The sequence below is a fragment of the Plecotus auritus genome (assembly GCF_963455305.1).
Source record: "Plecotus auritus genome assembly, chromosome: 12".
In the NCBI taxonomy this organism is placed as follows: Eukaryota; Metazoa; Chordata; class Mammalia; order Chiroptera; family Vespertilionidae; genus Plecotus; species Plecotus auritus.
In genome coordinates this window covers 6926368-7065869 of record NC_137778.1, presented here as the reverse complement: position 1 = coordinate 7065869, position 139502 = coordinate 6926368, and the positions used below count along the sequence as shown (strand labels likewise).

The 139502-nt window shown below is 49.2% G+C and overlaps 6 protein-coding genes and 1 pseudogene across 11 annotated transcripts in view; 1 reads left to right on the top strand and 6 right to left on the bottom strand.

The window, feature by feature from the left end:
• Positions 1–36228, top strand: part of DCAF8 (DDB1 and CUL4 associated factor 8) — a 49431-nt gene extending 13203 nt beyond the window's left edge. For all 5 annotated transcript variants that reach the window (XM_080648900.1, XM_080648899.1, XM_080648902.1 and 2 more), the window contains 12 exons: positions 8968–9042; positions 12035–12705; positions 13612–13752; positions 14663–14757; positions 20163–20273; positions 27316–27388; positions 27852–27909; positions 28420–28527; positions 29854–29984; positions 34041–34160; positions 34574–34690; positions 35269–36228. In XM_080648900.1, coding sequence (XP_080505026.1) covers positions 8994–9042; positions 12035–12705; positions 13612–13752; positions 14663–14757; positions 20163–20273; positions 27316–27388; positions 27852–27909; positions 28420–28527; positions 29854–29984; positions 34041–34160; positions 34574–34690; positions 35269–35385 — 1791 coding nt within the window. In that variant the 5' untranslated portion in view covers positions 8968–8993 and the 3' untranslated portion in view covers positions 35386–36228. The remainder of the gene's footprint in view (positions 1–8967; positions 9043–12034; positions 12706–13611; positions 13753–14662; positions 14758–20162; positions 20274–27315; positions 27389–27851; positions 27910–28419; positions 28528–29853; positions 29985–34040; positions 34161–34573; positions 34691–35268) is intronic.
• Positions 36229–37530: 1302 nt separating this feature from the next.
• On the bottom strand, positions 37531–47564 carry PEA15 (proliferation and apoptosis adaptor protein 15). Its single transcript, XM_080648904.1, has 4 exons — positions 47161–47564; positions 41166–41339; positions 39649–39804; positions 37531–39495 (listed from the first exon to the last, which is right to left on the bottom strand). Exons 2-4 carry the CDS (start codon positions 41335–41337, stop codon positions 39431–39433), a joined length of 393 nt encoding a protein of 130 aa, XP_080505030.1. The 5' UTR covers positions 41338–41339; positions 47161–47564; the 3' UTR covers positions 37531–39430.
• Positions 47565–50118: 2554 nt separating this feature from the next.
• CASQ1 (calsequestrin 1) lies at positions 50119–60681 on the bottom strand. The gene is made up of 11 exons (XM_080648247.1): positions 60229–60681; positions 58447–58531; positions 57610–57710; positions 57049–57160; positions 56672–56745; positions 56233–56363; positions 55139–55184; positions 54452–54506; positions 54149–54249; positions 53245–53319; positions 50119–50742 (listed from the first exon to the last, which is right to left on the bottom strand). Exons 1-11 carry the CDS (start codon positions 60505–60507, stop codon positions 50587–50589), a joined length of 1215 nt encoding a protein of 404 aa, XP_080504373.1. The 5' UTR covers positions 60508–60681; the 3' UTR covers positions 50119–50586.
• Positions 60682–64064: 3383 nt separating this feature from the next.
• On the bottom strand, positions 64065–72354 carry LOC308237770 (sodium/potassium-transporting ATPase subunit alpha-4-like). The gene is made up of 5 exons (XM_080648847.1): positions 72116–72354; positions 67722–67852; positions 67504–67605; positions 64666–64757; positions 64065–64373 (listed from the first exon to the last, which is right to left on the bottom strand). The coding sequence occupies exons 1-5, from the start codon at positions 72257–72259 to the stop codon at positions 64345–64347; spliced, it is 498 nt and encodes a 165-aa protein (XP_080504973.1). The 5' UTR covers positions 72260–72354; the 3' UTR covers positions 64065–64344.
• LOC308237230 (sodium/potassium-transporting ATPase subunit alpha-4-like) lies at positions 72277–100120 on the bottom strand (the record flags this gene model as incomplete). The annotated part of the gene is made up of 17 exons (XM_080647789.1): positions 72277–72293; positions 73528–73651; positions 73808–73962; positions 75932–76100; positions 76665–76815; positions 77464–77600; positions 81839–82011; positions 82156–82345; positions 86302–86436; positions 86605–86714; positions 86943–87141; positions 88886–89154; positions 92701–92818; positions 93097–93231; positions 95155–95268; positions 99822–99881; positions 100061–100120. The coding sequence occupies 17 exons, from the start codon at positions 100118–100120 to the stop codon at positions 72277–72279; spliced, it is 2316 nt and encodes a 771-aa protein (XP_080503915.1).
• A 3653-nt stretch (positions 100121–103773) lies between these two features.
• LOC308237434 (GPN-loop GTPase 1-like) lies at positions 103774–105272 on the bottom strand (annotated as a pseudogene). The gene has a single exon. The product of its transcript is annotated as a GPN-loop GTPase 1-like (transcript).
• A 3678-nt stretch (positions 105273–108950) lies between these two features.
• On the bottom strand, positions 108951–133955 carry ATP1A2 (ATPase Na+/K+ transporting subunit alpha 2). The gene is made up of 23 exons (XM_080648846.1): positions 133721–133955; positions 129703–129807; positions 129404–129463; positions 127767–127970; positions 127184–127297; positions 126801–126935; positions 126019–126136; positions 124093–124361; positions 123039–123237; positions 122800–122909; positions 122512–122646; positions 121612–121801; positions 121286–121461; positions 116840–116976; positions 116190–116340; positions 115945–116113; positions 115590–115744; positions 115294–115417; positions 114970–115115; positions 114631–114761; positions 112188–112289; positions 111810–111901; positions 108951–110912 (listed from the first exon to the last, which is right to left on the bottom strand). The coding sequence occupies exons 1-23, from the start codon at positions 133730–133732 to the stop codon at positions 110884–110886; spliced, it is 3063 nt and encodes a 1020-aa protein (XP_080504972.1). The 5' UTR covers positions 133733–133955; the 3' UTR covers positions 108951–110883.
• Between the last annotated feature and the right edge of the window lie 5547 nt (positions 133956–139502).

Sequence of the window (139502 nt, the reverse complement as noted above, 5' to 3'; positions counted from 1 at the left end):
CATTGATCTCCTTTTAATTTCCTCTGCCATCAACATAAGACAGGTTCTCATTGCTTCTTACCTTGGCAACTATAATACTAGCTTTCAAACTTGTTTCTCCTTCCTTTTCTGTCCACTTCAGTCCATCTTACTATCATTGACAAAATAATCTTCCTGATGCCTAATACACATACACCTTCCATACTTTAAAAAATAATTTAGCCCTAACCGGTTTGGCTCAGTGGATAGAGTGTCGGCCTGCGGACTGAAGGGTCCCAGATTCAATTCCAGTCAAGAGCATGTACCTTGGTTGCGGGCACATCCCCGGTAGGAGGTGTGCAGGAGGCAGCTGATTGATGTTTCTCTCTCATCGATGTTTCTAACTCTCTATCCCTCTCCCTTCCTCTCTAAAAAAAAATCAATAAAATAGATTTTAAAAAATAATTTATTTTTTTATTGGTCTTGGAGGGAAGGAGAAAGAGAGAGAAGCATCATGTGAGAGAGAAATCTTGATTGGTTGACTCCCACATACTTCCGGACCAGGGGTCAAACCTGCAACCTAGGTGGGTATTTGCCCTGACCGGGAATCGAACCCACCACCCCTTGATGTATTGGATGACACTCCAACCAATTGAGCCACATCGGCTAGAGCACCTTCTATACATATCAACTCTATCTAGCCAAACCAGACTATACATGTATTTTCTTGAATATACCAGGTTTCTTTATTTTCCATGTCTTATTCTAATGCTGGTGGAATGTATTTCTCAACTCTACCCATTAAAATCTTATCCTTCCTGCCCTGGTTGGGTGCCCACCTGTGCACTGAAAGGTTGTCCATTCTATTCCTGGTCAAGGCACATGCCCGGCTGTGGGTCAATCCCCGGTGGGGGAGGAGGGCTGTGAAGGAGGTGACTGATGGATCTCTCTCTCTCTCTCTCTCTCTCCCCCTCCCCCCACCCCTTCTTTCTCTGAAAAATCAATTAAAAAATCTTAGGAAATTAAAATCCTATCCTTCCTTCAAAGCCCAGCTTAAAATCTAATTTCTCTGTGGAAGCTTTTCCTTTCTCCCAGAAATTAAATATAATCCTTTCCTCTGATCAACTGCAACTGTATTATATGTATAGGGTGTCACAAAAAAATGTATAGGCACTTTAACAGCTGATAGCTCAGTTTTGAAAATGAAATATATTTTAATAAACACTGCCTTTATAATTATTCAAAGTGTGTGTATACATTTTTTGGAACTATATTTTAAATTTATTTTTAATGATACATATATCACTTATAGTTGGTTGTATGCTCATTTTTCTAATTGACTGTTGGCTACAAAAGGGTGGTGACTGCCTTGTTCATATTTGTAGCTCCTATGTTGCCTTGTACATCGTTGTATTACAAGCATGTCTGTGTACAGATGGGCCACTGGGTGGTGCCAGATGCCTATAATTTGGATAAACAAGGGAGGCTGGATGTACAGTTGGGTTGTCCTGTGTTGTCAAATCTTTTGCACGCTAGAAATAGAGATTAATTTCCCTGATCCAGAAACTTTCATAGTTTCTTTCTGCTTCTCTCTCCAGTTTACCAGAGGAGGCAGTGTGTAGTATATTCAGTTCCTCCAAAGACTAAATAGAAAGTGGCCCAGAACTAAAGGCCTGCCTTCCCATAAACATGTATATTGTATGAGTTTCATCTTCTAGGAGTGATCCCTTTGAATTTCAGTGTCTGAGGTCCTCTGTCTGATTAATAAACACTATATTATTTGAGTGACTGGGTGCCCAGGGTAAATCAGGTTCCATAAATGAAAAGCAAGCAAGTGGCTAGTGGGAGGAGTCAGGAAAGTTGACTTGTATAAATGTCTATTGTTAAGTAGAAAAATAGTAAGGTAAGGAGGATGAATTAAAAATGAGCCATTTCACACTCTAGCCGGTTTGGCTCAGTGGATAGAGAGTCGGCCTGCGAACTGAAAGGTCCCAGGTTCGATTCCAGTCAAGAGCACATGCCCGAGTTGTGGGGGAACTTGCAGGAGGCAGCTGATCAGTGATTCTCTCTCATCATGGATGTTTCCATCTCTCTCTCCCTCTTCCTTCCTCTCTGAAATCAATAAAAATATATTTTAAAAATGAGCCATTTCAGCTTGAAAACAAAAATTTGGGATGGGGAAAGTAGGACTGGTTGATTCCAGATGGACTGTGTGACTTAGGACTGAAAAGCAAATTTGTACTTTGGATGGAGATCAGCCCTGAACAGCTGTTCAGTTATGAGTGGTATGGGACATCTGTCCTCTCAAGAGGATCCAAAGACTGTGTGGCTCTCAGATATCTGTCTTTCTAATAATTTACGAAGATTACCTTTCAGTTTCAGAGGAAATTCTAAAACTTTGTCTCGTGTTAACTATGGGTGTCTGTATTGGAGAGTTGGGCCGCCTGAGTTGCAAAATGAAGGCATGCACAGCAAGACTGCTGGACTGGCCTGCGAGAGTGCTGGGATTATGTAACTCATGGGAACTCACTGAGCTTAGTGAAGAGATCAAGGACTAATATTTAGATGGTGAAGTTTCCATTGGATATGAGGTAAGGTAGAGTTAATCATTTTTCAGAGATTCTAGACTCCAAAGCAGTTAAGATGAACTTGAGAGAAATTTAAAAAATAAAAACGAAAAACATAAATATACATATTAATAGTACAACCACTAGAATTACTTTGAAGTACTGTGATATTCTTAGCTGCCAACAACACAATAGGGGTGGAGACTTTTTATGTGTTTAGGATTCATCTTGCCTCGGACGTGGTTGCACTTTCATTTTCAAACAAGAAGACCTGACGTTTTGCTCTCATTTACTGTAGCATATTGACCACTTGAGCTAACGTCTATTAATAATCACAGCCTTGCCCAGTTGGAGTGGCTCAGTTGGTTGAGCATTGTCCTGTGCACTGAAAGGTTGCCGGTTTGATTCCTGGTCAAGACACATACTTGGGTTGTGGGTTTGATCCCCAGGGGAGCATATGGAAGGTAACTGATAAATGTTTTTCACATCGATGTTTCTCTTTCCTCCTCTCTCTTTCCTCTCTCTAAGCATATCCTTGGGTGAGGATTAAAAATAATAATAATCACAGCCTTGAAAATTTAGTCTTTTTTATTGTTGGGTTTAACACTTGGCATGATTTCTCTCCCTCCACTTCTCATTCTCTTTTTTCCAATCAGATTTATTGAGGTATGATTTATATGGAGTTTACCCTTTTTTTCAGTGACCTAGTATGGATTCTGACAAATGCATAGTCTCTCAATATCACCATGATTGAAGCATAGAACATTTTCATCATTCCAAAAAGTTTTCTCCCGCTTGTAGTCATTCCCTTCGCTACCCCCAACCCTGACAACCACTCTTCTGCTTTCTGTCCCAATGATTTATCTTTTCCAGATTGCGCTATAAATGGAATAATATTAGGTAGCTGTTTTCTTTTTTTCACGTAGCATAGGATATTTGAGATCCACCCGTGTTCTGTGTGTATCAGTAGTTCATTTATTTTTATTGCTTAGTAGTATTCCATTGTGTGGATGGACCACAGTTTGTTTATCCATGACCTAGCTGAAGGACATTTGTTTCCAGTGTTTGATGAACGTTCACCTACAGGCTTTTGGGTGGACATATATTTTCATTCCTCTTGAATACATACCCGAGTGTGGATTCCTGGGTTGTGTGGTAAGTGCATGTTTAACTTTAGAAGAAACTGCCAAACTGTTTTCCAAAGTGACTACCATTTTGCATCAGTGTATGAGTTGTAGTTGCTCTACTTGTTAGCATTTGATAAAGAAAGTTTGCATTATAATTATTTCTAAAATATTAAACATTCTTTTTTTTTTTTTTTTTTAAATATATTTTATTGATTTTTTACAGAGAGGAAGAGAGAGGGATAGAGAGCTAGAAACATCGATCAGCTGCCTCCTGCACGCCCCCCACTGGGGATGTGCTCGCAACCCAGGCACATGCCCTTGACCGGAATCGAACCCGGGACCCTTCAGTCCGCAGGCCGACGCTCTATCCACTGAGCCAAACCGGTTAGGGCTAAAATATTAAACATTCTAATAGGCACGTAGAGGATTCTCATAGTGGTTTTAATTTGTATTTCTCTAATAACTAATAATATTGAGGGTATCTTCTAGTGATTCTTATTTAGTTGTGAGAGATTATAAATATATTCTGCTTGCTACCCTTAATTTGTATTTTGCAGATATTTTCTTTTAGTCTGTAGCTTGTCTTTTCATCTTCTTAACAGTGTCTCTTGAAGAGTAGATTTTTAATTTTGGTATATTCAGTTATTTTTTTTAAGAAAAGGAGGCAGCCTCAGTAGTTTTAAACAGAAGACACTTGGTACTTCTTCCTCAAAATACTCTTACATACTGTATTAACTCTCACTCTTCCTAGTTTATACTTAATATTGTGTCATCTATTTGGTTAAAAATTTAAGACCTTTTTCTTATTAAGTCAAGAAAAATCTAGGTCACTGGAATTTTTTAGGTAGAAATTAAAATGATACCTGAGCCTGTTTTTCTCCATCCCCCAATAGTTTACTCTTTAACCTTCAGTTTGGCAGGGGTTATGGTTATTTTTAGTGTATAGGCAGTAGAGCTAATTTAATTAAGCTTCCCCTAGCTACCTGGGGCAATGAGCTCATCAGCTCTTCCAAGCTCAGATTGGCTTGTTCTGGACTAGATTTTAAATGGAAATCAATCAAGGTAAAACTGGATTTGTTGGCAATATAGTGCATTAAAGAATGAAGAAGGGCCCTGGCCGGTGTGGCTCAGTGTAGAGCGTTGGCCTACACACCAAAGAGTCTCAGGTTCAATTCCCAGCCCAGGCCAGGGCGCGTGTAGGAGGCAACTAGTCGATGTTTCTCTCCCTCTCCACTCTCCCCTCCCCTCCTTTGCTTCCTCCCTCCCTCTTCTTGCTAAATTCTGTGGCCCCTAAAATGTGACCTTTAGAAGCTATCTGCCTACATCAACTTAGTGATGAGAGTTAACATAAGCATTCACAGGGTTTTCTTTGTTTCTGAATTTAGCACTAAATTCTGTCAACTTTTTTTCCTCAAAAGAGTTTCTTCTTATAAGAACCTTAAACCAATTTCCCCAAAAGATGAGGTCTGTAACCTCTGGGTATGGGTTGAACCTCATGACTCTCCTTTGCCCGCTTCTCAGAGTTAGGTCGGCACTAGGCTTTGGTTCCTCCTGGTCATGGAGGCTGGGAAAGCCACTGGAGCCATTGTAAGTCTGAAGTTCAGGCAGGCTGGGCTTCTATAAAGTGGATGAGATTCAGTTTTGAGGAAGGTTCTCTGGAGCTGCTTTAGTCTTCTCTGGGAGTGAGTAATAGTGGGGTGAGAAGTATAGCACGGTTGACAGCTTTGATTCTAGAGGTGAGAAAATAACAGATCTGTTCTCAGTTGGCCATAAGGTATACTTAAGATTTTAGTTTTTAATCTTAACAGAGTAGTGCAATTATTTTCCTCACTTTGTAGGACTTTTACTATTAATGTAATTAATTAAAACCCTAGGTGGGGAAGAAGATATCGCTGAGATATTAAAGAATATAAACAGGGACTGCTATGAGGGAAAAACAAGTGTCGTGTGAAGAATGCTGTACAAAAATATATCATCGAAGTAGGAGGAGGAAAACAGCCTGCTTTGCAAACAGCGCTTCACTGTTTTTCCTTATGTGGCTTCACAGATCTGTTTTCTACTGGCTTTGTCTCATCCTCACTCTTCCAGGTGTTCTTCCCTCAAATTCAGCTTTAGTCCTGCTCTTGCATTATTTTCACTCCCCCTCTCTGGCCTACAATGAGCACGCTTTGGGCAGCTGTCTCTTGGCAGAGGACACTTTTTGCAGTAACTTGGATTTCTGTAGAGGATAATAGGGGATAAGGTTAAGGATGGGGCTGCCTCTGGTATCATTGTTATGGGAATGAAAAGGCTGTTGAAAGGCCAGTGTGCTTGGGTACAGGACTGGAGTCATAATCATACTTTGTCTTTTACCAATGCCTTTTGTCCAAGGCACTGAAAGGGCTTAACAAAATTCTGGGCTGAATAATACTTTTCTTTGCTCTTTGGAATTTGCTCCAGGTGGGAGTAAGACCCTGAAAAAAATAATGTGTTACAGTGGTATAAAAGGAAAAAAGCTAGGCACCCTGATTCCTAGTTACAGTTTTGCTAAAAAGACAAATCTGTTGAAAGTTGGTGGGATTATGAAATTATGAAATGGACTGAGATGGTTTAATACAAGTGTTGCCCTTTTTTCCTCCAGCTTTGTATTTGGTGACTATTATTAGTTGTAAGAGGAGGAAAAACCCTTTTACATTCTTTCTTAGAGGTGTGGGGCAGGGGGACTCCGAGTTCTAATTCATCTCTGCTTCTTATAATAGTTAATACTGTACCTGCACCTATAAGTGTGAAGATAGGCATCCGAGTGAACATAATGCCCAAGCTCTTACCCTACCTCATGAACTTGATTTCTTTTATCTCTTTAAAAAAAAACAAAAAAACCACGTTTTTATTGATTTTAGAGAGAGAGGAAGGGAGAGGGAGAGAGAGAGAGAGAAACATCATCGATCAGCTGCCTCCTGCCCTCTTCCTCCCCCTTGGGATTCGAGCCTGCAACCTGGGCATGTGGCCTGACTAGGAATCGAATCAGTGACCTCTTGGTGCATGGGTTGACACTCAACCATTGACCCATACCAGCCAGGTGCTTTTATCTCTTGGTTAGTGTCCAAAATTATATAAAGAGTCTGACCCACCTCTTCATGTTGTAAAGACAGTGTAGTATAGAGTTTGTAGATACATAAGTCTAACACTTATAACAAGATTTTTGCGTAAAGGGCAATGTTGAAGCTAGCTCTGTGTATTGAGTTAAGGTTCTCTGCTTATAATATAATAGAGGCCCAGTGCACGAAATTCATGCACGGGAGGGGGGTTATGTCCCTCAGCCCAGCCTGCACCCTCTCCAATCTGGGACCCCTCAAGGGATGTCTGACTGCCCAGTTAGGCCTGATTTCAGTAGGATTGGGCCTAAACAGGCAGTCGGACATCCCTCTCACAATCCAGGACTGCTGGCTCCCAACTGCTCGCCTGCCTGCCTTCCTGATTGCCCCTAACCGCTTCTGCCTGCCAGCCTGATCACTCCCTAACCACTCCCCTGCCAGCCTGATTGATGCCTAACTGCTCCTCTGCCAGCCTGTTTGCCCCTAACTGCCCTCCCCTGCAGGCCTGGTCACCCCTAACTGCTCCCCTGCAAGCCTGGTCCCCCCCTAAACTGCTCTCCCCTGCAGGCCTGGGTCACCCCCAACTTCCCTCCTCTGCTGGCCTGGTCACCCCAAACTGCCCTCCCCTGCAGGCCTGGTCACCCCTAACTGCCCTCCCCTGCAGGCTTGATCGCCTCCAACTGCCCTCCCTTGCAGGCCTGGTCCCTCCCCACTGCCCTCCCCTGCTGGCCCTCTTGTGGCATCCATCTTGTGTCCACATGGAGGCAGCCATCTTGTGTGTTGGAGTGATGGTCAGTTTGCATATTACTCTTTTATTAGATAGGATAGAGGCCTGATGCATGAAATTTGTTCAAGGGTAGTTCTTCCTTCCCCTGGCTGCCGGCACTGGTTTCCCTCCAGGACCAGCTTCCTGCTGGCACTCTGCTTCCCTCGCACAGGGAGGGCCCTCCCACCCGCTGCAGCCAGCCAGGCCGTGGGTGGCCTAGGCCTCCCTCTGTGGGGCGATCATGTGGCAATGGCCAGCCCTGACCATTCGCATTGCACCCGCCTTGGCTGGCCTGGCGCCAGTGGGTGTCATAGCGTGGTCCCGGATGGTCGTCCTGATGGTCGTCCCACTATTCGGCTGTTCAGTCATTTGTTCAGCCGATTTGCATATTATGCTTTTATTATATAGGACTAGTGGCCCGGTGCACAAAATTCGTGCACATTAAAAGGGGATTAATTAGAGGAAATATTTTAATATTGCTCTTTGCCCTTTCTTTATAACAGAAGTTTCAGAGATGAAAGAAAATTAGTAAAATGTATATGAAAATCTTCCTCCTGTCAGAGTCTGGGGTGCACCATAGGACCCAGAGTCAAGTCCCCATCCACCCACGTGTGTCTCAAAATCGCGCTAGACCCAGACCCAGCTAGCCCCATCCCCCCCCCCATTGGGCTAGATCCAGACCCGGCCGGTCCCACCCTTGTAAAGCCCCGCCGGGTGGGGGGCACAGCCTCAGGTCCCCTGGTCTGGTGCCGGGGTAGGGGGCGTCGCTGAGGCCCCCCAGCCTGGGCCAGGGCAGGGGGTGTGCCTTGAGGTCCCCCATCAAGCCCTGTCGGGTGGGGGACACAGCCTGAGATCCCGTCAAGCCCCGCTAGGCGGGGGGCATGGCCTGAGGTCCCCCGTCAAGTCCCGCCGGGCGGGGGGGTGTGCAGCCTCTGGTCCCCCGGGAGGGGGGTGCAGCCTCAGGTTCCCCAGGCTGGTGCCAGGGCAGGGGGTGTGGCCTGAGGTCCCCATCAAGCCCACGGGGAGGGGGGCGCAGCACAGCCTCAGGTCCCTGCTGATTGCTCGTTAAGGCTTGTTACGGGAACTCAGTCTCTGCTGTGGGCGCAGCCATCTTTGTGGCGGAGTGTTGGTCTATTTGCATATTCCCTCTTTATTATATAGGATATCACTTTATATATGCCTACAGTTTCAAGTTTATTTCAGTTCCCTCTTTCCCATCTGAAAAAAACACTGCCAGTTACTGAGTAAGGTGAAGAGATTGCAGTTGACTTCCCAAAGATATGTCTCTTTAATGGAATTTAGGCACAAGGGGAAAATCTGGTGTGATTTCAGTAGCTGAGAAGCCCTATTGAGCACATACCAAAAATCATTTTTGTAAAAATGACAAAGGTGTCCATTGTTAAATCTCCTTGTTCCTTTTATCGTCTTTCCAAGATTGTTTTCTAATTGTTATTTTTTCCCCCTTCCAAATCCAGGCTGGCTACGATAAACATCAATCAAAATGTCCAGAAAAGGGAGCAGCACAGATGGCAAAACAGACTTAGCTAATGGTAAGGAGCCAAAATGAAGGTGAAGCTATTTTTGTTATATCACCTTAGGTTCCCCTCCCCCAAAGAGAGTGGAGACATGGATTTTAGTGGAGGGAAGGAAATCTTTCCTAAGAGTGAACCCTTCTTAAGTTGTTTTGGGTACAGGAAACTACAGGGTTGAAATGCCTTGGACTGTCTGACACTTTTGCTCCTTCAACTTTTATCTGAATGTTTTCAGAAGATCAATAATAGAGTTGTGCCTCTAAGATGTCAGATTGTTTGGAATTCTGAAAGGTTGTAAAGGTGGATAAAACCTAGGAAATGCTCTTAATAAAGGAGAAAAAGAACATCTAGTTGGTGGTGGGAACAAGAGAGTTGTTGGGTAGGTGAGGTTGTGCAATCATAACGAGAAGTCTCTTTCCATGGTAGATCATAGTTTAATAGAGATATTAGATAAGAGATGAAGATATAACCTAAACCGACTGGAATTGGGGTTTTCTTCCTGCCTTCTTTCCATTCATCCATCCATGCTTCCTTTCTTTTGCCAGTGCAGCCAAGTGGCTCTAGTGCAGGTTTGAAGGCAGGATATGAAGATTCTGATAGAGTTAGCTACTACCTGGGTTATTCAATCAATGCTTTAACCTTGAGGCAACTTCTAAACCAGGGAAACGTCCATCAAATGGATATAGTAGTTGGGCACCAGAGTGTCCAGCATTCCTCAGCACCTTGCAGGTCAGGATTGTAGGCTAAAATCTATTTGATGTGATTGGCAGAGTAATGAAATCGATGAGGGGAAAGTGAGATTTTTTCAACATGTTGTTTTATTGCCCCTTTTTTTTCTTACTGCTGTAGTTCATATTTATTGGGCTTAGTTGCAAGACACAGCATTCTAGAAGGGTTTGAGGTATATAAATGATTTGGAGTTTTGCCATTAGCTAGATCAGGGATTGACAAACTACAGCCTGTAGGCTAAGTCTAGCCTGCCACTGTTTTTATAAAGTTTAGTGGAACACAGTCATGCCCCATCCATTTACATAGTATTTATGATTGCTTTTGTGCTACAGCAGTGGAATAGTTGTGACAGAGATCCATATGGCCTATGAAGCCTCAAATTTTTACTATTTGGCCCTTGGCAGAAAAAAATTTGCTAGCTCATGACCTAGATCTTGGTCATTGACTGTTAGGGTCCTCTTTCTGAGCTTGTGGAATGCTTTGGCCTTTATGTTAATGTGATAGAATAGCCCCAAAATTGTCTTAATTTTTTATTTTTATTTTTATTTTATTTTTGTAATATATTTTATTGATTTTTTACAGAGAGGAAGGGAGAGGGATAGAGAGTTAGAAACATCGATGAGAGAGAAACATCAATTCAGCTGCCTCCTGCACAGCCCCCACTGGGGAAGCGCCCGCAGCCAACGTACATGCCCTTGACCGGAATCAAACCTGGGACCCTTCAGTCCGCAGGCCGATGCTCTATCCACTGAGCCAAACCGGTTAGGGCTGTCTTAATTTTTTAATCATGATTTTAACAATAAACGCTAGGGGTTTGACCTTTTATTTTTCCTTCTCCACAGAAGTGATAGGTGTGATATTTTATGCCTTCTCACCACTCCAAATCTCACACCAATTGCATTTGTATATAGCAGTTCTGGCCATTGTAGTTTGTAGGAGCAAATTGCTACACTGTTCCCCTTTATCAGCAAGTTCCTAGTAGCCTAATTGTTTTCACACTGTGTTCTTAGTTGAGGTGCTTTTTGAAAAGAGCTGTTTTTGTCTCCCAACTTTCGGTCACTACTTGAACCAAAGCACTTACATTATCAGTTTTCTGTATTGGGTTTTGTCTAAGAGTTCATTGGAAAGGGGGTTCCATTGCTACAAAGATTTTCAGAAATTACTGCTCTAATCTAGATGAATAAACAGTAAAGTGCTCCAATCCTTTGAATTTTTAAACATTAGAGTGGTATTAGAGTTGAAAAGCTCATACCAGAATCACCCATAGTTGGTCTCCCTTTCCTAACAGCCTTTACTTTTGGCAAGATAAAATTTCTATTTAAGAAAAGAAGGCTGTGAGCAGTGTTTAAAATCCTCAGTCCCCCTTCCTTCACACCTTCACCTTAGGTTGGAAGTTGTAGCTGTAGAACATTGCCAAGTGCTTATTGGAATACAGTTTGGCTGTTTTTCGATAGAATACAGTATCTAATTGTAGGGGATTATATTATTCAATATGACACAGTTGTTTTATAACTACCAACAGAGAGGGTCTAGAAGATGGTCAGCTTGCTTCTCAGGTATCAACTGTAGTACCTCTTCTTCTTATCATTTTTATGTATGCTTCCTGATAGAACTTTGTCTCAAACAGTTTGTATAACCAAAAATAGTATTAAAATTATTAAATTAATGAAAGTAAGTCAGAATACGTATATTAACAAAAAGTGAGCAAGAACTCATTCAAATGATCACAGTTCCCACTTTACTACTTCCTTCTGGATTCTTAGTAGACCTTTCAGTTTAGAATTTGGGAGGTGGAAAGTAGTGGGAAATAGTCCAACTCCTTACCTACTATCATAGTGATTTTATTCAGTTATTTCTCCATCTTTTTCTAAGAGATAGCTATGCCAACTCTTGCAGGGACGGCTGTTCTTTTTCTTATATTTAGTTTATTTACTGTAACTAATGGATGCCCATCCAGCAGAACTGAGCCTAAGGTATCAAGCATACCTTCCATACAGTTTGCCAATGCTTTGCCTCTTGAGAATTTATTATACTCTTAGGTTCTCCATTTCTTCAGATCTGTTGAAATAAGTACTTTTATTTGTGTGTGGCTTTGATCTTAGTCTTTTCAACTTGTTATCCAAGATTCCCTCTCAGAAAAAACTTTGACCAAAGTTGGTTTCTGGTTCTTTTGATGTGACAATTTCTTAGACTAAGGCAGGAAAATGCTTCTAATCACTATCCTATTTCCTTCCTTGTTCTCCTCCTCCCCCACAACTACCCATTTTTCATTTGCATGCAGGAAGCATGTCTAGTAGTCCAGAGGAGATGTCTGGCGCTGAAGAGGGGAGAGAGACATCCTCAGGCATTGAAGTAGAGGCCTCAGACCTGAGCTTGAGCTTGACCGGGGATGATGGTGGCCCCAATCGCACCAGCACAGAAAGTCGAGACACAGATACAGAGAGCTCAGGTGAAGACAAGGACTCTGACAGCATGGAGGACACTGGCCATTACTCCATCAATGATGAAAATCAAGTCCATGATCGCTCAGAGGAAGAGGATGAGGAAGAAGAGGAGGAAGAAGAGCATCCCCGGCGTCGTGTACAGCGCAAGCGGGCCAACCGTGACCAGGACTCATCAGATGATGAGCGGGCCTTGGAGGACTGGGTGTCCTCGGAGACATCAGCCCTTCCCCGACCTCGCTGGCAAGCCCTTCCTGCCCTTCGGGAGCGGGAACTGGGTTCAAGTTCCCGCTTTGTATATGAGGCTTGTGGGGCAAGAGTCTTTGTGCAGCGTTTCCGCCTGCAGCATGGGCTTGAGGGCCATACTGGTTGTGTCAATACCCTGCACTTTAACCAGCGTGGAACTTGGCTGGCCAGTGGCAGTGATGACCTGAAAGTGGTGGTTTGGGACTGGGTGCGGCGGCAGCCGGTACTGGACTTTGAGAGTGGCCACAAAAGCAATGTCTTCCAGGTGAGGCAAGGGAGCAGAATAGCAATTGAGGAAATGTGGCATGAGTTAGACAAATCTGAGCTCTTCCCTTTAGTGAGAGCTGGTAGAAAGTTGCAGGAATTAGACATCAAACTCGGTCCTACCTTGGCTCTCATAATGCCTTAGAGGAGTTAATACACTGAAGGACCTATGGCAAGCTTTTCTTTCCTTGAGCATAAAGACTGTTGGAAGTCTCATTATGGATAGAGTGCTTAGAAGTCATCAGGAAGGAACCAGATGTGCCCTGGTAGGAGGCATACAGTGTAAGAGCAGAGACTATTGAGCCAGACTGCTTGGGTTCAAATCCTAGCCCTATCCTTCACTAGCTGTGTGATTTTTGGCAAGTTATTTAACCTCTGTCTTAAGTTTATTTGTCTATCATATAGGTCTAATGACATAGAGAGTTATGAGGATTAAATAATAGAAGCTAAGCAGTTAGAACCGTGTCAGGTATGTTAGTTAATATTGTTACTATTCTCTGAAGATTTTACTCATCAGCGAAATACATCATATTGGTACTGACCATTTATCCCTAAGCATGTTCTCTCCTTTCCCAACATCCCTTTAATTTACTTTGTAGCAAATTTTCCTTACTCTTCTCTCCTGGTAGGTAGACTCCTAGTTCACCTGAGTACTTACCCTGTACCAGTTCAACCTTCCAGAGTCAAATGAAATGCTCTTTCATATCAGAGAATTTTTTCCCCCTCTCACTCTCTTTTAACTCATGGAAGAAATTAGACTTGAACCAGTTTTGTTAAAGCTGGCAAGTTAAATTTTCATCTGTTGTGAAACAAAAGGGGGTGAGTGGGGGTTCTCATTTTTTTTTCTTCTCAAATTTACCTCCTGAATTTCTTTTGTGTGTCCCTTTTTTCATTCTTAACACCCCAGGCAAAGTTCCTTCCTAACAGTGGTGATTCTACCCTGGCCATGTGTGCCCGTGATGGGCAGGTGCGGGTAGCAGAGTTGTCTGCCACACAGTGCTGCAAGAATACGAAGCGTGTGGCCCAGCATAAGGGAGCGTCCCACAAGGTAAGTAAATCTTTGCCCCGAAGGATGTGCAATTCAGCTCCTCTGGATCTCACCAAGGTCTTCTTGTATCTGTATTTAATGTAGTTACCTTCCTCCCTTCTTGTAGTCCTAAGATTTGTACATAAGAAGGGAGAGAAAGCAGCCACCATCCTAAACTTCTTGGAAGGCAAGTATTTTAGAGATCTGTAAACCTTGCGCATGCAATATTAATTGATTATACTTAATCCCTAAGCTGAACTATAGTGAGTTGGAGATCCTTGAGGTCTCCTATGCCTTCCAAACCTTTAAACTCTACTCTGATCACTATTGCTGGGAGCTCTATTTAGACCTGGGAGTATAGATCAAATAGTCATGGTGGCAGCCAGTGAGCTGCCTAGTCTCAGAGTAGATACCATGTTCTTCCATGTCATGGAAAGACGATGGTCTGCCCTTAAAAACCTAAGTAAATATATAGGTGGACCTGGAGTATCCATTTCTAGATGGCTCAGGCAATGTGAAAATTATGTATTTCTTTGAATCTTAAGTGTACCTCCAACACACCAGATAACTCATTTTTAGAACTAAAAATAGAGAAATGAAACCTGGGCACCCTTTCTCTTCCCACCTAAGGGTGGGGAATTGTTTTTATTTGAGAATGAGCCCTAATCTCTGATGTTTTCCTTTGGTATCACTGTCTGTTCAAATCCCTTGGAGACTTAGTTAAAATAGCAAATCACCTGTCCTTTTGACTTGTATGGCATAAACAAGCTGTAAGTAATTTACACAGAACAAGAGAGGATGAGCTTATTAAATTATCTCCTTTCCTGCTGAGACATTTTGAATGCAGCCCTTCTAAAGATAAAGGGATGAACTAAATAACTTCTAATTCTAATCTTTAGAAACCTCACCCTTTCCTTTTTTTCTCCTGCAGTTGGCCCTGGAACCAGACTCTCCTTGTACGTTTCTATCTGCAGGTGAAGATGCAGTTGTCTTCACCATTGACCTCAGACAAGACCGGCCAGCTTCGTAAGTATGCTGGTAGTACTTTTACAGAACTGGCTCTCTTGGCCTTGAAAATATTCCACGTGGCGTAGGTAATGCTCAATTCTCTGGTCCATCAGAATGGTCCCTTTGTTCCTATGAGAAGCAGATTAGGGTTTAGGAATTCCTTACTTTGTTGCTATTTGTCTGTTCCTCAGAAGTGAAGTGCCATTCAGTCTTTTTGTTTCTAAAGCAGAGTTCAGTTATCTTATTATATGTGGGCTTTAATAACTGTCGATTCTCTTGTGTACCACTCAACTTACCCACAAGAAGCATATTACTCTACAAAGCAGCTTAGAGATAGGTCCTATGTAGTTCCAATTCAGTTACGTATCAAAACGTAAACAAATGATAAGCTTTGAACAAAAATATTGTATATATAGAACTCCATCATATCACAGCTCCTTTTTACATCAGTTTGAGACTCATGGGTAAATTATATCCTTTTTCAGCTGTGTGATGATATAGCATCTTGTTTGGATCCAGGTAGTCTGGGGGTGTGTGTGTGTGTGTGTGTGTGTGTGTGTGTGTGTCTGTCTCACATGCGCACGCACACAGGAAATTCAAATAAAGAACATACAGACAAAATGCTCCCTCATGCACACCTCCCTGGCTCCCACTTTTCTGGCTATTGGCAATCATTGTTAACAGTTTTAAATATCCTTCCAATCCTTTTTTTTTGTATACTTTTGTGTGTCTTAATATGTATACTTTTATGCAATCCTTTTTGTATACTTTTCCCCATAAATAGGATAGTTAATATAGAAACATGTCTGCAGTTTGCTTTTTTCATAATATGCTGTATTTTGAAAATCTTTCTGTCAGACCATAAAGGTCTACCTCATATTTTAAACATGACATATACATTATAACATGGCATACCACAGTTTACTTAACCATGACCTTGTTGATGAGTTATCTAGATTAGTTATTATCTTGTTAGTCTTAAAAATCATTATAACAGATCTTGTATGTCAATAGCAAAATTAAGGAATGTATGTCACTGATTTATATACTATACAAGTAAAATAGTATAAATTAATTTAGGGCATATACACTTAAGGCTGATTATTATTAGACATAAGTATAGAAAAAGTTGTCTAGATTGTGGAAGAGTCTCAAAAACTACTTAAATGATAGAAATGTTTAGGCTTGCAGAAAAGATACACTGGTTATTTACATAAACCTTCAAGAGCATGAGGGTTGGGAGCTATTTGGCTTATAATGGAAAAGGAACAGGACTGGGTGACAAGGGATCTGCCTTCCAGTGCTAGTCTGCAGTTATTCAGCGTTGAGAAAATAATTCAGTCTCTTGAACTGAATGATTTTTGTTTTTTTCAGTTTGGAAGTTCTGTGGTTCTGTGATGATAATGGAACATTAGCAAGTTTTCAAGAGGGGAGGGGAAGGGCAAAGATGCAAAAAATAATATGAATTTGTTTGGTCTGCTCTGGTGAAGAGTTGTGAAACAGCATGAGATCTTATCCTGTGGCTCAAGGTCAGAGGAAAAGTATTGTTAGGCCACAGGGAATTGGGAATCTGGTTCTAGTAATGGCAGAGCACTCAGCTTTGGCAAGTCATTGAGTTTGGAATGAAATGATAGCAGAAAATCTGGCTGAGAGGTGACCAGTGGGTCTGGATGACAGATGGGATAGAAACTAAGAGGGGGAACATAAGAGAAACTTCACATAGGAGGATGCCCAAATTCTGGATTTGGGGAATAAGATACAGTGAGCCTTCAAAAAGGTTTTGCTTTAGGGACTGAAGAAGTAGTAGAAGGCTGGAATGAGGTGGGGGGCTGAATGTGAAGGTCATGGCCAGGCATTGTTGTGTGAAGTTGGCATAGGGGAATTTTTCTTTTGTGTATATACAGGGTGGGGCAAAAGTAGGTATATAGTTGTTTGTATTGAAAATAATACAATAATTTATAATAATAAAAGCATAATATGCTATTTAGACCGGACAGCCGGATGACCTTCTGGAAGAGGCCGGGGCTGGAAGGGCCAAGGCAAGCCGCTGTGGCTGCGAGGGCCGAGCCCCTTGCATGAATTTCATGCATTGGGCCTCTAGTTAATAAATAATAATACAAGAATAAACTTTGTTTTGGGTACTCACAACTGTAAACCTACTTTTGCCCCATCCTGTACGATAGTTGAGTCTCTGGAAGCTGGTGAAGTTAGCTAACATCTTAGGAAAAGAGTTGCATTTGGTACTGTGGGTAAATATTCCTTTAGCCAGTGGAAGCCAGTTTGAGATAGTCCTCAAAGGAATATTTTTGTCTGATCTGTAATTATTTTTTCATTTTTGCTGGAACATGCCTGCTCTTTAAAAAGTTGCAAATTTTAAGACAAAACTTGTTGGATTTGTTTCATATGGTTTCTTTTGTATGCTGCTTCCCTCTGCCATAATTAATCTTTTTTCGCACCTGAGGATATATTTTTATTGATTTTTAGAGAGGTGGAGAGAGACAGACAGAGACAGACATTGATCCGTTGCTTCCCATATGTGTCCTGACTGGGAATGGAACCCACAACCTTTTGGTGTACCGCATGATGCTCCAGCCAACTGAGCCACCTGGCCAGGGCTGATTAATCATTTTAATAGCACCATTGCATGTTCTCCAGAAAGCTCAAGGTACTCTGTGCATTTTTCCATTGGGAGAGAGAATGTTTAAGTAAATAAATTGCAAGATGGAAAGATTAAGTTCTGTCAGGATTACATGACTCTAGCCAGTACTTGATAATTAATCCTCACAGTTTCTTCATTTTGCTTCCACATAGCAACCTTTATATTTGTCTGACCCTTTTGAAAATCCAAATTGCTGAGGAAATAAGATAATCCTGTGAAAAGGAGCAGTTACTTTTCCCCGTCAGAAATCCAATTAATACCATCTCTTCTCATTGCTAGTGTGTTCCTGAAACTCTTTCTTTTTTTTTTTTTTTCTTTTTTTTTTTTATATATATATTTTATTGATATTTTACAGAGAGGAAGGGAGAGGGATAGAGAGTTAGAAACATCGATGAGAGAGAAACATCGATCAGCTGCCTCCTGCACACCTCCCACTGGGGATGTGCCCGCAACCAAGGTACATGCCCTTGACCGGAATCGAACCCGGGACCCTTCAGTCCGCAGGCCGGCGCTCTATCCACTGAGCCAAACCGGTTTCGGCCTGAAACTCTTTCTTGATATGTTTTCTGCCTAGTGTTTTTGAGGGTGTGTGTGTTTTCCCTAATGACATTCCTTTTTAATGATCTCTGTACACTATTCTTTTAATGGAAGGCTGCAGAGATTTTTCAGAGCAAGTAAAATCTCTCCACTTTGCCTAGAGCAGGTCTTGGCTGAGGGGATGCTAAAAATCATTTCTTTACAAAAAGCTTGTTGTCAGGATTATATTTCAGTTTCCATAGCAACAGAAATGAGCAAAAGCTTAGATTAAAAACAAAAGCTAAAGCCCAGTTCTTACCTTTCATGTCTTTCCTTTTCTGTAAGTTTACTAATCTTTATGATGTCATATTTGACTGGTTGGATACTGAGATCTGGGAAGAGGATTCATAGTGCTACCCTTAAGGTAGGACAGATTATGGCTAAAAGGCAGAATCTTCTGGGTAAAACTGAAATTTCATAGCATTTCCTCAGAGCCCGAAGCCCTGGTAAGGATCTCCTTTTTTTGGTGGTACAACCAGACGAATAATTTAGATATTATTTTCCAGATTTAAAAACCGCTATCTTGCCCTAACCGGTTTGGCTCAGTGGATAGAGCGTCAGCCTGCGGACTGAAAGGTCCCAGGTTCGATTCCAGTCAAGGGCATGTACCTTGGTTGCGGGCACATCCCCAGTAGGAGGTGGCAGGAGGCAGCTGATCGATGTTTCTCTCTCATCGATGTTTCTAACTCTCTATCCCTCTCCCTTCCTCTCTGTAAAAAATCAATAAAATATACTTTAAAAAAAAACAAAACAAAAACAAAAAACCGCTATCTTGCCCTAGTTGGTTTGGCTCAGTGGATAGAGCGTTGGCCTGTGGACTGAGGGTCCTGGGTTTGATTCTGGTCAAGGGCACATGCCCAGGTTGTGGGCTTGATTCCCAGTAGGGGGTGTGCAGGAGGCAGCCAGCCTATCAATGATTCTCTCTCATCATTGATGTTTCTATCTCTCTCTCCCTCTCCCTTCCTCTCTGAAATCAATAAAAATATATATTAAAAAAACACACCACTATCTTCAGTGTGATCACTTTGTAAGTTATATAAATGTCTAATCATGGGGTTGTACATCTGAAACTAACATAATATTGTATGCTAACTCTAAAGAAAAAAATATATATAACAGCTCTATCTTCATAAGAATCTCCTCTCCTAATTTATTTCAGGTAAGGGAAGAAGAATGCTGTTTTCTTTTGGATTTCCCCTGTGCTAGAAAACTGTGGCTTGTCATTCTGTGTGCATTTTATTTATTTTTTTGGTTAATCCTCACAAGAGGATATTTTTTCTTTTTTTAAAAAAATATATTTTATTGATTTTAGAGAGGAAGGGAGAGGGAGAGAGAGACAGAAACATCAGTGATGAGAGAGAATCACTGATCGGCTGCCTCCTGCACGCCCCCCACTGGGGATCGAGCCTGCAAACCAGGCATGTGCCCTTGGCTGGAATCGAACCTGGGACCCTCCAGTCTGCAGGCCGACGCTCATCCATTGAGCCAAACCAGCCAGGGCAGGATATTTTTCCTTTGAATTTTAGAGAGAGTGGAAGGAAGGGGGAGAGACAGAGAGATAAACATTGACATGAGAGAGCCATATCAATTGGTTGACTCCCACATGCACCCTGACCAGGGCCTAGGATCATGCCTGCAACCGAGGTACGTGCCCTTGACCAAATCAAACCCGGGACCCTTCTGTCTGAGGGCCAATGCTTGATCCACTGAGCCAAACTGGTCAGGGCTGCTGTGTGCATTTTAAACACTGGATTTTAAGTGACACTTTCCTGGAATGTAGGAGATAGACTCTGATCTTAAGGTATTTTCTGTCCACTGTTTGTGATTCATCTCCCCCCTCATTCCCTGCTCCCAGGTGATATGGAACATGTATTTATGAATGAAGGATGGGAAGATGTGGATAGTATTGTCTGTTTAATGTTAGTTTATCATGTTGGATTCCAGCTAACCTGAGAACTACCTGAGGAACAATACTTTCATATACCTTTAACTTATACTTCTTGAGGAACACCAGAAAAATGACTTCACTACATGTTTTTTATACATCCCCAAAGTAGCATTTAGTAAATATATGGGAAGGGGGTTTTCGCCTTATGTTCAAAACAAACATTACTCTCTCTGCTGTCACTTGCCATGACCATCTGTATCTTTGGGAGAATATAACTTTTATGCTTTTCTACTCCTAAAGGAAGCTGGTGGTGACAAAAGAGAAAGAGAAGAAAGTGGGGCTGTATACAATCTATGTAAATCCTGCCAATACTCACCAGTTTGCAGTGGGTGGACGAGATCAGTTTGTAAGGTGAGTCTGTGGCTTTTCTGTGTCTTTCAAAAGGGTTTGAGACTCTGATGCGTTTTGTACTATCAGGTGTTCCTTTGGAAAGGTATGAATTGCCTAGGAATCCATTAACCGCCATGTTGAGTTTTTTACTCTCTTCCAAAAGAGTTTAGCTCCTGTATTCTCCCTAATGTAACAGTCTCTGAGGGATGGCTTAACATAGGAATAATCGAGTTTTAAAGAACTTGGATGAATTGACCAAGATCCCCACATAGCAGTTAAGACATAATCGCAAGTATTGTATTAGTAAGTAACTCCCACCATTTTCATATGTAAGTTAACATGCACTAGAAGTTTTGAATGCTTGTTTATAATATGGAAATGATTTGACTTCGGAGTACTTGGTGGGAACTCACACTTTTGGCTCCCATTGTCTTGAAGCACTTTTCTTCGTAGTGATATTTTTGTTACTGTGAATATCTGTTGTAACACTGGCTATTAAGGTATATATCCTAAGGAAAATGGACTTCATGGATTCAATTCCCAGGTACATCAATTAGTTTCCTTCTGGCCCTTAGCCATAAACTGTATTCCATCCCTATCCAATTGGCTTATTTTAACTATATATTTCTTTTGTTGCTGAGGGATTATCAGTTTGAAAAGGAGGATGAGAGGGGATCACTAGAGAATTGAATGACTTTTTGTTTTCCTTTCTTGATGGTGGGTGAAAAGCATTATCTTCCTTTAAATGAGAGCACATTTTTTTTTAAAAAATATATTTTATTGATTTTTTACAGAGAGGAAGGAAGAGTGATAGATAGTCAGAAACATCGATGAGAGAGAAACATCAATCAGCTGCCTCCTGCACACCTCCCACTGGGGATGTGCCTGCAATCAAGCTACATGCCCTTGACCGGAATCGAACCTGGGACCCTTCAGTCCACAGGCTGACGCTCTATCCACTGAGTCAAACCGGTTTTGGCGAGAGCACATTTTTATAACTATATTCTGAAATTAATTTTCTTTATAAGAAAGGGGAAGAAAGGTAATAAGGCTTTCCCCATAAAGAAGAAGGACAAAGAGTGTTAGATACTAAGGAATACAGAATAGTCCATACACCCAAATATTAAATCTTTTAAAAAATATATTTTATTGATTTTTTACAGAGAGGAAGGGAGAGGGATAGAGAGTTAGAAACATTGATGAGAGAGAACTATCAATCAGCTGCCTCCTGCACACCCCCTATTGGGGATGTGCCCGCAACCAAGGTACATGCCCTTGACTGGAATCGAACCTGGGACCCTTCAGTCCGCAGGCCGACGCTCTATCCACTGAGTCAAACCGGTTAGGGCCAAATATTAAATATTTTTTACTAGCTTACTGACTTGCTGAAGTTTATGATGGCTTAGTGACATTTGAGAGCTGTGATTTAGACTTAATGTAGAAAGAAAACAATTTGATTAGCAGGTAATATATATTTGCTGAAGAGTAGTAATTGGTAATACAACAGTGTCCTAGTCCTCTTTTTTTAAAAAATGTATTTTTATTGACTTTTTACAGAGAGAAAGGGAGAGGGATAGAGTTAGAAACATCGATGAGAAACATTGATCAGCTGCCTCCTGCACGCCCCCTACTGGGGATTGAGCCTGCAACTAAGGTACATGCTCTCGACTGGAATCGAATCCGGGACCTTTCAGTCCATGGTCCGATGCTCTCTATCCACTGAGCCAAACCGGTCAGGGCTATTTTAATTTTTGTATTTATTGACTTGAAAGAGAGGAAGAGAAGGGCGGGGGAGAGAGAGAGAGAAAGAGAAACATAGATTTGTTGTTCCATTTATTTATGCATTCATTGGTTGAATCTTGTATGTACCTGACAAGGGATCAAACCTGCAACCTTGACATATTGGGATGACGCCCTAACCAACTGAACTGCCCAGCCAGGGCCCTATTCCTCTTTTCTTTCTCTGGTTCATTTAGCAAACATTTCCTGGATATTCTCTTTATGCAGGATATTAAGCAAGGGATTGTCGAGAATATAAGCATATATTGATTCATTTATCTAGCATTTACTGAATATCTGCCATGTGCTAGATACATCCTTAGACAGTCTCTGCCTTCAAAGAAGATTCTGGAGAAACCTATGTGAGGATTACAAATACTAACTAATAAACCCAGTATTACTCATCTAGTAAGTGGCAGAGTTAGTATTTGAACTCAGATCAGACTCCTTAAACGGAGTAAAAACCATTCCACTGAGGAAGAATTAAAGACAAATGGGAAATTAGTATTTCAGGTAGAAGGGACAGTATGTTTAGAGATTACAAGATGTGACATGGTATGTTCAAGGAAGCATCGTTTTCATTTGTTGTTTTGTATAACGTATGGGATCTTTGAGAAGTAGTAAGCAGCCATACTAAGGAGTTTAGACTTTTTATTTTTTTAGTAGACAGTACAAAACTACAAAGAGATTTAAGCAGGAAATTTATATAAAATTTTGCATTTTAGACATAATTCTAAACTGGAGACAGTATAAGCAAGGAAATTGGTTTAGGAGGATACTACATATCACGTAGGCAAAATTTGATTAAGGGTGGAGAAAATAGATGTAGTCAAGAAATACACCCAGTGAATCTAATTGACCAGAAGGAAATTAGTTCTATAGGAGAGAAAGTACTTATTTCTAGCTTGGTCACTTAAATTTAGGATAATGCCATTAACAGAGATTTAGGGGAAAGTGTAAGTTTAGAATGAGTTTAATTTTAGAGGAAGGAAAATGAGTTTACTTTTGGGCATCTCATTAAAACTTCAGTTGGCCCATAGATATAAATCTGGAGCTTAGAATAAGTTTGGGCTGGAGATTCAGGTTTATAAGACGTGTTCGTAGAAGGTAGTTAAAGCATTGATAATGGAATTTGATCACTAATGGGAAGTATTGATCAGACTTCTCTCCCCCACCTCCCTTTGAATCTCTGGCCTCTTTGAGAATATACGGAGAACTATGGTCCCTTCTCCCTGGAAAATACACATAAGTACAGTTTCTGGACGTTCAGATACTACTTAGATGCTAGGTTAAAATTTCCTTATATAGAGTCAAGAGAACTTAAGACTAAACCTCTGTGGAAGGTCAATGTTTAAGGGATAGACAAAGAAAGACAGGCCCATGAACAACATAGAGGAGTGGTTGGATATCAAGGAAAGGAAGTGTTTTAGGTGAAGGAGTAATGAACATGTCAGGACAAGAGAGAAAGGCCTGAAAAGTATCTTGTTGGCATTGGCAATTTGGTTACTGATGACTTTAGCCAGAGAAGCTCAGTGGTGAGTTGAGGGCCAAAGCTAGGTGGGAATGGTTTGAGAAGTGAATAGGAAGTGAGGTAGTGAAAATATTGAATGTAGATTTCTCTTTTCATAATTTGACTCCAAGGAAAGGACAATCAGTAGAAGGAGAATTTTTAGAAAATGGACAGACAGTGATGAGGAAGAGGTTAAGAATGGACTAATCACCAAAGTTATTGGAGGAATGAGATTAAGAGCAGCTGTGGAGGCTCTGAGATTGAAGAATGATGGGTGAGGACAGAGATTGGAGCTGTCTTGCTTTTTTTTGTGTGTGTGTGTGTTTTTAAAGTATATTTTTATTGATTTCAGAAAGGAAGGGAGAGGGAGAGAGACAGAAACATCAATGATGAGAGAGAATCATCACCCCCCCCCCCCCCAATGGGGACCAAGCCCTCAACCCAGGCATGTGCCCCTGACCCGAATCAAACCTGGACCCTGCAGTCCGCAGGCCAACGCTCTATCCATGGAGCCAAACCGGCTAGGGCTGTCTTGTTCTTTTTTTTTTTTTTTTTTTTTTTAAATATATTTTATTGATATTTCACAGAGAGGAAGGGAGAGGGATAGAGAGCTAGAAACATCGATGAGAGAGAGACATCGATCAGCTGCCTCCTGCACACCCCCCACTGGGGATGTGCCCGCAACCAAGGTACATGCCCTTGACCGGAATCGAACCCGGGACCCTTCAGTCCACAGGCCGACGCTCTATCCACTGAGCCAAACCGGTTTTGGCTGTCTTGTTCTTTACTGTATTTTCAGCACCTTGCATAATACTTGGGACATGATATGTGTCATAAACATTTGAATGAATGATTAAAGTTTGGATTGGAGAGATTAGGGAAGGTGAAGATAGTTTGGTGCTTGATGGGAATGAAAGAAGGAGAGAGTAAGTTTTTGACATTTATTTATTATTATTATTTTTTTAATTTAATAAATCTTTATTGTTCAGATTATTACAATTGTTTCTCCTTTTTCCCCCCATAGCTCCTCTCCACCCGGTTCCCACCCCACCCTCTGCCCTTACCTCCCTCCCACTGTCCTCATCCATAGGTGTACGATTTTTGTCCAGTCTCTTCCTGTAACCCCCCACATCCTTTTCCCCCTGAGAATTATCAGTCCACTCCCTTTCTATGCCCCTGATTCTATTATATCTTTAAGAATACCTTTCAGCATTTCATATAATACTGGTTTGGTGGTGATGAACTCCTTTAGCTTTTTCTTGTCTGTGAAGCTCTTTATCTGACCTTCAATTCTGAATGATAGCTTCGCTGGGTAATTATAGGGTAATCTTGGTTGTAGGTTCTTGCTATTCATCACTTTGAATATTTCTTGCCACTCCCATCTGGCCTGCATAGTTTCTGTTGAGAAGTCAGCTGACAATCGTATGGGTGCTCCCTTGTAGGTAATTAACTGTTTTTCTCTTGCTGCTTTTAATATTCTCTCTTTGTCTTTTGCCCTTGGCATTTTAATTATGATGTGTCTTGGAGTGGTCCTCTTTGGATTCCTTTTGTTTGGGGTTCTGTGCGCTTCCTGGACTTGTAAGTCTATTTCTTTCACCAGGTGGGGCAAGTTTTCAGTTATTATTTCTTCAAATAGGTTTTCAGTATCTTTTCAGTCTCTTCTTCTGGCACCCCCATAATTTGGATGTTGGTACGCTTGAGGTTGTCCTAGAGGCTCCTTACACTATCTTCAAATTTTTGGATTCTTTTTTCTTTTTGCTTTCCCGGTTGAGTGTGTTTTTGCTTCTTTGTATTTCAAATCTTTGACTTGATTCTTGCAGTCCTCTAGTCTGCTGTTGGGTCTCTGTATAATATTTTTTATTTCAGTCAGTGTATGTTTAATTTCTAGTTGGTCCTTTTTCATATCCTCGAGGGTCTCGTTGAATTTATCGGCCTTTTCTAGGATATTCTTGAAAAACCTTATAACCGTGGTTTTGAACTCTATATTCAGTCGTTTGCTTTCCTCCATTTCTTTCGTTTGTGATCTGTTTCTTTGTCTCCGCATTTTCGTTGCTTCCCTGAGTTGGTAGGATAGATTTGTGTGCTAGGTGTCTTATATGGGCGAGTGGGTCGGCCTCCCAGTTATCTGAGGTGGACACTCTTGGTGCACCCCTTTGTGGACTGTGTGTACAGCCTTGTTGTAGTTAAGTCTTGATTGTTGTTGGTATCACTGGGAGGAATTGACCTCCAGGCCAATTGGCTGTGAGGATCAGCTGTGTCTATAATGGAAGAACTGCTGCACTGGAGACACGCTTAGGGGGCAGGACTTGTTTCCGTGGGGCTTTGGTGCTCACTGAGTCTGCCTCTTGAATGTGTCACTTATGGATGTGAGTAGTTGAAATCTGGTGTCGTCTCACACTGACCACTAGATACACTAGCTTCTGGATCTCCAATGGAGTGCTGGTCAGTTACTGTCTGAGGCCACCCAGCAGGAGGTACAGCGAGAACTACAGTTTTCTCCTCTTTGCTTGGGGTTTGGAGGTTTTGGAGCTGTCTGACCAGAACTGCAGTTTGTTAGGTTAAGCTGCGATAGGGCAGGCCATTTATATGCAAAAGCCGCTGCGAGGAGCTTGGGTGGGTTTGTAGATTGTGCGGGGCGGGGTCTCAGGGAGTCACTAGGTTAGGGCGTGGCAAACAGCCATGACTGCCAGTCAGCCGCCTCTGCGTTTCCGCGTTTCCAAGTCCCCGCGTCTCGTGCCCCAGCGCAGTAAACAATGATTGCTGGGCGCACCTCTGCAAGAACGTCACCCTCACTTTCCGACCCAATGGCAGACAGTCCAGCTTCTCCCCGTAGGAGTTTGGGTTCCCAGCGTCTCCCCAGAAACTGGAGTTCAGAGTAATCAGGAGCTTGTCTCCCTTCGGGTTGAAAGAAGCAGTGCACCCAGTCGCCTGCCGCCAGCCCGATTCGCGCCTCCGTACCTCAGCTTTTCAGCACTTGTGCATGTCTCAGTGCTCTTTTCTCTTTCCTTCTAGTTGTAGAACTTCCACTCAGCCAGCTTTCCAGTGGTTCTAGGTGATAGACGTTTAGTCTTTTAGTTGTAGTTTTGAAATTGTTGTGCGAGGCAGCAGTTTAGGTGTTTACTTATGCCGCCATCTGTGTTTTTAAAGTATATTTTTATTGATTTCAGAGAGGAAAGGAGAGGGAGAGAGACAGAAACATCAATGATGAGAGAGAATCATCACCCCCCCACACCCCCCCAATGGGGACCAAGCCCTCAACCCAGGCATGTGCCCCTGACCCGAATCACACCTGGACCCTGCAGTCCGCAGGCCAACGCTCTATCCATGGAGCCAAACCGGCTAGGGCTGTCTTGTTCTTTACTGTATTTTCAGCACCTTGCATAATACTTGGGACATGATATGCGTCATAAACATTTGAATGAATGATTAAAGTTTGGATTGGAGAGATTAGGGAAGGTGAAGATAGTTTGGTGCTTGATGGGAATGAAGGAAGGAGAGAGTAAGTTTTTGACATTTATTTATTTTTTAAAATATATTTTTATTTATTTCAGAGAGGAATGGAGAGGGAGAGAGATAGAAACATCAATGATGAGAGAGAATCATTGATAGGCTGCCTCCTTCATGCCCCCTACTGGGGATCGAGCCCACAACCCGGGCATGTGCCCTTGACCGGAACCGAACCCGGGACCTTTCAGTCCCCAGGCCAACGCTCTATCCACTAAGCCAAACCAGCTAGGGTAGTTTTTGACATTTTAATTGCTTCTCCCACCACAGGATTTATGACCAGAGGAAAATTGATGAGAATGAAAACAATGGAGTACTCAAGAAATTCTGTCCTCATCACCTGGTAAGAGTCATGAAGGGCCAATGGCTCTAGGCTTCCCTGACTCGACCCCAAGGCTAATCCCAAACTTATTGGTATAGTGGGAAGAGCTTGGACTTTTGAATCAGACACCTGGATTTGCGTCCTGGCTCCACCACTTACCAGCTTGTGATCTTGGGCAGTCACCTCACCTCTGTTGGTCAGTTTTCCTACTGACAACATAGAAGTAAATGCCTTGTACCATGATAATAAGGCTTAATGAGACAATGAATATATAAAGTGGCTAGCACACGGAAGATAGCCAACAGAAAGCCCTCTCCCCCAGAGATGGTTACGTCTCATTGGTTGTATTCCTCTCTCTGTTTCTTTCTCTCAATCGCTGGGAGAACATTAGGGGCGTTTGAAGGAGAAAACCTTTTTCCTGAAGATGGTATAACAAATGGGGGGTGGGGGTGGGGCATCAGTCAGTATCTGCTCCTTATTGCAGGTGAACAGTGAGTCCAAAGCAAACATCACCTGTCTTGTGTACAGCCACGACGGCACAGGTACGTGAGCAGGGCCCAGCTCCTAGGCTGGCATGCCCCCTCTGTCTAGGAAGCTGCTGAACAGCGAGGCATGTGCCCGGTAGTGCTCACCACTGTGCTAGAGCTCCAGGTGGAGAGGCTGGGGAGTGGTTGCTGATGGTGAGCACACAGGGGAGGATGCAGCAGAGGACCCTGGGAGATGCCAGGACCACTGGGGGACGTTTTAGATGAGAGGTGACAGGCCTGTCCTTAAGTCCAGACCACATGCCTGAGCAGGTGCTTAAGCCTTGACTTGTTCCTAAGTTAATGGGTGTGATCTTGAGCATTCTGCTACCCCTTTGTGGCAGCGTGTTCCTAGTCTGCTTGAGACACCTGACTTGCCTGCTGTTCCAGCTGAGTAAGATGGGTGTTAATATACGTGGGCATTAGGAGGGGGCACTACTGGCAAGAAGCCCCACCCCTACCCCCAGCGCCCGATCCCAGCTTTTTTTTCAGCGTTCGCCTTCACTGCTGTGTGCTTGTTCTTGGCAGAGCTCCTGGCCAGTTACAACGATGAAGACATTTATCTCTTCAACTCCTCTCACAGTGATGGGGCCCAGTATGTTAAGAGATATAAGGGCCACAGAAATAACGCCACAGGTGAGGCTGTCTTTCTAGGTTTTTGTAGCCAAGTCTGCTGGCTTGGAGAACCAGTGTCTCATTCGGGTTATGCAAATAGGCACTACCTAAAGGAGTAGACTGCCTGCCACTGAGAGCTGTGGGAGGGGATCCCTCATTGGGCTGGAGTTGTCGTGGGCCTACTTTGCTAGAGGAGAGAGGATTTGGGGGCATCTCTCATCTCTGCAATTACTTGGTTTGAGCATAAGGAGACCGTACTATTTTTCTTATGGTTTCAGTTAACTTCAGGATTAAAAGGCTTGTTAAGGAAGTCCGAGCCCTCCTCAGTGGTACTGAATTGCCTAAAAGAGGATGACTCTGTACTTCTAGAGAGGAGGAGGAGGAAGTGATTCTTGTGAATGAGGCAGAGGAGGAGGAATGCTGTAGTACCTCGCCCAAGTTTGCCATGAAGTTTGACCTTTTTTGTTCTGTCTTGTTCTTTGCTGCACAGTGGAGTCATGTGATATTCTTTTAAAAATACCGGGCCTGGCTCCCATCCCCAGGCATTCTGATGCAGTTGGTAAGGGATGTGACCTGATTGGGATGTTAACAGCCCTTTACGTGATTCTAATGTGCAGAAATATTGGGGAATCGCTGCTCTTTGTTATTGGTACCATGCCTAACATATCTGTCATAGTTTTGATTTGGAGAGAGCAGTCAGTTTTCCTTTTTCTCTTGAGTTGGTGAGAAGAGAGGGGAAAACCTGTACTTGGATCAAAGAAGGAGTGCCAGTCCCATTTCTGGTCAAGACTGGCATCATAGTTGGGACTCCTGGCTTTCACTAACTTGAGAGAGTGGAGCCCTGTTGTGCAGAGTCTTGGTAACAAGCACAGTTTAGATGCTGCTTTAGGAAATTGTGATGTGTACCTCCATCACCTTCAGGTCAGCTAATGACCCAGGAAGCATTGACAAGGTACCGTGAAGTACACATCCCAAGAATAATCCTAGGGCATAGGACAGAGCTGTCTAGGAGTAGGCAGAGCTGAGGTGATTCAGGTTGGGACAGTAAGGCATTAGTGAGTCCTGTGGTTGCTGGAAAGGGTGTGGGATGATGAGACTTAGGCTATTGCTAGGGACTGCCAACTCCTCAGCCCTTAGGTCTCTGGGAGAAACAGTCTCGGGGACTGGTATGATTCTTGTTATGACTATTATACATACGTATTCCCCTGATTGTTCTATGAAAATGAAAGGCATTCTTTGGCTCTTAGCTGTTTTAGAGTTTGTGACTAACTAAATTCCCTCTGAAGTAAATATGTATAGGCCTGATGCCAACCGTCATGTGGTTTATTCCCTCATTTATCATTTCAGTAAAAGGCGTCAATTTCTATGGCCCCAAGAGTGAGTTTGTGGTGAGCGGTAGTGACTGCGGGCATATCTTCCTCTGGGAGAAATCATCCTGCCAGATCATTCAGTTCATGGAGGGGGACAAGGGAGGCGTGGTGAGTATGGTGTGCTGGGTGGGCTGGCCCCTACTCTCTCCAGTCATTAAGGTAGGTTTGGCAGGGCCTCTGAATTCTCACTGACAACATGATACCATGTCTTAGAGGGCTGTCCAGCTAAAAGGCAGTGTGGTCTGGGAGCACTGAGATTTCGATAGGATATTTTCTTCCTTTTCCTATCTTTTGCCCCTCTAAGACATGGCTTATTGAAAAGAGAAATGGACCTTAGGGAAGAACCTCTGGCCTGAGTGAGGTATCTCTAGGCGTGGACCTTCTGCAAAAGGAAAGCATGAAAGTTGAGTGGATACCATCCTATATAATGCCAAAGATGTCTCCATGTCTCATCCCTTACCAGGAGCTAAGTAGTGATCTTAGCTAGATTCTGGATCAGTGGATGTAAGTTGGAAGGAGCATTTTTCAGATAATCGGGAAAATCAGAAAAAGGTCTGTATATTAGATAATGTGGCGTTCAATGTTAAGTTTATTTGATGTGGTGATAGCATTCTATTTATGTAGGAGAATATCCTTGTACTTAGGAGATACATATGAAGTATTTAAGTGTGAAGTGTCATGCTTATATTCAAATAGCTACAAACACACAATATATATGAGAGAGCAAATATGGCCAAAAAATTTGTTTTAAAGAATGCCTGGGCAGCCTGCTTTACAAACCATGATCACATCAGTCTGCTTGTCCTTGGAATTCTCCAGACAACCTCCATAGAGATAGGGCACAAAGGAAGCATGAGGATCCTGAGTTGGGGAGTGAAGCATGGTCAGCTCTTAAGATGTATCTGGCTAACCATATACACTGAGTGGCCAGATTATGATGATCTCTGAACGCATAATCTGGCCACTCAGTGTGTTTGTATCTCAAATGGGTACCAAAAGTATTCTAGACTTTTGCTGGAGATCAACCACCTATTTGCCCTGAGCTTTCTATCAGCCAGTGCAAAGGGGAAAACTGATCAGGTGCACGATTTATAGTATCTTTGATATCAAATAAATGAGGTACTCAAGAGAAGTACACTGAGTGGCCAGATTATTATGCATTCAGAGATAATAATAATCTGGCCACTCAGTGTATATTTTTTTCTTTTTTAAAACCCAGAGTCACAAGGAAGTTGAATAGCTTTCTATTGTAAGGTTTTTGGACTGAGCGAGACTGTTTGGGAGACTACATTATACTGGTTACCCAAGATTGTCTGGTTTAGAGCCTCTAAGGAATGGCTGAGTCAGCTTAGTCTCTCTTCCTTTTCATCCTTCTGAGCTGTGGAGAGCTGCAAAGAGCCCAGCCGTCCCTTGATGAGGTTACCCAGAGAGTGGTGTTAGAATTTAGAATAGTTTCTTGCAATCGGGACCCCATTCCTTCTGTGTGTTTCTTGCCCTGGTGTGAGGCTATTTGAGATTTTCTTCTGCATGCTCCCCACTGGGAATTGAGCTCGCAAACCCGGGCATGTGCCCTTGATCGGAATCGAACCCAGGACCCTTCAGTCCGCAGGTCGGTGCTCCATCCACTGAGCCAAACCTGTTAGGCCGCCTGCTTCATTTTCTACTCTTACGTCCTACCATCTATCATCTGCAATGAACAAACCCAAAATAATGGAGTCTTTTTTTTTTTTTTAAATATATTTTATTGATTTTTTTTACAGAGAGGAAGGGAGAGGGATAGAGAGTTAGAAACATCGATCAGCTACCTCCTGCACACCCCCTACTGGGGATGTGCCTGCAACCAAGGTACATGCCCTTGACCGGAATTGAACCTGGGACCCTTCAGTCCGCAGGCCAACGCTCTATCCACTGAGCCAAACTGGTTTCGGCAAAATAATGGAGTCTTAATGAGAATTCTGTAACAGGCATATAGTCAGAAGGAAGTCACAAGGGGCCAGTGAATCCTTTCTTGATTATAAATTGTCTTGAATTTCATTCCAGAGATGCAGAACTGTGCTTGTCTGTCCTCCAAAATCACTTTCCAGGCCAGTTTGCTTTCAGCTCAGCCACTATTAGGGTTTGATGATTAATCTAGGTGCCCAGATGGAGAGGGTACTTGCTTGAGTTTGGGTGGTCATGTGAGTGAGGGATTAGACCAAGAAGTATAGAGACTGCACCTACAATGCATTTCCTGGCTTTTTCTCACCTCTGTAAGCTGCAAGATTCATGTGGTCCTCACTTGGCTCCCTCTGTTTTTGTTTTTGTTTTTTTTGTCTTAATCTCCCAGCAGTGGGGTCACCAGGCACCAGCCTCAATGCAGACTGATAGCAGGTCTATATCATCAAGTATAATATTAGACCAGAAGGGATCTTAGAAATGATCGTCCACATTTGCCTAGGTCTCTTCACCCTGTTTTTGCCTCAAACTGTAGTCTCTTCTCTGTTCCCATTCAGGGACAAGGGTTGGGGATGATGTCAAAGGACAGCTAAGGCAGAGCTCCTTTCTCTGCTCAGGCATCATTGACCAGATAAGTCTTGGCATTCAGGCAGGGCCTGGTGAAGTGCTCAGGTATCCTGATCCGAAACGACTGGCTCCTTCAGCAGGCTCCAGCTTAAGTACTGTAGTGTAATTTATTCTGTTTCTTTTGCCATTGGCTTTGTCCTTAGTCTTAAGTTCCAAGGAATTTCTCCCCTGTGCTTTTTAAATTTACTGACTTTTTCAAGCAGAGCTAGGTCAGAGTAGAGGGACTTACAAGGTAAGATCAGTGAATTCAAGGTTTGTACATATAAGCAGTCATACAGCTTTTGGTAATGTTCCTGGGCATTGGAGTTTCTAATTAGTGCCTCCTCATGTTCTAGATGCTGGAACCTCTTACACACCAGCTGAAGGAGACCAAATATAAAGTGCAGTGTGCTGATATACGGAGTGCAAAGAAGGGAATGGGGTTTCTACTTTACTCTTAGGCTCTTTTCTGAGCATTTTGTTTATTTGTAAATGGAAAATAAAAGAAGATTAGAAGTCTGTAGGTCAGTTTTCTTTTCCATGCTGGCCCCAGCTTACCTTCATCTGCTCTGCAAGGTCAGAAGAGGCAGAGGAGGTTGGTCCAGAGAGAACAGAGAGAGACTTTGCCAGGGATTGTCTTGGACTGTAGGCTGGCTGCATGGCTGGGTGGGGTGAGAGGAGGCATGGCTAGGACCACACCTTCTTCATTCTTGGTACCTTTCCTGTCTGTTCTTCACCTGACGAAAAGGCTGAAAATGTTTGAGCCGCTGTATCTGGACCAGCACTTCTAGTGGGCACGGGAGCTGCCCTGCCCTTGTGAGGAAGGCTGAAGTTGCCAAGTCAGACAGCAGGGGGCAGGGGGGCTTGGACAGGAGGAAGCTGCCTAAGCCAGAGGCCTGTCTGCCTGCCCTAGTTTATGTCTCCTGCTTAGTGAGTACAGCTAGAGGGTGGTTGAGATTGAGGCTGTGGCTGCCCTAAGAAGCTGCTCTGGTATACTCTGCCAGCCGAGAGCTAGGCCTACTGTGCTTTTAGGGCAGGTATCAGGATGCTGTCCCCTGAAATGTGCGGGGTTCCCAAGCAGACATGAATGTACCTCCATTACCCCACCACTCCCCACCTCAGCCTCTTCCTAGCCTATGCCTTCCTCCAGTTTGAGTAAATGGTGCCAAATGAAGGTAATTGTTCTTTGACTGTTCTCTGCTGCTTCATTTTTTAAAATTTGTTTGCCACTTGGTGAAAGCCCCTGAGATGGTATTTTCCAGTCTTGGGTAAGTTGGAGCTGTGGACTCTGTAGTGAATGGGATTATCTGGACCTCATTGCTTTTTTTTGAAGCCAGCATTAAGCTTGGCCAGTCACTTGCCCATCTCTAGGGCTATTTCTGGGGATGAGGCCACCCCTGCCTATACATAGGAAATGAGAAATGGGCCTGGTCTTTTACCCAGTCTGTGTTCAGAGTTTCTTCCACCCCAGGGCTCTGGCTTAGCCTCATAATGAGTGAGCCTGCCTTTCCAGTAGCTGCTCAACCCTGCTCAAGGAGAGTTATTTGGCTCAAGGTGAGTAGTGGTTTTTAAAACATATTCCCCCATGCCCCTGAGCCTGAGCTTTCCTCTCCTTCTGACTAGGTGAACTGTCTTGAGCCCCACCCTCACTTGCCTGTGCTGGCAACCAGCGGCCTGGACCATGATGTCAAGATCTGGGCACCCACAGCTGAAGCTTCTACTGAGCTTATAGGGCTAAAGGAAGTAAGTAGCTGACTGCAAAAGTTCTTTCTACTCATCTACGCGGAGTTTTCGTTGTCATAGGAAGGAATAATTTGCTGCCCAGTTATTCAAAAGCACTGCTCTGATCCCTCTCCCCCGCACGCCTGTCCCTGCTGCTCTAGGAGCAGTCCCAGTCTGGCGCGAAGCTTTGAAGTGCCTCTGGCTCGTGCCAGAGTGGGGTCAGGGGACATTTTTTAGGAAGAATCATTCTATTTAAAGTCTCTGCCTTCTCAGTGGATGGACCTGGGCACCCTCTCGTAACCTAATCTAGCTCCACTTCAGCTTGCCAGTTCTAAGGGAAGTCTTTATTGGGTAGAACACCAGCCTTTTCTGACCAGGTCCAGGGTCCCCATTCATCACATACCCCCATGCCCCTAACCCTTTTTTTTATCCAGGTGATTAAGAAGAACAAGCGGGAGCGGGATGAAGATAGCTTGCACCATACTGACCTGTTTGATAGCCACATGCTCTGGTTCCTCATGCATCACCTGAGACAGAGACGCCATCACAGGGTAAGCTGGAGTGGGAAGAGCTCCCGGGTTCCAGTGCACACTTCCTCACTGCTTTAAAGAGGAACCGGGTGGTCTTGGTTGGGCCTCCTATTCATTGTCCCGCATTCCCATCGGAGCCCTGAGGTAGCCTTGGAAAAGCCACTGGCAAAAATGAGTGGCATCTGCTTTTTCTCCATCGCCATTCATGCACAGTGATGTCTCCAAAAAGACAAGGTCATGAGGGTGGGGAAGGATTTGAGAAGAAGGAATAAGTCTCAGGGAGACCCTTCTGTTTTTCTTCTCATGCCAGAAGAGGCCTAGGGTAGGGTAAACTATGGCATTTGGCTTGTTGCCTGCTTTTGTAAATAAAGTTTTATTGGAACACAGCTATACCCATTCATTTATGTATTGTCTGTGGCTACAACAGCAGAGTTGCACAGTTAAAACAGCTATATGGCCCAAGAGTCTAAAATATTTACTATTTGGCCCTTTAAGAAAAATTCTGCTGACCCCTGGCCTAGAGTATCTGAATTATATAGCTAAGATCTAACAGGTTTGTCATTCAGGGAAGTTACTGACAAGCCTTTCCCATTCTACAGCGCTGGCGAGATCCTGGGGTCGGGGCCACAGATGCAGACTCTGATGAGTCTCCCAGTTCCTCAGACACATCGGACGAGGAGGAGGGCCCTGACCGGGTGCAGTGCATGCCGTCCTGAGGCCTCGTACCCAGGAGGGGCGGGCTGGGGCTGCCAACCTGATCCTGCCTGGGAGCCCTTTCCTGTCCTTACATTCAGCCGAAACGCACTTTGGACTTTTTGCTTTAGATAAAAGAAAGAATCCCAGGAGGACAAACCAGAGAGGAGTGAACCTACAGAGTACCTAGGAGTGGGGTGGAGCCCTGGAAGGGGTTCCATGGAAGGATGCATAGGACTCAGTAGAAATGGCCTCTCCCCAAAGCCTTTTGGGGAAGTAGGAAAGGGAGCCTATTTTGTTACCTGGTTTGGGATAAGGAGTGGGATTTCCTTTTCTTTAATCTCCCTTGTTTCTTGGGTGGGGGTTTGGGGATATAACTGGCTGTTCAGTACCAAGGAGCCAGAGTGGGGGTGGTAGAAGTTCCACTCTCTCTTTGGTTTAGGTTTTTGACCTTTTTCCCCTTTATTGTTAAAAAATCTATGACAGTTATATTATCCCCTACCCCTCCCTCTACCCTCCCCACCCCAGGATCCTGTTTTTCTGGGAAGTCCTTAGAGCCCCTTACCATCCCACACTCTTCACTTTCCTTTCCACCCATTCATCCTCTGTACTTATCACAGTGTTTTGCACTTGATTATGTATCCTTTACTCTCTTCTCTTCATCCCATCACCCCCTAATATCTGGTGAGGGAGGTTGGTGGGAAGTGGGAAGAGGGGCAGAAGTGGAGGAAGAATAGGAAGGATGTTACCTCTTCTGTTACTTTAAAAAAAAAGTTGTTTGGTGGCAGCAATCTCCCTGTCCCTATCACTGTTAGAAGCCTAATTTTATATCTATTATAAATATATTAAAAAGCAAGTCAAATCTGGATGTATCATGTTAAAATTATTGTTAAAGTTTAAATACCTACCTATTCTCTATGATTGCAATAAAGGGGCTTACAGGAGAGAGTGATGGAGAGTAATGATGTGGAGGGGATAGCCTACTCTCTTTGTATGGCCATTAGAGATTGGGGCTAAGGGTTGTGAGAGGCTCACGAATGGAAGGATTCTCATTCCCTGCTTTCATTGTTTCGGGGTTGGGGAAACAGGAAATTGCTTTCAGCTCTTTGCCTCAGATTTCCTCCCTCTCTTGTCGGGGGTTCCCAAGATGGCTCTTCTAACCACAGACTGGCTCATCCTTAAAACTTGACTGAATTTGATTTCAGAAAAGGTCCTGCCACTGCAGACTGTCTCTCCTAGGACCGTGTGTGACAGAAGACACTCTTAGCTTTAGCTGCTGTTGCCTTTTTTGTTTTTTGTGTTTTTTTTGAGCTGCTTGATCCTTTATACCATCAATCCCCACAGCAGCAGGCTTCCTAATAATGGAAGAATATATGTAGGATAAGACCGCCTGGACTTTACTTTATACCTTATCCACATCTTATCTTGGGAGTGAGGGGCAGGGCATTGGTCTAAGGACTGATTAAGGTGGCTGGGCCTGGGACACCTTGCTTCTCACTGGTCACTGAACATGGAAGTCCAGTTGAATTCTTGCCCTTAAATGCTTTTGCTGCTATTTCTTTGCACCCTCAGCCAGGAATTGTGCATCCTGCGGCAGCCACAGGGAAGAGGAAAAGGACGGAATTCCCAGACACTCCTTCCTCCCGCCCCTTTCCTAGCAGCTCTTCCGCTGCACTTCTTTCGGAGGTAGGGAACCTGTGGTGACAGAGTGATCTGTGCTCCTGTTGCTCATGGGTTAGGTGATGGAGTGAGCACAAAACCATGTACTCGGAATTGGTTGTATATTTTCTCTTAGTAAAGCCCCCTGCCCCCGACTGCTGCTCTGTGTGGTGGTGGGCCATTCACTTGTGATGGGCTGTTTTTGCTCCTTCCAATATAGGTACCTGGCCCTGCCCGTAGTGCACTTTTAAGAAATCTAATCTGGGATATCCATGTTTCCAGTGCTTGGGCTCCAACTGGAGACTGTTGTAAGTGGAATAGGTCCCATAGCTCAGTGATAACTAGGAGATGGGGGAGGGGAGAGGTACTATTAGGGGTGTTTTCCTGGCCTCTGTTCCAGGCTGCAGTGAGGGATTTGGGGGTAAATACTGCTTTCCCTCCCTTTCCAGCCATTCAGAGACTCCAAAATCCTGATCATTCATATGAGTTCTAGAATCAGTCAGATACAGTTACAGTCAATCACCTTTATTCCAGGGTTAGAACAAGGCCGTGCACACTACACAGGAGCACAGGAATGAGCAGTCTCACAGCAATGGGGAGGGGGGAGGGGTGGCAGGTTAGTCTTCTTAGATTATTTTGCCTTACAGAGAAATTACTAGACTGCTGAAAATGACCCTGTCTTCCTTCTCCCCTTCTCATCCTCTCCTCTCTTCAAAGGAAGGCTCCTACTCATTCTCATTCATCCTCATTCTCGGTCTCTTGCTCTCATGTAACATACCCTTACTGGAAAGACAGTTAACTCATGCTCATTTCCCTTTCCCAATTCTACAAGTCTTTCTCTCTCCTTCAGGGAGAAGCCAGACAGGGCTGGGGGAACTTGGGAAGGTCCTTTAAGGCAAAACTGGAGTACTCGAGGTGTATGTGTTAAGGCAGGTGTCCGCAGCAGTGGCCAGAGGGGACAGGCAGGCTGGGCTGGGCGAGGAGTGGAAGGTGCTCTCCATCCAGTCTGGCTTCTTCCCTCTTCCAGCAGCCATCCCTCCCATTCAAGTTTTGCTCCCACACCCTAAAAGCTCCTAACTTAAACTTGCTCTAAATAGTCTCTTGAGATTACATGTGAATTTAAAGTTAAAAAATAAGTTTTGTTCCGACTATGTAGCAATTTGACTCTGCCACTCCCTTCATTGTGGCATTCCCCTCCCACCCCCGCTCTGGCCTAGACAATAAGTTAATGCTAGACACCACAAGAAAGGGCAGACATGGCAGTGTGGGTTTAATATACATATATGTAGAATATATATGTACACACAGTTAGCACGGTCAGGGTGGGTAGGGGCATCTTGGGCAGGCAGGAGGCTGGGGTCACTGTACTTGTAGTGATTTAGATAGGAGGCGTTCACAAGCCCAAGGCGCCAGGATGAGGGAGAGGGGTTACCAAGTCCCTTCCTGGTTGAATTGGGGGTCAGTGCAAAGGAAAACACTGTAGTTAACTTCTTCCCTTATTTCGGGCTTGGGGTGTTCCAGACCAGGGAAAGAGGGAAAGTTTCCTACATAACCACCTGGGACTCTGTAGGTGGGGGCAGAATTGGAATTAAAACATAAGAATCTCCTTCCCCAACCTCCCGAGGCTTGGGGTCAGTATGTGCAACAGTCTGAGTAGGAATAAAGGAGGCGGAAAGGAGCCCCTCAGCCCCGCCTCGGGCTCAGTGGGGCATTCTCCCAGCACAGTCTCTCCAGAGCAGATGGGTGGGGGCGCCTAATGCTGGGTGCTCCGTTGGGTTAGAGCTTTGGGGCTAGGAAAGGATCCATGGTCCTGTCATTAGATCCTGGCTCATACCCATCCGAGGGGAGCACAAAGGGACCTGCTGGTACCTAGGCCCTTCAACCTGAGGAATAGCTGGAAACTGGACTGCACAGCCAGTCCAGCGTGGGGCCAAACACCAAACTCTGAGCTCTGGCTTTTCTTTGCCCCTCCCAGCTGGGGGTTGGGTATCCTCTTCACCTTCCCTCCCACCTGCCTCTCCTGTGTCACTTTGGCTCCTCAGTGTAGGAACATGCAGGTCCCTTTTGTTCTCACACTTGAGAGAGGTGGTGGGAAAGTGGAGAAAGGGAAATAGGAGGAATGTGCCCATTTCTATACGCATAGTTTCCCTAGGTGGGAAAACTCACCCCCACCCCAGCCTCTGACCCCCAGCCCCTCACAAGGAAGAGGAGCTAGATGAGCTAGACATGTAGACAGACAGCCAGAGCGTGTGCACACACACACACACGCACACAGTAAGGGGGTTAGGACCAGGTTAGTAAGTGGGTAGATTTGTGGGGGTGGGAGGTGCCTTTGCCCCCTCCCCTGGAGGCTGGGGGAAGGGAGTGGTCCTATGAAGGTCCAACCTTCCTCCTCTTCCTCCCCCTTGCTCAGGCTTTCTTCGGTGGAGGAGCCAATTTGATGATCTCTTCCTCAGAGGGCTGCCGGATAATGTCTGGGGGCAAAAAGGGACATGTCCAGGGATGGAATATGGGAGACACCAGGCAGGCCCACTGAACATCAGCCTTTGTGCTCCCAGAGTGCAAGCAACTCCAAGGATCACCCACGGGAGAGGGCAGGAGTGCACAGTAAAGGCATGGCCTCTTACCTTTGTACTTCTTGGCACTGGGGATACGGGTTAGCTTGGTGTCCAGCTCATCCTCCTCAGAGATCTTCAGAACACGGGTTCTATAGTCAACCACCATAGTGAGCAGGTCAGGACGGCGAGAGATCTCAAAGATGTGCTCAATGTAGGAGAGGTTGTCTGGAGCAAGGCAGGAAACGGAGGGTTAGAGCTAAGCTGTGTGTGTGTGGGGGGGAGGGGGGGTCAACCTCCCCATTCTACCAGATCAGGCCTCTGGAACCAAGGCTGAGTTGCTCACAGTGGGTATCAGAGGGGGCAACAGAAGAGGAGGAGCCACTAAGCCGAGAAAAGTAAGCTAAGGCGCCAAAGAGCAGTGCAGATGACTGTTCCCAAGGAGAGCGGAGCATCCATCAGTGACGGTTCTAGATTATGGATTTAGAATGAGGGATTTAGGTTAATACATCTGATGTCGGGTGTGTGTGGGGGGTGCAAAATAGAAAAATTAACTGGCTTCCAAATACTCCTCAGCCCCCCTGAGCTGCTTCCGCTTTCCTCCAAGCAAGCTTCAGAAACATTTCCTGATAGCACAGGTGGGACTGGAGGGTGGAATCTAGACAACCCAGGGCTACTTTTGGGCCCAGTAAAAAGTAGCTATCGGTGAGAGGAGGCACAGCCATGACCAGAGGAGAATTTCCCTGACCTGGCCAGTTCTAAGACCTTTTCCCTGGCTCCTCTGCTGACCACTGGGGTAGTAACTGGAACCTCCTCAGCCTCCCTCCGCTACACAGACTCAGGTCACTCACCTCACCTATCAAATACCCTGTCACGCAAGGCCCTTCACAGCACAGCCTTAACTTACCCTCCAGCCACTTCTGCACATACTCTATGCCCCAGCAAGCAAAGCAGGGCTTCTTGCTTTTCTAAACACACCAGGTACTCTCCCACCTCTAGCGCTGTGGTCCTGGCCTAGCATCCCTCCTCTGGATTCTGCCTTTGAAATCCCACTTGCCTTTCAGGGTTATTTTTATACACCAGTTCCTCCCCAAACCCTCCACAGTTGCGGTCTCTAAAGGTGGATAGAATCGCCTGAGCTGGTTTGGCTCAATGGATAGAGCGTTGGTCTGTGGACTGAATGGTCAAGGGCACATGCCTGGTAGGGGGTGTGCAGGAGGCAGCCCATCAATGATTCTCATTATTGATGTTTCTATCCCTCTCCCTTCCTCTCTGAAATCAATAAAAATATATTTTTTAAAAAGTGGATAAAATCTTAGAACTTGTTTTAATTTTATCACTTTCAACTTGTGTTAATACTGTATTATATAGAATAGCACTCTGAATAATGTTTTTTACCGACGAGGACATTGAAGAACGTAAAGGCCACGGCCCTAGAGCCCCTCCACTCTTAGAGCATTTTAATTCTGTCCTGCCTTGCTGGAGGGGAGCACACGGTTGTGTATAGGAGCTCGGAGCTCATTTCTATTTGCTGAATGAACTGAGCCCCAGAAAAGCTGCTGGCAGGATGCCTGGGTCCCCTCCCCCACCTTTGTCCAGCTTGTTGTGGCTCTCCAGGAAGCTAAACCAGGCACTGCCCGAGGTGATCTCCTCACTCTTCTCACTGGGGATGTCCTCCTTGCAGGCTGACTTGAGCTGCTCCAGATCTTCAAGGGTGATGTTGTTGGTCAGGTCCTGGAGGAGGGTCCCGTACTCGGCCATGACTGGGGTTGGGAGGAACAAAGGGAGAGGAGGCTGAGCCTGAAGTGTGGAATCTGGTTTACTCACTGGCACTTCCCACTCCCTCCTCCACCCACCAGGCAAGTGCCTAGAACATGGAGGCTGGGGAGGGCCAGGGCTGGAAGGAGAAAAGAGAGGGAGGGGGAGCAGACAGGAAGATATTTGGAAGCTAGGGACCAGGCTGGAGCCTGGAGAGAGAAGTTACACTGCCTTCCCCCCACCATCTTTTCTCTTCGTTTTACCCTTCTAACAGTAACCCTGGCAACAGCTCCCCAGACTGAGGAGGCGGTTACCATGGCAACCTGTTCTGGAGCTTCTCACCAGCTGCCTCCAAGTCCCCCCAGAATCACCTTACCCACCTGCAACCCATAAAAAAAAAACAAAACACAACAAAACGACTCCAAAACAATGACCACAGGGATGGGCTTGCTGTAGTCATTGTTTTGTGAGAAGGGGCTGGAGTTGGGTGGTCTCGTGTTCCAGCTTCCATTTTCCCCCAGAAGCAAAGGGGTCTCTCACTCAACTCCCACCACCCCACGAATGACTCATTTTGGAGGGATGCCTGGTTGCTTGGTCTAATGGTCCCCTGGCCCCTCTGCTCAGCCTCATATTCAGTCATTAGGGTTCAAGGTGGGGGGGGGGGGGGAGGAGGGGGAAGCAATGGGCCACCCCCACCTTTTGTAGAGCCGGCTTTCTCCCGTGATTGCTGGTCCTCCATATAGCCATCTCCTAGCCTTTGTGCTGTGCCTTCAGCCCCAGCGCCCAAGAATACCAAGCAGCTGGCTCTGGCCCCCTGCCAGTTCCCAGGCTGGCTGGGTGGCGGGGAAGGGGTTAGATGCATCGCTGGGGGAGTCTGGCAGGAAGGGGGCTGCCACTCCTGTTTGCATCAACATCCCACTGGCACTACTTCAGCAAGAACTCGCACAAGGGGCTGGGCAAGGCTAGATCTCACCTAGGCCTTTACCCACCTCTCCTGGAGACCCCTGGGTGGAGGTAGAGAACATTCAAGGCCCTCCTTCCACTCACTAAGGAACTGGCTGAGACAGGAAGATGGGTCAGACAGTAGCATGAACTTTCTGGATTTGATAAAATAGGGATCTCTAGTGAGTTTTAAAAGTGCCCCCCCCCCACACACACACAATGAGTATATTATCAGGAAAAGGAAAGCATTTTTAAAATTATGTCAAACACTCTGTGGCTAGATCAGAGTGGGACAAGGAGTGAACTGACCTTGTACTTGAAGACTACCCACAAATCACACCAACAATGGGCTGGGAATATGGCAGATAAAAGGGGGTTGGTTGACACCCCCTATTTTCCTTAGTTCTGGCCTATATGCAGGGAAACTGAGGCAGAGAGCCATGGCATAGTAAGAGGCATGGAACCAGAAGTCCCCACTCCCAGCCCCCTACTTGTACCAGAACAAGCCTCCCTTGGTGGCAGGCAGTGTGACACAAATACACAATGAGCCAGGCAGCAGGGCCAGCACAACCCCCACAAGAAACAGGCACTTGCAGGCACACTCACTCACACACCCAGGTCCAACCAGACAGAAGGACCCAGCAGTGGCCCTGCCAGGCTGGGCCAGGAACAATGCTCTCTGACTGTCAGCACCAGGAACCGTCTCTGCCTTGAAATCTAGGTCACAGCAGCAGACTGGAGCCCAGCTGCCCCCTCCACTGATAATCCAAGGGCAGAAAAGGGGGGGGGGGGTGGTTAGGGCAAAAGGGATGGTGGGGAGGGAGTCCAGGGATGAGAACAATGATGGAGGCAGGGGTGTGAGGACAAAAAAGGAACAGGCCTGGGAAGGAGGCAGGACGCCCCAAGAAGACCCTGACCCAGCAGCAAAGTGGGACAGGATTTAGGGTCACCTGCCTTGCTTTCACATGAAGAAGAGTTTGTAAACAGAGCTGGTGGTGGTGGTGTGTGTGGGGGAGAGAGGGAGAGAGAGAGGGAGGGAGAGAGAGAGTGTGTGTGTGTGTGTGTTTATCTCCTGGGAGGAGGTAAGATTTCGGGCTTTGAATCTAAAACAGATTTATAGGGAGGTAGGAGGGAAGGGATTAATGTGTGTGAGATGCTCACCCACACTGGTGGGTAGGAGCTTTCTAAGAGTGAAACAGATACACGGAGAAGTGGAGTGGGCACGTTGAGTGGAGGGGGAAGTGTGTGTGCCGGGTTCCACTGCGGATGCCCACCCCTGGGTACGGGCATGGGTTTGGGAGCAGGCAGTGGGTGTGTGGATGTGTGATCTGTGTTTGTATGTGTCTGAAGCAGCTGAGAGCATACGTAAGAAGGAAGATAACCACAGGCTCACATCCAGAGAAAAGAGGAAGGGGTGAGGGGCCCTAAGAATGGAGGAAGAGCTGGGGCTAGGAGGAATCCTGGGGGAGGGGGACAGGGAGCACAGTCTAGAAGGTTGCTGCCTTAGCTCAGCAGTTACCATGGCAACCTCTGTTCTGGGTGCCCCCCCGCCCCCAGTTGTCAGGACAATGACACCACTGGATGGGAGGGTGTGTGGGGAGTTGTAAGAACAGACTGACAAAGCAGGAGTAAGGCTCCTTGAGGGGCAGGGAGAGGCAGCTGAGTTGCCTCCCTCCCTGGAGAGATCCCAGTTGAGGCTAGAGCAGGATGGTTTGGGGTGCAAGGTGGAGTCCCCTCACATGGCTCTCAAGTCTCGCTGAACATTGTCCCTGGGGTGGTCTGGCCATGCTGGGGCTTTGCAGAAGTTTGGCTCCTTCACTCTCCATGTCACTTTCCTCACCAAGTCCCAGAATCCCTGAGCCGTCTATGGGGCCTAAGGGGCCTCCTGCCCTCCCAGCTCTGAGGAGCCCGCCAGGTCTGGAGCAGTGCAGAGGCTGCCCAGGGAACACCAGGCAGCCTGGGCGAGGCCATTCTCAGGACAGGATACCAGGGCAGGAACTGGGAACCGGGGCCAGGCTGCCAGGAAGTCAGCTCCTCCCCTCCCCGATCATTCTGTGCTCTGCTCACACCTTCCTTCCTTCCTTCCTTCCTTCCTTCCTTCCTTCCTCCCTCTCCTTCCAAGCTGGCCCCAGGTGGAGCCCTGTCAAAGGTCCATCCAACTTAGAACACTGAAGCAGAGGGGAAGGGGCAAGAACAGTATATACTGAACTTTTAGGGGCCAAGTTGGAAGCATGACAGGTAGGTGTTCCATGGACAGTGGGGAGGAAGGAGCAGGCCTGGGGGCACCTTGAGAAGCCTAGCAAAATGGGATCATGGGATAACCACCTGTGGAGGTGGCGGCAGCACCAGGAGAATTGCTGTGCATTCTGCCGTTAATTCCCGATTCTCCCCTCTCACATCTGGGGCAGCTAAGGCTGAGGGGAGAGGCTGTCCCACAGGGCTGCGAGGGCCAGGAGGTCCTGCAGTGGGCAGAAGGGGTGGGGGGGCTTGTAGATATCCCTCTGTCAGTCTTGGGGTGGGTCGGGGGAGAGGAAGGTCAGTCATCCAGAGAAGGGGAGAGATGGAGAGAGTGCAGGGTTCCTATTTTAAATTTTATCTGGCCCCCAAATTCCAGCAGTTCTGTAGTTCATCCCTAATTATTTCATTAATATCATACTCTTACTCAACTGACTTCTTACCTTAGCTTCTATTCAGCTTGTGTGTGTGTGTGTGTGTGGTGGAGGGGTGTGTGTGTGTGTGTGTGTGTGTGTGTGTGTGTGTGGTGGAGGGTGTGTGTGTGTGTGTGTGTGTGTGTGTGGTGGAGGGTGTGTGTGTGTGTGTGTGTGTGGTGGAGGGTGTGTGTGTGTGTGGGGGTGTGTGTGTGTGGTGGAGGGTGGGTATCTTTATTCCCGTAACGGAAAACAGGGCGCGAAGACTCCAGAGCCAGCCTGGGAGTGACGGGCAGGACACCTGGTGGCTCGGTGTCCAGTTCAAACATTAAAATGGGCCGCCCCTGGGCACGGGGACAGTGTCACGCCCTTGGCCTAGTCTAAGAGGAGAAAGACCAGATGGAGATGAGGAGTTACTTGGCATTGGGCCGGGCAGGGCAGAGGGGGGCCACCTGACAGTGAGGAGGGCTGAGGCCTGTGCCACACTCCCCTCATCTGGCTGTCTCCTCCTGGCCCATTCCCTCTCCCCGATCTCTCTGTCTCTTCCCCCTTTCCTTTCAATGGGCATTCATCCTATCCCACTTGGTGGCGGCCATGCATACGTAGGACTCCCGGGTTCTGTGGCTCAGCGTCCCCATCTGCATACTCAGAGCTACTTCTCTGTTAGGAAGGAGTAGCTTCCCTGCTGTAGAGACAGAGTCAGGCTGGTGGGGAGGAGCCTGGGTCGGTTGGCTGCATACTCATTGATGATGTCCCCCATGGCGCTGCGTGGCAGAGAGAGAGGATGGCAGGGCAGGCAGGGCTGTGGCTCTCTTCTTCATGCCTGACCTGACGATACACATACATGCACATGTGATGGGCACAGGTGTCAGGGAGTGAGGAAGCAGGCAACCAGGGCTGTCAGCAGCCTAGGGCATATCTGGCAATTTCCCCAACACAATGTTTAACCACAAAGGGAAGAGCAATTAAAGCTAATTGCTCTGACAGCCTGGGGGCCAGGCAGCTCCTGGGGCAACAAAACACAGATTCAGCATGTTTCCCCAACTCCCTGTGGTCTCACGTCTCCCCCATCACCCCGCCATCCTGCTTTCCTCCTCCCCCCTTTCAGAGCCCCTGTCCTGCTACCCCAGCACTCTTCCCTCGATAAGGACCAGCTCTGTGGCTCACTTCCTCCCTCCCCAGTGCCCTGGCTGTATCTCTGTCCCTCTCACACACATTCCCTTCATTCTCTCTCTCTGACTTGGGCTCCATCCTTGGCTGACTCACTCATTCTTTCATTTTCTCCCTCCCTTGCTTCCACCCCTCCTCCATCCCTTGGCCATTCTGGTGCCCCCAAACCAGCCATTCCCAGAACCCCAGGTTCTAAGGATAACCAGCAGAAGTGGCCACAGCACCCCCACTCCCCTCATCACCAGCTTCAGAGCACCAGGCTCACTCTGGTGAGGAGGGGTGAGGCCTGTGGCCCCCCTCTACCCTGCCCGGTCCAATGCCAGACAGTTCCTGTCTCCCTGTCCTGGAGTCAAAATGTCCCCATCTTTTCCCAGTTTTAAAGAGGGGCAATCTGCAGCCCAGGGAGAAGATGCCCAGAAAATGAGGGTGGACTTGGGGACAGGCCCCCACTCCGCTGTGGTGTTCCTCCAGGAGCGTGGAGTGGGTGAGGTGGGGGGTGGATGTGTAGTGCAGGGACGTGTGTGATCCGCCGCGCGGGGTGTGTAGGAGTCACATGGGTGTGTGTCACCGTGTGTGCTGGCGTGTCTCTGGTAGGTGTGTGGGTCCCTGTCAGTTTGACACGGATTATATGAAATTAATTAGGGGTTTACGTTAGCTACTTCGCTCTTCTACACCCCCAGAGCCTTCCCTCCCTCCGGACAAGCTGTCGCCAACCCCACCTCCTCCCCAGGTGCAGAGGGCGGTGGGGCGCACGGCGCCTCCGGGAGGCAGCGGGCCGGGCCGGCCGGGCCGGGAGTGGCCACCCCCGGGGCAAGTCTGCAGTCGAGGAGGGAGGGGACGCCGCGCCGCGGGGCGGGAAGCAGGCCCGTCGTACTCCCGGCAGCGGGCCAGGGCACCGGGCGGAGCCGCTGCCTCGGGCACATGCTCGCGCCGCCCCGCCGGGACGGAGCCGGGGGCCCGACCCGCGGACCCGGGCCCACGCTCCCGCCTGCCGGGCCTCGGACCCACGTCCCTCCAAGCCCAGACCCATCCGGCCCCTCCCGCCACCCTCCCCGGAGCCTCTCACCGCCTGGGGCTGAGCGCGCGGGGCGCGGGCACTCCCTCCGGCGTCCGCTTCCCGAGCCGCGTCCAGAGCCTCCGCCTCGGTTCCCGCCGCGCCGCTTCCGCCCGCGGAGCCCGAGCCGAGCCCAGCAGCCTCGCCCCACCCGGCTGACCGTGACGTCAGAGCCGGGGAGGAGCGGGACGAGGGGCTGGGGATCTGAAGACTCCTGGGAGGGGGAGCTGCCTCCTCCCCAAACCTCAAAACCCAAATCTCAGATTCAGTCCTTTCCCTCGGGGACACCCTTCTCCCCTGTGACCTTACGTGACTGCAACGGCTGGGACCCTGGGGCGCAGAGTGGGTTAGTGGAGGGGTTCGGAGGCCTTTGCCCTCGGGTCCTCTTAGCGGCCTTAGTATTTGGAAAAACCTCTACCCCCACCTATGGGTCGTGGGTAATGACCGCTCCTGGAGGCTGAGGGTGGAGGTAGGTGTGGGGACCAGAAGCAATACCGGGGCCTCCTTCACTGGCCCTGGGGCCATCGACCTCCCTCTAAGATGAAGCCAGCCAGCCCCTTGTGTGTGTTTTTGTTGTTGTTTTACCTTTCCCAATATACCACCCCACCGCCTTCCCCCCACCATGATGTCATTTCATTTTCTAAGGAGAAAAAGCAGCACTGAGCTCAGCATGCAAATATAGACAACTTGCAAAGCCACACGAAGCTCCGTCTCCTAGCGCTGCCCTCTGCCCAGGCCCCGCAAGGCGGCTCTCACTTCCCTTCCACCCCAGGGACTTTCCTCCCACGGATTCTCAGCCAGACTGAAAGGAGGAAGGAAGAAGTGGGGAAGCATCTGTTTTCACCCCCATCTCCAGCCTGAAGGTCTGGGCTCAGCTCTGGCGGGGCCTGGCCTTGGGGAGACGTCTGGCCCATTAGTGTGTGGACGGCCTCTGGGAGGGCCCTGGCCTCCCCTCAGTTTCCACCTGCCAGAGACCCCTCCGGAAGCCACAGGGAGACCTTTCTAGAGTCCATACTCGCCCTGGATGAGGCTCAGGCTCCTGAGGCGGGGGCTTCCCAGCCCTTCCCGTGGCTCTGCGCCCTGTCCCCCGTGTGCCCCGTGCTGCCCCTTGGGTGGTAACACCCTCTTAATTTGCCTTTGTATCTCATTTGTTCTGTGTAGTAGGGCCCAAACGATTTCGTTGACGCATGTTTTTGACTCAAAGAAGCTAAATGACTTACCTGCATTGGTGGAAGTTCCAGGTCTTCCAGACACAAGGTAGAGACCAGGGCTTCGTGCTGCCTCTACTCCTTCCTCAGGCAGGTTATGCTTCTGAGCCTCACTGGCATCCCTGCTGGTAGGACGGGGACACTGCCTATCTCACAGGGTTCTCATGAGATTTAGACATTGTCTCTAGGGACAGGCTACAGATGGGGGTTTAAAATGGGAGCTACTGTTAGTGCAGGCCTCCACGGACCTACGCTAAGTAGTAAGCTCCATGATATTAATGTATTGGCCCCGTACCCATACTGTGTATTAAAGTTATTAAATGGGCACAGGTTGCATGAATACATGGTTTTTACTCTCTACTTCTGCCACTTTCCCCAGGAACTCTTTCTGGATTAGTCTGTGGAGGGGAAAACTTTTCTAACTTCAGGTCTCATTCTTCCATACTCAGAAATTCTCTGTCTCCCAGCAACACCCTTATACCTGATCCATGAAAACTGTTATGGGCTTGTTCAGTTGCTTGGTCCCCCCTCCCCCCAACCCTGACTCCTTTACAACAGGCACCCCAGCCTGAGCTGTGCTGGAGAGAATGTGAATCCTTCGTGCTGGGAACTCTAGCAGGCCCAGGTCTGGGGGATCCTCAGTGTACAAAACTCAACGTCTCCTCTCCATTCTCATGACCACCACTCGGGTCCATGTTCTCCCAACGTCACCCCAGTATGACAACAGTCTCTGATCCTAAGAGTTGGGCTCCCAGCCTCTGGTATGTCCCTCATCTCCCCTCCCTAGATCCACATGAAATGTTGCCCTTCCTCCCCAGCTCACAGGATTAAATCCAAACACCTCTGCAGTCTAGGTCCATCATGCCCACTCCAGGTCGCCGCCACCGCTTAAGCTTCTCTTTTTGTCTTTCTGGTTTCCTCTGTGTCTCCAAAAGGACACACACACATTCTTCTGGTGCTTCTGACGTTCCCACGGGCTGAAATGTCCCCTCCCCAACCCCCTTGCCCCTAATCAAATCCCATTCTTTATTTAAGGCCCAGAAACGCATTCCCTTCCTTTATGACGCCATCGAAGCCCACTCTGATCTCTCTCTTCTGAGCCCATCCTATTCGTTGGCTCCTTCTTTTAACCAACACTTATTAGGGACGACTCTTTGTGTGCCAGGCCCTGTGGACACAGAGAAGGCCTGGGTTCCTGCCTTCAAGGGGCACACAGTCTAGTGGGGGCAGACTGACATGTAAAGGAAGAGCTGGGCTGGCTGTGCTGAGTGCTAGAACAGAGGTGCCGACAAGGTGCAGTGAGCCCGGAGGAGGAGCCTGCGGGAGGGCCACCCCTGCAAAGGCCTCGCCAAGGAAGGGTCATGTGCATGCAGTCTTGACGTTCAAAGAAGAGCTGCAGGGAGGGTGCTGTCGAGCAAAACAGAATCACTGGATTACATGTTGCTGTGTGTTTTCCTTCAGCTGTTGTTCGCGTGCTTGTCTTGACTTCCCAGGGAGGTTAACCAGCTTGAGCGTGGGGACAGGCTGGCTCTCTGTTCTCCCAGAGCCCAGCAGCGGCGCCGGACAAACACCGTGTGCTCAGAAAAGGCTTGTTGACTTGCAGCAGGTAAACAACCCAAGCCCTCTGGGATAACTGCTGGAGGGAGCCCCCCTCCGCCCCCACTCCCATCACCACCTCTGAAAAGGCACTCACACCTAACGCACCCCGTCTGGCTGGCTCCCTGCTGCCATAGGGGTGAGACCTCACCGGCAGACACTTGTTCAGCTGCCCCAGATCCTTTATTGAGGCCTCTTGTTTGACCCAAATACATTAACAAAAGATTGCTGCGATTCAGCCCCATCACAGTGCCCTCCCTTCCTCTTGGCCAAGGATAGAGGGTTTGAGAAAGTGGGGGAAGAGTGTGCACAGGTAAGGGGAACAGAGGAGAGATGGGGGCCCAGAGATATGACAAGGGGAAAACCACAAGAGTTTAGGGAGTAATGGAAGGAATATAATAGATATAGGACATTGTGGGACAGGACACAGAAGTCAGATGAGATAGCTGGGCTGTTGTGTAGGGAAAAGTAGTTCCTTTTCTTATCAAGTGGGGGGTCCAGGGACTCAGCACACTGCATATAGGCCCTGGGGGCCCTATGGCAGAAAATGACCTAGTATCCCTGGAGGACTTCAGGGAAGGTGGGAGGGAGCCTAAGGAGAGTAGGTGGGGCACGGAGATGGTTGCCATAGCAACTAGTCGTCATCGTCGTCGTTGTCATCATCATCGTCGTCGTCATCATCATCCTCTGTGTTGATCTCACCCTCCAGCACATCCTCTAGCCAGTCCTCCAGCTCCTCAGCGGAAGGCAGGTCCTCCTCATCGTCCATCTCCATCCATATGCTGTCAGCCTAGGACACAGCACAGATGAGGAGTGAGCTAAGCCCGACTTAGTTCTCTGGACCTGTCCTCCCACTCGGTGGACTCTGCACATCCTTCCCTATTCCTCTGTCCCCTCCCTTCATCTGGCAGTGGCCAGGGGAGAAGGTCTAGGTTAGAACAGTGACCGTAGGAGTAGAAAGAACGGCTGGATGGGCAAATAGATTTTTTCCCTTCAGTCTTTTTGCCATGCTGTTGTCCTGCTGAGCTCCTAACACAGACCTCTCTATCAAGCCCTTGATGCAGGACCACTGGCGGCTCTCTATGGCCCGCAAGTCAGAAACTTCAGCATTCAAGGCTTTTTATAAACTGCTTTTCCAGCACCAGCCTCAGGGGTCTCTAGACTCTCAAGCCACAAAAAACTACTTGCCTTTTCCTGATGCTAATATTCATTTTCCTACTTTTGACCTTTTATACTAACTTTTCCATAAGTTTGGAAGTGATTTCTCATAATTTTCACTTGTAGAACTCCTCTACATTGTGCAATCTCCACTTTGAATGCCACACTCCTTTTAAACCCTTCTCTGCCTGACCAGTGTGGCTCAGTGGTTGAGCATCAACCTATGAACCAGAAAGCCACAAGTTCAATTCCTGGTCAGGGCACATGCCTTGATTGCGGACTCGGTCCTGAGTGTGGGGCGTGCAGGAGGCAGGCGATCAATGATTCTCTGTCATCATTAATGTTTCTATTTCCCTCTCCTTTCCTCTCTGAAATTAATCCTATATAATAAAGAGGGAATATGCAAATTGACCATCACTCTGCCACAAAAGATGGCAGGGGAGGGGGGGTTTCCATAACACAAGATGGCTGTACCCACAGTGAAGGCCAAGTTCCCGTAATGAGCCTTAACGAGCAATCGGCAGGGACCTGAGGCTGCGCCACCCCCCTCCCCGCCCCCGTGGGGCTTGACAGGGGACCTCAGGCCACACCCCCCACCTGGCAGGGCTTGACGGGGGACCTAAGGCTGTGGCCCCCATTCCGATGCCAGGCCGGGGGACCTGAGGCCATGCTCCCCACCCGGCGGGGCTTGACAGGGGACCTCAAGGTGCGCCCCCTGGCCCCAGTACTGGGCCGGGGGACCTCAGGCTGCTCCCCTTGCCCCGGGCCGGGGGACCTCAGGCTGTGCCCTCCACCCAGCGGGGCTTGACAGGGGACCTGAAGCTGTGCCCCCCCCCCTCCTGGTGCCAGGCCGGGGGACCTCAGGCTGTGTCCCCCGTCCGGCAGGGCTTGACAGGGGACCTCAAGGTGTGCCCCCCTGCCCCAGTGCTGGGCTGGGGGACCTCAGGCTGCACCCCCCACCCAGCGGGGCTTGACAGGGGACCTGAGGCTGCCCCCCCCCCCCCCGCCTGGCGGGGCTTGACGGGGGACCTCAAGGTGCAACCCCTGCCCAGCAGGGCTTGATGGGGGACCTCAGGCCATGCCCCCCACCTGGCGGAGCTTGACAAGGGATCTCAGGCCGTGTCCCCCACCTGGCAGGGATTGATGGGGGACCTCAAGGCGCGCCCCCGCCCCAGCCTGGGCTGGGGGACCTCAGCCATGCCCCCCACCCTGGTGCCGGGCCAGGGGACCTGAGGCTGTGCCCCCATCTGGTGGGGCTTGACAAGGGTGGGACTGGCCAGGTCTGGATCTAGCCCAATGGGGGAGGGCCGGCCGGGTCTGGGTCTCACGCGGTTTTGAGGTGCATGTGGGTGGGTGGGGACTTGACTCTGGGTCCTGTGGTGTGTGCCAGACTCTGACAGGAGGAAGATTTTCATATACATTTTACTAATTTTCTTTCACCTGTGACACTTCTATTATAGAGAAAGGGCAAATAGCAATATTAAAATATGTCCTCTAATTAATCCCCTTTTCATGTGCATGAATTTCATGCACTGGGCCACTAGTAAAAATATAAAAAAATAAATGCTTCTTTGATTTTCTCAAGCAGAAACCACTTTGATTTTTGTGTCTTCCTAGCTTTTTATTTGTGTCTTTACTATAGAGTTTATCAGATTTGTCCTGGTAGTGAATGGAATACCTGCCTCCTTAGTTAGACTGAGAATTATATGAAAGTAAAGACTGGCTTATTAAGTTCAACTCAACAAACATTATCAAAGCACCTGTCATATGCGAGTGATATTTCTGCCCTCAAAAAGCTCAGTCTCCTGGAAGGGACACGTATGGCACATAAATAGCCATATGGAAGTCACGTTTTAAGTGCCAATGGACTCTGAGAGTGCTAAGGAAGAAATGATTCCAAGTGAGAGATCTGGAAAGACTTCATGGAGAAGAGGATGTGTGCACTAGGCCTTAAAGGATGAGCAGCCGATTCTAACAGGTGGAGACGGCTGTGGTCAGGGTTAGGGTTAGGGTTAGGCTGGGCATGTCTGCTTCTTTTGGGAAGACTCAGCTCCTCCTTAGCAGAGCAGAGGGGAGTCAGCTATTCTGGGAAGCAGAGTTGAGGGTCAACCAGGGATGAATGAAGGAAACTTACATCAGTAACATTGACGACTCCTATTTGTGGGGCTGACAGGTCGATATCAAACGTCTTCTCCCAGTACGGAACCAGCTGTGGAGAGACCACATGGGGCAAGGTAATGGGGTCAAGGAGCACATGAGTCCAGGAGGGTGTGAGGGTCAGCACAGGGATAAAGAACACTGTGAACCCAGGGCAGAGCAGGAGGGGCCCAGCTGCAGGGCCTGAGGGAATAGGTAGAGCTAAGCAGTTAAAGGGTAGAAATCTGAAGGGAAAGTATGAGGAGGACCAGTCTGGCCCTGTTTTGATCCTGGATCTGCTACTGAGTGACCCTGTGATTCTGGGCTAGTCACTTCTTCCCGCCCTCAGTTTCCACATCTCTAAACTGAGGTAGTTATGCCTGGTCACTGCCCATTTCCTCACATTTCTGTTTGTTCATTCAGTTAGTTTTCAACAATGAATGTTGGGTGTTGGGGGTTAAGCTGGGAACAAAGGTGTCCCCTGAAACAGGGAACCTCTGTGCTTTTTTAAATTATTTATTTATTTGTTTGTTTGTTTGTTTGTTTATTTATTTATTTATTTTTTGGAACCTCTGTGCTTTGATTCTATGATTGTGTACATCCACATGCAGGAGTGATGTGTCCATCTGCTCCCCCAAATTCTGGTTTTCTCTAGAAGGAGTCAACCTCTGCCCAGCTTCTGCTCTGGGAGTCATGTGGGTGATGTCCCATGTGGTTCCTTCTGATCCCGCTCCCCTTCTCAGGCTCTCTCCATGCCCACTGTGCCCTTGAGCATGCAGCAGGCATAATCTCCCAGGGCCTCCCGCAAGGAGATGGGATAGGAACTTGGAAACAAGCTCCCTTCAGAACGTGCCATAGTCTAGGCCCTAACTTAGGACAGCCGGGCCTGAGCAGTGCCTTACCAGGGGAAAGTCATCAGGGTCAATCCAGATGATGCTAAGATCAGGGTTTTCAGTGTTATCTTGGGCCACAGCCTTGAGAGTCTCTAAGAACTCATAGCCATCTTGGAGGGAACACAAGCGAGAAGTATGAGGTGGGTGGAGAGAAAAGGGACAAACAGAAGACAGAATCCAGATCTCTTCCTCACCTCCCACATCTCCAATGTCTAGCCCAGGCCACTTGCACTCTCCCAGGAATGCCTCCCCAAACACCCCTGTCTCCCCCTTTCACCAGTCCCCCCAGTTCATCCAGTGTTCCTCCCTCACCGGGATCAGCTTCCTCTGCAAAGGCCACAATGTGGATTCCATCCATGTCGTCCTCCTGCGGTGGGGGAAGGAGGAGGGCCTTAGCTGTATTCCCCGAAGCCAGAGACCCCAGAACAGACCCTACATCTTCCTTGAACCTGAATTTTATGGAAACTCAGCTTCTGGATTAGGTGACTTCTTATGGTGGTGATCCCAAGTGACACCTCCGTTCAGCTCTAGGCCCCATACCTCCTCTGGCAAACCCTTCAGCCCCAGAACTGTGGCTCTACCTTGTCATCTTTTTTTTTCTTAATATATATTGATTTCAGAGAGGAAGGGAGAAGGGAGAGAGAGATAGAAACATCAATGATGAGAGAGAATCATTGACTGTCTGCCTCCTGCATGCCCGCTACTGGGGAACAAGCCCGCATCCTTGGCATGTGCCCTTGACTGGAATTGAATCTAGGACCCTTCAGTCCGCAGGCTGACGCTCTATCCACTGAGCCAAACCAGCTAGGGCTACTTTGTCATCTTCATCAACTTACATGTGACACGTTCTTCAGAACAACACCCCCCCCCAACCTTTGCTGGCGTCATTGTCTTTCCTACAAGCGAGGCATGAGGAGCAGTAGGGTGGGAAGTTTCTAGGACTTGGCTCTGCACCCACCTATGTTTCCCCAGGGCCTGGTTCTTTCTAGGGGTACTCACCCAGGTCTCATACATACTCTCAGGCTTCAGTTTCCTCAGGGTCGATCTAGAACAGACAGAGGACACCCCCCAGAGTCTCCATAGCAGAGTCTGCCTGTGGGTCTTGCCTAGGGCACGGGCAGCTTGTAGCCCAGAACAAAGACATCTGGCAAAGTCTAAGCTCTGGGCACCAGGCTCAGGTCATTGCATGGTCTAAACAGGTGGGAGAATGGAGGGTGGACAAGGGCACTGCAAGAGAGCCTTTTGGTAGGAAGGTAAGAACTGAGCATCTGAATACTCATTTTTTCATTCATTCATTCACTCATTCACTCATTCATTCAATAAAATTGGGTGTCTGAGATGTTCTGAGCCCTGTGCTAGGTGCTGTTAGACAGAGTTAAACAAAGCAAACACACTTCTGCCCTGCTAAAGGGGACGATAATCTAGAGGGAGTGAGTATGGTTTACACCGATGAGAGGCTATTTCCAGCTGTGAAGTTCTATGAAAGAAGAGAGCCATGTGTGAGTTTAGGGCAGGGTTTCTACTATTGACTTTTGGGGCCAGGTAACTGTTGTGGGGGCTGTTCTGTTAGCAACATCCCTGACCTCTACCCACTAAATACCAGCAGCACTGTCCCCAGCTAAAAACTCTCTCCAGACATTGACAAATATCCCCTGGAAAGCAAAATCCTCCCTCTACCTTGCCAGTCCCTCCACACTGTTGAGCACCACTGGCGTAGGGTAATGTATGAGAAAGATCACCGGCCAGATCTGGATTGGAATTCAGTTCTGACACTTGTTGCCTGTGGAACCTCTTTACTTGAGGTTGTTAAAAGGATTAAATAGAAGAATACAGATAGAAAGCACCTCTCAGTTCCTGGAAGACCACAGGCACTCAACACTTGTCACAACCCACAGTACACATTTATGGAGAACCTTCTATGTGTAAGGGCTGGTTAGGGTGCAAAACATTGTGGAAAAGAGTCAGCATATCTTGAGCACTGGCATCCAGAAGTGGATGGCCTCAAGGTGAGAGAAGCCTCCTGGTAGCCGAGATTCCCCCAGCCCATGGCACAGACAGTGCTCTGGCCCGCTCAGAGGTCTGCCCTGCCCTACCTCCTATGCTCCTCCACGAAGCTGACAATCTCCTCTTTGCTGTTGGGCTTGTCTGGGATTGTCACAGGCTCGTCCATGAAGGCTTCATAGAAGTCAACCTCGTTCAGCTTCAGGGTCAGCTTCTTTGCCACCTTTGGGGGTGAGGGTGGAGCAGGGGATGCAGGGTTATGGTGAGAAGCAGTATGATGGGGGAGCAAGGAAGAGGAAGGGAGTCAGACTGCCACTGTGACATTGGACAAGTGTCTTCACTTTTCTGGGCTTTGATTGGACATGAGAGGACTGGGTTAGATAATCTAAATCTTTGCGGTGGAGGAGGCCTGAGGTAGAGGTGGGAGTGTGGTGTGCAGGGGGCAGAATAGGTCCCCATAGATTCTGGGAGAGGGATTGGAGGGCTGCTGAGGTGGGTGAGGGAGACCCAATGTGTTCTGGGGTGGGATACCTTGCTGTCGAAGGTGGCGAAGAAGGGGATGTACGGATGAAACTCCTCTGCGGCATCCTCAAAAGCCTTGTAATCTGAAGGGAGATGCAGAGTCAGTCTCTGGGAGAGCAGGCTGTGCCAAGGAGCCCTCTCTCATCTGTCTCCCCTAGTTCCGAGACCCACCCTCTCTAACCCTCTGAGAGTGAGTAAAACATGTGATGGAGGAGGTGGCATGCTGGAGGTACCTCTCTGGGAACCACCAGAGTGCAGAAGATCAGGGCAGGTGATGGAGCTGACTGTGGCGAGGAGTTAGGGAGATAGAGGGGCCATGTAGTGGGTTAAGTGTGGGGGAGGGGGAAGTCCAGGGAGGAGAACCATGGAGTCTGAGGGTTACCCACGCTCTGAGTCTTTGCTCTTGAAGTAGCCAATGAGTTTGTTGTCATCCTCGATGTTCTCAAATGCCTGCAGCTCTCGTTCACCCTCAATCAATTCCACAGGGTCCTCTAGGACCTGGAAGAGCAGGGACATTGAAGGAAGAGAGTGAGTTTCTATCCTCATTGGTAGGAGAGGAATGAGGAAGAGGAAAGGGGTGCGGGGAACAGGAGGAAGGTGCTCACTGGGGTGTGTGCGCACGCGCATGCATGTATAAGGTTGGGTTTGGTTAAGTGTGCATGCATGTATAAGGTTGGGTTTGGTTAAGTGTGCATGCATGTATAAGGTTGGGTTTGGTTAAGTGTGCATGCATGTATAAGGTTGGGTTTGGTTAAGTGTGCATGCATGTATAAGGTTGGGTTTGGTTAAGTGTGCATGCATGTATAAGGTTGGGTTTGGTTAAGTGTGCATGCATGTATAAGGTTGGGTTTGGTTAAGTGTGCATGCATGTATAAGGTTGGGTTTGGTTAAGGATAGGCATAAAGTTTTAAAGCAAGGACATTAGGTCCAGGGTAATGAATCCTCACATCAAGCAGAAACTCCACCAGGGTGTCAGCAGAGAGTTCGCCGTCATACTCAATGACTTCATCTCCCTTGAACACATAGATACTGTCCTCTTCAGTTAGTCCTAGGGAGTGGACCAGAGATGAGCGTGACCCCAACCTTCCCACAGACCCCAGAGTCCAAATTCAGGGCCAGAGCCCATTCTATAATCCCACTGGACCCCGCCACCACCCCTCCCCTTCCCCAGCCTCACTCACCTCTCTGCCCCTTAGCCCTACACCCCTGGGGTCTATGTCCTGGTTCAAGAGTCTCTCCAGGGAGAAACTGAGATCAGGTGAGGGCGTTAGGGGAGGATGTAGAAAGATTTCTCCTCTGTTTGTCACACTAAAGAGAGATTTCATGTTACCTCCCCTGAGGACTCCAGTGGCCAGTTGCCAGTTCAGCCCTTTAACCTCTGCTGTTACTGACTCGAAGACTTAATCACCGACTACCCCACCCCCATCCATGTCTGATGGCCAGTCTCAGGCCTGTGTCACCCCCTGGTGGCCAGTGTTGTAACACCTAGCCAGGGCTCTGGAGGGGGAGGGGTGGGAAGAGGTGTTTACTGAGGCCACTCCAGCACCTAGTCCTGTGTTTTAGTTATCTGAAAAACATATGAAGAAGGCCGTGTCCACCTCTTTCTGGGGCTTGAACAGGAGTCTCCATAAGGAATAAGAGAGGCCAGGACCCTTAGCCATAACCCTTCTAATGTCAGTGTTTTCTCCGCTTCAGAATAGCAGGGTGCAGTTCCTAGCCCATACCAGGGCTGCCCCTCCAGACTCCAGGTCACCGTCCCCTCCCCGCTCCCACCCCGCCCTTACCTAGTTTCTTGGCTACAGCTGTGTCCTTCTCAGAGTCCACCATCCCGAAGCCAACACCCTTGTCTTCTAGGACTTGGGCTGCTAACTGCAGGGAGGGTTAGGTTAAAGTCAGCCCCTGGAATTCATAGGAACCCCTCTTTCCTATCGTATGCTTCCAAGTGGGCCATGTGGGATGCAGGCAGTTGAAGAGTTGACCTTGACGCTGTGTAAGGATCCAAATACCTCCACCTTTCCTACAACCCCACCCTTATGTTCCTTAGCTCAGGAAATGCCTGAACATCTACTGCTCGCTTGCAATGTGCTTGTTACGCTGAACTTTGAAGCGTTGTGATATGCCCGCTTCCTCAGGAATGCTGAGGAATCTGGCTTTAGGGAGAAGGAGGCCCTTCCCTCGCTCGGGGCTGAGCTCACGCATCTATCCTCATCGGAGGCCATGCCCAATATGAGGTAACATCCAACTTGGGATTCTCACAAGTGACCCTCAATGGGAAGCATTGGGAGAGCAGGGGCGTAGTGGGGGTGGGCTGGGCTGGTCACGTTGCTGATGAGTGGGGAATGCCTGAAAGCAGAGGTCACTGTGACCAGCACTTGTTACCCTCAGAGGGAGAGAGCCAGAGCCAGAGGAGACACGGCTGGGCCCCTTCATCCAGGTGAACGTTCCCCTTCACTCTCACGCCCCAGGTCGCTGCCCTCAGCCTGCCCGCCACACTCTCAGCCTGGTGTGCTCTGCCTTGGGTGTGGCTTTCGGCTCAACCCCACCTCACACAGCCTCAGTCCCAGGAGGACAGGAAGGGAGGCAGCTGGCAGGTGGATGGCCACGGATGCTGAGCCCTCAGGATAAAAATACTCAGCTCATTAATCAGATGGCCGGTTCCAGCCTGGCAGGGGCACACAGAAATGAGAGCCCGCGGCCCTGGTCTCTTGCCCTGAAATACTCCAAGCCCTGGGTAAGCTGGGGCCTTTCTGTACCGCCAGGCTAGGGAAGGGGCTGCTGATGCCGGGACCGGGAGCGCTAGCACACGCCGGCTCCGGAGGGATGTGTGACTGCATCACCCCATCGTCTCTGAACACAGGTGTTTTCTTGTAGGAAGAGCCCCTCTCTCCTCTGAGCCCGAGGTCAGCTTGGGGGTGAGGGGAATCTTCCCACAAAGAGAAGCTGGGGAAGGCACTCTGCAGCCTCTTCCAGCCATAAGAATGTTCCAACCAGAAGAGCCTGCTTGACCCAATAGGGGCAGGTGGGGAGCAAGGGAGCGGAGGAAGAGCGAGGGACGGAGACACGTGGAGGCGTGCTGGGCTCTAGTAAGCCTTTAGCCATGATATAAATGACTTGCAAGGTGTTAGTAACAGTTACATGTATACTCAGTTTAGATCTCTTCGGGGTGCTGCTCCTAAGTGTACTGAGAGGGGCATGCTCCCCCTTCCCCTGAAGAACCTCCCTTTTCCTTTTTTGCCCCCTTTCTGAGGACACCCCAGTCCTAGCTGAACCTGGTACTGCCAGCTCCTATAGCGTGGAGGAGACATTCCTCGCAGTGCCCCTCCCCCCTACCCCCACCCCCACTCCCACATTGCCTGACTCCAGTGGTACTTTTGGGTCCCCAAGTCTCTCATTCGGCTGAGGCCACATGCCACTTGGGTCCTATTGGTCAAGACAGGGGTCCTGCCACACTGTCCCCGGCCCCAGACCCCACCCTCAAAGGCCTGCGTGGGGTGGTAGGATGGGGGGGGGGGTGCTGCAGACAGGGGCTGGGCGTGCTCCGCAGGCCTGCAGCCCCCAGCTCTCACCTCCAGGATCAGCTCCTCCATCTCAAATTGTCTTTGTGAGGCCTTGTCGTCCTCGGGGGGCTCGTGGTAGAGCAGCGCGAGCACCTCGTACTTCTTGAACACGTTCTTGTAGTTCTTCGCGTTGACATTGACCACACGGTCCACGCCATCGTACTCGGGGAAGTCCAGCCCGTCCTGCCCCCGCACCCCTGACTCGGGGGTCCCTAGCACCAGCAGTAGCAGCAGTGCCAGCCGAAGGCCCGGCACAGCTCTGGCCCCCATCCTGACTGCAGCGCGCATGGAGGTAGTGAGATCTCGGGTTGACTCTGCTGGTCCAGAAGAGGTTCACCGGGGAGGGAGGGGCCCTGGGTCCTGGGTCCTGAGCTAGGGGCGCACAGTGAGGGTAGGGTGGGGAAGGGCCTGGGCAGCGGACAGAGGACACTGCTGGGTCCTGGAGACACTGTCAACAGAGCCAAGAGAAAAAGGGTCAGGAGGAGGAAGAGGAGCAGGGGGCGGGGCGGAACCCGAGCTGCCCCGAGATTGGCACCCCGCAGCCCCACCTGGTCCAGTCTAAATATGTTCTCAGAGTTGGCAGGGGAGATGGGTAACCTTCTGAGGCCAGGACAGCTCCATGAGAGCGGCATCTCCCACCTCCTGCCCCTGTCCCCGGCTCCCAGAACCTCCCTCCTCTCCCCTCCCCACAATGTCCAGGGCTCCTCAGCCCCGTCCCCGTCCCCACACCAGCCTAGCTCATCACCATATTAAGAAAGGAAAGAGCTGGAGCTAAAAATAAGAGCAGATGAGTCGAGAGGTAAATGAAACTGGGGCTGGTGAAGGCGGAGTTGGGGTAAGTAGGGGAAGTGAGGGCCAGGGGACTCAGAGAGGAGGAAGTGGGGGTAGAGGGGGAGATATTCTGCGTCAGAAGTTAGATTCACGGAACAGGAGAGAAGGGACAAGCGCAGTATTAACTCTAAGTCCCAGAACCTGGAATCCCTTCCAGGTGAAGTCTGTCTCTCTGATCCTGTCGCGAAGAGGGGCAACACAAATGCGGTCCAGGCTGCAGCAGCGAGACCCCCTGCACTTCCCTGTAAAGAACCAGGACCAAGGATGAGGTCATTCTCTGAATAAAAGATGGAGCCTCGGCCAGGACTGGAGACCTGGCTCGGTTCCAGCCGGTTTCCTTTGCTTCCCTCAGCACTCCTAACTTGGGACCGGCGTGGGGTGGGCAGTGCTGCACGATGGGCCTTGGGGCGCCTCTGCCCATGGGGGGTGGAGAAAGCCCTTGGCTGCTGCCTGCTCCTGCTCCTGCTCTGGACTCTGATCCGATGGGACTCGGTTTTCTGCGCACAGTGGAGAGGGAGGGTCCCCGGGCTGCTGGTGCCAAGGAGAGCAGCGAATAGCAGTCACTCATTCATTCCTATGTCTTTGACAAGGAGGATCACGTATGAACACTGGGCGGGGGGGGGGGGGGGGAGATTAACACTGGGAAATCTGAGAGCCAACCGGAGCTGGGAAAGGCTCTAACTTTCTGGAGCCCATCTTGGGGGTGAGGGCCAAGTGGACGAGTTCAGCTCCGTGTACCTAGGAAGGAAGGACCGTCTCCAGGGCGCTCACCATTCGCTGGTAAACGAAGGCACCCCCATGGCGGGCTGGGTCAAGTCAGAAACCCCCATGCCCACCCTGAGATAGCCCTGACTTTGGAGCGACAGTGTTTATTTTGCACCCAGGCGGTGGCATGGAATTCGGTTAGAGGAGTGAACGCTCCCACGCTCCCGTGGGGCAGGCCTTGCAGGGCCAGGGCAGGCGGGCCACGGAAAGTCTCGGGATCGTGGCAGAGTGAGTCCAGGAGGGACAGCGGTCCCTGGCGCAGGAGAGGCCAGAGGCAGCCTAGGCGGGGCGTGCTGGAGCCGGAGAGCCCTCAGAACCCATCTCCTGGCTCACAGGAGCGTGACTCACGTGCGCACAGCAGTAGGCGATGGAGGTGGTGTCCCGCCTTGTTTCTCACGTCTGCTGCATGTGGGGGGAGGGGAGCATGTGGACAAAGACCCTGGGACGTCAGACTTGTCCATGATGAATGTGACCTGCCGTGTACCCGCGAGGGTGTGCAATGGGACTAAATGGTGGCCCAGGCTCGCTCCGTTTCCTCACCTTCGCCTGCAGCTGCCAGACTTCTCATGCCTCCCTGCTCCCTCTCCTTGCCCTTGGCTCTGCCGTTCCACCCTGTGCTTTCCAGTCGCTGCACCACCCCCATCCTTTGCGCTCTGATGCTTTGCTCTCTGCTTTCTGCTCAGCGCCTTCCCTCCGAGCCCCTGCTTTCAGGCCCTTGGGCTCAGCAGGCTCAGCCACTGGTGTCAAATGACCCTGAGTTGGGGCCTCTGTATTTTTAACCCACCAGACACCCGAAGCTCTCGCTCCTGAAACCCGAGGAGCTGGCCCCTCCATACCTCATTCACACACCCCCTGGCCCCTCCATCTCCCAGGGTCTGGTTCAGCTGCGTCAGCAGCAGCGTGGGGGGGAGGGGAGGAGGACCCCAGACTGATATAGCTCTGTCCCTAGGAGACCTTGCATTGGAAGAGCGAGGGGAGCATGGGTGGGGAGACCTGTGAGGCGGGTATAGGGGAACAGTGGCTGACTCTACCTTACAATGCCCTTCTCTTTGGCCTCCCACCCAGACTTGCCCATGGCCCTTCTCCCATCACTGTCCTAGTCTCTTTCTTGTTTATTGTTGTGTCTATTTCTGTCCCAGCCCTCATTGTAAGACTAGTCTGAAAAGTGATGAAGGGCACAAGTTCTGAAATCAGAACAACCTTGGTTTCCTCATCTATAACACGGGGCGGGGTGGTAAGAATATATTTGTTGTGTGAGTTAATGGGTAGTATCAGGCCCTTGTCCTACTGCAGGCATAGCATGCAGCCACTAAACACATTTACTGTTCGTGGTGACAGTCCATGATCCCCCAGCTTTCCTTAGCCGTTCTCTCTTGCTCTGTAGGCTTTGGGGCACAGCCAATCCTCTCCTCTAAAAGAAGCCTAAACTGAACTGACCCACAGGCCAAGGCAGACCAACTCCCAAAGCAAAGCTGTGAATGGGTGGCGAGGAAGGAAGGCCAGGCAGGAGGGAAAGGCTCCCTGGGGACTCCTCAGTCACCAGACACTCAGCAGCGTGTGTGGGCCCAGGCTCAGCGACCAGGGTTTGGGGAATGGCCATCACCCCTTGTGGAGTCAGGGGCATGAGGCAGCGGGGGGCTTTGCCTAATGTAAAGGCTACAGGGATACAGAGAGCGTTGTTTCAGCCTCTATTTCAAGGCAACAGCAGAGAGAAAGGGCTGAGGGGTGGGATGGGGTGGAGATGACCTGACCAGCACAGGGGGTGCAGGGCAGGGATCACCAGTGCCTTCCTCGGCCCCACATCCACCACTCACCATACGACCCTTCCCAAGTCATTTACCCTCTCTGACCTCAGGTTCTCCGCTGATGAAGTAAGCCCTCTTCTAGCACGAAAACTCCGATTCTGTAAGCTGCCCCGAGGAACGAAGTGGGGCCTGGATGAGCCCACCTGGCAGACTGCATGTGGGTGCTGTGGTCCCGTCGTGTGTGGTCTGCTGCTCTGTTCTCCCCTCTCCCATTTCTCTGATTCCAGCTGGACTTGCCCTGTCCTTGCTCCATCAGGTAGGAGAGGGACTTTAAGACTGGAACAGCCCTCAAAGCGCAATGGTGCTTGATTCTGATCCCCTCCCAGCTCAGCTGTAGTCCCTGACTTTCCCTGCCTGCCTGCCTGGCTGCCATGGAGATCTAGAATGAGAGCATCACAGTCACCTCCACTCTCCCCAAATCTGATGCGACATGTCCAGCAATGTGAGAGATGTTGTAAACGTTTACTGTCTAGACTGGCTACTTGATTCAACAGGACAAGGTCCCTCTCTGCTGGGTCCAGTCAGACGCAGACTGGGCTTTCATTACCCTCAACCCACTCCATCTCCTCCCCATGGTGTGATCAGCCCAGCCCCAAGATGGTCTGTCTCTCTCATCCAAGGTGATTCACCCCAGCATTTCTCTGTCCCAACTCGGATGTCATGCCAAACATACTCCCTAACCCCCCACCAGCCCATGTCACGTGACGCTCTTCCTCTTCTGAGTTTAGTAGTAGGTCTCCCTTTCCACCCAGCCTGTGGGAGAGAAGAGACCAGATTGACCCAAGAAAGGCAATGGGAGGCAGCAAGGAGAGGTGAGCAGAAGGGTAAGCGAGGACCAGGTGGGAGGCCCGAGGGTGGACCGCAGGGCACCGAGGATTGGAAGGAGCAGGATGGTGGAATTGAGGACTGAAGGACCGGGGTCCATGCACAGCCCAGGCAGTGAGGAGGGAAGAAGAGCAGTGGGTCTGACGGAACCAGGTGGGATGGGAGAGCTAGTTAGGAGGCTGGTGACCACTCAGTCAGAGTGGGGTGCAGGGAGCCTCACCTCCAGGATGAGTACGAATGGTGAGCTTCCTCATTTCATCATAGACGAAGATCAGAAGGCTGTAGGGAGTGGCACAGAACCACCAGAGTATCCTGTAGAGACAAGAGTTGGTCAGTGTGGCTGGAGACAGAGGGGCCAGAGAAGGGCAGACACTGAGAACAGCGTACAGGCATTGGGTGGGGGGCTGGTCCCCACCTCTGAGGAGATCAGAGTCTGGGGATGAGAGAAGAGAGATAAATGCCACAGCAGGGGTCTAGGCAGTGTGCGTGGGGATTATTTACCAACTTTGTGGCGTTGCTGAGGGAGGCCCCCTTGGCTTTCTTAGTCCTGTAGGCCTTCTACCCTCCAAGGGGAGGCTGTCCAAGCAGGAGAGGTCTATCTGAGACGAGGCGTGTGGGAATGTTTTCCCGGGAACATGCACACTCCGAGTTGCAGTGATGGGGAACCTTTTCTTCCTGAACTTCTTTGGTGGTTAGAGCCCAGGGGGATGGACTCTGGGCAGGGGCTGAAGCGGAACCACGTGTGTTCTCTCGGATGACAATGAGATGGCCTAGACCCGTGGTCGGCAAAATGAGTTTGCCGAGCACTGCGTAAGGCATTACCCTCACCCAGAAGTTTTGACTTCAGGTTAAAGACATTAGTACATCATTAAAATGTTTTTTAAGTGTTTTTCCCTAAGGCAATGGTCGGCAAACTCATTAGTCAACAGAGCGGCAAACCACTGGCAGTTTGTCGACCACTGGCCTAGACCAGTGCTGTTGGAATGGAATGTGTGTTAAGAGCCACATGTGAAATGTGATATTTGCTAGTGGCCACGTTAAAATAAGAGAAACAATTAATTTTAATAATATGTGTTACTTAACCCAACATAGCCAACATATTATCATTTCAAAATGTTATTGATATCATTGATATTAATGAGAGAGTCTTCTTTTAATAGTAAATCTTTGAAATTCAGTGAGTATTTTACACTCATAGCACATTGCAAATCAGACACTAAATTTTTAGTGGTTAAATGAAAATGTTTGTAGTCCACCCCACACAGTAAGGTTTTTTAATAGAAAAATATTTGACACTGTTTTAGTTTTTAACTTTAAGTTTACTGAAACTAGCCCAGCCAGTGTGGCTCAGTGGTTGAGTGTCGACCCATGAACCACAGAGGTCACACAGTTCGATTCCTGGTTAGGGCACATGCCTGGGTTGTGGGCTCCATCACCGGTGGGGGGCATGCAGGAGGCAGCCGATCAATGATTCTCTCTCATCCATGATGTTTCTATCTCTCTCTTCCTCTCTCTGAAATCAACAAAAACATATTTTAAAAAATTTACTAAAGCTAAATAAAATTACAAATTCAGTTTTTCCATCTCATTAGCCATGTTTCAAGAACTCAGGTGACTACCATAGTGGACAGCACAGGCCTAGGCCAAAGTTATTTACACTCACTCACCCACACACTCACACACACACTCACACACACACAAATATATATATAAACAGTTATGGACATACTGCCACCCATTCATTCATTCAACAACCATCGTCATATGTCTACTTGGTGTTTGTGTTAGGTTCTGGGGAAATAACAATGATGACATGTGGTCTTTGATCTCAAGGAGCTCAGGCAATCAAGGAAAAGAGGATAAAGAAACACACAAGATAAATAATCTCAGTATGAGGTGATGAGTCTCATGGTCCAGGTACATACAGAGTGTTGGGGAGAACAGGCAATGTTCAGCGGCACTTACTATTACTTATACTTTGGCATTAATAGCAACAGTAACAGAGTTACTTTTAACGAAGCACCGACTCTGACCCAAGCCCTGGGCTCAGTGCATTATATGCATTTCTGCGTTTAATTCTCACAACAGTCCGCCTGGTTTGTATTATTGAGACTTTGCAGATGAAGCTGGGGTTTACAATGGCTAAGAAGTTGTCCAAGGTACCAGAATAATACACTGTAGAGTTGAAATTCAAACCTGGGTAACTATGTACAGTGACAGATGGTTACTAGACTTACTCTGGTGATTACGTTTGTAAGGTATATAAATGTTGAATCACAAAGTTGTGCACCTGAAACCAATATATAATATTGTATGCCAACTATAATTATAAAATTAAAAAAAGAAAGAAATTCAAATCTGGGATTGTCAGTATCTAAGAGTAATGACAATCTCTGTTATTAAATATTAATTGAGGTCTATAGTATACAAAGCATTGTGTAAAACACTGCAAGGGACAGAAAGATGAGCAAAATATGTAAGTGCAGAGAAAATGAGTTGGAAGAATACACACCAAATCATTAACAGTGTTACTTCTATGCAGGTGGGGAGGTGAGTGGGGGTGGAGTGGAAAGGGAGTTTTGTTTTCTCTGTAAAATTTTTAAACAGAATTTTTTCATAAGCATATACTAAAGTGAAAAACAAAAACACAGGAACGAACAAAACAAGGAACCAAACAAGACTTTCAGTATGCCAATTCACATAGAAGGCACATTAAAACATACTTGCATATATACGACAGAATTGCATGCAAACGAACAAAATTATTGGGTTAATTTCATGATTACTTCAGCTCTGAGCATAGGTATCCTTGGACAACTAACCACACATCACCATCAAAAAAAGATGTCACTCTGCCAATTTGCATGTCTGGGGGTTGCCATCACTTGTCACAGTTCCTAATCTCTCTAAATAAGAAGCGTTTGTCAGAGCACAGACAGTTCTATTTACAACATTGGGTGTACCCACTTTCCCAGGTGGCCCCAGCTGGGCCTTCCCTGCTCAGGCACATAATCCCTGGACACTGAGATCCCCCTGCTTGCATCCCTCCCTTACTCACTTGAGTGGGTACATTCGCAGGGCCACGTCCATGCCTGGAGTATAGGACAGAAAAGCAGCCAGCAATGTCTCCTCCAGGATGCCAAATATTAGGACCTTGTTTCTGGGGAAAAAATGCTTCATTGTATGTTGGAGTCAGGGAGGAAGAGAGGGGAAGGGACAATGGTGCGGCACTGTGTGCAGGTTTGGGGGCGCACTGGGTCCCTTGGAGGCTCTCACTTCATGCCCTGCTGGAAGACCGAGAGGCGGCGGGTCTTGCAGATGATGAGGTCGGACCACTGCACGATCACGATGCTGACAAAGAAGGCCGTCTGGCAGGTGAACTCCACCACCTTCCGCTGCTCATAGGTCTGCGGGGAGGGGGGGGCAGCGCCAGAAGGGATTCAGACAACCTCAAAGGCTTCTGCCCTCTGCCACCTTCCCAGACCCCAAGGCTGAGTTAGGTCCTCAGATTCCCAACAGCACTTCTCTCCTCTCTCTCTTAGCACTTCTCATGCCGTAGGACGCGTTGTTTTCCTTGCCTGACGGAAAGAGTCCTAAGTCACGTCTTACTTATCTTCGCGTCCCTCTCCCATGCTTAGTTCAGTGACTGGCACACAGTTTGGCTCAGGAATAAGTTAATAAGGAGGGTGGTGTAGGAGAAGAAGGCAGACTTCAAGAGAAAAGCAGAGTCAGAGAAAAGAGGCCAGTAAGGAAGGTTGGGCCAGAGGCGAGTCTGAGTGCAGACGGGAGAGGATGTCTGAGGGTGATACCAGATGGGAGACAGCATTCTTCCATCCCTTCATTCACACTTTCCATGTAAGGAACTTACAGTCTAGTGGGGAAGGGGGATGTGCTATGTGAGTACAATAGGTAAGCTGTCAGAGCGATCACACAGGACTTATGGGAACACAGAAGAGGCGCATCTGAATGAGACTGGAAACACCATGTTTATAAAGGACTTGTAGATGGAATAAAGAATTTAAAGCTACATAGGACTGAACAATACTGAGATACTAGAGATCGTGGAATGTGGTCAAAGTTGTAGTTGGAGGGAGATAAAGAGCCTTAATTGATTAAGGTATTACACATGTGTCCTTGTCAACAATAAAAAAAAAAAAAAAGAGCCTTAAACGATTAGAAAACAAAGGCTAAAAATTGGAGCCAAGTATCAAACTTGGAAAGATCAATCAGCTCCTTGTGTGCATCAGATCTCACCACCGCCCTCCTTCACTGCACTCGGCCACTGACCACCGTGCCCTCCTGTCAACGCGTGAAGATTTTAGCGCTCCCTATCTGGGGCTGCTTGTTCCGCAGGGTGAAACTCCAGGGTGTCCTTCTCAATAGCTACAATTTCTTTGTAGTTTCAATGCCAAGCATTCCTTTTTCTTTGACCATTATCTTTACCTTTCCATCTCACTGACTCTAGTATCTCAATTCCAACCCCACCGACCCACTGTGTTCTAAATTTGCATATTATCTGTTTCCTCCTCTGCCCCTAACTAGACTATATGCTCCACAAGACCAGTAACTTGGTCATTTTTGTTCACTACAATATCTCCAGGGCCAAAACAGTAACTGGTACATAGAAGATGCTCAAGAAATACTTGCTAAATGAGTGAATGAGTGGTAATCAGTGGAATGACTGGTGAGAGATATTTAGAAGCTAAGGAGCTATCCTTGCTTCTAGTAATATGTGGAGTACTTCCAGGTGCACAGCTCTGTACTCGATTATCTGAAAGTCACAGCTGTGGAAGAGACATAGACCCTGCCTTTATGGAGCTTATGCCTCAGGACAATTATTCTCAATCCATTTTGCATTTCCTCAGGATATCTTTGATGTTATTTCAAATTAATTTTAATTACCTTTAATTTATTATAAATGAATACATGTCAAGCTGCATCTTGGCAGCAGGGAGATGGTATCAAGATATAAAACTTGCCCAGCTGGTGTGGCTCAGTGGTTGAGTGTCAACCCATGAACCAGGAGATCATAGTTCCATTCCTGGTCAGGGCACATGCTCTGATTGTGGGCTTGATCCCCAGCAGGGGTGTGTGTGAGAGGCAGTCGATCAATGATTCTCTCTCACACATTGATGTTTCTATCTCTCTCTTCCTTTCCTTTCTCTCTGAAATCAGTAAAAATATATTTTAAAAGAGATAAAACTAACAAGGGCTTGAGCTGAGGATTGAAGTGATATGGACAATGGGGACTCAGGGCATCACTGGACTCTGGAGCAGTGTTGGCAGCTGGAAACACGTATATCTGATGACCTCATGAGGCTCAGTGTGTGTGAGGGGAATCTTTTCAACACCCCATATTTTAAAAAAGATATATTTTTATTGATTTCAGAGAGGGAGAGAGAGATAGAAATATCAATGATGAGAGAGAATCATTGATTGGCTGCCTCCTGCCCGCCCCACAGTGGGATCAAGCCCGCAACCCGGGCATGTGCCCTTGACCAGAATCAAACCTGGGACCCTTTAGTCCGCAGGCTGACACTCTAGCCACTGAGCCAAACCGTCTAGGGCAGGGGTGGGCAAACTTCTTGACTCGAGGGCCACAATGGGTTCTTAAACTGGACCGGAGGGCCGGAACAAAAGCATGGATGGAGTGTTTGTGTGAACTAATATAAATTCAAAGTAAAGGAGCGGAGGGGAGAGCAAGAGAACCCTCCGCTCTTTCGGCTCCGCGGGCCGGATAGAACAGCCGTAGTTTGCCCACGGCTGGTCTAGGGCAACACCCCAGATTTTAACATACTTTTGAGAAATTTGCAATTCACTTGGTTGGAGGTACTATGGTGAAGTAGGAAAGTATCAGGCAGGAAATCAATCTGGAATTCTAGTCCAGCTCTTCTAGGATTCATAGTAGGACTTGGAGAAAGTCACTAAGTCTTTCCAAACTCAGTGTCCTCATTTTATAGTATGATGATAGTAGCCTCTGTGCTCTCTATGGTACTAAGGTTCTAGCAATAACTGGTGTCACATCTCCCACTGTCTTAGAACTTGGGACAGAAGTATCCTATATAATAAAGAGGAGATATGCAAATTGACCCTCACACCTTCGCACAAGATGGCTGCCCCCATGTGGTCAAAGATGGTCACTATAAGATGGCTGGCAGAGGAGGGTAATTGTGGGCAACCGGGCCAGCAGGGGAGGGTAGTTGTGGGTGATCAGGCCTGCAGGGGAGGGCAATTAGGGGGACCAGGCCTGCAGGGGAGGGCAGTTGGGGGGGGACCAGGCCTGTAGGGGAGGGCAGTTAGGGGTGACCGGGCTGGCAGGGGAGGGCAGTTGGGGGTTACTGGGCCGGCAGGGAAGGGCAATTGGGGGCGGGGCGATCGGGCCTTCAGGGGAGCAGTTAGGCATCAATCAGGCTGGCAGGGGAGTGGTTAGGGGGTGATCAGGCTGGCAGGCAGACGAGCAGTTGGGAGCCAGCAGTCCTGGATTGTGAGAGGGATGTCCAACTGCTAGTTTAGGCCCGATCACTGTGGGATTGGGCCTAAACCGGCAGTCGGACATCCCCTGAAGGTTCCCAGATTGGAGAGGACGCAAGCTGGACTGAGGGACACCCCCCTCCCCCCAGTGCATGAATTTCGTGCACCGGGCCTCTAGTTCACAGATTAAAAAAATCATGCTTACTAAAATTCTTAAACATATAGTGTTGGTTTAGAGGGCTTCAGTTTGGGTCTCATTCATCTTGAGTGTTAGGAAAGACTACCACAGAGAGGAATCCTCTAAGTTTAAAAAGTTTAGAATGAGTCCTGGCCAGAGAGCTCAGTGGCTTAGAGTGTCATACTGATCTGCCAAGGTTGCGGGTTCAACTCCCAGTCAGGGTACATTCAAGAATCAACCAAGGAGTGCTTAAATAAGTGGAGCAAAAAATTAATGTTTCTCTCTCTCTCTCTTCCTCTCTCTTTTTCCCTTCCTCTCTCTCAAATTAAAAAATTTAGAATGACAAAGGAGGGATATACAAAGAAAATAGATTTTTGGACTTGAAATTATTTGAGTTCCCATCGAGGAATAGAGTGTAACAGGAGACAGAGGACCCAGCACTCATTTCTGGGTAATGATGGTTAGAAGATAGAAAAACAGAAATCAGACCTCAAAAGTTGACAAGACAAAGAAGACTTCCAGGAAGCCAAAAGATACAGGAAGATAAGGACAGACAACAGACAGTAGGAATGAACACAAATGAAGTCATGTAAACAAAAAGAACATTTGCTGACATGATTAGAGAATGAGGTTGAAAGTTACAATACTCATATAGGACTAGAGATAAGGCACCAACTCTCTCTGCTTCCTCCATTTTCCCACTCTTCAAAAATTTGATAAACCCACTCTTCCCTGTCACTTCTCTTTAAAAAAAAAAAAAGAGTTTTATTGATTTTTAGAGAGAGAGGAAGGGAGATGGAGAGAAAGAGAGAGAAAGAGAGACATTGATGTGAGAGCGGAACATCAAAACTTCAATCAGCTGCCTCCTGTATCTATGGGAATGTGCCCTGACTGGGAATTGAACTGGCAATCTTTTGGTGCATGGGAGAATGCTCAACCAATGGAGTCACCCCAGCCAGAAGGGCCCGTCACTTCTTCACTCTTACTAGTCACTATCCACTCCCCTGCCCCTCTTACTCACCCACTGCTGTCCATAGCTGTCCTCCAGATCATTGAAGTATCGGTTTTCCCAGTTGATGCGGATGCCTAGCAGATCAATAGGCTTAAAGCCATTTTCGGCCAGAATCACAAAGTACGTAAAGAATCCAGCCAGAGCCTGAATCATCCCTGTGAGTGGTAGGATCACAGAACAGGGGAACCTGGCTCAGAGAAAGACTTCAAAAGGCAGACCTTAGAAGGGGTGGTAGCTGGGACCTGCTTCTAGCTGGGTTGGTGTGTGCTGAGCTGTAATGCTGAAGATGCTTCCAGCTATGATCTGATCCCATCATTTCTGTTGGACTGGCCTCTGAGGCCTGATGTGTATTTCTAAGCTCTAACCCAGAGTCATCTTTCAATCATATAATCTTAAAATCTGAAAGGACCTTCAAGGAAATTTCTTCCCTCTCCCCAATGAGTAAGTGCTGGACTCCTCCCTCTCCATTTCCTCTGACATTAGAACACTCGCAAAGTCCTCGCCTCTCCTCTCCTCTCTCTCCTCAGGCCCTTGCCTCTTCCTTACTCACAACCTCTATTCCCCACGCCTGGACCACAGCAATAGCCTACTAACTGCAGAGCTCTGCACTGTGCAGATGCCTGTGGACATTGGTCTTCACAAGTCTGTGTTATTTACGTCTCTTAAGTGGAAAACAAAAACACAAAAACGATTCAGTCATTGTCCAGGGTCACGCAGGAAGTGGTAAAATGGGGATTCAGACATAGGTCTGGCTCCTAAATCTCTACTTTTTCTATGTGTTTCCTCCTTTAGATGTTGGGATGGACCCCTTCCAAGGTCTGCCTTTTGAAGTCTTTCTCTGAGGCAGGTTCCCCCATCCTCAATCTCTTCCCTGTCCACCCCTCATTCTACTCCTGAAACACCCTACTGCACCTGGCAACTCAAGAACAAAGACATCTAATGGTTTTCAAATGTACTTCAAACCTGGACCAATGGCCTTATTTTCCACTACTCCTTTATCAGGAATAAACTGGTTTATTCACCCTTCAATAACCAGACCGTGTGAATTTCTCCTCTCTTCTCCCCCTGACCCACACTTAACCACACTTAATCTAAGCCCTATCTTTCAGCATCAAGTTTAAGTCCTGTTTCCTTCATAAAACGTTCTGACAATCCTCATGATTGGCGAGCCTGCTTGTTTTTCTACTCCTGTCTATACTCACTTTTTTTGGCATTTGGAAAGATGCTATCGTCTTATATATATTTGTTCCTTCCTGACTGGGCTTTAAGTCAAGAGCAGACCACAGATCAATGGTCCCTTGTATTCCCATGGCTTAACACAGTTTGTTGTTAAGAACAAACTGACTTCCCAACTGAGATGGATCCAATGACTAGACAGGTGCAACCATTCCCCACTCCCTTCCCCCTCGTTCTGGCCGCACCAATTTGTCCATAGGCCATGCCGATGAGACGGTTGTTCACCAGTTTGTCAGTCTTTGGATTACGTGGAACCCTCTTCATGATGTCACTTTCAGCTGTCTCATAAGCCAAAGAGATAGCAGGGACCTGGAGAATGGAGGGTGGGAGTAACAGGGGGACACAAAATTCAGAAGGAAACACAGAAGTAATTCCAGCTCAGTCCCTGTCCCTGGACACAGATTCCTCCTACTACTCAGTCCATCTCACAGGAATTCTGCAGCCGGGTCCCGGTTTGGTCCTTACCATGTCAGTGCCCAGGTCGATGCAGAGGATGGTTATGGTGCCTAGAGGCAGGGGGATGCTGAGGATGATGAAGAACAGGAAGGGGGAGATCTCAGGGATGTTACTGGTCAGGGTGTATGCGATGGATTTCTTCAGGTTGTCAAAGATGAGGCGGCCTGGGGAGAATGGTCAACCTTCTATGAGAAGAATAGAGAGGACACACCTCCCCCAGACCTGCTCCTGGACAGAGACCACCATAAAGCAGTGTCATGATCCATGAAAGTGTCTGGAGGTCCTAGGCCTCGGTGGTTCAAATTTTGTTTCTAAATTGTGTGACTATTACTTAGAGCCAGGGTTTATTAACATGCCATATTTTTGCACTCTTCGTTCCTGGATTCAACATGGCTTATTAAGCAGGGTTGGGCCTGGTTAATACTTAGAGGCGCTTGTGAACCCCACTAGAAAAGTGGTTAATTAAGGCTGAAGTTGAAAGAACCTGGGCTTGGGTTCTGATCTCATTTTCTGCCATAACTGGCTTGTGACTTTGGTTACCCCTCACCTTCTGCCTTGTAAGATGGTTTGATATTTTCCCTGATGACCCTTTCAAAAACTGTAATCTCTCCTTGGACTCCTGCTTTATTTTTTTCATTTCACTTAGCGTCCTTTACTATACTATACAGTTTATTGTCTGTCTTGTTCCGCTAGAAATGAAATGACATGAGAACAGGAATGTGTGTCTTTTTATCCCTCACTGTTTGTTGCATCCCCAGCATCTAGAATAGTACCTGATACAACTATGGTTGGTGCTCAAAAAAATGTGTTGAACTGAATATAAAATACTGAACAATGTCTGGATCATCTGAGGTCTCAATAAAATGATAGCTATTCCTATTCTGTGGATTGTCCTATTATGTAAGTTTTAGTAAGATAGCTCCTGGCAGAAAGCAGGAAGCCTGGGATGCAGAGTTCTGGAGTTCTCGTTTACCAATGGGTATTGTCTTCAGAATTCTCTGGGAAAGAGGTAATAATTTTGGCTCATGCAATCAATTTATAGGTCAGGCTCCAATGGATCTTAATATGTCAACATCATTCATGGAATAGGTCCCTACGAGGCCCTCCTGACATTATGGAGCATGAAGTAGTCCAGGGAGATGGCTATGTCTTGGAATGTATTGTGGACCTGCTTGAATCTCCATGAGAGAAGAAAGAAGATACTATAGCCCGGCTGGCATGGCTCAATGGTTGAACGTTGACCTATGAACCAGGAGATCAAGGATCATGATCCTTCCTGGTCAGGGCACATGGCTGGGTTTCGGGTTCGATCCCCAGTGTAGGGTGTGCAGGAGGCAGCCAATCAATGATTCTCTCTCATCATCGATATTACTATCTCTCTCTCCCTCTCCTTTCCTCTCTGAAATCAATTTTATATATATATATCCCTAACCGGTTTGGCTCAGTGGATAGAGCGTCAGCTTATGAACTGAAAGGTCCCAGGTTCGATTCCAGTCAAGGCCATGTACCTTGGTTGCGGGCACATCCCCAGTAGGTGTGCAGGAGGCAGCTGATCGATGTTTCTCTCTCATTGATATTTCTAACTATCACTCTCCCTTCCTCTCTGTAAAAAATCAATAAAATATGTTAAAAAATAAAATATATATTATATATATAAAATATATATTATATATATAAAATATATATTATTATATATATATTAAAAATTATATATATATATATATATATATATATATATATATATATATATGAAAGTAAGAAGATACTATAGTACAGTCCTAGTCTTCCTAAATAATCTGGCCTTTCCTCCAATCTAATAAAAAAGGGCTCCTGATTGTAATGGTCTAAGTACCAAATTAATCTAGTTTGCAAAATTTTGTCTTACAGTGATTTTCCCCAGTCTTTTTTTTTTACAAAATACAAATGAAATCTATTACCAGATTGTAGATACAAAATAATTAGCCATTTGCATGCCATAAACATTAATATTTCAAGAAAAATGATTTTAAATATAATAGATTTCCCCAGTCTTTACAGCACCATCCAAGTTGGATGATGGGCGATGGGAAGGAGAGCACTGCACACCAGCTCCCACATGAGTCTGAGGGTCAAGCCCCAACTCTGCTTCCTCACCCTCCTCCACGCCCGTGACGATGGAGGCAAAGTTGTCGTCCAGCAGGATCATGTCGGCTGCCTGCTTAGAGACGTCGGAGCCAGCGATGCCCATGGCTATGCCGATGTCCGCCTTCTTCAGCGCCGGGGAGTCGTTCACCCCGTCGCCCGTCACCGCCACGATGGCTCCCTGGGAGAAGCGCAGAGGGAGCGAAATAATTACTGTCAGATTCAAGACCAGTTCCCCAAATCAGTTTGATTTCATCATCCCTCGTTGCTTGATATAATCATACTTGATGTAGGCCTCTTAGCCCTTCCTTCTCCTGTTCCTCCTAATATATTAAAACTCTCAGGGGGGAAAAACACCTCTCAGGGAGCCCACAAACTGCTGCCCATCTCTGAGGTGTAAGATGGGATACTCTGGAGCAGGGGTCCTCAAACTTTTTAAACAGGGGGCCAGTTCACTGTCCCTCAGACCGCTGGAGGGCCGGACTATAGTTTAAAAAAACAAAACTATGAACAAATTCCTATGCGCACTGCGGGCCCGGGACCAGTCAGCTGCTAAGCAGGACAGGCAGCGGCACCCGGCGGGCCGGATAAATGTCCTCGGCGGGCCGCATGTGGCCCGCGGGCCGTAGTTTGAGGACCCCTGCTCTGGAGTCTCCTCCGCCCAGCACGCATTCCTCTGCTTGGTGTGGGCCTGGGCTATGCCACGTGATTTCTGCAGATTCCCCAGGCTCCTCTGCCTCCTTACCAGCCTCTGACACCCCTCTACGATGATGAGCTTCTGCTGAGGGGAGGTCCGAGCAAACACAATCTCCGTGTGGTTCTGGAGGATATAGTCAAGCTGTTCTGAGTTCAGATCCTTTAGTCTTGAGCCGTGCACCACAATGGCTTTGGCATCCCTGAGCAAAAAGAATGTTATTTTATTTTTAAATTACGTTTTGTTTTTAATCCTCACTGGAGGATATGGGTTTGTGTGATTCTTTATTTATTTATTACTGATTTTAGAGAGAGGGGAAGGGGGGGGGAGAGAGAGAGAGAGAGAGAGAGATCTATGTATGAGAGAAACATGGATTGGTTCCCATATGTGCCCCCACTGGGAATCAAACCCACAACCTTTCGGTGTTTGGGACGACGCTCTAACCAACCGAGGCACACCGGCCAGGGTGCAAAAAGAATTTTAAAAGGTTAGTTCAGAGTGTTGAGAATTCATCAGTTGCCCCATAACCAACTTTTACTATAACCTCCTTGTTTTTCCTTTCAGCCCAGCCTCCGCACTTGTCCCCAGCCATTCACTGTTCCCAGACGGACACATGCCATCCCCTGCCCCCTTTCCCAACCATCTCTCCCCTTTCTCTGTCTCCATCTTTGTTCCACGTCTTCTGAAACCCACGTGGTCATTTTCCTATTACATTTCACGTCGCACTGTGTAAACCCTGCACATCCTGCCTGCTGCAGGATCCTTCAGGAACTTTAGTAAGTGGGATCTGGGTGGGGCAGGCTGATGACAGAGGAAAACATGGCAGATCTGAGTTCTTTAGGGGTCTCACCTGCTATTGACCTGGGAGACAGGGATCTTGAGCCGGGCAGCTATTTCCTCTTCTGTCTCATTACCTTCTGAGATGATGCCCACACCCTTGGCAATGGCCTTGGCTGTGATGGGATGATCCCCTGTCACCATAATCACCTGTGTTGGGAAGGGAGAGCAGAGGAGGAGAATCATCTTCCGGGGGGTCCTGGGTCCCTCACCTTTCTCTCTGAGAGCTCACAGACCACTGCTTTCAGGAGCTCATTCCCAAGAACTCTTGCTTCAACCCTTGTGGGTGGGCCAGGATCATCAGATCATAAAATATAAGACAATTTGGGTACTAGGTTTTCCAGGAATAAGTCAGATTTAGGTATATTGCTATATTCAGAATTTCATTTAATTGCTTCAGAAGCTACTCTGCTTCTTTAAGCGCAAAGACAGAAACGCCTACACATAGAACAAACGGTAATAACGGAATATCTGGAATAACCCGTCTGCCGAGCGAAATTCCATCAGGGCCCAGGTGCATTCTGAGTCTCACTCCTTTCTCTCTTTTCCCCACTGCCTCCCTGTGTCCCCAAATTTCAGCCCTTTTTGCATAGCTGTTACCAGCCCGAGCCCCATTCCTTCCCAAAGGTCAGGTGTCCGTGCTTTGCTAGCATTCTCTGCTTACTGCGGGCCCATTGCTTATAGCCTCTCCCTGGTGAGAGCTGTGTGAGTGTGTGTGTGTGTCGGGGGGGGGGGGGGGTGTATAGCTATGCCGCCTGGTGAATTTCCTGCCTTAGCATACTGCCTAACACGTAGTAACCCAGCAACAAACAATGACCAAACCAAGGGATGAAGGAAGGGCTGCTTCCTGGCACCAATGCCCATAGTTCCCAAGGACCCGGTTTTTCAGGCTCCGAGGGAGGAAGAGGGACACTGTCTGACTGTGACTGAACTATCCAACTGCTTCCGGAACAGAGGTCCTGGAAAAGCCCATCTATCTACTTTCAGAGCACGGAGGTAAGCCTTCTAGTTTTCCTCTGAGCCCTCATCGTTCCACACCGGCACCCCAGGCTGGCTGGAAGAAGGGAGTGTGGCTGAGCTGGGATGCCAGAGCCGGAGGAAGGTCACGCCATGAGCTGTTACCCACACTGCTGGTTTCGGCACCCCGGCTCCGTTGTGGGGACTGGATCCTCACCACGGTTGGCCTGTGGGGGTGGGATAAGGTGAGGGCCTGGGAGGGAACTGCACAGAAGATTCCAGATGTGGTTCAGACTGAGCCCTCAGTGGTGCCTTCTGGGCTCACAGTGCCCTGCGCTTCCCAGTGGCTCATCAACAGTGACTTGAGAGCTGTAGGCCAGGCCTGGTATCGCCCGGGTACGCCCCTCACCCCTAGCCCAGAGTGACCATTCAAACGGACGGTTCTGTGGCAGCTCCTGGCAGTACCACCTCCCTGCCAGGCACCCTGAGAGCGAGTTCCTAGGACGCAGTTTCACAGCGAGTGGAGATGCGCGCAGACAGTGGAAGCGCAGTTCTGCAGAGAATGGCTCCCTGTGAGGCAAAGGGCATCTGGCAGTCCCTGGAATTTGTCAAGTATTAAAAGAATTCCATGCCTAACTTCTTCCTGCTGACTGTACCTCTGATGTCCCCACGCGGGCCTGCAAGCTGCCCTCTTGTTCCTTTGTACCCTCTGCCTGGCTCGCATGCATCTGAGAGGCGCGCTGCAGGGTTGGCTGCGTTGCTGCGGCCTCACCGCTTCCTGCGGTTTGTGGAGGAGGCCAGGCTCACCGCGTGGGTCGGGTCAGGTCGGGTCGCTGTATGCTACCGAGAGCCTCAGGTAGTGGCAAATAGATGAGATATTTTTATTTTCGTGTTTTTTTTTTTTGTTTTTTTTTTTTTAAATAAATCAGTTATTCCAAAGACCCAAGCACATGGCTCTACCTGGGAAATACCAGTTCCACAATCACTTCTTGTAAAAACGTTGCTGCCCTGCAGATGTTACCCGACCTCTCCCAGCAGCCGAGTGCTGTCCATCAGTTCGGCATCAACCCCATTACGGAGTGGACCCTGAAAGGCTCTTCCCTGTGGGACAACCCCCCATGTGTCCACTACATGCGGTCACGGCAAGTCTTTCCCTTCCCTGTAAGGAAAGGGAGGATTCAAAGTTCCCCACCAAGGCTGCCAAATTTCTGTCGGCGTCGGGTCCAGAAGAAGCAAGAAATTACAACAAGACCTGTGAGCCCGTGTGCAGAGCAAGCCGCGGCCCAGAAAGCACAGAGGCCTCCGCCCGCTCTAGGCCAGCCTGGGACGGCTCCTCAGACTTTCCCGGCTCATTCTGCCTCAGGCTGTGAGGCCATCCTGGCTAAAATCACCCCTTTGTCTCCTGTTTGGGCCTCCCCACCCGTGGGCACAATTGTTACTTCTTGCTGCAGAGATCCACGAATTCCCAGATGAGATCACTTTTAGGCACATCCACAGTGTTATTCCTCACCAGCAGCCCACGTCAACGCTTGGAAATGCAAATGAGGCCCTTCTCCACGTGGCTCCCACAATACGCTATCGCAGCATACAGAACCATTGGGGAATATCAGGATAACCTGGTTAGCATACAGAACCATTGGGGAATATCAGGATAGCCTGGTTAGCATACAGAACCATTGGGGAATATCAGGATAACCTGGTTAGCATACAGAACCATTGGGGAATATCAGGATAGCCTGGTTAGCATACAGAACCATTGGGGAATATCAGGATAACCTGGTTAGCATACAGAACCATTGGGGAATATCAGGATAACCTGGTTAGCATACAGAACCATTGGGGAATATCAGGATAGCCTGGTTAGCATACAGAACCACTGGGGAATATCAGGATAGCCTGGTTAGCATACAGAACCACTGGGGAATATCAGGATAGCCTGGTTAGCATACAGAACCATTGGGGAATATCAGGATAGCCTGGTTAGCATACAGAACCACTAGGGAATATCAGGATAGCCTGGTTAGCATACAGAACCACTGGGGAATATCAGGATAACCTGGTTAGCATACAGAACCATTGGGGAATATCAGGATAGCCTGGTTAGCATACAGAACCATTGGGGAATATCAGGATAACCTGGTTAGCATACAGAACCATTGGGGAATATCAGGATAACCTGGTTAGCATACAGAACCATTGGGGAATATCAGGATAGCCTGGTTAGCATACAGAACCACTGGGGAATATCAGGATAGCCTGGTTAGCATACAGAACCACTGGGGAATATCAGGATAGCCTGGTTAGCATACAGAACCATTGGGGAATATCAGGATAGCCTGGTTAGCATACAGAACCACTAGGGAATATCAGGATAGCCTGGTTAGCATACAGAACCACTGGGGAATATCAGGATAACCTGGTTAGCATACAGAACCATCGGGGAATATCAGGATAACCTGGTTAGCATACAGAACCATTGGGGAATATCAGGATAACCTGGTTAGTCTGTGTAGATGTGCTATAATAATGCTGTCTCTGCAAAGAACTCGATCATCCCCAAACATCTGGTAGTAATTAGGGAATTCACTCAACATAATTTTATACATCCATTCCATGGCTCTCACTCCCCTATGGCCAATCATTGAACTTAGCATAGCCCAGGCTGCCTCCAAACTGGCAACAGTCAAAGGTCAAAGACAGTGGTTGGCAAACTGCGGCTCGCGAGCCACATGCGGCTCTTTGGCCCCTTGAGTGTGGCTCTTCCACAAAATACCACGTGCGGGTGCGCACGTACAGTGCAATTGAAACTTCGTGACCCATGCGCAGAAGTTGGTTTTCGGCTCTCAAAAGAAATTTCAATTGTTGTACTGTTGATATTTGGCTCTGTTGACTAATGAGTTTGCCGACTACTGATCTAAGATAAAGCCAGCTCTAACAGATAGCAGCTAGCTCTCCTTAAATACCTTTATTGTGCTCCCTCCCCACACTGTAACCTGCCCTCTTCCAAGTCTGGGATCCAGCATATCAGGTAGGAACAGAGAAGGGGTCAATGTCACGTGCACATGAGCTGGAGAAGCACTGTCCTAGGACACTGGTTCTCAAACTCCTCGGCATATTGGACTCTCTGGGCAAGTTTTACAAAAATGCAGATGCCTGGGTCTCACCCTGAGAGTGTCTAATGTAATGGGTCTGGGATGTGACCTGGGCATCAGATTTTTAAAGTTCTCTTGATGATTCTAATGTTCCATGAAAGACAGGAGTCTAACAATAGAGGACATTTACTCTTAGGCTCTTAAGACGGAAAAAAAATTCTAAGCGGAAGGAAACAGAAATCAATTAAAGCAGTATTATTAAGAACCAACTCTATGCAAGGCTTTCTACTGCTGCCCCGACCTGGGACAGGTGCAACTTCCGGGGTGCTCAAGCTTTACCTTAATCCCTGCGCTGCGACACTTGCTCACGGCATCCGGCACGGCAGCGCGGGGAGGGTCGATCATGGCTATGAGCCCCACGAAGCAGAGGTTAGCCATGGGGAAGTTGATTTCATCCGTATTGAACTTGAATCCCTTGGAGAAAGTGTTAGGCAGGTTCAGGTAGCAGAACCCTGGACAGAGACAGAAGGGACCAATAGTCATTAGCGTTGTATGTCCCCATCCCGCTCACCCCAACATCCTCGATTTCTTCACCCCATGAATCAGAATCACTTCAATGCCATTCTTGCAAGGGTTTTCTCCCACAGCCCCCTCACCTAGCACGCGTTCCCCCAGACCTCCCAGTTCCAGGTAGGCACTTTGGAAGGCTTCTTTCATGTCATTGTCCAGGGGGTACTCCCGCCCATTCAGAAGGTAACTAGAGCAAAACTCCAAGATCCTCTCAGGAGCCCCCTTCATCAGCAGCACATGGGCCTGGGAACTGTCTTCCCGAAGGTGGATGGACATCTAGGGAGAGGAGAGGAAGCACTGGTGGAACAGGAGAGCAGGGCTGGGGCAAGGGAAAGGTTTTTTGTTTTTTTAAAAATATATTTTATTGATTTTTTACAGAGAGGAAGGGAGAGGGAGAGAGAGTTAGAAACATCGATGAGAGAGAAACATCAATCAGCTGCCTCCTGCACACCTCCTACTGGGGATGTGCCCGCAACCAAGGTACATGCCCCTGATGGGAATCGAACTCGGGACCCTTCAATCCGCAGGCCGACGCTCTATCCACTGAGCCAAACCAGCCAGGACAAGGGAAAGGTTTTTGAGGGTGAAACAGGCAACCAATTTTATACCCTCCATTTCCTTTGTGCCAGAACAACGCAGCCCTTCCTCCACACAGGGCCAGACCACCCCGCCCCCTGTGCGGGAACCTCCAGCTGGTATTGTTTGCACCGGGATCTCTGTCTTCTCAGCCCCACTGGAGGCTGAGGGCAGAAGCTGGTGCCTCACTTTCCCTGCTTCCTCTCTGCCTGGAGGGCTGGAGAGAAGTGGTGGGCTGGCAAGCACCGCAGAGCGGCAGGAGAGAAAGCTTAGAGCCCGAAGACCTGTGTCCTGAGCCGGCTGGAACGCCTCGTGGCCTCAGGTCAACCCATTTGACTTCTCAAAACCTTAGTGTTTTTTGATGAAATGCAAAAGGATCGGCAGTGCCTACTTCATTGAGTTTGTATGATAGTTAATATTTGCAAAAAACAAACAAACAAACAAAAAAACAGAAAAAAACCTTTAAAAACTGTGAAACACAATTTAAAAATAGGTTACTTGTTCTAGTCGCCTCTCCACTCTCTCCTGAAATCATGAGAAAGTCCCCTGAGAGGGGCTGGATGGTGTGGGTGGGCCCTGGGGGTGTCGAATGTGAGGGTCAGGGTCAGTGTGGCTAGTGGGGGGAGAGAAGGGCATATTCATGAAGGACACCTGAGGAATAAAAACACACAGGAGGAGAGAGAAATTAGGCCAGCTTTGGTTTTGCATTTTCCCTCGATCTCTGCTCTGTGAAAAGGAACTCTCTGTGGGCGCCTCTCAGGGTCCACAGGAAATTCCTGCTACACAGCCTGTTGGTCGGGAAATCAGCACGTGGATAGGACAGGAGCTGGTGCAGAGGGCCAGATGGCACTGCCCAAGGGTAAGCAAGGGGGGACGCCTGTGTGTGCGACCTGGTCCAAGTCGGTCCATTGCAACTTTCAAAAGAACGGTTGGGTGATCCTGAGAATACGCTGAGCAGTGGAGAGGAAACCCCTTGACTTATTTAAGCAGAAGCTGCGAAGGTTTAAAAAGCTTAACTTTCTGAGTGCCGAATACATCTGTGTAGACTATTTATTGGAGATTATTGGGGATGACAGCAAGGCCTACGTTAGCGGTTAACTTGGTCACAGAAAAATCACATCTTGATGGAAACTGCAGATGAAAATATGGGGAAAATAATCTGGAAATATGAGAACAGAGAACCTTTTTTCTTTCATTTCCATCTCAGGGAGGGAAAGGGACCGCAGGCTAAGAAATACCTTGCAAACTGGAGCCTCTAACTACCCTAAAAGCAAGCCAGTGAAGGCAGTGGTCTGTAGGGAGTGAACGGAGCCAGAGGGCTTTCCTCGGGCCTCCGGCAAGCAGGCCCCTGCAAAGCCCGCCAGAGCTGGGTGCTGGCAGCTGGCTGAGCGCACGGCCACCACAGAGGAAGACGCTGCTGTTCGATATTCAATAGCTCAGAGACAGACGACCATAGTCATTTTGGGTAGTGCTGCTATTTTGTTGGGCATTCCAACAAATGTGGCTGTGTTTTGCTTTTATTCTGAATCATATAGAGGGAGAGGCACCTAATTCTTTCCGGTCAAAGGCTTTAATCAGGCCTGTCTAGCACAAAATTCCTGTCTGGTTAGGGAGGCCACTAAATGTGAGGAAAAGAAGTGGGAATAAGTTTGCAGTTGGAGCCTAAAAGACCTATCTTATTACACCGACTAAAAGCCAGATGAGACAAAAAAAAACCACAAAAAACGATGGATCTAGTTCTTTAACTCTTACTTGTTCGGTGTTCAATGTGAAAATATGGGTAATTGGGCTTTTAGAAATCTATCTAGCTTTTGTTATTTTATTATTTTTGGTTATGAATATTTTTATGAATATTTTTTGTGATGAAAACCTTTAAGATCTACCCTCTTAAGCAACTTTCAAATATAGAAATATGGAACGATGAACAAATCTGCATGTTATCAGGGGGCACGCTAATCTTCTCTGCACTGTTCCAATTTTAGTATATGTTCTGTGGGCGCCAGCACTATTCCATATGTTTTGGGTTTTTTTAGAAAATATTTTCTTATGATTTAAAAATGTGTATACATGAATTTCTGCTCTTAGTTTTATCATTTTAAAAAATATTATTTGGTATTAGTTTCAGGTATACAGCATAGTGGTAAGACAATCCTATACTCTTTAAAAAAAATATTTTTGTTGATTTCAGAGAGGAGAGGAGAGGGAGAGAGAGGTAGAAACATCAATGATGAGAATCACTGACTGGCTGCCTCCTCCACACCCCACACTGGGGATCGAGCCCACAACCTGGGCATGTGCCCTGACTGGGAATTGAACCGTGATTGCCTGGTTCATAGGTTGATGCTCAGCCACTGAACCACGTTAGACGGGCAATCCTATACTTAACACAGTGTTCTCCCCAATAAGTCTAGTACCTACCTGGCACCATTCATAGTTATTAAAATACTATTGATTATATTCCCTATGCTTTGAGTATTTTGTAACTATCAATGTACTTCTTAATCCTTCACCTTTTTCACGCAGCCCCCTAAATACCCTCCCCTCTGGTAACCATCAGTCTGTTTCAATTTTGTTTATTTTATTCGTTAGATTCCAAATATAAGTGAAATCATATGGTATTTGTTTTTCTCTGACTGACTTATTTCACTTAGCATAATACCCTCTAGGTCCATCCATGCTGTCACAAGTGGGAAGACTTCAATATCTATATATATACCGCCACATTTTTTTAAACCACAATATTTTTATCGAGTCGTCCATTAATGGGCATTTGGGTTGCTTTCATATCTTGGCTATTGACGATTACGTGCATTTTAAGACACAAACACAGCACTGACTTCTGGGAGTCTCCTTTCTGCTCTGTTACCGCACCTGAATGCCTGACCTTTACAGTCTGCATGAACTTAGAGAGCCCCACTCTCCTGAGCAAATCACAATTGTCCCACGAACTCAAACCTTAGCTGGTAGAGCTCCCGTCATGGCAATGCCACCGCTCCCTGCCTTCCACACTTCAAAGTGTGCCAGGACTGCAACGTGGGAAAGAAATCCTGGGTTTCCCTTTCCTCCCATGGAGTTTGTTGTTAATGCCACCAGGGTCCCTCACTGGCACTTCTCCTCCCTTGCCACTCCTCCCTGGATAGCGGACAAAATGCTCGTGGGAAATGAAACTCACAAACACGCTGGAGACCCCTGATTGCTTACCCACTTACCCGATGGCAGCCACTAGAACTGCAGGCATGGAATGAAAAAGAAGATGACTAATGAAATCCGGCGCCTCTGGGGAGCGTCTGGTAAACCCAGCCTATTCTGCTGGCTAGCCAGGCAGCAGTCACAGAGATGCCTCCTGACAGCTGCAGGGACTGTCACGTGACTCCCACTGCCCAGCCTTAAGAGAGCCTTTGATCACTCGCTCTTTCCACAGGTAGTGGGGTCTCCAACTCTGCTTAGGACTCAGGCCCCTCCCTTTTATCACCTGCTGCTCCCTTCACCTGCTTGTTACTTTTCCTTGAGGTGAGCCTTCGTCCTAGTTGGGATGCTGGTTGTCTGCCCTCTCTATCCTACTGCTCAGAGGTGAGGCGGAAGACAAACCTCCTGCTTTCCCAAAAGATACCACCCCCACCCCGTCAATCATTCTCCTACCTTCGTGGGTTCCGTACCTGGTACTTGTTGGTAGAATTAAAGGGGATCTCTGCCACCTTGGGGCTTTTCTCTCTCATCTCCTTCACGGAGCGGTAGGACTGCTCGATGAACTTGAGGAGGGCCGACTCAGAAGCGTCCCCTGCTGTTGCCCGCTGCCAGAAGGGGGTTTTGTATATAAGACCCGGGGACAAGGAGAGGGGCCGAGTGGGGAGGGGGTGCCTGGGGAAATCACTGAGAGCCAGGAAAGAGGTCTTTTGGTGGGGAGAGGGTGGGTTATATCCTGGACACTAAGGTACCCTCCACCCCCTTGGGCCTGACACCTTAGCTATCGGAATGTTCTCCTGATTAGCCTTAAAGTCAGCCCGGTTGCAGAGGCCAGCGATTCGGGCCAGGATAGGCCAGGTATCAGAGCTCTTGTCAAATATATGCGCTGGGGAGAAAGAACAGACGGTGAGCAAGGAAGAGGGGGTTTAAAGCAGGGCGTTATTTCCATCCTGTCTGTACCCCACAACTTCACAGAGACACTTTCCTCCACACCTTCCTTCTCTCACTCGCCTTCCAGCTGTCTTTTCTTTGTCGGAACTCACCATCCCTCTCAGCTCACTCATCACATTCCCCCAAATCCTTTCACTCTTGGCCCACCGATGCCACTAGTCACCAAGCCGTTCTTCACTCGTGTCGGCCTCATAGATGGTCTTATCGAACCATAAGTGGGCGACGGTCATACGGTTCTGGGTGAGGGTGCCCGTCTTGTCAGAGCAGATGGTGGAGGTGGAGCCCAGCGTCTCCACCGCCTCCAGGTTCTTCACCAGGCAGTTCTTCTTCGCCATGCGCTGGGCTGTCAGCGTCAGGCACACCTAAGGCCATGGAAAGTCATGAGAACAAGAGGAGAGAAGATACTGGCTACTCACACCACGTCGTCTTTTGGAAATCTCATTTGTTTTTGTGTTTTGCTATTTTAATTTTTTGTACTAATTTCCCTTATGTTCCTATCTAGTTAAAAAAAAAACAAAAACACAACCTTCCATCTATGGCTACAGGAAAGGAAATTAGGAAAGTGATTTTGGTTTGTGCTTGAAGGCAGAGTTTTAAAACCAGAGCATTATAGAGAATGATGTTCTGATTTCCCTTGATATAGTCCACTCCCCTATGATCCTTTCATCTTTTCTATCTAGCAGCCTCTTTTTCATTCAAGTTCAGACCACACCTCTTTCTCAAGTTCAATCTTTCCAAGGCCTGCATTAGCTAATCTTTTATTGTGGAATAAGATGGTATGTATGGAGTGTGTGTGTGTGTGTGGGGGGGGGTACCAATTTATTTTAAAAAACAATGGAAAGAATGATCAAAGTGAAAAAAAAAATTGCAGCACTGAAAATAAAAAAAATTTTTTTTGTTAATCTTCACCTGATGGTATTTTTTCCACTGATTTTTAGAGCCAGTGGAAAGGAGGGTGGGAGGCGGAGAGAGAGAACCAGAAAGAAAGAGAGAAAGAAACATTGATTGGTTGACTCCCACATGTGTCCCAACACAGGCTTGGGGATCGACCCTGCAACCAGGTATGTGCCTTTGATTGGGAATCGAACCCGAGACCCTTTGGGGCATGGGCTGACACTGAGCAACATGGCCAGGGCTAAATAAGGAGATTTTTGTTGACCTTAAATTATGTTGAGCATATATCATATATTCAGTAAAAGCCAAGTGCATGACCAGGTTATTTTAAAAGCTAATGAATTCTTAGGATGTGGTTATGTAAGTGCAGAATTCTAATTATGGGATTATGTTTTATTTACATAATATCTCTAGTCCCAATGTTTTTGTGCTAGTCCAACCACACCCCGAGTAGTATACTCATTTTTATTTTAGTTAAGCTAAAGCATACCCTAAACAAGTGACCAGCAAGACAAGGGGCCCAAAGACCATGTCATATGGCTAAGGGAAACAGGATTATTATTTCACTTCCTACCTGGAGAGTTTGAGGAAACATAATGGTTACTGTCAAAAATCTAAAGGGTGGTTTGTAGGAGAGAGAGAATTGGCTTATTTTGTATTTCTTCAGCTGGGAAAACGGAGACCAAACACAGAATTAATTTCTGTTCAGCACAATGCAGTCCAACCAGAGCAGCCCAACAATGAGATGAACAGAGACTAAAAGGGGTGGGCTTCCCAGGACTAGAAACGCTCATCATCTCCCATGGACTCTGTGCAAGAGAGTCAGCATTGGCCGCAGAGTTGAACTTACATGGGCTTTAGAATCCTTTCCAATAAGATTCCACGATTCTAAATTAATCTCCCTTTATCAACTGAGGAATAAATTGAGGCCTGGAAGTGAGTGATTCGGACAAGTTCACCAGCCAGGACTGGAATTCACTCCCGAGATGTATAATCTAATGTTTTCTGCAATGCAACTCGCTTCCTTTCTCATTGAGAAGAAAAGAAGGCACCAGAAAACATGGTTGGGGCAAATAAAAGTAATTTGGAAGCTAAATGATTTGACATCTGTCATATATACATCAGGGGTGCGCTGTACTTGAGAGGTTGGACAGTGAAAGAGATACTAGTGGTTTGTCTGCCCTGAGGCCACCCGCTACCCTGGCTACTCACAGTGACAGTGGCCAGCAGCCCCTCAGGGACATTGGCCACAATGATGCCAATGAGGAAAATGACAGCCTCCAGCCAGCCGTAGCCCAAGATAATGGAGAGCGCGAAGAAAACGATACCAAGGAAGACGGCCAGTGAGGTGATCATATGAATAAAGTGTTCAATCTCTATAGCAATGGGAGTCTTGCCAACTCCCAGGCTTGAGGTCAGGGTGGCGATGCGGCCCATCATTGTGGAGTCTCCTGTAGAAACCACGATGCCCCGGGCTGTTCCTGTGGATAAAGGGGGGAGTCTCGATTGGGAAGGATATTGGATTTGGTTAATACAAAAGCTGTCAGTGGTCAAACACAAGGTGGAAACTCAAGGGCCTCTGAGAGGTCATCATGTTCTAGTCTCCTCATATTTAGCTTCTACAAATAAGGGTCTCCTAATCTTAAAAAAAAAAATCTCTGAAGAGATTTCACAGTTCTCCAGAGATACCCAATTTTATTGCCGCCTGATTGTCTTTACTGTCAAGAAGGTCTACATTACACTTAATTTAAATGGCTTCTATTGTCTATATGTTTCTTATTGTGCCCTCAGTAACTGAAAGTTTCCAGATCCCCAGAAATAGAGGTTACTTATCTGCTAGAATCCTATCTTTTTTAAAAAAATATATTTTATTGATTTTTTACAGAGAGGAAGGGAGAAGGAGAGAGAATTAGAAACATCGATGAGAGAGAAACATCAATCAGCTGCCTCTTGCACATTCCCTACTGGGGGTGTGCCCGCAACCAAGGTACATGCTCTTGACCGGAATCGAACCTGGGACCCTTGAGTCCGCAGGCCGATGCTCTATCCACTGAGCCAAACTGGTTAGGGCTAGAGTCCTATCTTTGTTCCAGTATTTTCTTATCCTCAACCCATTGGTTCTCAATTGGGGGCCATTTGTCCCTTAGAAGACATTCGACAATGTCTAGAGACAATGTCACAACTGGGTGGGAGGGTGTTGCTACTGGCATCTCGTGAGTAGAGGGTAAGGATGCTGCTAACCATCCTGCTATCCCAGGACAGGTCTCTTCTCCCCACACAGTGAATTATTCTGCCCAAATGTCAATAGTGTTGAGGTGAGGAACCCTGCTCTGAGCTGAGCCCCCTCCCTGCTTTGCTGCCTGGAGCCAGTCTGACCCCTGCTGGTTAGCATAGGCCATCACAGCTGGGCTTCTGTGCTGTTCCCTCCGCCAGCACAGCCGGATCAGAAGGGGAGCTGGGATGTCATGTGGCTTCACACACACCTGCTGCAGACCACTCGCCTGCATGGCTTCAAGTGAGGGGCCTGGCAAGATTCTTCACTCAAAACAATTCTTCCTGCTTTACCACAATGGCTGAAATTCCTACCATTAAAGTCACAGCCAGAGCTGCCCAGAAAAGCAACATATTATAGAAATAGTACTTGTTTTAGAATCAGAAAGACTCAGGGCTGAAAGGTCAACTTTCTAACGTTCCAGCTGTGTGCCCTGGGACAAGTTACTTCAACGCTGTGAGATGCAGTTTTCCTCGTCTTTAAAATGGGATGGAAGCACCTACAAAGCTGTGAGGAATAAATGTTTTTAAAGGAGCCTAGAAGAGGGTTGAGTACACAGTAGGCACTCAAATATTAGTTTAATTCTTTTCTTCATTTAGATGAACTTGGGGGTCTCCAGAAGGGCAGACATAAAGTCACACGTGTAATTAGTAGGGGCAGCTCTAATCCGGCAGCTCCCACAACATCTAACATGTATTTCCAAAGTCACCATCAGCTGGATGAGTCTCAGAACAGGGTTCTGTTCGGACAGCAGACGGGTCAGGTCAGTGTTAGGTGGAGGTTCTGGAAAGTTCCCAGTCTGAGGTACTCTCCACATGAGTTTCAGACTGGTTGCCAGAGGCATTCATTGAGCTTTGTGAAAGGAAAACACTAAAATAATTGAGAGGTGCTCAAAGGGTTTATATTGTTGGGGGGAATAGAGTATGGTGTCACCTATATCTATTTCACCTATATCTGTAGGCTAGTTCAGAGTTTAGTCTAGTTCTTCATTTTCATTCCTTGTGCTATGGTTTCCCCATGCTTGGTGAGAAGGGGTTTAATAACTAATCTCAATGTCTCTAGAGACAGGGTGGGTTGATGGCAACCATGGGGAAGGTAAACAAGGCCAAGCCTCCTATATCCCATTATAGCCTTCTATATAATGCCAGAGATAGAGCTTGGGCCCCCCCTGAAGATGCATGAGAACCCAAAGAGAGATGTCTGTACAAACAGCCCTGTCAGAGTCCAAGAGATGAAAGCAGAGACAAAGCTCTGGGATCAAGGTTAAAGTTATGCTACTAGTGAGCAGATTGCACAGAAACCCCTCAATTGAACAGTCAAGAGCTCCTTCAACCTAGCTCCACCCTCTTGGCCACCTCTTGGATCCCTCTGGTCTCCTCCTAAAGCTCCTCCATTCTAGCCAGATTCTTGTTTCTCAGGTGGAATGCCACCGCCCACTTTCCCTCTTATCTGATGCATATACTCTGCTGATGAAAAATTTACTTTGGAAGGAGAAATTTGACGAAATTTCCTAAAATTTGTGGGGAAAGCTTGCTAACTTGCATCTTGTGTTCAATCAAATTTTTTAAAAATTTATTTTGAGCCCTAGCCGGTTTGGCTCAGTGGATGGAGCGCCGGCCTGCAGATTCTAGGGTCCCAGGTTCAATTCCGGCCAAGGGCACATGCCTGGGTTGCAAGCTGGATCCCCAGTGTGGGGTGTGTAGGAGGCAGCCAATCAGTGATTCTCTCTCATCATTGATGTTTCTCTCTCTCTCTCCCTCTCCCTTCCTAAAATCAATAAAAATTAAAAAAAAATTTATTTTGATCTATATTTTACTTTCTAGCTGGATTTTTTTGTCTTAATGTTACTTTATCTTATGAGGTAATTCCAAATAAACTAATTTTATTACCAGATAGGTCATTAGCAAGCTTTATTCCCAAGGAGGGTCTGTGGAAAGAGCATGGTCTTTGGAAACAAACTTGCTTTAGAACCATTGACCCTCTCTTTTCTGTTGAGTTGTGCTCTTGGGTACTGCATTTACTTTCTTTAAACCTTAGTCTTTCATGTGTAAAATAGGGATAATGTCTATTACATAGTGTTCTGAGAATCAGAGTTATCGGTAGCACTTGACACATGCTAAGCATTTAATTTATAAAACAGCTGTTTCTTAGATACCCAAACATTGATTCTTAAGTCTGAGTAATGACTTTGAAGTGTGTCCAGAGAGTCATGCAGACCTCCTTAAGGGGAAAAGATGAAGTTGACATCATGGTATTGAGTCCATTGTTACCACTTTGGCCAGAGATACTAGGAGCTGAAGTGTGAATGGCACCTCTGGGAACTCAAATTTCCAAAGCCCATATCCTCTTTCGGAATAGTAAGAAGATAGGGTTTACCTCAGGAGAAGAATGACTTAGCAAGGCTGAATTATTTCCTCCCTTCTGTGTTATTTCCAGTTCATAGAGCATAGTCCATTCACTATCCAGAATAATAACAGGCCACTTACAATGTGTTAGGCCTTGTACTAAGCATTTTATGTATTATTCCTTTAATCCACATAAACATCTACAGGGTAGCGACTTTTAGGATCATCATTGTACAAATGTGAATGTGATGGCTTTGACCTTTTACCAAAGGTCACACAGCTCATGAATAATGGAGAGCCTAGACTACTTGCCAGCTGTTACCTACCCTGCTACCTTTAGAAGATAGAGACTTCCTGAATTCTTTCAATCTCTGCTTTTGAATGTAGGATATTTATCATGCAATATTCACCTTCCACACAGTTGGTGGAGAAGAAGCACATGTTTCTGGTCTCCAGAGGGTTCTCATGGGTGAAATCAGGGGAGCGGGTTTGGGGATTTGACTCTCCCGTCAAGGATGAGTTGTCCACCTGAGATGGGAAGGAGTCATAAGGTGAGCATGAGGAAAAAAGATTTATTTATAAAGATGACACAGCTATATCTGCCACCAACTCATCATTATTGATGTGCAGAGAGAAACACGAATTTACACATCAGCACCTTCTTGTCTCTGACCTCAAATCTGCACTTTGTAACTTCTCAAGGTTCTGAATAATAAGACTGTACTATCTCTCACTGAGCCCAGGTCACCACAGTGCCTTAAGGCCATGCTTGGCTCTCCCTCACCCAGCTTACCACGTCCCCTCACCTTACATCCCTCTGCAGAGATGAGCCGGATGTCAGCGGGGATTCGGTCTCCACCCTTCACTTCTACCAGGTCTCCCACCACCACATTTTCTACATTGATCTGCATCTTCTCTCCATCTCGAATTACTAGAGCTTGCTGTGGGAAGATAGTACAGGGTAGTAAAGCTTTCTGCTCCCGCAATTCTGCTCCTGGCCTACAATCTTCTGCTCCTGGTCTCCTTCCTTCTGGCTCCCCTTCCTCATACTGTCACTCATCACATCATTTTTAAATTTTATTACTAAATGTATTGGTGTAACATTGGGCCCTGACCAGGTAGCTCAGTTGGTTAGAGTGCTGTCCCAATGTGCCAGGGTTGTGACCCATACAAGAACCAACCAACCAATGAACAAATAAACAAGGGGAGCAACAAATCGATGTCTGTCTCCTCTCTTTTTCTCTCTCTGTCTGTCTCTTTCTCAAACTAATCAATAAAAAATTTTTACAAAGAAAAAGTATCTGTATTGGGGTAACATTGATTAATAGTATGATATAATTTTCAGGTGTTCAAGAATATAATTCCTGAAGGGCTCTTGGTAGATTGCAGATTCTTACCATTGCTGTTTGCAGGGCTCCTTGCAATGTGACTTCAATGCTTCTCCCACTAAGAGATGGGGTCTATCTCTACCTGCACTTGGGCTTGGCTATAGTTTGCTTTGGCCCATTGGACATTGGCAATTTTAATGCAAGGGTAGGCTTAAAAGTGCTTGCACACTGGGGCTTGCCCTGACGTCACTGGGAATCACTCTGCCACCATACTGAGCAAGCCCAAGCTAGCCTCCTGGAGGAAGAGAGATCATAAGGAGAACGGTCCTAACTGGCCCCAGTAATCACAGCTGAGAGCTCAAACATGTGAATAAGGTCATCATATACCATCCAGTACCAGCTAAATTCAACTCAGATCAGAACAGCCGAGCCATAGAACGGTGAGAAATAATATGTTTGTTATTTTGAGCCACCGAGTCTTGGAGTGGTTTGTTAGGTAGCAAAAGCTAACTGATAGTTTCCCAACTCCTAGCTCATTCTACTGAAACATTTCCCCAGAATTCTTACCGAAGGAAGGAATTACGTTATGCTCACACCAAAGAGAGAGAATGACCCTGGGCTATAGTGCTAGAACACTTTCATGCTGTTGAAAATTTGGGAGCCTGTTCCTTTCCAACTTCCCAGTCCTATGCCTAGGAACCTCTTTCTACTGTCAGATATTTCAAAGTACTTAAAAAACACGTTTTATCTGAAAATAATCTAAGCCTTTAGAAAAGTTGCAAGAATAAAAATTATACCAAAGATGCCAGGATAACCTTTACCCAGATTCACCTATTAACATCTTATCCCATTTGTTTTGTCATTTGTTCTTTGTTCTACATATGGGTGTATGTGAATCCTTTTCCCCCTGAACTATTTGAGGGTAAGTTACACACATCATGATCTTTTATTCTACATTGTTCAGTGTTCACTTACCAAGTATTAGGATATCAAATAACCACGATACAGTTATCAATTTCAGTGGATTTCATGCTGGCACAATATTTTAATCTGTTTGCATTCCAGTTTTGTCCATGGACCCAATTTATCTTTTACAGCATCTTTTCTCCTCAGCACAGGAGTCAGCCTAGAGCCAGGCATCCCATTTAGTTATCGTGTCTCTTTACCCTCCTTTAACCTGGACCATTTCCACAGTGGTACTTTGTCTTTAAGGTCATTGACATTTGAAGAATCTAGCCTCCCCAACTTCCTTTGCCCGCCCCCCCCCTTTTTTTTAAAAAAAATAGAATTTTCTTATTTGGGGCTTCATATTATGCTCATTAGAGTCAAATTATGCATCTAGAACAGACAGCTTCATAGGTGATGCTGTGCCTTTCTCAGGCTACTTTGAAGGCCAGATAGAGGAAAAGCGAAGTAAGCGTCTCTCTCATCAATAGCCTCACTCATTGTAGGACATAATCCTCCCGGGACTTATTAACTGTGCATTTGGCCACATTTTATACCTCCTTTCACTCGATCCTCTCACACCAGTCCTACCTGAGGCACCAAGTTCTTAAAAGACTCCATGATCCTAGAACTCTTGGCCTCCTGGATGTAGGAGAAGCAGCCAGTGATGATGACCACAACAGCTAACACAATGCCCAGGTACAGCTGGGGGTGGGAAGGAAAGAGTTTATTAGTAGATCCTTTTCGTTCCCTTCACCCTCAGATAACTGCAAGGAGAAGAGTAATTTCTCCAACTGCAAGAACCCATAGGACTCAGTTGGAGAGTACCGGGGCTGAGAAGAGCCTGAGACAGGGCTGGCTTCCTTGGCTTCCTGGCGAAGGAACCCTGGTAAGGGGCCAGCAAAATCCCAGGTCCATGAAGGCCTACATTCTCCTCTCAGAGAAGGCTATTTATGGGGTGGGGGACAGAGAGTGAGGGAGATGGGGAGGAAAGAGATGGAGAGATTGAAGTTCTGGGAAAGAGAGAGGGACTGCAAAGGGCCATGATGATCAGTTGGGAAGATCATCAAGAGAGAGCAAGTTTCTAGAGGGAACCATGTAGCTCAGTGAGCTGAGGCAGTAGCTTTCCAGAGAAAAGACCAGGGAAGCCAGGAGGCATGGAGAGCTCCTTCAGAGAGTCCTGGGAGTACCAGGGATTTGGGCAGAGGGCTTCAGGAGTGCTGGGCTGCTGAGCAGAAGTGTGTTGAAGACAAGCAGAGACGGGGCTGGGCAGCCGTAGTTGAACAGACTCACGTTATCTTTGGCAGCATGCTCATGAAAATATATCTGGATGCCATAGGCCAGGAAGCAGAGAATGGCACCGATCCACAGGAGGATGGAGAAGCCACCAAACAGTTGTTTACAGAATTTGACCCATTCTGGAGTGGTGGCGGGTGGGGTAAGTGAATTGGGTCCATTTCGAGCCAGGATTTGCTGTGCCTCTTTGGAACTAAGGCCCTGTGTGAAGAAGAAATAAGAATGGGTAAAAAATCATGATAAAAAGAAAAGAAAAACAGCTATAAATAAATAAATAAAATATTTAAAAAAAGAAAAGAAAAATAGCTATACAATAAAAAAAAATATTAAGAAAAGGGAGAGAAAAACAGCTATAGCAAAGGGGAGTCTGGCTTCATAACTCCGACCTGCCATTATAGCCCTAGGATGGGTCTAGAGACCAGTAAGTTTCTCTGAAGGTCAGACTGTAAGTTCTTCCTTGATAAGTGGGATTTTAAAACTTATGCTATAGGAGGGATATGGATTGATTCACAAACTTTTTTTTCTTTATTAAGGTATTACATATATGTCCTTATCCCTCCATTGCCCCCCCACCTCCCCCACTCATACCCTCACCCCCCTGGTGTCTGTGTTCATTGGTTAGGCTTATACGCATGCATACAAGTCCTTTGGTTGATCTCTCCCCCTTACCCCCACCCTCCCCTACCTTCCCTCTGAGGTTTGACGGTCTGATGGATGCTTCTCTGTCTCTGGATCTGTTTTTGTTCATCAGTTTATATTGTTCATTATATTCCACAAATGAGTGAGATCATGTGATATTTATCTTTCTCTGACTGGCTTATTTTGCTTAGCATAATGCTCTCCAGTTCTATCCATGCTGTTGCAAATGGTAAGAATTCCTTCTTTTTTACCACAGTGTAGTATTCCATTGTGTAGATGTACCACAGTTTTTTAAACCACTCATCTGCTGATGGGCACTTGGGCTGTTTCCAAATCTTAGCTATGGTAAATTGTGCTGCTATGAACATAAGGGTGCATATATCCTTTCTGATTGGTGTTTCTAGTTTCTTGGGATATATTCCTAGAAGTGGGATCACTGGGTCAAATGGGAGTTCCATTTTTAGTTTTTTGAGGAAACTCCACACTGTTCTCCACAGTGGCTGCACCAGTCTGCATTCCCACCAGCAGTGCACAAGGGTTCCTTTTTCTTCGCATCCTTGTCAGCACTTGTCATTGGTTGATGGTAGCCATTCTGACAGTGTGAGATGGTACCTCAATGTCGTTTTGATTTGCATCTCTTGGATGATTAGTGACTTTGAGCATGTTTTCATATATCTTTGGGCCTTATGTCCTCTTTTGAAAAGTATCTATTTAGGTCCGTTGCCCATTTTTTTGATTGGGGTGTTTATCTTCCTTTTGTTAAGTTGTATAAGTGATTCACAAACTTTTTGAATACCCATCTTGGGCCTAGTACTCTGGTAAGGTCCCAAAGTGAGTACAAATGGTCCCTATGCATGTGGAGCTCTAACTTTAGTGGGGATACTTTATAATACAGCAATAATGCACAAGGCTCATGTAATAATGGGATACAATGTGGAGTGCTGATAACATATGGACTGTTCCCACTTTGCCTCTCTAAGAAACAGGAAAAAAACCAGTGACACACTTGAATGCACAGATTCTCACGTTAGCCTTGCTAGGCTTGCATACTAGAGGATTGTAAAACAAACTCTCATCCCCATCAGCTGCTCCCCAACCTCCCACTGAAAAATAGACCATTTTCAAGACAAATATACAAGACAAGCCGCCTATGCTCCTCCTTGGTCCCCAGATGAAGTCTTTCCCTGAAGAAGTTCTGGACCTAAGAGGAGCCTGCATTGTGAGGGCTTTTATTCACGGTTTCTACCTGTGGTCGTCGTAATCGTGGTGATGGCAGTGGCAGTGGTAGCAATAGTAACAGTAGTAATACATGATTTTACTGTCAAACCAGTGGTTCTCAGTGTGGTCTGGGGACCCACGGGGTGCCAAGACTCTTTCATGGGGGTCCACATGTACATACAATCATAGACAAACATGTAAATTGACCGTACCTCCGCTACGTCCACAGCCAATCAGAGTGAGTATGCAAATTAACTCAACAAAGATGGAGGTTAATTTCCATATGTAGGCGCCCAGCAGCCTGGGTCCTGGGAACTTTCTCAGCACCCAGGTCACTTCAATGTAGACTCTGCGTGGGTCCTGAGCAACCTGGGAAGGGCCTGAGCCAGGGGGCTCCTGGGCAGGGGTGGAGCCCGCGATTGGAGGGAGCTGGGGGCCCCTGCCCAGGCCCTGAGGCTTTAGGCCTTGGCAGGGGTTGAGCCAGTGATCGGAGGGAGCTGGCGGGCCCTTGCCCAAGCCCCAAACCTCGGCCAGAGGCTTGGGGCCTGGGCAGGGGCAGAGCCAGCAATCGGAGGGGCCTGGGCAGGGGAGGAGCCCGCAATCGGAGGGAGCTGGGGGGCCCCTACCCAGGCCCTGAGGTTTTAGGCCTTGGCAGCGGTGGAGCCAGTGATTGGAGGTGATAGGTGTGAACTACAGAGGAAACACCTTTTCTGACCGCTCATTGGCTAAGCTCCCTGTATGCCACTGGTAATATTCTTAGTAACTTGGGTATAAGAATCCAAAAAAGTGATCTAGGGCTTTTCCACCACACTCCTGGAGAAAAAAACGAGGGTCCACTGCTGTAGGGCTAAGAAATGTCATATCCTGCCCTAGCCGGTTTTGCTCAGTGGATAATGCCTAGGCTTGCCAACTGCAGGGTCCGGGTTCGATTCTGATCAAGGGCATGTACCTAGGTTGCAGGCTCCTCCCTGGCTGGGGCCCAGGTCAGGGCTCATGCAGGAGGCAACCAATCAAAGTGTTCCTCTCACTTTGATGTTTCTCTCTGTCTTTCCCTTTCTCTTCCACGTTCTCTAAAAATCAATGGAAACATATCCTCAGGTGAGGAAAGAAAGAAGAAAGAAAGAAAGAAAGAAAGAAAGAAAGAAAGAAAGAAAGAAAGAAAGAAAGAAAGAAAGAAAGAAAGAAAGAAAGAAAGGAAGGAAGGAAGGAAGGAAGAAAGGAAGGAAGGAAGGAAGGAAGGTCATATCCTATGAAAGACACATCTTGAAAATGCCTAAAGAAAGTTGTCATTTTTTCACGGTGAAGGGACTGGAGTCCGTGTTGATGAAAACACTTTGGTGGCTGTGGTGACTGGCAGTGGCTGCAGCAGCGGGGTGATGGGGCTGGTGCCTTCCCCTGATCAGCCTGGTTGCCTCAGTAGGACATCCCCTGAGGGCTCCCAGTATGTGAGAGGGGGCAGGCTGGGCTGAGGACCCCCCCCCCCCCAGTGCACAAATTTCGTGCACCGGGCCCCTAGTTTTCATAATAACCCCAAATTATTGGTTGTCTTTTTCAGTCTCATTCTCTTGAGTGTACAGTGGAATTTCCCAAAGGCTATATAATATTGCAAAAGATTGAATACTGAAAATATAAGAGAACCTAACTGTCTTCTATTAAAAAGCTAGACATCAAAGGGGCTTTCAAAAATGTAAAATGCCACTAAATTTTAATTTAGAAAGACAGTTATTTGTCATAAAATTATTATTTATTCTAATACACATATGATGGGCCTACTCTTGTTTAAAAATGAATTAGAAAGTAGTTTTAAATTTCTCCACTTTAATTTCTAATATGATAGCTATAGATGATGTGACCCGCAGAAGCAAAGCTCTCTGGGTTCTTTGAGAATTGAGTGTAAAAGGGTCCTAGGGACAAAGGTGTGAGAAGTGCTGCTCTAAACCATGCTTTCATCCCCTTATGGGATGCTGAGCTCTTCGGGGATATTACCATTATCATCCTTTGCCAAGTGTGTGGCCTGTGAAACCTGTCTGCATGGAGGTTAAGGGTAAGACCGTTGGTGATGGGTTTTGTCCTGGTCGCCTCCCTGGGGGCGTGCCTTCACCCACCTTTGTCAGGTCCACGGAATACTTGGTGCTCAGCTGTTCCAAGGTTAATTTGTGATCGTTCTGAGAAGACAGCAGAGTTATTGAGGGAGAGATGGTGACGCTTGGGCATTTCCAGGGGAGCGGGAGAAACCCTTGGGGGAAGAGGGATGGCTGGGGCCTGTGGGTAAGATGTTAAAAGGCTGAGGGTTGAGAAAATTTTCAGAAGCCATTTGGTCAGCATCCATTCTGGGTTTTCTCACCATGACCAATTCCTTCTTCAGTTCCTCTAGATCGATCTTCTTTTGCTTCTTCTTCGACATCTTTCTTTCACCCTTTTTTGGCTCCATTTTAGGTGTTGGGTTGGGATTCTGCTCATGAGGAGCCACTGGTCCCTTTCCCCCCTCAAGTGCCATAGTTGTCCCGGGATACAGCTGACCCAGTTCACCTGGTGGGAAGGAAGCAGAGACAGGGAGTAGGGGAGCAGAGAGGGAGGAGGGGGTGAGAGGCGAGAGTGACAGGAATGATGGTGTGAGGGAGTGGAAAAGGGAGGAGACAGCAGTGAGAAGAACAAACTGGTGGGGAGAAAAGGAGGGAGCAAAGAGAAAACAGAATGGAGAAGGCGGGCAGTGAGGATGTGAAGGGAAAGGGGAGTGAGGAGAGGACTAAAGAGAAGACTAGGAGAGGAAGGCCAAGGCCAGAGGGGGAGACTAGAGAAAGAGGGTGAGGGGAGTTAGGGTGAAGCAGGCAGGATGGGAGGAGGAAGTGTAGGAACAGGGAGGGAGAGGTGAGAAGAGCCTGGGGCCCAGGAGAGTTACCTAGAGGCAAAAGGGTGAGGAGATGGAGTTGAGGAAATGAAGGTAAGGGCCTGGGAGAAGAATAGGTGGATGGTAGCTAGTGCCTAAGTGATGAAGATGCCACAGGGACCTGAGCAGGTGGGAAATGCAGTGGGAGTGAAGGGCCAGCTGGGCTTCAGGGCATGCTGGGAGCCCCTAGTCCAGGCCCTGTGGTTGCCGTGGCAACAGCCCAGGTTTGCCATCACAAAGGTTCATGAAAGTTCTAACCGAGAACCGTCTCAGTCTCTGTGTGAGCACACCGTTACTGAGGCGCAGTCTCCAGCGGCATTATCCCAGCTCTAAGAGATCAGATAGAAGAATAGGTCAGATTTTGCTTGGGCTTTTGTTGTTGTTGTTAATTCTCACCCAAGGATATTTTTTCATTGATTTTTAGAGAGAGTGGGAGGGGGAGAGACAGAGTGGGAGGGGGAGAGACAGAGCGAGAGAGAAACAACAATGTGAGAGAGACACATTGCTTGGTTGCCTCCCACATGTGCCCCGACCAGGTGCCGGGGATGGATCCTGCAACTGAAGTATGTGCCCTTGATTGGAATCGAACCCAGGACCTTTCAGTCCATGGGCCAATGCTCTCTCCACTGAACCAAAATGGCTAGGGACTTGCTTGGGCTTTTATATCAGTTCTGAGCCTGAATCCTGGCTCGTCTGCTTGCTGGTTGTGTGGCTTTGAAAATCATCATTTGGGTCTGCTATGTTTTAAGATCTATTAGGGTAAATATGCTAGCATTGCTGTTATCTACCCATTTGCTTCATAATTACTTTTAAAAACTCTGGTATTCTTGCCCAATCATTCTTGCAGCGGAGTGTCACAACCAACATGTCATGTTTTATAAAAATACAGTGAGAATTTTGATATTGGATTGATTCTTAAAAATTTTTTCAATTAGTTGACATTCAATATATTAGTTTCAGGTGTACAGCACAGTGGTTAGATATTTATATAATTTACAAAGTGACCCCCTCATAAGCCTTACATCCACCTGACACCATACATAGTTATTACAATATTATTGACTATATTTCTGAGCTGCACTTTACATCCCGTGACTATTTTGTAACTGCCAATTTGTACTTCTAATCCCTTCTTCCAGCTCCCCAGCCCCACTCCCTCTGGCAACCATCAGTTCTCTGTACCGATCTATGAGTTTGTTTCTGGTTTTTTGTGTTTTTTTTTTTTAATATATTTTATTGATTTTTTACAGAGAGGAAGGGAGATGGATAGAGAGTTAGAAACATCGATGAGAGAGAAACATCGATCAGCTGCCTCCTGCACACTCCCTACCAGGTATGTGCCCACAACCAAGGTACAAGCCCTTGACTGGAATCGAACCTGGGACCCTTGAGTCCGCAGGCCGACGCTCTATCCACTGAGCCAAACCGGTTAGGGCTTGTTTCTGTTTTGTTTGTTCATTTAGTTTGTTTTTAGATTCCACATATAAGTGAAATCATCCGGCATTTGTCTTCTTCTGTTTGATTTATTTCACTGACCATAATACCCTCCAGGTCCATCTATGTTGTCGCAAATAGTAAGATTTTACTCTGTTTCATGGTTGAGACTACAATGTTCCATTGTGTATATATACCACCTCTTCTTTATCCATTTGTCTTGTGATTGGAACATTTAATCAATTTACATTTACATTAATTATTAATAGGTATGTAGTTATTTTAGTCTCTGCTCGCTTGTGTGGTGATGACTTTCTGTAGTGTTATGTTTGGATTCCTTTCCCTAGACTTTTTGTATATCCCTTGTAGATTTTTGGTTTGTGGTTACCAGGTGCTTCATATATGCCAAGTATGTTTTTAGCAGTCTATTTTAAGTTGATGGTTGCTTAAGTTCGATGGTTCTAAAGTCACTACCATTTTTACCGCTCCCTCCATGTTGATGCTTTTGCCATTAATTTTTACTTTGTGTGTGTTTGTATGTAGCCCTGAATTTACTGTTACAATTAAACATAATCTTCCTACTTCTGCCTTTTAAATTTTGTACTAGCTTTAGTGGTGGTTGGTCCACTGCTTTATGATGTGTTTTCCTTTGTCAGTGAGTATTTTTTTTCTTTGTGAAATATTAATTTTTTTAAATATATTTCATTGATTTTTTTACAGAGAGGAAGTGAGAGGGATAGAGAGCCAGAAACATCGATGAGAGAGAGACATCGATCAGCTGCCTCTTACACACCTCCCACTGGGGATGTGCCCACAACCAAGGTACATGCCCTTGACAGGAATCAAACCCGGGACCCCTCAGTCCGCAGGCCAACGCTCTATCCACTGAGCCAAACCGGTTAGGGCCATATTTATTAATTTTTTAGAGAGAGAGGGAGGGAGGGAGGGAAGGGGGGGGGGAGAGAGGGAGGGAGGGGGGGAGAGAGAGAGAGAGAGAGAGAGAGAGAGAGAGAGAGAGAGAGAGAGAGAGAGAGAGAGATTGGTTGTCTCCCATATGCTCCCATCCACCTGCAAGTGGTCCTGCTGTGAAGTAGGCCGGCTGCCCCTGGTGCCTGGCTTAGCGAGACTCACAGGGCACCTGAGCCAGCCTGCTTGTGGGGGTCTGTGGACCTCTGAGAGATTTTAGGGAAGTCTGCAGCCGGGGTCCAGGCTGGCAGCTTGAGCGGATTAGCCTCTGAGAGGGGCTGGGGCCGGGGCCTGAACTGGGTGGGGCAGGCCGGAGGGCTAGCTGAGTTCCTGGAAACTCAGATTTGACACTCACCTGTGCCTGCCAGGGGGCGGGCTCAACAAAGGAACAACGGTGCCCGCTGGCACTTTAGTCCGGGAGAGAGGGGGGGAGCGGTCCTTCACCCTTACTCTGAAGCCACAATTCAGTTCCTCCCCAGGTCTTCACGGCACTTTCAAAGCGCTGGATTTTAGAGCAAGTGTTTGTGAGTGAGAGAGTCTAAGACGTATGACATCTGGGTCTACAGCAGCCCTGTGTCTCCCCCACAGATGCCATTGACTCTTTATAGTAACTTACTTTTATCTTGACTGCACTCCGTATTCCCAAACAGCAGTTGAATTTAGCTCAGATAGCAACGTGTTCGTGTTTTTATTACTGACTGTGCTTTTCTTTAAAAAGTGAAAACTCTGAATCCAAGGCACCGCTGAAAGCAGGATTCTTAGTCATGCACTGTGTGTGGTGCCCACTTTCTCCCACAAACCTGGTGTCCTGTAAGGAGGCTCCTTTCACACCAACTTTGACTGGTTGCCAGGGAGACTGCACGGCCACTCTGGATAAGCTCTTGTTTCCCTCTCCCTTTCTGCCAAAAAGAGGGTAACTCCTGGGTCAAGCGCAAGATGTTAGGGAAATAGAGGCTATAGATCCAGCCTAATCATAGAGAACTGAAGGGAACAATATGTTCCCTCTCTATTCCATCTATCAGCAGGAAAAGCATTTGAGTTCAAAGGATAAAACGTGAAGTTTTAGACATGAAGGAATACCAGCATCCACAACAGTCAGAATATCCTTCCTTGCAAAAACCCAAGGGGAACTGGCATCTATCTGCCAAGCCCAAATGTCTTCTATCCCTGGCTTCGCTGGAGTCAGATTTCTCTAATAAGAGAAACTCTGCTATTCTGGAACAAAAAAAAATTGTCCTTTATAGTCAACCCAGTCAGACATAAGGATAGTTCCTTCACAGTGTTCCAAATGTTGGGACTTCTGGAGACGATTTATTGTTCCTCTCCCAGGACTGGGCCATTGATTCTTGCATAAAACTCTGCGATGTTGGCTCTTCATGGCTTTCCTCTGCAACTCTGTGGTCCATACCATCAGTGTCACTGTCCGCTTCCTCAACCTCTTCACCTGAGGTTCTCTGAGTCAGGATCGAGTCAGAGGGTCCCGCACAGGTGAAAAGCTGTCCGTAGCAGTTCCTGTGTCCAAGGCCACAGAGCCCACGTCTTTCTGAAGGTGGTCCCATTGTTCTTCCTGCTGCTGGCTCTGTGCCCTGGCCAGCGGTTTCCTCAGACATTCATATTCAGGATGATTCTCCCTTTCCTGTTCCTCTGCTGCACTGGTGACTTGCACAGAGAGTTCACCTAAGCCTGACCCAAGAACAGCAGGCACACCTACGATCTGAGTGAGCTGTCCAACTCATCCAACACCAGCCTCATTGAATGAGTCAGGTTACTGACGTCTGTAGCATCTCAGAAAGCTTCAAAATCTTGCATCCATCCCACTGCAAAGCTGTGACCAATGATGTCAGTTTTATTCATGATCACCATGGAAGGAAGCGTGGTTTTGTCCAAGATGCTGCAGGCGTAGAGCATGTTGGACGTGAAGGTCACTGGGCTGGTACTTCCTGATGTGTCCATTACATAAATGCCACTCGTTGGAAATGAGGGTGTCGGGGCCTCAGTGATGACTGTCCCAGGGGCTGACCAGGTGAATGCTTCTCTGCCCAGGTGTGTCAGTTAAGACATAGTTAGACATGGTCTGGGCCTTCTCAGATTTTATCACCTGATCAAGTCTGGTAGCAAAGAGATTGGGTGAGCTCACTGTGCCACTGTTGGGCCCAAGTCCATATTGTTTCATGACTTCCTTAGACTTCACAGTGCCACGGATATCAATATTGGCAGGAAAGGGGACTTCATCACAGTGGGGTCCCGATGGAGAGCCTTGGCTACGCAGGTGTCCTGTGCGCCTCTGGACAAAGATCCTGCCGTTCCCAACACCAACAGAGCCCGGGAAGCCTGGCGCTCAGCTGCAGCTGTGGGCGCTACCATCTTCCTCCTTTTTTCCCCTAATACATATTTTATTGATTTTTTACAGAAAGGAAGGGAGAGGGAGTTAGAAACATCGATGAGAGAGAAACATCAATCAGCTGCCTACATGCCCTTGACCAGAATCAAACCTGGGACCCTTGAGTCCACAGGCCGATGCTCTATCCACTGAGCCAAACCAGTTAGGGCCACCTTCCTCCTCTTTGATTTCACTTTTAAATTTTCTTTAATTGCCTGGCTGGTGTGGCTCAGTGGTTGAGCATCGACCTATGAACCCGGAGGTCACCGTTTGATTCCTGGTCAGGGTACATGCCTGGGTTGCGGGCTTGATCCCCAGTGTGGGGCATGCAGGAGGCAGCTGATGGATGTCTCACTCTCATTGATATTTCTATATCTCTATTCCTCTCCCTTCCCATCTCTGCAATCAATAAAAACATATTTAAAATTTTTGTTTTCTTGAAAAAATACTATGTGTCACACATGCTAAATCTGGAATGTAATTTGCCTTGGTACTGCTGTAATAGAAGCTCTTTGTATTGTATTTTCCATCTCACTAATATTTAGAGATACATTTGATTTTTTAAAAATTGATAAAATGTGAAGTTTTACACCTTGTATCCTGTAACTTTGAACTCTTGGCTTCTAGGATTTTTTTTTGTTGTTGTCATTATTGCTTTGCTTTGATTGACTTCCTTGGATTTTTTTATGTATTTAATCATGTTGTTTACCCTCCAAAATACGTTTTTATTTTCCCTAGTTTATTTCTTTATTTAGACTATTTAAACACAAACTCCTTATCCAGGATTTCCAATGTGGTTGTTATGTTTTTGTTGTACTGGGACAGGCCAGTAAGCGAGGACAAGTGGAATAGGGACACTGAGGCCGGCTGCTGAACAAACCAAGAGAGCAATTTACCGCAGATGCAGAAGGTCACTTCCCCAGAGAGACCCCTTGCTCCTCACGGATGGCCTCCACAGAGATGATCTCCCTCCCGATTAAAAAAAAACGGCACACGTGGGTATCAAACCAGCCCATTCTGTGCCTCCTGCCAGTCTCAATGTGTTTTCTTCGTTACTTCTCTAGTTATAGGACTTCCATTCAGCCAGCTTTCAGGCAGTTCAGAATGATGGTTGTTCTGTATTTTAGTTGTAATTCTGATGTGGTTGTGGGAGGCGGCGAGTATAGGCATTTACCTGCACCACCATCTTGGTTTGTTCCTCTCTCTGTATATCTACCTAAATTTGAGGTATTAACTATTTGTGAATAAAAATGAAGAGAATGGGGAAAGAAATGCCAGAGTGTTATTTTATTTGGGATGGTCTGTGAGGGCCTTTCTGAAGAGGCAGGTTTAAGGAGAGCCCACATGAAGTGAAGAAGGCAGGCCCGTGAATAAGTAGGGAAACATGTTCCTGGCAGAGGGACCATCAAGATAGAAGGCCCTGAGCCCTGGCTGGTGTGGCTCAGTTGGTTGATCATCACTGAAGGGTCCATGGTTTGATTCCCAGTCAGGGTACATGCCTAGGTTGTGGGCTCAATTCCCAGTGGGGAGTGTGCAGGAGGCAGCAGAAAGATTTCTCTCACATCAATGTCTCTCTCTCTCTCTCTCTCTCTCTCTCTCTCTCTCTCTCTCTCTCTCAAATCAATAAAGAGATATTTTTAAAAAGAGAAGACCCTGAGCTGGAATTAAATGAGATACATAAATAAAGGTTTGGTATAGTTATGTCACAAAGTGAGCTGCCATTACAGCTACCACACCTATTGCTACATATGTAATAACCATCTCTACAGCTGTTGTAACAAAGAAGGACCAAGAACTGACTTCTGACTGCTAGTCCAAGATCCTGGCACAGGGCTGTAAGTGTGGGTGCCATCCTCTCTCCCGTCCCCGTGGGACCCAGAGGAATGCACACCACCCATCCACCCCTCCTTCTCCGCACACAAGTATCTCCCTCCTGCCCATCACACCCTATCCATGAAAGTTTCTTTTTAAAAAACATGTTCTTGGCAGTGCCCTCGGTGGTCCCGGATCTGCCTCTTGCTTCAACAGTGTTTGGATGGAATAGACCCAGGGATGCCTTTTCTTTCAGCCTTCGACCACTCTCCTGCGTCATATCCAGTCACCCTCCTCAGAACCACCTCTGAGACCAGCCAACACTCCGGTTTGTGTGTGTTTTTTTCCTACCTTAATCCTTATTGCCGAGCAACCACGAGCTCCCAAATCTGTCAGCATTATTCCACCAGGGTGGAGGCTGCGGCCAAGCGCCTGGCCCCCCTGCCTCTGGGGGGCCCCCCACACCTACCTCTCTCTGGGCTTCTATTTCGACCTGGACCTGGACGATGTGGCTCTGGAGGGCTTGGGCCACTTCTTCTGCGAGTTGGCGGAGAAGCATGAGGGCGCTGAGCGGCTCTTAAAGTTGCAAACCCAGCGCGGTGGCCGCACTCTCTCCCAGGACGTGCTGAGGCCCCCCAAGACGAGTGGGCAGAACTCAGGGCTCCAGGGAAGCCGCCCTGGCCTTGGAGAGGAGCCTGACCCAGGCCCTGTGGACCTGCGTGCCCTGGTTCTGCCCACGCAGACCCGCAGCTCTGACTTCCTGCAGAACCACTTCCGGGTGAGGAGGTGAAACTCATCAAGAAGAGGGGCCACACCTGGCTCCCCTCCACAGGCTGCCGGCCCCCAGGCTGGGCGAGTGTCTCTTCCAAAGGCTCACCCTCCAGCACAACTAGGAGCCTGTGGAGCCCAGAGGCCTTTGAGGGGCCCCTCTGCATCCCCTGGTGTCTGGCTTTTCCCTGAGCCTCTCCCGAAACTACTAGCCATTCTTTTAACCACCCTGAAGCCCTCCCCCATGCATTGGACCAAATGGAAACAATAAAGCTTTTTGCAGAAAAAAAAAAAGTTCTTACTGATTTCAAAGAGAGAAACATTGATGGGATCAGCTGCCTCCTGCATGCCCCCTACTGGGGGATCAGGCTGCAACCTGGGCATGTGCCCTGATCCTGAATAGAACCAGTGACCTCCTGGTGCCTGGGATGACACTCAACCAACTGAGCCACACTGGCCAGTGCCATGAAGGTTTCTTAAGTCTGCTGCCTGGTGAGCCTCAAGGATCGCATCCACTTTTCCCTCCACCCCCAAAGCCAGCACCCAGAACAGGGCCCTGCACACAGTATACTGTAGCCCGTATACAACAGACTGTCCAGTGGTGCTGACACTCAGGGCCCTCAGCCCACCATCTCCTTCCCCCGCCTCCTCAGATTGGGAGTGGCCTGATTTTGAGCTGAAACAAAAAGCAGAGTGGCTCCAAGTATTTGGGCCCCCAGAGACTCCTAGGCCCTTTCCTGTTCTGGACAACCCTTTGTGATTCTTGGGGTGGGTTCAGCAATGAGGAAGGAGACCCTACTCTATTTTCTTCTATATCATTTTACAACATAACTTCTTCCCCTCTAGCTTTCTCCACGGATAATCTGCTCCCAGATTATTTCCCTCCAATCCCTGTCTCCTGCCCTCTCTTTATTTCTTTCTCTATAAGCCAAGTCCTGCTTCAGCACACTTTTCAATACCACAATTTGGGAGACAGGAAAGTATTAAGTATTATAGAATTATCAAAGGGATTTCTTTTTTCATAAAGAAATGCATCTTTATTATTTTCAAGTACATATGTAGTGCCTCAAACTAATGTCTTATAAAAGGTCACCAAGTCAAGGTCTTGCAGATGTTTCTTTAACAAATATATAAGAATTAATGATAATTAGCCCATACACTCACAACTTCTAAATGGCGATTCCTAAAGTGCTTGAAAAGGATTGTTTTAGGTAGTCTAAATATGCCACCCTTAGCAGTATTGTTTATGCTCTTAATTTACTAAACAATTGCCTCGTGTATTAATTGTACAAAGAGAAACTTTTGTCCACAGTCAATAAATTGCAAATAAATCAGGCCCAAATTTATGTGGTTTCCCACTTAGTTTTCTAAGCCCAAGGCAATGACACTGATTTCAAGGTACTTCCAATGAAGTAGAATTCCACTGAAATGACATAACAGTCGTTGGGAGGTGGCTTATGGGCTTGGCTAGAGTTTGCTTTTTATGCTTCCTTCCTTTCTGCCTTAGGCCTTCCGTTTTCCTTAGGTGTCTCTCACTTGCTTTGTTCATCTAGGTCTCTCTGCAGGACATGCCCAGTGCCATCTAAGCCAGCCTTAAAGAATGAGCAGAAACGCTAGGAGGAGGGGTGGGGAAGGGAAGGAACAGTATCTCCCATAGGAACGGGAAACCAACCGTGGGCACAATGGGGACGTGGCACAGTGAACATCAGGTGAAGGGCATTTGCCTGGAACAGCCCCGCTCATTGCGAGGCCAAAGGCAGGTCCCTCGTGCGTTCCCTCTGGTCCAGAGGGCAGACCGTGTTCGTGACCTAAGCTGATTCTGCATGTCCTTTGAAGACAGGAAAGCTCTGGGAACCCTTCCACCCCAATTCCAGCTGTTGGCCAGGGAGCTCCTGGCTTGGCGGTGCCTAGGAATAAGGCAGGTTCATCAGCATGGGCGTGAGGGGTGAGGGGAGAGAGGCCGGGAGGGGCAGGGAATGAACGGGCAGCCACCCCTCTCAGAATAGCGTGGAACTTCCAAGTTCTTAGCATTCAAAGGGCAGGTGTCACCAAGTGCATGTGATTGAGAGCTGGAGCATCGGCGACGTGATGCCTGGGCCGCATGGACCAAACTGACCACCAAGCAAGGTCAGTGGGACTCTGGGTGTGGGATCTCAGAGAAACTCCCGATTGCCTTCAGGTCCTGCCTCTGCTGCTACTCTGATGACACTGAACTTGGTCTGCTGGCAGGCTCTAAAAGATCGGGACACAGAGCTGGCGCCTACCTGGAGATTCCAGATGTCAAATGCACCGATCTCTTTCCTTTCTCCTTGCTGTTTGCCTCTGCCCCCATACCCTGACCTCTCACTGTCTGCGTCTGCCCAGTCTCCTCCAAAGGTTCCTAACTAGCTGGGACTGGGAGCCAGGCCGAATTCCCAACCAGCTTCCCTTTCTGGCCTCGACAAGAGGAACCATTTGTGATTTCTGGGTCAGACGGGGAAGCAGGGGACAGAGTTGGGCAGGAAGCAAAAGAGGGGTGAAGGTGGGATGTGGGATGTGGCTGGTGGGACCTGAGACCGTTTCCTTCCTCCTAGTTAGACATGTTCCTGCCTTTGGAAGTTGGTCTGTTCTAGTGAGAGGTGGGGGCAGCGGGATAGGGAATGGGAGGCTGGAATAACTTTCAGTTTCTCATAAAAATAGACAACATGGTGGAGTGGGGTGGACCAGGATCTGGGGAGAGTATCTAATCTGACTGTTCAGAGTTAGGTCTCTGGGGCAATGACCCCAAGCTTATTTACCCACTCCCCCCCGCATTTAGCCTACTAAATTGCCTCATTCTTTCTCCCCAAATCTTCCCCTAAGACCACCCCTCCCCATCACCATCCCCGCAACTCCTCCAGGGCACCCATCTCTCCCGTCCTGGTTCTTCTTTCCAGTGTGCTCAGTAGTACGTCTCCTTTTCCACCCAGCCTGTTGGAGAGATTTGGGGGTGGGGTTGCACGGTGAGCATAAAAAGAGGAGAGGGGCTGGGGTGGTGGAGGCCAGGTGACTAGAAGCCTGGGGCAGGGGCTGAGGTAAGGGACTGCGGACAGGTGAAAAGGGAGGGGAGAAAACCCAGTAAGCTGGGGCCTTAGATGCTTGGACTTCGCCCAGTAGCGGGAGGGCATAGAGTAGTTGGGGGTAAAAATGCAAATTACTGCAGTGGCTATTCAGGTAACAAATGGGTTCCTAGAGGGGCGGCCACGGAGTGTTGCTGAGCAGAGATGTGGGCAGCTCTTGTAATTTTTTCAGAAGTCAGAAATTTCGATTTTATGTGAGAGCTCCCCAGTTTTAAATATTGGGCAATTAAAAAACCACGCACCTGCGCAAGAGAGGGCAGGCCAGACCCAACATTATCCATGGGCTGTATTTGGCTTATTGGCCATCCATTTCACCCTCCAGTAAGGGATCAAAATGCTTGTTGGGGAAAAACACACTTGGCTGATGCCTGGGAGTCCGGAGGCAGTGGTTCTAGTGTCAGCTGTGCTTTATGCCCCTGAACAAATAACTCATCTCTCTGAATCTGTAAAATGTGGAGGTGGGACAGATGGCCTCCAGGGCCTTTCTAATTCTGACGTTCTGTGACTCCCGGTGGAAGGTGCAAGGCCTCGGAGACCACCTGCATGTTAGGGGGACCAGAATCTGAGAGAAAGAGGGTGCGGAGAACAGAGTCAACAGTCAGGGCTGCGGGACCTGGGACCCCAGCATCTGCAGGCTCGGAGGAAAGGACGGGGCTCTGTAGATGGAATGGAGTTTGGGTGGGGATGCCTGGAGGGGTCAGTGGGGGTTGCATCTTCTGGGGGTTGGGAGAGGTGTGGAGGTGCTTACCACCGGGGTATCGCCTTAGGATGAGCTTCCGGACCTCATCATAGATGAAGATGAGGAGGCTGTAGGGGACGGCACAGAACCACCAGGTGACCCTGCAAGCAGCAGAGGAGTGTTAGGAACCTCAGAGGCTGGTACAGCAAGGAGGACTGGAATGGACCAGAATGTGGATCCTAGAAGGTGCCCTTTTAACTTTTACTTGTTTGTTTGTGAGAGAGGAAGGGGGAGAGGGAGAGAGAGATTTGTGGTTCCACTTATTTATGCATTCATTGGTTGACTCTTGTATGTGTCCTGACCTGGGATCGAACCTGCAACCTTGGCGTATAGGGCCAGCTGAGCACCCAGCCAGGCTAGAAGCTGCCTTTTTAAAGAAATACTCACTTGAGCGGGTACATACGGAGGGCCACACCCATGCCTGGGCAGTAGGATAGAAAGGCAGCCAGCGCTGTCTCTTCCAGGAGCCCAAAAATCAAAATCTTGTTCCTGGAAAGGCAAAGAAAGGGGGTTGTTAAGTAGCATCTGAAGGGAGGGCACGGAGGGAGAGATCAGGGACCCCTGGTGGTGGAGCGGGGGGGAGGCAAGAGGAAATGTGGGGGAAAGGTCATCAGTGCATCTTCCGGTGGCCTCTGCAGGCACCCCAGGCTGTGTGTAACCCGAGCAGGAGTTTCTTTCATTGTTATGCTTAGTGATGTTACCCCTTATTGCTGTCCGTAGCACACATACTAGGGTATTCATTCATTCGATAAATCATTTTCATGTGTTGGGTGATGTGCTCTGTCCTGGAGACGCCGCGTGCAACATGAGCTTCCTCCTGGAGACTTGGGGCCTGCCCTCTGGCAGCTTACAATCTTGTTCTTGCCCCAGGAAAGTGATCTGTGAACGTGCCATCTCCCCAGCAAGATGCCAGGCAAGCTGCTTCAGTTCAGGGCCCCCCTATGTCTTCTGCACCCTCAGGGTCTCCCGCAGCCCCTGGGAGCTGTGGGTTGTAGATATTCAACAAAGAAGGGAACCTTCTCAGAGGGAAGGTTCGTTGGAGAGTCGGTGTTTAACGCAGGTTTACTCTGTCTGAGCCGAAAAGCCAAGTGGGAAGAGGCTCTGAGGGCGTTTCTGGAGCCAGTCAGGTGGCAGCCAGTCCCGAGCTGCCGCTCACTGGCTCTTGGTGGTAAGCAACGCTCCTTGACTTCTCTGAGCCTCGTGTTCCTTCCGTGTAAGATGGAGATGCTACCTTTTATCATAGGGCTGCTGGGAAAGTCATGGAAAGCTCCCGAACATGGAAGGTGCTCAGTCCTATTATTGCCCCTCCTTCCCTCACTGTGTGCACATCCTCTCTTTATGGCTTAAGCCAGTGGTTCCCTCATTAAGGACCCCTTATTTTTCTTCTAGAAAGGCCACAATTTTTAAATTGATTTTTGTCTCGCAAGCTGCATTTGTTAATAATTAGTGGCTGTATTTCCCCATTTAAAATTCATTAGACATCCCAGCTTCCAAACAGAACCACGCTAATGCGACCACTATATTCATACCTAGGCCTCTGCCAAGCGTGGGCCTTCTCACAGGAAGTGCTGGATTTCCATGGAGCTTTGGAACAATGGAAATCGGACCTCTGAGGGCCCAGGGGCGGGGGGGGGGGCCCCCCCGAGGGCTGAGGCTGCCTGTGGCCAGGGGGCCTGTGGGTATAGCACGCCCCAGCACCCAGCCTGGCTTTTGTCTCATTTCCATTTGCCCCTCGGCTGGGCTGGGTTTAGCCAGTGGTCTTCACCTTCCCGCGTCCCCCGCGCACTCACTGCTCGGTAAGTCCCAGCCCAGAGCTGCCGTGTCGTGGACCCCCTGCTCCTGTCCTCTTCGCACTGCACGTTCCCCTTCGTGTTTCGGCGCCCTGGGATCATCTCCCTTCGTGGCTCCTTTATTCATCGCAGACGGCTCACATTTCTCTCCCCAGGATCTGAAATGCTATTGGCTTCACCAGGGTTCCGGCGTCCTTACTACTTCCCTCTTACTGAGAAGTTGTGACAAAGCTCATTTGGGGAACTGCGCTCATCTTTTCCAGCCAAAGAAAATAGAACAGGAGCGATGCCTCCAGCCCTTACCACCCCCCGTGCTGCAGTCAGAGTCGTGACTGGTTCCTCACGGCAGCCAGGCTGGGAAGGTGAGCCGCCCAGGGTAGCGGCCAAGGGCCTGTGTTCAAAGCTGACCTGCATTGACCCTCACCAGCGGGGTGGCCCCAGGCCCGTCATGGCATGTACATCGTGGGAGGTCTCACCCACAAATTGAAAACAACACTTCCCTCATAGAACCATTGTGAGGTTAGACAATGGCTTTGAACCACTCACCTCAGTGACTGGCACATGGGAACTCACACCATATGAAGACATTGAACCTGACTCCGAGCAGCTCAGAAACCCCACGAGGACAACACCATTACCACAGGACAAGTGCTATGAACTAGAGCTACCGTGAGTGTAGGGGGGCACGGGAGACCCTGTATTTAAAGCTGTGCAAAGGGTGGTGTGGGGGTCACTAGAGTTCAGGATGGAGGGAGGAAGGAAAGAAAAAAGAGAAGGAAGGAAAGAAGGAAGGAAAGATGAAAATAAAAAAGGTGGAAGGAGCCCTTAGCAAAGTCCACTTTAGGAACAAAATAAAACTCATCAGAAATAGTCATATCACTCCTCGTCTCCTCGGTTTAAAACGTGACTATGGATATGCAGCCGGGTGACTAAAACCTTTGTCCCCAAGCTGAGAGGGACATCGTGGAGGTCGTGTGCGTGGGCCGGGGTGGGGGAGCCGTGAGCGCCCCGCCGGTGGTGCTGGGGGGGGCGGCGCTCACTTCATGCCCTGCTGGAAGACCGAGTTGCGGCGGGTCTTGCAGATGATGAGGTCGGCCCACTGCACGACCACGATGCTGGCGAAGAAGGCCGTGTGGCAGGTGAACTCCACCACCTTCCGCTGCTCATAGGTCTGGAGGGGGCGGGCAGAGAGGCAGCAGCGTGAGAAGAACCCGCAGGACCGGATGCAGCGCCTGTAGCGCCGTTCGGGGCCACTGTTAGACCCTGGGCACGCAGTCCCCACCGAGCCCCCAGCCCAGTGGGCCACACTGGCCACCTCTGCCAGGCGTTTCGACCCTCCTCTCGTCCACGCGTGTCCACACGCACACAGCCCCGCTCACCCACTCCTGCCCATAGCTGTCCTCCAGGTCGTTGGTGGACCGGTCATCCCAGTCGAGGCGGATCCCCAGCAGCCGTGACGGCAGGAACCCGTTCTCAGCCAGGATCACGAAGTAGGTGAAGAAGCCGCCCAGTGCCTGGATCATCCCTGTGGGTCGTGGGCAAAACGCAGGGCCAGGGTCAGAGGAGGAAGCCGGAGGGGGCCAGCACCGACAGGCCAGAGGTGTCTGTCCCTGACCCTGGGGGAAGCGGTCCCCGTCCTGGACTCCCAAAGCCCGGGCAAGAATTCTCTTGGGTTCCCTCCTGAGCCCAGGGCCCCGCCGCACCGATCTGCCCGTAGGCCATGCTGATGAGCCTCTCGTTCACCAGCTTGTCTGTCTGCGGGTTCCGCGGCTGCCGCTTCATGATGTCACTCTCAGCGGCCTCGTAGGCCAAGGAGATGGCGGGGACCTGTGTGGGGTGGAGAGTGGGGGGACAGAGGGCGTCGGAGGGAGCCTGGGGCTTGCCTTCTCTTCAGCCAGCACGGCCTGGTCAGCTGCCCTTGGCCTTTCTCTTTCCACCTGCTGCCCACGGTGCCCACGTGGTTGCCTGGCCTGTCCCCGCCTCCAGGCCTTGGCCTCACCATGTCAGTGCCCAGGTCGATGCAGAGGATGGTGACGGTGCCCAGCGGCAGGGGGATGTTGACAATGATGAAGAACAGGAAGGGCGTGATCTCAGGGATGTTGCTGGTCAGGGTGTAGGCGATGGATTTCTTCAGGTTGTCAAAGATGAGGCGGCCTGGGGAGATTCCGAGAGCACCAGGGAGCTCAGAGGGACCCTCCCCACCCCTCGCCCTGGAGTGTGGCTGCCTGACTTTCTGGGAGAGGAAGACTGTGTGAGGGAAGCGAAGGGCGCGGCCGATGCCTGGAAGCCTGAGTTGGCTCTGTGGTTGCGTAAAAGGCCTGGGAAGGAGGTGTGCAGGCGGCCACGGTCCTCACCCTCCTCCACGCCCGTGACGATGGAGGCAAAGTTGTCATCCAGCAGGATCATGTCGGCTGCCTGCTTAGAGACGTCGGAGCCCGAGATGCCCATGGCTATGCCGATGTCCGCCTTCTTCAGCGCCGGGGAGTCGTTCACCCCGTCGCCCGTCACCGCCACGATGGCTCCCTGAGAGGGGGGACAGCCACGCTGGAGGGGGCCTGTCCTGCGCTGGCCGCGCCCTGCCGTGGGCCGCCCTGCTCACCTGCCGCTGACAGCCCTCCACGATGATGAGCTTCTGCTGCGGAGACGTGCGCGCAAACACGATCTCCGTGTGGTTCCTGAGGATCTCGTCCAGCTGCTCCGCCGTCATGTCCTTCAGGTCAGAGCCGTGCACCACACACGCCTTGGCCTCTCTGGAGGGCAGGACAGAGGTGCTGTCCCCGCCTCACCCAGACGCCTCTCCCCCGACTGCCTGCTGGGGTTCCGGTCTCTCCCACCCTCCACCCCCCACCCCGGCCCCCAGCTCAGGGAGCTGTTTTCCTCTCTCTCTCTCTCTCTCTCTCTCTCTCTCTCTCTCTCTCTCTCTCTCTCTCTCTTGCCATGCGCGTAATCACAGTCCAGTTTCCTGGGCTTGCGCTCATTCCCGCATACGTATTTCATTGCTATAGCCACCCTGCGGTGTAGACAGCATCTTAATTTTATAGTCGAGAAAATGGAGGCTCAAAAAGGTAAGGGGACATGTCCAAGGTCACACAGATAAACAGTGACACAGCTCGGACACACTCAGGACGGAGGAACCAGAGCAAAGGCCAGTAAAGGTCCCAGAGGTGCTATCCCGATTCCCTAGTGCGACTCCGGCACCTGTGGGAGGAATGGGGTGACCGGGGGCAGGGCGTCCTGCAAAGGCCTCACCTGGGGTTGACTTGACTGACAGGGATGTTGAGCCGGGCTGCAATGTCCTCCACAGTTTCATTGCCCTCTGATATAATGCCCACGCCTTTGGCAATGGCCTTGGCTGTGATTGGGTGGTCCCCGGTCACCATGATCACCTGGCGGGGAGGAGAAAGAAGAACGGGACAGCAGCATTAAGTCTGGACCCCCCACCTTGCCAGCTTATTCCTTTCCCAAAGTCAGGAAAATGCAGATGGTGGGCTCACAGATCCCAGCTAAAACAATGGGAGTGGAAGTGTGTGTGTGTGTGTGTGTGTGTGTGTGTGTGTGTGTGTGTGTGTGTGTTCAGATGGTAGGTCAGGGGAGAGACAATGACAAGTTGTGTTCTGGGGATTAGAGATCGTTAGCTTAAATGGAGGAAAGCTGCCATGACAGAATGACATGTTAATGAGGGTCCCTTGGAAGAGAAACCTCAAAGGTTGTTCAGGAGTTTGGAATTCACGGGCTCTGAGACTGTCGGAGCTAGCAGGACCCTTCACAGCTTCCTCCTGTTACCTATGAGGGAGCAAAGGCTTAGAAAGGGCCAGGATTTGCTCAAGGTCACAGGGAGCCAGAACTAGGATGTGGCTTTCTAAGGGTCCAATATGATTGCTGCAGGGCATCTAACTGGTCAGATCAGAGTAAGGATGACAGGGAGACAGCCCTCCCTCCCCGCTCCCCCTGACACTCCTCCATGATGTGGGGAGAAGGTGAGTCCTGTCCTAACGGTGGTGGTCATTGTATTTCAGAATGGATGGAGCTGGGTGGGGAGGTCGGCATCTGAGAGGCTGGCTAAGAGGCTATTCTAAGCATAAGGCAATCAGAGCTGGACCAGGATATAGCATTTGCATGTGTGGGTTTATGGGGCAGATCACATAGATACTAAGAAGGAGGCCTCTCCAGGCCTCACTGCCTTCTCTTCCACCCCTAACACCCCACTGAAATTGCCCCCAAGACTACATGTGCCTCCCAATTGAAAACCAATAGCAGATCGTCAAACCTCAGAGGGAAGGCAGGGGAGGATGGGAGGGAGGAGGGTAAGAGGTCAACCAAAGATCTTGTGTGCATGCATGTAAGCATGACCAATGGACACAGACAGGAGGGGGGCGAGGGCATGTGCTGGGCAGCAAGAGTGGCCGGGAAGAGGTCAATGGGGGAAAAAGGAGACATATGCAAAACTTTCAACAATAAAGAATTTAAAAGAAAAGAAAGAAAGCCCTAGCTGGTTTGGCTCAGTGAATAGAGCATCAGCCTGCAGACTAAAGGGTCCCAGGTTCGATTCCAGTCAAAAGCACATGCTCAGGTTGCAGGCTCAATCCCTAGTAGGGGTGTGCAGATGGCAGCCGATCAATGATTCTCCCACCCCACTGCTAGCCACCTCACCCTTCTCCATGCCCGCCCGTGACGTTGGAGGCAAAGTTTGATTTGGCTCAACGGATAGAGTGTCGGCCTACGGACTGAAATGTCCAGGGTTTGATTCCGGTCAAGTCCTCATCCTTCTTGACTCCTCTCAGGCATTTGGCATTGCTCACCACCCTTCTTAAAAATGAACCCTCCCATGGCTTCCATGGACCCTTTGTTCCTGGTCCCTCTCCACCCTCTTCATGCACTTTCCCACCCTCCTCAGGGAGGCAGCCAAGGCGAGTAGAAGTGGCTTAGGAGTCAGAAGGCTACCTGGGTGGAAGTGCTGGCTTGCCCCAGCTCTGGGACCTTAGACAAGTGCCTTCACTGAGTCTCAGCACATGGAGAAGATGTGTTCTACCTTTCATGTAGGTCATGAAGAGTATGTGACATTGGTGAATGCCCAACAAATGTTAGCTGGGTCTTATCGCCCTCTCCCCTCGGTCACTGGTTCCTATTCCTGTTCGTGCCCCTAAATGTTGGTGTGGTCTAGGGCTTCATTCTCCTCCTCTTTCTTGACCTGTGCTCTTTTCTGGGCAATGTTAAGCAGTACAATTTGTAATTACCTAGAGTTTAACTGGATCAACTCTCCAGTCCTGGCCCTCTTTCTTCAGCTCTAAACCACATTCCAACTTTCTCTGGAACATCTCTCCCTGGGTGTCTTATGGATTCTTTGAATGTAAGGTCAAATTGAGCTCATTACCTCTACTTCCACCACCACCACGCCTGCTGCTCTACTCCCCGCCTTAGAAACTATCCCTCTTTCATGCAGGCCCTTTGTCTCCTGTATCTCCCTCTCCTCCCATATCCAGTTTAGTCACCAAGTTCTCACAAGGTTCCTTGAATGTAACGACTCCCTTTTGTCTCAGCCCTTGTTCGGGTCACTGTCCCTTGCCTGAACTATTGCAGTCTCTTCTTGCCTGTCTCCCTGACTTCAGTTCTTCTCTAAATCTAGGCCTTCCTCCATCTAGAAGCTAGAAGTGTCCTGTGACACCTGTGGCTCTCTGAGGACCCTAGGATAAAGCCCAAGTCTGGCATTTAAGCAAAGTCCTTCCAACTGGCCCTGGCCCGTCTCAGTCTCGATTCCCAGTGCTCCTCTGCCACCTCTCTCTGCAACCCACGCAAATGCCCGGTACAGTCTAACCACAGAGTACACACTGTTCCCTGCTCTTGACCTGCCTTCCTCTCCCGCACGGCCTTACAAAATACTTGTCAACCTTCAAGGCCCAGATCAAATATCATGCCCTCTATAAAACATTGTCCAATTCCCTGAGGCAGAACTAACTGCTCCCTGCTGTGGCTGCCCACGGAGGGACTTCCCCAGGCCTCTGTGATGGTTCTGATCATGGCGAGAGGCAGACTTAAGGAGCAGGACAGCGGAGAAGCAGGCCATGCTTGATGTAGCCAACCCACTTCTTACGAGCAGATTTATTTGGGGGAAGCTACGCACCCACTCTAAGTCTCAGCTTGTTTATTTTTAAATGGGGAAAGTGAAGCCTACCTCAGAGACAGGGTGGTAGGGGGTCAGAAACCATGCATGGACATGTATATACAGACACGTCCTCTGGTGTGATGGTTGAGAACTAGCAGACTGCCTCGGTTCAAATCCTGGCCCTGCCACTTGTGAACTGTGTGTTCTTGGACACGCTACTTGCACCATGGCCCCTCTGTGTGAAAAGGGGAAAATCTTAGTGTCTACTTATAGGGTTGTGATGAAGAATAAATGAGATGTTACAGGTTTAGTGCCTGATTCATGTAAAGTCTTAGAAAACAATTGGCTGCTTTTGTTATGAGAGTATCTGACCTATAGTCAGTGCTCAGCTACCCTACCTATTGTGATTGTTCTGTGATGAATCAATTGTAAAGGCATTCGTTTCCCCTGAGAGACCATGAACTCTGGCGGTCAGGCTGTATCTTATTCATCTTTGAATCTCCAGTGCCTAGCGCAGCACCTGACCCTCAGGAGACAGGTCGAGCTGAACTTACGTGGTAATAGGAGAGATGCTGAGAAAAAGAGGAGGAAGCAATGGCACCTTACCTGGTGAGTCACTAGGTGAAGGGGGCGTTAAAGTGCTGTATCTGTCTTTTTGTTTGTTTGTTGTTAATCCTCACCAGAGGATATTTTCTCCATTGCTTTTCAGAGAGTGGAAAGGAGGGAGGGAGGTAAGCAGCGGGGTGAGGGGGGGGGAGATAGAGAAACATTGATATGGGAGAGATACATTGACTGGTTGCCTCCCACACGCGCCCTGACTGGGGGCAGGGAGCGAACCTGCAGGCCAGTTACGTGCCCTTGACCGGGAATCAAACTTGTAGACCCTTCGTTGCACAGGCCGACACGCCAACCACTGAACCACACCAGCCGGGGCTAAAGGCTGTATCTTTGTGTGTGTGTTTTGTTTGTTTTTTTTAAAGTGAGATATCTTTGAAACAGGAAAGTAAGCTCCAAGATGGAAGGGATTTATGTTGGTTTGTTTGTTGATCTCCAGCACCTTGAACAGTGCCTGGTACATAGTTGGTAAACGACAAATATTTGTTAAATGCAGCACCAAGGAGGGAGTGGCCATTGAGAAGCAATTACAGCTGGACCAGGAAACATGGGAGAGGGTGCTAAGGGGAATGAGTGCTGGGGCCAGTCTGCAGGGTTCTGGGGGGTCAGCGAGTGGATGCAGACTGGAGCCTGCTAACCCCATCCCAAATGGCTAGGGACAGCAGGCAGTAGTTGGGAGGGGCAGGACACCACATCCCCAAGATAGGGGTGCCCTATCAGCTTGCCATCAGAACAGAATGAGCCATGCCAGGGAGGGAGAGGTTCGATGCGGGAGACTGGGCACTCTGAGCACAAGGAACAAGAAGGGTGAGCTCTCCGAGGCAGGGGCCGACCTTTGCTTGCAGATGGCAGCTGCCCCTCTCAGTCAGGGAGGAAAAGCTCGCCAGGGGCTTGGGTGTCCCCAGGCCAATAGCCCCTGCAGTCTCTTGACCTTCAGAGGGGGGAAGGGGAGGGGGAAGGGGAAGAAGTGAGGCCAGTACCTTGATGCCTGCACTCCGACACTTGCCCACAGCGTCAGGCACAGCAGCCCGGGGAGGGTCGATCATGGACATGAGCCCCACGAAGCAGAGCTTCTCCGTGGGAAAGTTCAGTTCCTCTGTGTCGAACTTGAAGCCACGAGGAAACTTTCCGGAGGGCAGATTCAGTTGACAGAAGCCTGCAGGGGGAAGCGGGGGGTGGGGGGCAGAAGGGAGGATTGAGAGCAGCAAGGTGGCTGCCTGAACACCCCTAAAGCTCCTCATCCTAGGGAAGCCAACTGAGGCGTGGGAATCCCTCTCAGCCCTGCTCCCGGCTTCTGGACCCTCACCCAGCACTCGCTCGCCAAGTCCTCCCAGCTCCATGTAGGCGTTCTGAAAGGCATCTTGCATCTCCTTGTCCAGCGGGATCTCCTTGCCCTGCACCAGGATGGAGGAGCACCGATCCAGGATGCGCTCCGGGGCCCCCTTCATCACCAGCACGTGGCTCTGGGGACTGTCTTCTCGCTCGTGGATGGACAGCTGGAAGGAGGATGGGCAGTGACAGAGGGAGCCATAATTGTCTTATTAGCCCCAGTGCCCAGCACGGGGCCTGGCACAGGGCAGAGGCTGGTAAGAAACCCTCCCTTAATAAAACTACCTCTGACTCATCAACCCTTGTCGGCATAGGGACAGTTTTTGTGTGTGGAGAGATGTTTGAAACAAAAGTCCCAACCCTGTAACCTGAGAGTCACCTTCCTAGGACATGCGTTGACCCAGCAAATGTTTATTAAGATCACTTAAGACAGGCCTGTGCATGGGCTAGATGGCTGTGTTGTCAGCATTCCCCACCACTAAACTGGCCTCGGTGGGGCTTTACCCACACGGGACGCAGCTGAGACTGTGTCGCTGGCATTCCCCAGATGCCTGCAGGTGGAGGGATACGCTAAGGGAATTTCAGAAGTATGTTTCCACTGAGCGTGATGAAAGGGTTGAGAGACTGGGGCCAGAGGATGGGGAGCTCTTGGAAGAAGCGTCAAGAGGGTGGGAGGAAGGAAGGAACGAAGGTTGGGAGCTCAGGGGTGATGGCACCCAGACATGTAGTCACTCGAGGAGCCCTGGGGAATAAGGCAGGGGTGAGAGGACATGACGCCCAGATGCCTCCACTTCTCATGTTGATGACTCCCCCTTGGCTTGGTGCACCCCCTCACTTCTGTCCCTCCCATTCCCCCGTCCCAGTTCCCTGACCAGACCTGGTACTTGTTGGTGGAGTTGAAAGGAATCTCCGCCACCTTGGGGTTCCTGTCCCTCATCTTCCTCACAGAGCCACAGGACAGCTCAATGCACTTGAGCAGTGCTGACTCAGAGGCGTCACCAGCTGTGTCGCGCTAACAGGAGAGAATTCAGTGTTACAGTGGGGCCGGAGAAGGGTGGAGGGCCAAGAGGAGAGGCCACGAAACCTTGGAGGCCACCACAGGGTATGAGGGGAAGCTGGGCATCAGCAAAGGGCACAGGCCATGGAGACGGCCCTGACCCCCTACCTTAGACACAGAGATGTTCTCCTGCCCACCCTTGAAGACGGCACGGTTGCAGAGGCCAGCAATCCGAGACAGGGCCGTCCACGTCGCGGATCGCTTGTCAAATGTGGCCCCTGGGAAAAAATGAGGGAGAACCGGGAGCTTGGTTCCCCTTTAGAGCTCTTATCTCTCTCCACCCACTCCCCCACCCAGTGTCCTGGACATCTGCCAGACCCCTTCACCCCTCTGGGCTGCCCAATCACCAGACTGGTCTTCGGTGGTGTCAGCCTCATGAATCTGGTTGTCAAACCACATATGGGCGACGGTCATACGGTTCTGGGTGAGGGTGCCCGTCTTGTCAGAGCAGATGGTGGAGGTGGAGCCCAGCGTCTCCACCGCCTCCAGGTTCTTCACCAGGCAGTTCTTCCTCGCCATGCGCTTGGCTGTCAGGGTCAGGCACACCTGGGAGAAGGAGAGGAGGATACAAAAAGGACCAAGCCTGAGCCGGCGATGTCTATGACCTTCCCCCAGAGCTCTGGCCCTCATCCCTTGGTCCTGCTCCACAAACATGAGGGGGACCTAGGTGTGAGCAGTTGAACCGAGATCATGGGTGTGTATTTAGGTGAAATGTCCTGTACGGAGTTGAAGACATTTGTCTAGAGCTCCAGAGAGGGCCAGAGCAGAGCTGGGCGAAGGGGTGTGAGAGTCACCCACACAGAATGGGCAGTGGAACTGGGCTCGCTGAAGCGTGTAAGGAGAAGAGCAGAGAGCTGAGGCCTGAGACTCAGTTTTGGGGAGAAGGAGAGGACCCCGCTGAGGACAGAGGAGAGGAGAACCAGGGTAGTGACATGTCACAGTCCTCAGTGAAGGAGAGGATCCCGGCAGGGGGACAGAAGGGTTCCTTTCAGCAGCAGAGCTGAGCATAGGAGCTAAGAAAAGGTCTCTGGGTTGGCCAGGTGGTCACTGGTGACCTTTGAGAGCGCGTTTACAGAAGAGTGTTGGCCAGGACGAGGTCTGGACGACAGGGGCAGATGAGCACACATGGGTGGTGAGAAGAGGTGACGATGACAAGCTGTGGGAGGGAGACTGCCTGCCAAAGTACAGCCCAACCAGAGATTCTTCAGACTCAACCTCTGAGCCGGGTATTAAATGACCTTTTTCAGACTCACACTCGAAGCCAGGTATTAAATGAGAATCTGATATGTGATTTTAAGGGCTGGCAGAGAAAAAATTGCTGAGGAGCCATAAGCCTCTATCACTGTTGAGGAAGAGGGTAACAAGACCCACCCCTGGTGGCACCTCCACCTGGCCACTCACAGTGACGGTGGCCAGCAGCCCCTCAGGCACATTGGCCACGATGATGCCGATGAGGAAGATGACTGCCTCCAGCCAGCTGTAGCCCAGGATGAGGGACAGCACAAAGAAGGAGATGCCCAGAAACACAGCCACCCCTGTGATCAGCTGGATGAAGTGTTCGATCTCCATGGCAATAGGGGTCCGCCCAACCTCCAGGCCTGAGGCCAGAGTGGCTATGCGGCCCATCACCGTCCGGTCACCTGTGGCAATCACGATGCCTCTGGCAGTGCCTGCAACACAGGAAGAGACACCAGGCTGGGTGCCTTGGGTCCCAGGATCTGTGTCCTGTCCTACTTCCTGCGGAAGGAAATCCATCCCAGAGGAAATGGACCAAAGACTCTGCTCCCGGAGCTGCAGCAGATTGTACCTCCCTGGGCTCTCTCCTCGTGCCCACATCGCCAACCCCTGGCTCAGGGCAACCGCAAATTATTCTCTTTTACGCCTGGGCCTGTGGAAAGGCTTGCAAATAAACTCAAAGTTCAAACTGAGGAGATTCAATAAGTGAAACAAAAATGCTGCCTGCAGTACTTCAGTAAAATCAATCTCCTACATATTACCCACAAGTATATTATGAACACGAAGTACGGCACTTATTGTGGATTTTCCATGTAGTATGAAGATTTTTCTTTCTCAACATTAGGCATGAATCCCATAAGAGAAGCTGGGCCATTACTGACCCTCAAGTAGACATTAAAGGGGCCTATAGGGCAGGAGGGATGGGGCAGGGGGAAGAGCATGCATGCTTGGAGTCAGCCAAACCTGAGCCTGAGTCCTTGTTTGAGTTCCTAACTAGGGATTGTTTTAACAATTAAATCAGATTGTGCTGTAATACCTAGACCAGTGCCTAGCACATAGTAGGCACGCATCAAATGTTAGTTCCATTCATTTCCTATACTTTCTTCAAGGCCAATGTTAGAGTAAGCAATGGAAATATTGTACGAGGCATTTTTAACATTTGTGAAAAATGCAGAGCAAACTTCAAAATCTCAGTACATTAAAAAGTTAGGAAACTTAATGTGTGGTGATTTCCGTTATAATTCCGACTTGCTGAAAGAGGAGGAAGCCCAGAAAAACACATCCACTGAAGAGAAATGACAGATATTAAGAGAAAGGTGTGGCGATGGGGAAGGCCTTCTTTGGCTCACTTTCTGAAACCCATGGCATAGCCAGGCGTCTTCCTCCCACCAGCTCTTGCCCTCTCTGCCCTCTCCGAGTCTGCCCGGACTCGTTGGCCTTTCCAGAACCCAGATCAGGGACGGGGCAACCTGGGCAGCCTGAGCGTGACTATTTCTCTTGGTGAAGCACAGTCCTAGATACAGCCTGAGGGGGAGCCCAAGTACCCACTTGGCTTGGAAGCTTTCCTGCCCCTCCCCCAGCCTGGGGCTCTGGTCAAAGCAAGGGCCAGAGATGGAGGCAGCAAGTCCCAAACCCAGGAGAAACAGAAGCCTTCAGTCAAGCCAAAGACACTCAAGAGTCAAGGCTGGCTTGGGACGTGTGTGCATGTGAGTGTGTGATGTGTGTGCATGTGTGTATGATGTGTGAGTGTCAGAGTGTGTAAATGTAAGTGTGTGTGGTAGGGGTGGGGGAACTTGGCCAAGACCTACAGGCTTTGGAATCCACTCAGTGTTACGGTGGACAGAGCAGAGATCTTTCTGTGGGGAGGTAACTTTTCCATGGAGTTGTGCCATCCCAGCCAATACCCTGCTCTCTGGAGGGGATTATTATCTTCAGGGATCCCCATCCCCAAGTCCTCAGGTCCCTCCTCTATAGCAGGGTTTTTTATGAGTAAGTACAGCCACAGCCTCCAATCCTGCTGGGGGTTCAGGATTCAGACTCCTCCCTCCGTGGGTGCTGGGATGAGGGGCCCCCACCCGGCTAGCCTCTCACCTTCCACACAGTTGGTAGAGAAGAAACAGATATTGCGGGTCTCCAGGGGGTTCTCATGGGTAAACTCAGGGGAGCGGGTCTGGGGCTCTGACTCCCCAGTTAGGGATGAGTTGTCCACCTGGGGAGGAAGCAGGGAGGGTGTAGTCATCAGCTTGGCAGACACACTTGTGCACACACAGCTGTCTTCCGACTCCAACTGCACTCCATCTCCATGACACGAGGGACAAAACTGCACTTGTCCTCATCACATATTTATAGTGTTGCTCAGCTATTGTCCCTGCGCTGGGTTGGAATCCTAGCTCTTGAGAAATTCTAATGTGACCTTGGGCTAGTTACTTAACCATCCACTGATCTGTAAAATGGGGAATGTAATCAGAATCTATGCCTTGCACAACTACAGGGGGTGCCATCAGCACTGCAGTCTATGAAAATGGCACTGCCTAGTGTGGCCACATGCAACAGCCCTGCATGATTAGACCATTCTCACAGAGTTGAATTCCATGGCATATGTGAATGTATATAAAACATCTGACAGTGACGGGGACTCAATACAAGGTGGCTGTAAAGTAGATATCAAAGACATACCTAGGCACAGAGCAGTCATCACACACAGATACAAGGAGACAACGCCTAAGCATTATCAGGTGCAGCTGGGAGGTATGGGGTAGGTGTTGGCATTTGGATCTGGCTCTTCCAATCTTCAAACCTCTAACTGGGCCCCTCTCAGCTCTATACAGCCTTCTTCTTAGACCCAGCCAGGTGCTCTGGCATGGCCTCCTCACCTTACAGCCATGAGAAGAGATGATCCGGAGGTCAGCAGGTACACGGTCTCCACCCTTCACCTCCACCAGGTCTCCCACCACCACTTCCTCCGCGTTGATCTGCATCTTCTCACCCTCCCGCACTACGAGGGCTTGCTGTGGGGAGGCCATGGGCATCTCATGAAGTCTCTACCCCTACTTATCTCTCCTGCTGCTTTCCCCCCGCTCCTTCAACCCCGCTAAGGAGGGGGAGAAGCCCTTAGCAGCAAAATTAGTTCCTGGTGTAGAGACCTAGAGGGACTTTTTGTCCAAGCCTCCATCTCAGAACACAGAGTTGAGAAGGGATGAGCTGGGCCTGCCCAGAAACCTTATGTCCCAGCCCAGAGCCCAGCCTGGCCATCTACCTGAGGAACCATGTTCTTGAAGGAATCCATGATCTTGGAGCTCTTGGCCTCTTGGTAGTATGAGAAGCAGCCAGTGACGATGACCACAGCTGCCAGCACCACGCCCAGATATAGCTGGCAAGGAGACAGGGTTTGAGAGACCTGCCCGTCTCTCAACCCTAAAGCGGCAACTGCCACGTGGGACGAGCTACCTTTGTCTGTGACTGGAAGGGAAAATGGTCGAGGAAAGTCCTTCTCTCTTATGTCCCCCTCAGTCTTCCAGTCCCCAACCTCCTAAGGCTGGAAGCTGTGGTGAGAGTCTTAGGGAGTTCCCAGGACTAGGTCTTCTCTAGGGTGTGAAGACTGAGGGATGGCAGACAAGCCCCCTTAAGTGTAAAGGAACAGAGAAGGGCTTTCTCATTCTTGAGTGATTGTGTGTCTGTGTGTTGGGGTGCGTATAGGTATGTATAGAAGCCTCACCCATTTTCAGTCTAAAGAGCACTGTGACGTGAGGGTCTTGTTCCCTGCCCCCCAGCTAGACTGGAGATTCGGGGTTGGAGGACAGAGTCATGGGCTGGTCCAGGGGTCAGGCATTCCAGCTCACATTGTCGTTGGATGGTTCATCTTCCATGGCAGCCTGGATGCCATAGGCCAGGAAGCAGAGGATGGCCCCAATCCACAGAAGGATGGAAAAGCCCCCGAAAAGCTGGCGACAGAACTTGACCCACTCAGGGGTTGTTGGGGGCGGGGTGAGGGCGTTGGGCCCATCCCGAGCCAGAATGTCCTGGGCCCGCTGGTTGGTGAGGCCCTGAGAGAGGCAAAGAGAAGGGTGGGAATTTGCATCCAGAACCAATCTGGTCCCTCAGCACTTCCCACCAGCTCGTTGGCAGGGAGTAATGCCCAGGTGGAGAGGAAATCCCACCTGGCTGGAAGGGCCGGGGGGCCATAGGAGAGGCCACGTGAAGGAGGTGGGGTTTGCAATGGGTGTTAGAGGCCTTGAAGCTGAGGAGGATTTTAATGTGGCCCCTTCTCTGGTCATCATTGGATAGAGAAACATTCGGGGCCACAATAATCTCCTCTGGAGGCAGCCTGGCTGAGGCTCACTGGAAAGTCATCTCAATTGGTTCCTCCCCTCCCCACCCCCATCTCTCTTCCTCCAGATTCCCCACATCACCAAGGAATATTTTTGTTTATTACACCAAGGATTTAGGAAGAGTCCTACATCATTGACGATCAACGTCACTCAGCTTCAGCAATCACCCATCGCTTTCCCCAGAAAGCCTGGCCTGGCCCTGCTCCCCGGGCCCAGGCTGCCTCAGACGCCCCTCTCTGCATCCATTACATCTGAGGCATGATTCCAGAGCGGCACCGCCACGTGGAAATCTAGGCATTCCTCTTTGCTACCAGACTTTGAGATCCTTGAAGGCAGAGGATGCTTTTTACTTATCTTTCTATCTGTCCACTCATTTATTTAATAAATGTGTATGAATGCCAGGCTCTATTATCAGCTCTGTCCAGAGATGGACAAGACCCACAGAGTCCTTGCTTTGCGGAGCTTATGATCTAGGGAGGTGACACGCAATAGATTTTACTGCCCGAGAGTGAAAGTGTGACGAAGGGAAGTAAGGTAAAGCAATGGGGGCATAGAGTTTTCAAAAGGGCAATCATGGAGGGCCTGCAGGAGGAGGCCACACTACCATATTTTTTATGAATAATGTTTTTCTTTTTCAAAGTGATGGGCTTGGCAATCTGACTGTGCTGCTTGCTATGGATGTGACCTTGGGAAGCTGCGCTCCTCATCTGAGTCTCTTTGCTCTAAGAAAGAGGTCCACAGCACCTATTTCTCAAGGATTAGAAAAATGTATGTAAAACGTACATCCATGGCAGGACCCCAACATGCCACTGTCAGAATAGTAATAGGTCACTCCACAATTTCATGTATGTCAGGACCATGAGAGACTGTGCATCACTGAAGCTGCTTGAGGGAGAGAGAGCCCTGACGGGAGGCCTTCGGGGCCTGGGTCCCCCGGGTCCTGGCTTTCGGGTGGGTACACAGGAGAAGGGCTCAAGACTAGGAAGCAGGGCATCTGGGTTCTTGTTCTGATTCTGCCACCAGTTAGCCCCCGGGCCTCGGTTTCCCCATCTGTAAAATGGGTTGGATTACGGGTGGACGGGCCCTTGCCCCTGATGCTGCCGCGTGGTTCTCTCTCCTCTTTGGTGCCCTCCGAGCCCTCCACTCACCTTGGACAGGTCCACTTGGTACTTGCGGCCCAGCTCATCCAAGGACAGCTTGTGGTCATCCTGGGGACCGGAAATGGAACCACTGTGAGGGGGGAGGCTGTGTGTGTGTGTTTAGAATGTGTGTGAGGTCAATGAGAGGCCCAGAGGTGAGGCAAGGAGCATGGGGTGGGGGTGGGGAGGAGGGAGGATGGGGGGCAGAGGGGAGATGGGGGGTGAAGGAAGATGGAGGGCATGAGCTTCTCTGGGTGCAGCAGAGGGTCCCCTTTCCACAGCCCGGCTTGGCGGGCTGTGGGCCTCACCATGGCCACCTCCTTTTTCAGCTCATCCAGCTCCCTCTCCTTCTGCTTCTTCTTGCCGCCTCCATTCTCTGCAGTGGTGGCTGCAGGCGAGGACTCGCGTCCGGCCTGCGAGCGGGAGGAAGGGAGAGCCCCGAGCAGGGTCAGGGAGGACAGAGGCTGAGCCTCTATTCCCACCTGACAGCAGGGAGCCCGGGCCTGGGGGTGGGGGCAGTGGGTTCAAAGCAGTGATGCTCCGGTGGCGGAAACGGGGCGGGGGGGGGGGGGGAGGAGGGCGGTGAGGGTGGAGGGAACCCCGGGCCCTTCGTTTGCAAACTATTGGCAGAGACCCAGGGCTCTATGTTCGAATTTCAGGGAAGACTGAGAGGCTCAGGACTCAGGAGCCCACTCTTAGCTGATGGTAGTTGGACTTCGGAGGAAAAGTCTAAAACTGAACTTCACGTAGCTCTTAGGCAGAGGCATTTTTGGGTTCTCGTGTGAAATCGGAAAAACATTTTACAGGCGCCTCATGAGGCCGCCACTTCCCTTTCCTGTTAGCACCTGAGGTCTCCACCAGGCGGCCGCGGGCTCGCGGGGATCCTGGGGGAGAGGGTGGGAACGTCCCCTCTCCAGGGGGGCCGTGGTGGTTCCCTGCCTCCGTGCGAGGTGTCCGGGACGCGCTTTTCTATGCTGTGGTGTAGTTTGTTTTTTTCTGGAAGGAAGCGGGGGTGCCTGGGTGGGATTTATGGCTAAGGTGTTTGCCTTTTTAGGAAGTATGGTGCATATTTAAAACCACCTTTCCTTTTAGAGAAGTTTTAGGTTCACAGCAAAATTGAGCAGAAAGTACAGAGCGTTTCCCATCTATCCCTGTCCCCACAAGTGTGGTCTCCCCCCGTCCACGTCCCCACCAGAGCGGCACACTTGTTTCCGTCTGTGAGTCTCCCTGAGGGCTCACGCTTGCTGGTGCACATTCTAGAAATGTGTAATGTTCTGGACAAATGTGCAGTGACATGTGTCCACCTCATGGCACCATACAGAGTGGTTTCACTGCCTCAAAAGCCTTTGGTGGCCGGGATCAAGCCGTTGTGTCCATCAGTCAGGACAATGCCAGGAACGCCCAGGTGCCCTGATGGTAGACTGGGAATCCGGGCCCTGGAGAGGGCGGCGTCTGACCAGTGGCATCAGGGTGAGAGAGGTGGGCAGCGAGAGTGGACAGCCTGGTCCGATAGACTTAAAGTTTGCATTATCTCCATGTGAAATGTCAATGAGACTGAAGCTGCCCTGGGGGGAGGGCGGGGCTGCCTCCCTCCCCCAGGTGACTTAGGAGAGTCCATTGGATGAAATGAAATGCTTTGGATTCACAAACTCTGTCCTTGGTGGGAAGGGCTGAGAAATGTTTGAAAGGGAATGGCCGGCCAGGCAGGTCTCCCTGTGGCCCTGGGAGCTTAGTGAGGCCCTTGGAGTTCCAGGGGCAGGAAGGAGGGGGGGGGGGGCGGGTGCGCACAGAGCAGGGTGCCCCTGGGGCGGAGGAGCAGAGCCTGGGGGTTTCTGTACATTCAGATGTAAAATAAAGTCCAAGAAGCTTTGAATCCAATGGATGGTTTTTAAATAATTGCCAGCCCACGAGCATTGGGCATGTCGGGTGGTGGCTGGGCGCGGGCCCACGCAGCACCCCTTCCCTCAGCTCTCTCCCTGTCCTCCTGGCTCAGAGCTTGGGACACCCGGCCCTTCCCCCCCTGCCCTGGCAAGGATCTCAGCCTCTGTTGCCAGGAGCCTGTGGAGATTTGGGGCCAGCGGGCTGCCTAGTCAAGAAAGAGAGAGAGGAAGCAAGGACCCCCCCTCCCCACCTCTCCAGCCTGTTCTTCCCTCCCCCACCCACAAGTCCCAGTCTGGGGCTTGAATGCTCACGGAGAACAGAGAGTTCTTTCTGAGAAAGCCAGAGGCTGGGCCGGAGGGGGAAGCTGGAAGGCGGCCACTGCTCCCCCCACCCCAGCCTCTCGTGGCAGCTGGAGTGGTGGGATCCCTCCCACCACGCTGTCCCTTCCTCCGACTCCCACGTTGCCCTTCACAGCCGTGGGTGATGGGTGACAGGCCTTGCTCTGGAGGGAAGGTGCAGGGCAAAGGGTCAGAGACGAAGTGGACCCCGGTGCGAGGATATGGGCAGGGGTGCTTTTTGTCCTCAGGAGTCTCCTGGCAGTTGAACTCCAAGCTCCAGCCCCAAGTCCCCCCACTTCACCCATCCTCAGTCCAAGCAGAACTGGATCAGCTCCCTGCCTTGCCACTCAGGGTAGCAGGGTAGGGAACATCCCTGCTGGGGTGGGGGTGGGGGCGGGGGGAGCACAGTCCCCAAGCAGCTAGGGTCCCTGAAAAAGTCAAGGTCAAATGGCTTTGCAAGCAGGACCTCTTGTGCTGGGTCCACCCTGTTTTACGGCGAAGCCACGGAGATGCCAAGGTGCAGCTAAGGTCCCAAGGCAGCCTGTCTTCCCACGGTTGTCACCTCGTCCTGCATGCAGCCCCACTGCAGAGACAGCTCCTCACAGACCCTCTCCCCGCACCCCCCACACACAGTGGCACCGATGCCCACGCAGGCTTGGAGGTCTGTACGCTCTCCGATTTGCCGCTGAGACCCAAACACAGGTGCTCATCCATGAATGTGTCTCAACTCCAGCCTGTGGCGAGCAGGCACGTGTGCGCATGTGCGCGCAAACACACACACACACACACACACACACACACACACACACACGTTCTATTTATGGTTCCCACCATAGCTCAGGAACCCTGGTGTCCAAGCTTAGAGTTTTTCCAGCTGCTAAACTCAGTGCAATAACAAGTCCTTGCCTGACCCCTCCAGGGCCCAGAAACTGCCACAGTCCCACAGGCCCCTCTGTCCTCAGCACCCCCACGGCTCCCTGTGCCCTTTCCCTCTGTGCCCGGCATTGCACAAAAGGAAAGCCGGCGCCGAGCGAAGAGATTTCATCTCCAAGTAGCCAAGGCCCGGTGCCTGTCCCCCCCCCCACCCCCGTCATGGCTGTTAACCTTCCCCTTGGCATGCCCAGGGCTGGCAGGGCGGACGGGGCAGGAGACGGGGCAGGCAGCTCTCACCAGCCTCTGGGAAAGTCCTCCAAGCCCATGGCCCAGGCAATGCTGCCAGGAGACGTGGAGGGGTGCTGGCCTGGGGCCTGGGGACATCACCTCCCTCCCCACACCCTCCCCACACCCTCCCCAGCTGTCCTGGAGCTCAGGCGCCTGCAGTGGTGTCCAGAGCTGCCTGGTGACTCAGGAGCAGTTGCCCCTCTTCAGTCTCAAATCGGACCTCCATCCTCTCAGGCTGGGGAGGCGGGAGGACCGACAGTGTCAGATACCCCTTCGCCGGGAGGCCTGGGGATGTGGTGAGAGTGGGGGCTGTGCCAGAAATGGACAGAGATGCGATGGGGAGGCGCTGGAGGGAGAGCTGGAGGGCTGGGGCTAGTCACGGGTGGGGTGCCGAAGAGGCCTGCTCCTGGGCATGCAAGCAGTGGTCTGTGTGTGTGAGCAGTGGTCTGTGTGTGTGAGCAGTGGTCTGTGTGTGTGAGCAGTGGTCTGTGTGTGTGAGCAGTGGTCTGTGTGTGTGAGCAGTGGTCTGTGCGTGTGAGCAGTGGTCTGTGTGTGTGAGCAGTGGGTCTGTGTGTGTGAGCAGTGGGTCTGTGCGTGTGAGCAGTGGTCTGTGCGTGTGAGCAGTGGTCTGTGCGTGTGAGCAGTGGTCTGTGTGTGTGAGCAGTGGTCTGTGTGTGTGAGCAGTGGGTCTGTGTGTGCGAGCAGTGGTCTGTGTGTGTGAGCAGTGGTCTGTGTGTGTGAGCAGTGGTCTGTGTGTGTGAGCAGTGGGTCTGTGCGTGCCTTCGCAGCCAGGCACTGTGAGTCCCAAGTTCAAGCCACCCAGCCGGCCAGCTTCTCTCTGCCCCTCCCTCCACATCCCATCCCGCCTCACTTTCCCTCTAGTCTCAGCCTCCAGAGAGCCCTACTCTCTCCCACGGAGCCACCCCTGCTCTCTGGGAATACTCACCCCACGGCCCATCTTGGGGCAGAGTGGCTGAGGGGTGTAGACTGGAGAGGTTAGCGGGAGACTTCACGGGCCACTCCGCAGTCTGGGGACGGCCAGAGACCCAGCAGCCAGACAGATGACCAGCAACAGGGTAGCTTTAAATAGGTCCCTCTCCCCCTCGCCCCCGCCCTCCCCTCCTCTGGAAAGAAACGTTTGTTGAAACAGGATCCCTGAGGACTCCTCCCCTCCCGCCCCTAAAGCAACTGGCAGTGGCTGTCAGTAGGTCCTACTGCGTGCTCCCCTCCGCCCCTCCCGGCGCCCCGGGAGGCAGTGCAGTGCCGAGGAGCCGGGGGGGGGGGGGGGGGGGGGGGGGGGGGGGGGGGGGGGGGGGGGAATGCGCCCCTGGGGCCTGGCAGAGGGGAGCAGGCCCCCCAGCATCCCAGGAAGCCCGAGGGCACAGGGTGCACCTTCCTTGTGATAAGGAAACTCGGGCACAAGAAGATTAAACACTATAAACGGACAGAACCAGAAGCCAGGTCCCCTGAGCCTCCCTCCAACCCCCCGGAGAAACAGGCTGTTCTCCACTGTGGAGTCCCAGAGACGCTGCAGTCAGAGGAAGTAAATAGCGTCGGAACCCAAGCCGGGCCCTGCCCTTGTAAACGAAGCGCCTGGGAAGGACCCCTTGAGAGTCTAAGGTGGCTCCAGGTAGCGTGAGGTCCGGAGAAGGCGGGGAGGGTGTCGCCCCGGCTGGAAGGGGTGGGAAGGAGCGTCTGTAACCTTATGCCAGCTAGCACGGGCGTAGAGGAGGTGACCCAGGGTGGGACCAGCTGATCGCAAGGTCTTGTTGCTGCTCATTTGATCAGAGACAAAGAATGAGGGGCAGCCCTGACTGGTTTGGCTCAGTGGGTAGAGCGTCGGCCTGCAGACTGAAGGGTCCCGGGTTCGATTCTGGTCAAGGGCATGTACCTTGGTTGCGGGCCCATCCCCAGTAGGGGGTGTGCAGGAGGCAGCTGATCGATGTTTCTCTCTCATCGATGTTTCTAACGCTCTATCCCTCTCCCTTCCTCTCTGTAAAAAATCAGTAAAATATATAAAATAAAATAAAAGAATGAGGGGCAAAGGGAGGAAGGGAGAACAGAAGGGCAGAGAGGGAAGAACCCACCCCTGCCTCCTCCGGAAGTAGTCAGGGGAAGGATTGTCCCGTGGGCCCCGATTGCTATGGGCACACAGAGGGAGTGAAGGGAGGCCAGCGGATTGGGGGCAAGTCTGAGCACCCTGAGCCCCAAGGAGGCTGGGAGGGCAGGAGGGCAGGGATGGGGCCTTTGGTCTGGAGGCCTCAGGTGCCACTGGCTGGGCTGGTCCGTCCCTGCCCCCAGGAAGCTCCGTGCGGAGGGATTACCGACCTGTCCTCCCACAGATCCTTCTGAGGGCACAGGGCTCAAGTCTGAATTCCCCCAAGAACGGGCCCCTCCCACTAAGGCATCAGAAGGTCACACCCGCTTTCACCTCCTTCATTCACCTTCTCCTGGCTGGCAAGTGGGAGGTGGGTAAGAGGGGGCGGCCACCTTCGCTCTATGGGCCTCTCAGCTGACCTTGAATGTGGGCCTGGGAGGGAACAGGCGGAAACAGGAACCCGGCCCAGTTCAGGCCCCTGTGTGCGGGGGAGAGTGGATGGAGCTGAAGGTGCAGCAAGGAGCTTGTGGTTAGACATCAGAGAGGCTGCCTCCATGGCCCTGGGAGTCACCGGCCGCAGCGGCGAGGTGGCTCAGCATGGGGCAGTTGGAGGGCAGCCTTGTCCCGGCTCAGGGTGGACAGAGGATGACTCGGGAGTTAGGAAGCGCCTGTTCCCTAGTTCCTGGGCCGGGGTTCTGGGCCGCCTTCTGCCCAGCCCTCTGCAAGCACCGGGGCGAGAGATGAGAAATCAGCCCCAGAGCCTGAAGGTGTGTGGGCGTCAGTGCTGGGCTCTCCTGGTTTCCACTCCCCTTCCCTCGGCCTGCTGGTTCCTCCCGGAGCTGCCAGCCCTCCCAGGCCCTGGCTCTGGGCCCCGCACCGGAAAGGACTGTGCCCTTCCTGTGCCCATACAGCCTGGCAGGCTCCCTGCCCGCTCTGCCCTGGGGCCAGCGCACAGCCCCAAGGGCACTGCGGCTCCCACATTGGGGCTAGAGGACAGGTGACAGGACACCGGGGCCTCTTCGGCCCCCAGGGGCCCCTGAGCACCCTCCCTGCCCAGGTAAGGGTGGAGGCCCTGGGGGGGACCTCCTGGGCCGTGACCGTGGACCAGACTCCAGGACATAAATGGGTGCAAATGCCTGGTCCTCTGATCTGGGGGGCCTGGGTTGGGCTCCTGCTTCCTTTGAACACAGTCAGGGGTGCCAGTTTGGATCGAGGCCCTTGGAATGAGGAATAAAGACTCGAAAGTAGGAGGTGGGGGAGTCAGGAGACTGGTCTGGGCGTGGGTTTGAAAGGCATAGGGCAGAGAGGGGATCGACAAAGAGCGGGATGGGGGTCCTGAACCCAGTGGGTGGTTGGCATGGGGAAATCTGGGAGGTAGGTGTGTGTGTGTGTGTGTGTGTGTGAGGGGGGGGGGTGAAAGAGAGACAGAATAGTATATGGCACACGTCTGTACGTGTACCCAGGTATGTGCTAGCTAATGACCGAGGGGGCATCACTGTATGGGATGTGTGTGGGGAAGAGACCTGTGAATGCACCAAATGGTGATTCCACTGAGCCTTTTTTTTGAAATCCTCATCCGAGAATATTTTCCCATTGCTTTTTCGAGAGAGTGGAAGAGAGAGGGAAAGACAGGGAGAAACATCCATGCGAGAGAAACACATCCATTGGTTGCCTCCTGCACGAGCCCAGACCAGTGTGGCCGGGGAGGAGCCTGCTACCGAGGCACGTGCCCTTGACCGGAATCAAACCCGGGACCCTTCGGTCCGCAGGCCGATGCTCTATCCACTGAGCCACACCGGCTAGGGCGCAAAATGGCAATTCCAGAGGAGACGCTCCTCTGACAGGAGAGGCCACACTCCTCGGATGTGTGTCAGTGTGTTGAACACCAGTTCTGTGTGTAGCGGTGTGCGTGCCCGTGGCCAGCCAGGGGCGTGTGGAGGCGGGACGGAGCCCCTGTGGGTGTACGTGAGAGTCCATGGGAGAATGTGCCTGAGACGAGGGAGGGGCGCGGCTCAGCTGCAGATGGGCTCTCAAGGTCTCCAAGAAACAGCCTTGTTTCCTAAGTGACTGGCCTCCTGGGGCCTCCAGCCCAGACTTGAAGGTTGTTTCAAGATCATAAAAGAGAGAGAGGGAGGGAGAGAGGGAGGGCAGGAGCACTGGGAGCCTCTATCACCCCCACTGTCCCTCCTCCCGCCCCTCACCCCACTTCTTTGCTTCCATCCTGATTTGGGCCAAGCTCCCCAGCCCTGTTCGCTCCCTTCCTCCTCCCTGCAGCCAGCCCTCCCTGAGCAGCCTCTCCTCCCCGCCCCTCCCATCTCTCCACCTCCCCTTTCTCTTCTTCTTCAGGGCCCGTGGTCTTGTCACGGTGGCCAGGCTCCTGGGGCCTTCTGGGGTGTGGCGGACATTTTTTCTTCCAGGGGGAGGCTGTCTTGGGGTGAGAGAATGGACAAGGGTGTTGAGCAGGCCTGGGGTGGCCATGACAAGTGTCCAACGAAGGTGCCTCTGACCCCCCTTGCTCTCCGGCCCTCTCTCCTCCCACATCGGAAGAGTGCAGTGGCCTTGAGGTGGGAAGGCTGGGCTCAGAGCCGCAGGGTGGCTGTTCACGTCCCGCGGCTTCCTCAGTTTCCCCACTGGACCCCAGGGACGGCGGGGTTCTGCCCCTTGACTCGGCTCCTCTGCTTTCTTTCTGGTCTTCCTTTTCAATCTACTCAGAATGGGCTCTAAAACCCTCTGCCTCTGCCTCTTATTGCTTCTGTCTGCTTCACTCTTTCCCCGATTGTCCTTATAATTTCGTACTGTTCATACCATTTTAGAAAGGATTAGAAAACGGAGAAAAGAGAAGAATTTCCCTCAGCCTCTCTGCCTCTGCTCCAATCCTACTTCTTATTTAAAACATTTTTTAAGGGTGAATTTTTAAAATTGATCTGAGAGAGAGAGAGAGAGAGAGAGAGAAACATTGATGTGAGAGAGATCAGTTGCCTCCTGCACACACCCCGACTAGGGATCAAACCCACAACCCGGGTATGTGCCCAGACAGGGAATCGAACAGCCACCTTCTGGTGTATGGGACGGGAGGATGCTCCAAGCAACTAAGCCCCACTGATCAGGGCTTTTTTAAAAATATATTTTATTGATTTTTTTACAGAGAGGAAGGGAGAGGGATAGAGAGTTAGAAACATCGATGAGAGAGAGAAACATCGATTAGGTGCCTCCTGCACACCTCCTACTGGGGATGTGCCCGCAACCAAGGTACATGCCCTTGACTGGAATCGAACCTGGGACCCTTCAGTCCACAGGCCGACGCTCTATCCACTGAGCCAAACCGGTTTCGGCAGATGAGGGCTTTTTTAATTTTTATGTATTGATTTTGAGAGAGAGAGAGAGAGAGAGAGAGAGAGAGAGAGAGAGAGAGAGAGAGAGAGGAGAGATTATTCTACTTATGTGTGCATTCACTGGTTGATTCTTGTATGTGGTCTGACAGGATTAAACCCACAGCCCTGGTGTATCAGGATGACATTCCACCCAACCGAGCTACTGGGCCAGGCCCAGTCCTACTTCTTTTGTCCCCTATGGCTCTCCGGGCGGGTTAGCTCCAAGTTCGTGTCCCACCTAGACATGCAGGTAGAAGTCTAAGGGAGAAGAAAAAGATGTTCAGGGGCCCTTGTCAACCCTCCTCCCTGACGTGATGGGCCAGGGCTGTTCTGGGCCTCTGCCTTCCCACCTGCACCCCCTGCTACCCTCACCACGCCCTAATGTGAAGGGCACCTGCCTGTACGTTGGCCCTGGTGGGCCATTAACCAGCTCTGCGACTTTGGAGGCACCCTCACTCTGGCCTTAGGTCTCCATATGAATAATGAGAGCAGAGTTAGAAAATCTCAGAGGTCCCTTTGTAGCTCTGATGATCCCCAAATTCCAGCTACTTCCTCCCCAGCGCATGTCTCAGCCAGGGCCACAGGAGCTTTCCTGCAGTCGTATTTATTCAAGAACCACCTGTTGGAGACCTGGGTTCAGAGGCGACCCGATCGGGCAGGTACTCCTATTTTATTTATTGGTATAACCCACAGAAATGAGTCCGACCTTTACCTCTTGGCACAGAAGCCAGAAGGGGCTCAGATCCGGGCAGAGACCACCTGCTTTCTCACAGAAGCCCTGTGATGGGGGACGGGGCTGGGATGGGGCTGAGGAACCTGACATTTTGTGGCTGCATTTGATCAGCAAATACCAGATGAGTCTGTTGCCAGAGAGTCTTTGGGCTGGAAAAGTATGCCGGGGTGGTGGGGAGGCTGGGTTAATGGGCCCTGCTGAGTGGGGGGCAGGGGTCATAGCTGGGCCCTCCAGGGTTCCAATTTGCCTTTGATTCCATCTGGGCAGGGAGGAAGCTGAGGCAGGTTTGCTTTGGCCCGAGATCTGACCCAGCCACTGGCCCAGAGCACCCCGCCTCTCCGCTCCCCTGTCAAGAGGCAGCCTGGCTTGGCCCCCTGCTTCCTCCTTCCTACTCCTTGTTTCCCTCACCAGGCCCCCTCCACTTGACCCGGCACATAGCTCTGCTTGTCTGCCTGTTCCCTTTGGTGTTCCAGGTGCCCGCTGGGACCAGGTGCCCTGCGAACACCGGGCCCACAGGCCGCAGCCT

Coding starts and splice junctions, on each gene's coding strand:
- PEA15 (XM_080648904.1), bottom strand. CDS start 41,337: ATGGCCGAGTACGGGACCCTCCTCCAGGACCTGACCAACAACATCACC. Junction 39,805..41,165: donor CCACAACAAGCTGGACAAAG/GTGGGGGAGGGG, acceptor GCCTTGCTCCAG/ACAACCTCTCCTACATTGAG. Junction 39,496..39,648: donor CAGTGCCAAGAAGTACAAAG/GTAAGAGGCCAT, acceptor TTTTGCCCCCAG/ACATTATCCGGCAGCCCTCT.
- CASQ1 (XM_080648247.1), bottom strand. CDS start 60,507: ATGCGCGCTGCAGTCAGGATGGGGGCCAGAGCTGTGCCGGGCCTTCGG. Junction 57,161..57,609: donor TGGTGGAGTTTCTGCTTGAT/GTGAGGATTCAT, acceptor CTGCTCTTCCAG/GTCCTAGAGGACCCTGTGGA. Junction 56,746..57,048: donor CAAGAGCAAAGACTCAGAGC/GTGGGTAACCCT, acceptor ATCTCCCTTCAG/ATTACAAGGCTTTTGAGGAT.
- LOC308237770 (XM_080648847.1), bottom strand. CDS start 72,259: ATGATTCAGGCTCTGGCTGGATTCTTTACGTACTTTGTGATTCTGGCC. Junction 67,606..67,721: donor GTCTTCCAGCAGGGCATGAA/GTGAGAGCCTCC, acceptor TTTTTTCCCCAG/AAACAAGGTCCTAATATTTG. Junction 64,758..67,503: donor CTGCGAATGTACCCACTCAA/GTGAGTAAGGGA, acceptor TTGTCTCTACAG/GATACTCTGGTGGTTCTGTG.
- ATP1A2 (XM_080648846.1), bottom strand. Junction 124,362..126,018: donor CTCTACCAACTGTGTGGAAG/GTGAGAGGCTAG, acceptor CCTGTGTTGCAG/GCACTGCCAGAGGCATCGTG. Junction 115,116..115,293: donor CATGGCCTACGGGCAGATCG/GTGCGGCGGGGC, acceptor CACGACCCACAG/GGATGATCCAGGCACTGGGC.